The sequence below is a fragment of the Colossoma macropomum genome, unplaced genomic scaffold, assembly GCF_904425465.1.
Source record: "Colossoma macropomum unplaced genomic scaffold, Colossoma_macropomum, whole genome shotgun sequence".
Taxonomy (NCBI): Eukaryota; Metazoa; Chordata; class Actinopteri; order Characiformes; family Serrasalmidae; genus Colossoma; species Colossoma macropomum.
In genome coordinates, this window is record NW_023494789.1 from 48,741,079 (window position 1) to 48,885,257 (window position 144,179).

A 144,179-nucleotide genomic window follows, 5' to 3' on the forward strand; every position below is an offset into this window, starting at 1 on the left:
CTACAAACATTAAAACAAGAAAGATTTTATGTAGCAATGCCAACTGTTGGCTGTAAATTCCCAAACTAATGATAACGTTAATGACCCACTGCATTCCATTTAGACAGCTAGGCAGCGGATTAAAGTAAATAGTGATGAAATGAAATATTTGGGCGTTTTCTACTTCTGAGCAGCTGAACGTATTGCATACGGATCTTTTTTTGGCATGACGTCAAGCGGTCATAAACATCACAGACGTCCTGTGGTAAAAATCACATTACTCTGCCTCTAATCCTGTCTGAATAATACTTCACTGCTTCACTGTACTGAGCATCCAGCTATGATCAGCAGGCTGCCCGCAACTAAGCCTCGGCACCCTGTGAGTATTTGTTTCTATAAAGAGGCCCTGTTCTCCAGCGGAGTTGTAGAACTCTCGGCGCGTTCTTTGATGCTGTAAGGGACGTGCAATCTGGAAGCGACAGGTGCCCTATTTAAGCTTACAGATGTACTCCCCTCAATGCCAGTGCTCCAGTTATTGTAGTTGTCACGCCACAGTAGCTGTGCCAGCTCCAAGAAGCATTTGCATTCAAGCCACAGGTGCTTTTGTTTGATTGCACAGCTTGACATTCTGATTGCTTGTTTGGTGAACATGAAACCCATGGCCTACATTGGTCCTCATGATATAACTATGTAAAGCAAGGCTACTGAACGCGCAGCCTCGGGGCTCTAACCTGCCTGACATTCAGAACTGACATTATCAAAGCGGAATGGAAGCCGTATCCAGTCCTGAAGCGCTGTGGACATGTTTCCTCTGAAGTTAAAGCTACGTTTACTATGTTTTAACTCTTTCAGGTGTGGGGCTGACCCTGGTGTGGACTTACATGTGAGAGTGGGCTGCACCAACGCGGATTAAATTAAGCAGGGTTTAGAGCTAATCGAGGATTTAAATCAATCAATCAGCCTTTATTTAAACTCGGAAGTACATTAAGGGGGACCCTCATTTACAATGTAGCCGAGCCAACACAGAAAACAGGGATTGAAAAGTTGGATAGTAAAAAATATCAAATGCTAAAAAAGTAATATGAATCATAATAATAAATTCAATAGTAAAAATGTAAAATATTAATATATCATTAAAATAGTTTATTGTTTTTTTATCATTTAATTTAGGTTTTATTTTAGTTTTTGTGTTGCAACTGTTACTAAAACGCTGCTATTAGTTTTGATTGGTGACTGTGATGGATTTGCCTACCTGTCCAAGTAAACAGCAGCAGTTCTCAAGAGAAATTCCTTTGTTTTTTCAACATTTCTGTTTAATTTAATCAGTGAGATGTAAACAAAGTCATTCACAACCAGGGGTTGCACAAATATATTCATTTTATTTATTATCCAAAACCACCAGTGAACCTGGATGTGTTTTCTGAGTTTTATATGGAATGTTGATGATGGCAAAAGTTTGCAGTGGGGATTATTTTGCCTCACAGCACCCTGCATTCACGCCTTCACCATGGATGGATGTTTTAAAGATACATTTTAGACCAAAATCTACTCAAAACTGTCATTAAACAGTGTCTTAGACATCAGGCAGCATATTCATAACCACTTAATGTAATATCTTTCTGTGAGGGAGCTTTAAGAGGCATTACAAATGCTTCAGATGTCTGATTCCTCTCAGCTCTGCTATGAACAATGCCATAAGTTTCACATCAAACCACTCTGAATGACTTTGTTTGCATCTGGATCATTTGCTTGTGCAGAATGTTTGAAAAAGCAGTGGATTCCCCTTTAAGGAGTCCAGTTTGGGGATGGCATATTTATATGCTTATTACATACTAAGGCTTATTATTCGGTAACTACAGGGACTTCAGTGCAAACTGGCTGAGCTATTCTTAGGTTATAGAAGTGTATAATAAAACTTGGGGCCTCGGCCATTTAGGGATTAAAGACTTTGTGAGTAAGCGTTGTCCCTCATCAGGAGATCGTGAGTTCGATCCCTGGTGATGCTACAGCCATCCATAGCCGGGAGTCCGAGAGAGCACAATTGGCCTCGCTCTCTCTGGGTGGGTAGGATGGCCCCTCCTTCACCCCCATCACTCAGCGTGATGCCAGTCAGCCCAGGCGTCTGTTAGCTGACGTAACAGATCTGGCGGTTGGCGCTTTCCTCCGAGCGCGTTCGGCTGTCCAGTGACGTTGCGTGAGCGGCAGTTCGAAAAGAAGCGGTGGTTGGCTTCACAGGCCTCGGAGGAAGCCTGTGTTAGCCTTCAGCCTCCTAGCGCTGATAGCATCGTGTGACTGGGGGAGTCCTAACTAGCGGGTGGAATTGGAGACGACTAAATTGGGGAGAAAAATCGGGTAAAAATAAAAAAAAAAAAAAAGACTTTGTGAGGATTATTTATAACTTCATTGTATCAGTTTTTTTGTACCTCACTAATTTCCCACTTTATATTAGAGTAAATACTTCATATTTAGAGTATTTCCTTGTCAGTTATTTGTGCTGTTATGGTTGAAAATAACACTCATCTATTCACTCACTTCTACACTTGCTTACACTGCTTCTTAAAAAAAGAGCTAAGTGTTGTCTGCTTCACTCAAAACGGGTCATAAATTAAGGGGCATAAACTGACAAAGACACTGTGTCCGCATTCCAAATTAATTAAGCCACAGACGAAAGGAACCTGCCAGCGTGGTAATAGCTGCATTTTCAAGTACAATGCACAGGAAGCAGCGTGAGTACAGATGAGACCGCTCATCTATACTAATGCACAGGCTCTACTGTGAATTGTTCAATAGTCTATCTACAATTAATCTAAAAATGCCACCAGGAACTGTTGTAACTGTCTCTGGTGGCATTTTTTATTTTAATTATAGATAGACTTCCAAACAGTTTACATTAGAGCCGGCATAAGTGCTGCAGATGCTCTATTTGAACCAGTTTCTCCAACCTGCCGCCACAGGTAAATGGAGCGTGACCACTGAAACCGGAGAAGGCTGCCTCCACCAGAAGCTCGGCCGTGATTGCTCTGTTTATGATCCGTAATCCTGAGTTTAACCTGCACTAGGTCTCTCTCAAGCTCAGTGTAGATAGGGTTTCTGACTAAGTTGCAGCTTCACAAAGCCTGACAAATGGACCTTTCTCTGTTAACCCATAATTAGATATTTAGTCAGTGATTAATCTTCATGCACTTGCTCATGAAAACATCACATTTATGACAGGAGGAGTTAGCTTACCTTTCAAAAAAGGGGAAAGGAATCGTACCATATAAATATACCATATAAATATATTAAAAGGTTAAAACTTTTAAAAGCAGTGCTGTCTCCCACTGCCGCCGTGTTGGTGCTCAGTGGGGTATTAACTGCTTATATTCTTCATATCTTTGTAGCATGTTTTGTTTCCTCCATTGGAAAGTGAGATTTCACATAACTGAAAACACAAATGGTACAAAAAAAGTCAGCGGAGGGTAAGGCTGCACGATAAATCGTATTTCTATTCTTATCATGATATGAGTTTCCACTATAAACGCATCGCTAGAGTGGCGATGATAGAACAGATCGATTTACCTCACACGCGCAGCGTCACAGAGACGTCTTTAAAATTACTGGCATAAACTGTTAGAAGCCTGCTTTTCGGCACTGGGACTGAACCTTCTCTCCCACGTGGGAGACGAGTAGCTTAACCATTCAGCCAAACAGCAACTACAAAACACTGAGACCTTAAAATGTCCCCAGAACTCAGCTTTAACTACAAAACAGCTGCAGCAAAGAGGAAAACATGCAGCACACAGGCTGCTCAGGCTCTACGTTTTTCCTGCTAGCCAGCTGGGTTAATGAAGCTTGCTACCTTATGCTCCCAGAGTCCTTCAAAATAAGAGTCCAGGAAAAACTAAGAACCCAGTGTCTAACTACATTTAACCAAGAGCAAAAACATCATTTTTAAAATAAATTAAACCTGGAGCGTCTGATGCAACAATATTTAATAATATATATATATATATAAATATATATATATATATATATATATATATATATATATATTATGTACTATGTATCTCCATTTTTGTTGTTTTTCAGTTTATGACATAATTTGAAAATGCCTTCACATTGTGTGAATTGACCAAAAGAAATTGCCCAAAATTACTTGGAAAAAAGTCTGGTTCCATTGATTTACATGAAAAGTTAAGTATGTTTTTTCCTTCTCCTGTAAAGTTATGTAAGGTAATGCTGACTGTTTTGCGGCCTTTTCACTTTTTTTTCACAAAAAGTGTGATGATGTAGGTAGTTTTTACTTTTTCATTTCTTTTTATTTTGCAGAATAGTAAATGGTTCTTTGTAATTCTGTATTTTGCTATGGTCTAAAGAGGGGTTTAAAGAGAAGTTAATTAGATTTCTTTCTACACACCTCTAAAAAATGTTTGCACTTGCATAACATCCAGCCAGAGACACATTAGTTTAGTGGTAATTTATTGCTTCTCATATCGTCATCGTGATATCCACCAGCTTTATTGAACATTGAGCATTTTTTGTCAGTATTGTTCAGCCCTACCAGAGGGGTCCACCACCATCAGAAGGCTGTCCCTGACTGGTCAGAAGCTCCGCTTTGATTGGTCCAAGATCTAAAATCCCAAACTTAACTGGCCTTGGAGCTGGTTAGGCCTTCAGCATAAGTTGCTGTGGTGATATAGACAGAAAATCCAGAGTTAGATCAAACTAAGCTTAAAATTAAAGTTAACTGGATCAGCAAGAAATCCTGCTTTGTAAGTTGAACCCCTGGTTTAAGTTTTTGTTTAATGGTTTACGGTTAAACCCTGATTATAACTGATTTAAGACGTTGTTACAGTCCAACCTGAGAGTTACGAGTTCACTGTCCCTCAATAGATAATTAAATTCTGCTTCATTAAATGAATTATGCACAGAAACGATGCTACTTGATAAAACTGTTTGAACTATTTCATATGAAAAGATTTTGAAATGGCCATTTTTTGGCCAGACATTGATTTTAATCTCTAACAGGATTAGATCTTTTTTATACAGAGATACAAATTGATTAGGGTGACAGTGGTTAATTTACATGCAAGAATGTACGCACTCCAGCTTCAAGGTACTAAATTATGCATTGTATATGAGCACAGACAGAACAACTGAGTAGTCAGCTGATTGCTAAGTGATTGAACCGACTGTATACAGTTTTTCTCTCATTGTCTGCCTGACAGTGAATCAGACAGCTTGTGGAATAAAATAGATATTGATGATGCTTCATTAAATGTCTGCAGGCCTGGATTACATGCTTACTGCTCACTGACATTGTAGTCACTTACATATAATGCAGTTTGAAGCTAATTGGACAGATTTCTTTTTGGTTTTGGCTCCGTACATCAGCAGATTTTAGTTTAAGCAATGACTATGAGAAGAAAATGTCAGCTTTAATTTATTTATATTTGCATTCTTTACATGAATCACACCCTTTTTATATAAACCCCCCACTCTTACAACTGGACTAATGTTTAGTGCACAGCTGTCACTATAAATTATCCTGTGTTAGTGCTCTATTAAAATTTTCAATCTACTGATTATTGTCATGGTTATTTGAGCAATCACAAAAAAAGGCCAAAAAATAAAACAATAAACAATAAAAATGGACTTTATTGGAGAATAAAAATATGCATGACCATTCAGACGGTCTAAAATACTTTAAGAAAGGCTAAACTAGGAAGCCCTTGAAAAGACTTCAAATATAAAACTGCTATGTGTGAGTTTCCTAGACAGGCCTTGGACTACACGGCCATCTGAATGGATGTTCTTCATTGAAAGGAAAATTTAGCCCAGAGCCTAGGCTTAATCCCCATCTATGGCATAAAAGGAATGGAAGTAAGTTTGGCCATGTGGGTCTGTTTCTTAAAAGTAGTATTTGCTACATTTCATCATGCAAAAATGGAGAAAATATACAGACTAATAATTCAGGTCAAATAGGGGCTGCTTTTGCATTTGAAGGCCTCATGAAGAATGCTAGATGAAGTTGACCACTTTTTGTCAGCAAACATCCAGCAGGGCGCGCTCTTGCTGGGTTCACATGTTGATAACATGGTAAAGATAAAACATCATGCTTTTGTTTCTCTTCTTTTACTGTCAGGAGTACAACACACATTTTAATAAAACTGAAACCACTTTTTTTACGCTTTTTATTGAAATTCTGTGATTAAAGGCTCACTGAGACTACACTGCTCCTTTGGCACAGACTGATCGGATTCGCGCTGTACATGGGATCTGAATTGAGTGCATCTTTAAATTTGAAAATGATCAAGACAGTTTGAAACAGTTTGCCCACTAAATGAAAACTAAATGCTAGGAAGCAGACATTAGCCTGCCGATTATATCCAAACCTAGTTTTCCAGGGTGGGCCGCTCTGCGTATATTGTTGTAGGGGAAACGCTGAGTTGCTGAGTAACTACAATGGTTGCTTAACTCTAAGCTTCTGAAACGACTTTTTTTTTGGCTTAAGAAACGGCCAAAATTTGAACACGCACATTATCTAAGCCACTTATCCTGCTGGGTCGCAGGGGGAGCTGGAGCCTATCCTAGCAGTCATTGGGCAGAAGGCAGGATACAAACTGGAGAGGTCGCCAGTCCATCACAGGGCAGACAGACAGACATACACATTCACACACAAACCTAGGGGCAATTTAGCATCACCAGTTCGCCTGACTGCATATCTTTGGACAGTGTGTGGAAACTGGAGCACTCAGAGGGAACCCACACAGACACAGGGAGAACATGCAAACCCCACACAGAAAAGACCCTGATCGCCCGGACGGGGAATCGAACCCAGGCCCTTCTTGCTGTGAGGCGACAGCACAACATTTGAGGTTATGTGTTACAAAGCATGGATCCATCCATCCATCCATCGTCTAAACCGCTTATCCTTCTGGGTCGCGGTGGGGTGCTGGAGCCTATCCCAGCTGTTATTGGGCGGAAGGCAGGATACACCCTGGACAGGTCGCCAGTCCATCGCAGCATAGCATGGATCAATATATTATATTCACACTCCCTCTCATATGTAATTACTTAATTGTATCACTGTCCAATTACATAAGGACAGGTCTGCATGACATTAGAGTGGCTTACTTCTCTTCTTCCTCTCCTAATCCACTTCTGCAGCATCTAACTTCATTTCTGTGGCATATTTAGAATTGATATTTAGAATATTTCCCCCTTTTTTGCAGTTTTTTTCCTTCCCTGCAGTTAATCACATATCCATTTATTAACGCTGTATAATTGAATATCAGGTCAGACATCACCTGAAGCTGGGTGTCCTCCCTGACCGGCCGGTAATGCAGCCATCTTTGCTGAAGTGAGTTCAGATCATGTGATTGACTTGGTCAGCCAAGCATATTTTACCTTTTGCCCCCCCTTTGGCAGCATTTTGGGTGTCCTTGTGCTGCAGAGTAATGGCATCATCCGCTGCCTGTGGAGGATCTGGTTGGCAGTTAAGATGCTTCAGTTCATTTCAGAATTCATCTTGATGCTGCTATCAGCAGTGACATCAGCAGAGACGAGTGAACCTGTTCCACTGGCAGCCATACGTGTCTCATGTCACTCATCATGTTTCCCAAGATTTGAATCATGAACAGGTTCTTTTCCTTCCACTCTGCCTTCATTATGTCACAGGTCAGTCTTCATCTCATCTGTCCGGAACACTTTCACCCAGAACTCTACAGGCACCTTATGTACGTTACTGGTTCTTTAGTAAAAAAAAATGGTTCTATGTAGTTTGACATCGTAACTATAGTAAAACCCTTTTGGTGCTATATAGAACCCTTTTCCAAAACGTGCTAAACAGAACCATATACAATACAGCATATTCTCCATCAATCTGAAGACCATTTCACAATGCAAAGGGTTCTTTTAGTGTTAATGGTTGTATATGGTACCATTTTCTTTACTAAAGAACCCTTGAAGTACCGTTTTTTTTAAGTCTACACCTTTTTGAAAAGGGTTCTGTACAGCATGAAACAGGGTTCCTCTATTGTTACAAGCTTGACATCATAACAATAGCAGAACCCTTTTTGGTGCTGTATAGAACCATTCTTCATCAATCTGAAGAACACTTTCACAATGCAGAGAACCCTTTATTCACGCAAAGGGTTCTTTTAGTGTTAATGGTTGTATATGGAACCTTTTTTTTTACTAAAGAACCCTTGAAGAACCATCTTTTTTAGTCTACACCTTTTTGAAAAGGGTTCTATACAGCATCAAACAAGGTTCTTTTATTGTTACAAGCTTGACATCATAACAATAGCAGAACCCTTTATGGTGCTGTATAGAACCATTCTTCATCAATCTGAAGAACACTTTCACACTGCAGAGAACCCTTTATTCACGCAAAGGGTTCTTTTAGTGTTAATGGTTGTATATGGAACCTTTTTTTTTACTAAAGAACCCTTGAAGAACCATCTTTTTTTTTTAAAGTCTACACCTTTTTGAAAAGGGTTCTATGCAGCATCAAACAAGGTTCTTCTGTTGTTACAAGCTTGACATCATAACAATAGCAGAACCCTTTTTATTGTTATTTATTATTATTATTTTTATTTTTATTTATTTTATTATTATTTTTATGTATTTTATTTATTTTATTATTATTTATTATTATTATTTATTATATAGAACCATTCTTCATCAATATGAAGAACACTTTCACAGTGCAAAGAACCCTTTATTCATGCAAAGGGTTCTTTTAGTGGTCATGGTTCTATATAGAACTATTTTCTTTACTAAAGAACCCTTGAAGAACCGAGTGTATGGTACACAGAATCTTCAACAGCTACGCATAAAATCATATTTTTCATTATTTAGTTTGTCCACTCTTTCCTTTATTACATTTTCCGTTCTTTACAGGAAACTCACTGAAAGGTCAGGGACAGAAAATTCTCAGGCTGTTTTTGGGTTCAATCCTAAGTTTCAGGTCTGATTTGAGCTCTACTCCAGGGTATAATGCTCTCTAGCTGCCCCCCTAAAACTGTAAGCAGACCCTCCTAAAATGAAATTCTGACCACGCCACTGTGCCTGATGTGGAGTTCAGTCTACAGTTCCTCAAAGAATCTGCAGACACACCTCCAAAGTTCAGTCTTAGAAGCTGGTTGATCATTTTCTGAAGTAATCAAACACATTCAGTGGTGTTGAGGTCTGGACTCTGGGGTGGTCAGTCCATTCAGCTTCTTTGCTTGATGTCTCCGTCTCCTTTTCTCAGTGAGGTTCTTCTTGATCAGCTACACATCCTTTCAGACCCACAGCGCTGAGTGGTCTTCTCACAGTGGAAGGATGGACAGAAACACCTGTGGATGTTTTCAGATCTGAAGCAGCTTGATTTTCTCCTCTCTCTCAGAGATGAAAGCTTTAAGTGCTGTTTATCTGATGGGGGCAGTTTTGGTGTCTACCAGGTCTTCCAGGTGGTTGTTAGGAGCCTCATTTTCTCTGTAGCTTTTAATCATTTTTTGATCTCCTTCCTTATGAAAGCTGGTAATGTCATACCTAATCTACTCAGAAATTTCTCCTGAAAACCAAAATAAATTGTAATTAATTGCCATTTTGACTGTAGTTAAATACATGGAGGGTGGTCTCAGACTCTTGCTCTGTTACCTGGTTAAAATTATTCTTCTGTCATTCTTCTTTCATTCATCTTCCAGGTGTTTTCCCTTTGCTATGCTCAGTGCTTTCCTGCTTCTTAAAAATATAACAAAATTTTCATTTTGACACAACCAATATTTTGGTCTTGAACTGATTTACTCAGCCTCCCTTCAGAAGTGGTAATGACACTTCTGTGTCCATCCTTATGTTATAAGAGTAACTCACTCCAGATGTGTGCATAAACTAATGATGCAATGACCCACAGCTAGATGAAAAACAGCTGAGCAGCTATTTTACCAGTTACATGTCAAGAAATGGGAGGACTATGTATAGATGGCTTATCCAGTGTTAATGCAAATACCTTCCAATTAAAACATTCACTCTGCACTTTGACCTCATAGACTCTTTTATTCCAAATTATAGAGCACAGAGCAACAATGATGACAATTAGGTCCAATGACATAGTCTAATTGGTTGAAAAGCATTATACTTGTTTTCTTATGTCTATTAACAGCTTTTTTCACCTTACCTGTCATTGCATGGCCTTCCAGTTGCTAAGTAACAACAATGGTTGCTTAACTCTTAACTACTGGAGCTACTTTTTGGCGGAAGAAACTGCAAATATTTGCACCAATGTTCAGGCCTTCTTTGCTTAGTGATGATGGTGTTTAGATGACAGCCTCGCTCCTGATGTCACTGACGATAACACGCTCACTCTCCCATTTTACCTCTTAAGTGTATCACCGTCCAATTAATTAAGGACAGCGCCGTATGACATTAGAGTGGCTTATGATGCCCGTCGAGGTTCTTCCTCTAAAGAGGCTTTCTCTTAATCCACTTCTGCAGCATCTAACTCCATGTCTGTGGCATATTTAGAAGAAGAGGTGACTGCAGACTTCCTCCCTGCGGTCCAATCACGTGCGAGAGAAGCGTGTTTCCCACGATGAGCGGCCCTGCTCTGAATGGATCATTAATTCCCTTCATTTAAAGGACATATAAAAGGGGAAGGAAGGGAAGGAGAAAAAAAGTGCTGGCGCCTCCCGCCGAGCGAGGAGACGTGAGGCCCTCACCCCAGGCAAGCAGGCCTGGCCATTTCCATTAGCCTGATGATGCGGGAGGGAGCACTTCGCTTTGTCCTTGTCAAGGTTAGGGACCTGTAAAAAAGAAGTTCATCTGCCCGTAGAGAAAGAGCAGGTGATTCATACGGAGAGAAAGTAGACGGAGGGATGAGCAGAAGGAAATTGCTCCTTTCCCATTGGGCGAATTGACACAGAAGCGACATTGAATCTACATAGTACTGCGCCGGGACCGCTGGCTTTTGTGTGTGGATTACATTGGATTTGCAAATGTGCGTCAATACGCTTGTGTTTCTAATCGCAGCTCAGCCACGGGTCAGACCAATGAATTCATCATGCAACGCCTACACATTTTCACAGGTGGCTGAATATTGATTAAAAGCCCACTTACTGTACAAGGGGCCCTAATATCGAACATCAAAGTGGCGTCTGGTGCCTCGGAGGCTGATACTTCAACGGCAGGGCCGAATTCTTTACGCGATCTTGTTTATCCATTTAAGAAATGATACATTTCGTCAGAGTAATTACCACAACATGGGGTAATTAGAGAGGTGGATTGGTGTCTTGGCAGCAGCCAGCCAAAACAACAGAGCTATTTGCGGTGCCATGTGTGTGTGGCGAGGCTGCCAAAAAGGAGGACGTCATGCAGATATGGAGCTACAGTATGCGAGAGGGAAAATAAAAGCTGCTCCTCTCTGGCATCTCGTTACACGCCGGTGTTCTAATGAGCTTATACGCGTCAACAAATCGAATGATGGCTATGAAATTCTGAAACTGACGTGTTTATACTTGTTTTTTTGGTCTGTGGTTTTGTCTGAAGTCCTGCTTGATCAGGGGCCTGGGGGGTATGGTGAGGGCCTACACTCTCCCACTTGGAAGCCCCCCAAATTTGTGATAGTTGATTCCAGTGAAGATATTGCAGAATGTCAGGTCATCATGTAAAGTGTATTGTAATGACTTGTCTACTTTAAAGAGTCTGACACACTCGTCTCCTTAGATACATACGGATGTTATCACCATGGCAATGTTTACACAGCTGTCAAGCAAAAATGCCTGTTTTTCAACACCAACATGTAAACACAGAATGATGATGTTTCTCTTAGCTCACTCACTTAGCTGATCAGTGCTACTTATTTACCTCTTATCTATGAAAAAGTTTGGGCACCTCTGGTCAAATTACATGCGGATTTGAAAATAAAGTGATTGATCATCTTTTTTAGAGAAATGAAAATGCGTTTTCCATTGAGATCAGTTGTCATTCTTTTATCTATATATGTTATTCTTGGAATTCTTTGAATTCTTTATGGAATGAAACTTGAGAATATGGAATGAAAGTCTAAATATTCTCAACTTTCATTCCATTTATTCATAGTTTTCAGTATATATATCACTGCTGTCAGAGGAAACGTCATATCTCCATTTTTGTCCTTTTTTTGACATAATTTAAAAATGCCTGATGTTCTTTACATATATCAAAGTAAACATTTTATGAAGAATGGACCAAAAGAGTGGCCCAAAATGACTTGGAAAAGTGTCTGGTTCTATTGACTTACATGGTTTTCTTATATATATCGACTAAATTTAATATCTAATATATATATATATATATATATATATATATATATATATATGTATGTATTAATGTTTTTTTCTCAATATATTAGTTCTACACTTTCAGTAACAGAAGGGCTGGTTCTGGTCAGTTTCTGACAGAATTTCTTCAGGCTTGGGTCGGGACATACAGTTCTTCGACTGTATTCGGGTTCAGACCCAATTTTCAGGCCTGAGGAAAGCTCTGCTCTGGGGTATAATGCTCTCTAGCCGGCCCCCTTGTCCTGTAACCAGGCCCTCCAAAAATGAAATTCTGGCTGCGCCACCGTGCCTGATGTGGAGCTGGTTATGTTTTCTTGCAGAGAGAATTATTCAGCATGGCCCCGTGTTCACCCAGGAGCCCAGCGACAGCGTGTTCCCGCTGAGTTACGAAGACAACAAGATATTCATCAACTGCAAAGCAAAAGGAAATCCAATGCCGCATTACAGGTAAATACACTGGAGCTTATTGATTATGCTTTTCAGTGGATGAACACTGATCTGGTGATTAGGTTCCCTGTGTGTACATATGAATGAGCTCATTTAGCTAAATATGAAATGAGGTTTGTATCACGTAGGGCTGCTCCCTATGACGGAATAATATAATGTGATTACACTGTATCCAGCAGCACTGCTGTGTCTGATCCACTCGTACCAACACACACTAACACACCACCACCACGTCAGTGTTACTGCAGTGCTGAGAATGATCCACCACCCAAACAGTACCTGCTCTGTGGGGATCCAGACCACTGAAGAACAGGGTAAAAGGGGGCGGTAACACTTTCTATGAATGTCACCTTTGTAAGCATCTATAAACACATTCATTACATGTTATAATGCATTCATAAGACATTATAAACATAGCTATAAATATTTATTAAAATGCATTATATGTTATAGCTATGCTTATTATGCATTATGAATTGTTAACATAATACATTATAAATACTGATCATAACAAATTATAAGAGCTCATAAGTCATATTTATCCGCTCTAAGTAAAGTGAAGCGTACTGTACTAAAGCCTCCTCTAGTGTTCAGAGTGAGGCTTCAAGTTGAAGTATTTACTGAAGGATTTACTGAAACACTAAAACATTCACAGTAAAGCACATTACAGGCTTCAAATGTCAGAGTTTAAACTAGAGCTGCATCAGTGTTTTACCCAATGTGGGAAAGGTAATGTACACCACCGTTAGCTTGGTATTTGTCTTTACTTTACAGTCTCCAAGCTGGGACTGACTTCTTTGGCACTGACAGTATAACATGTTATTAACACTATTTATAATGCATTATATTAACAATTCATAATGTATAATAAACATGGCTATAAAGTGTAATTCAGTGTAATTCTTTTTTATAAATATTTATAACCATGTTTATAATGCCTTATGAATACATTATAACATGTTAGAAAGTGTTACCAAGGGGGCTAACAAAGTATGCAGAGAAACAGATGGACTACAGTCTGTAACTGTAGAATGCTACAAAGTGCACCTATATAGTAAGTGGAGCTGATAAAATGGACAATGAGCGTAGAAACAAGGAGGTGGTCAGAATGTTATGCCTGATCAGTGTATGTGATGCCGTTAAGGGCTAAAACAGTGGAAATGTGATTTTGGGGGGGGGGCGCTATTTTGCCTTTCAATGCCATGCATGTACCACCTTGAACCTTAAAAATATGTTTTAAGAGAAAACCTTCATATAAATATTGTAAAACAGTGTCTCAGACATCAGGCAGTGAATTCATAACCATTTCATGTAATAACTTCCTTTGAGGGAGCTTTTAGAGGTGGACGTCTGGTTCCTATCACCACCACTGTGAACCATTCTGACTGAAGTTTCTGTAGAACAGAGCGTTTCACATCAAACCACTCTGACTTTGTTTATAGCTGGTTAAAAGTATGACATGTCATAGATTGACATACTTAAAAGTAGCCAACTTTTCAAAATGACTTGAATCGCATTGAGAGATGCACTGAAAGAACTGTTGATCTTCATCCACAGGTGGAAGTTCAATGGAAAAGATCTCAACGTCGACACGGATTTAAACTACACTGTGGTAGAGGGCAACCTTTTGATCAATAACCCCGAGGCAACTAAACATGGCGGGTCTTACCAGTGCATCGCCACTAATACCTTCGGAACCATCCTCAGCCGCGAGGCTAAAGTGGAGTTTGCTTGTGAGTAGAGCTCAGACATCAGACTGTGCTGGTCTTGCAGAACTGAAGGCTTCCTTGAAGATTAATGATGATTAATTAAAGTTCCAATCAGGAATTGCTGAAACTTCTGGTCCACATTGAGAAAAGTGGACTCTGTTAAATCGTACAGTTTAATTAATCCCAGCTAATCCTGGGATCTGTTATTTCTGATTGGGACTTTAAACAGAACTCCGTTTGGGAAGAGCTCAGTTATTTCAGTGAGTTATCCAGGAGACCAAAGATAATGTTTCTGTTATTATGCTTAAAAACTGTGAGACTTTTCAGCTACACACTTTTAAACATTTGAACACACTATTTAATTACATTTATTATTATTATTATTATTATTATTATTATTATTATTATTATTGGTACAATAAGACTACCCTTATAAACTGTTTATGAACGCTTTAAATTTAGTTTATTAATGAACTGTTAATTAGGTCGTAAACACCTCATTATCTCAAATCTTGCTGTTTGCTTATTTTTATTTTGCCCTCTTCATCAGTCAGTATTAAACCTGTCAGCTTCATCAGATATTCATATTCATCAGAAACAACAGCTCACTGTTATTCTTATTATTTATGTGCTATAACTGCTTAATAATGATTTGTAAGGTGTTTATGACCTAATTAATGCCCAAATTAATAACCACAGTTTGAACCATACATAAACCCTTTATAAGGATTGTCTTACTGACATTATTATTATTATTATTATTATTATTATTATTATTATTGTTGTTGTTGTTGTTGTTGTTGGTACACCAAGACTACTCCTTATAAAATGTTTATGAACAGTTTAAATTTATTTGATTAATGGTTTGTGGAATTGATGGAATATAAATGAGTTCATGAACACCACATTAATAAGCAGTTATAACACATAAACAAAGGCAACAGTGTCCTGTTACTTACCCACTTTCATCTATTGTGTTAAAGCTCAGATCTTTCTGTTTACTTATTTTGATTTTGTCAGTATTAAACCTGTCAGCTCTATCAGATACAACAGCTCACTATTATTTTTATTGTTTATGTGCTATAACTGCTTATTAATTAACCAAATTTTGACCATACATATATTATAAGGGTTAGCTTATTGAAAACATTATTATTATTATTATTATTATTATTATTATTATTATTATTATTGTATTTCCTCTTAGCTTGTCTGCTAGTGCATAAACAAGCGTACAAAATGTGTCTAATTCTGTAGATCAACCCTAGACTACAAAAGTAACCGTTCCCGTCTGACTGATTCCATTTATATATGTGTCCTCAGTGAAATTCTGCCTATCCTGAGACAAAATGCAAATCAAGACTCTCTAAGTAAGTCTGCGCATATTGCATAAACAAATATGTCGTTATTTGAAATTCAACAACCAAACATCCTTGAATGACACTGGAGTCCGAGGGTATTTGCACTTGTTGCTAATTGGTGGCGCATGGCTGGCGCAACCGCACACCCTTAGAACGGCAGCTGTGTTAATATTTCTCAAGGTTTGTGAATTAATGTGTTTTTACACATGCACTTTCCATTTGGACGGGGTCCATGCATATGCATGTATATACACAACAATGACAGTTGCATCAGCTTTAAAGGGAATTTGCCAGCTGCGTTACCTTCAGAGCCCGGATCTCACTAACTTCAGACGTACATCCTCCTCTCTGACTTTATAGTCAGGGAAGAACTGTTTGTTCTGGATCTGGTAATCGCTGTGACGTTAATTTGCTTCCTGGATAATTTAGCACTCCCTTTAAAATGTGCAGTTTTTTGTTGTGAATTAATTATCAGATCACTGCGGTTTACAGTGAGTAGAGTCGGTGTTAATCCAGGGGCTGACAAAGTAAGTGCATTACTGTTCATTCATTCTAATAGATTCTTGGTTAAAATCAGTATTTTTTCCTCGTTTAAATTGGCCGAGTGATGCCTGTCGAGTCTGTCTGTGCTCTGAGTGGTGTTTCTAAAGGTGTCTGTCCTCTGGTCTATTACCCATCAGTGAGATGGGACCAGCGTAATGATAAGTAATGGCCAATGTGCTTTTTGTGCTGTTTTCAGATTTGCAGAATTTCAGCAGTAAGGCCAGAGGTCCAGTGTCGGTGAGAGAGGGTCAGGCTGTGGTGCTGCTGTGTGGTCCACCGCCCCATTTTGGAGGTATAGTGCTCCCAGAGTTGCTTTCACAATGTTTTGTTAAATTTTGCTGTATCAAAGTGCATGTATATGTCTATTTATGTTCCTTTACCAAGCCAGTATTTGGACATCATGGGAGGTTATCCCTGCAGTGAACCCTTCATTGGTAAAGCTGCCCAACAGAGGTTTGGTCCAGCAGGTGGTGCTGATGAGCAACTGTAGTTGTAGGGCAACTGTAACCCTTGAAATGCTTGTAATGACTATAACCTAATAACTCAGCTTGTTTGCACTGCAATGTAAGTAGTTACTGAATAATAAGTAATAATAAATAATAAGATGAATAATAAATAATAATAATAATAATAACATAGGATTTTAAGGGATTGAAAGAAATAATATTCTGAAATAAAGAGGTGAGAATGTATTTTCTCTGTTCTTTCTATACTTCAAATATGCTATTGGTGCAAAATCATGACCTGTCAGATGATGTAGATCCTGGGTTTCATTAGATTTATCTTTCCTAAGCAGTTATTTACACATGCCCACCTTAAATGGATGTACAAGACCCCCACAGACTACCACCATGCTTTGCTAGCATAGATACAAAGATGAGAAAGATAAGACTGGCTGTGTTAAATGTGCTTTTCTGGCTGTCAGTCAACAAACAGCTCTTTCACCAACTACCAAAGGACAGCACTCTACATAAATGGCAATATTCCAACTCAGTGATAGCAAAGGGGGCCTATCTTTGCTTAGCACATTTTCCAGTAAACTACACTGAAAACATCCTAACACAGTGCAGCGTTCACCAGTGAACTGCTCTTTAGAGTGTAACCTGCTTGTTGGCTAAATATAGCCTTTTGTATCAGCTATAACTGAAATAGTAAACTAGTGATAGCAAACCAAGCTATTAGATTCGAGCACTTTAGCCAAACTCTCTGACGTCTGGGACTATTTAATGGTAGGAATGGGTCAGATTTTTAAATACTTGAATAGTCAATAAGGTTTAAAAAACTGAATAGTGATTTCTGTTTTTTTGACAAGCAAATTAGCTCAAAGGTACACTGCAAAAAATGGTATCTGGTCAAGTGAAAAGATCTTAATCTAGTTGATATGTCTAATATTTTCTGTTTTGAGATGTTTCTGCACTTGTTATAAGATCTTTTAGCTTATTTCTACACATTTTTATTTGTTTAAAGTAATTTTAGTAAAGTAAAATGGTCTCACTATAGTGCAGATTGGTTTCAAGCACAGTTCTTAAAACAAGCAAAATGATCTGCTAATCTTACTTAACAAAATCACTTTCTTACCTAAGAACAAATCCCAGATAAGAAAACACTGGTGAATGTCAGAATCTTCGTAAAAACTGCGTAAGTGGGTTTTAAGAAGAAATTTCGGTAACACTTTCTATGAATGTCGCATTTGTAAGCATCTATAAACACATTTATAACATGTTATAATGTATTCATAAGGCATTATAAACGTGGTTATAAATATTTATAAAAAAGAATTACACTGAATTACACTTTATAGCCCTGTTTAGTATACATTATGAATTGTTAATATAACGCATTATACATTTGAAGCCTGTAATGTGCTTTATTAAGTATGTTGGTAACACTTTCTATGAATGTCACCAATGTAAGCATCTATAAACACATTCATAACATGTTATAATGCATTCATAAGACATTATAAACATAGCTATAAATATTTATAAAAAAGGAATTATACATTATAGCCATTTTATTATGCATTATGAATTGTTAACATAATACATTATAAGTACTGATCATCAAGTTATAAGAACTCATAAGTCGTATTTGTCCGCTCTAAGTAAAGTGAAGCGTACTGTACTAAAGCCTCCTCCAGTGTTCAGAGTGAGGCTTCAAGTTGAAGTATTTACTGAAGGATTTACTGAAACACTGAAACATACACAGTAAAGCACATTACAGGCTTCAAATGTCAGAGTTTAAACTAGAGCTGCCATCAGTGTTTTACCCAATGTGGGAAAGGTAATGTACACCACCGTTAGCTTGGTATTTGTCTTTACTTTACAGTCTCCAAGCTGGGACTGACTTCTTTGGCGCTGACATTATAACATGTTATTAACACTATTTATAATGCATTATATTAACAATTCATAATGTATAATAAACTATAAAGTGTAATTCAGAGTAATTCTTTTTTATAAATATTTATAACAATGTTTATAATGCCTTATGAATACATTATAACATGCTATAAATGTGTTTATAGATGCTTACAAAGGTGACATTCATAGAACGTGTTACCAGTATGTTTTAGTGGTTCAGTCAATCCTTCAGTAAATACTTCAACTTGAAGCCTCACTCTTAACACTGGAGGAGGCTTTAGTACAGTACACTTCACTTTACTTAGAGCAGATAAATACAACTTATGAGCTCTTATAACTTGTTATGATCAGTACTTATAATGTATTATGTTAACCATTCATAATGCATAATAAACATGGCTATAACGTATAATGCATTTTTATAAATATTTATAGCTCTGTTTATAATGTCTTATGAATGCATTATAACATGTTATGAATGTGTGTGACATTCATAGAAAGTGTTACCAGAATTTCTTCTTAAGAACGGTTGGAGAATGAGGCCCAATGCGAAGTCTGAAGTCTGTACTGCACTAGAGGGCTATGGATCTAGCATCATTCATTTTGGCCAGAGTTTTATATATGTTTATTCCATTGAAGGGAACTTAGAAAGACTACTGCAGCCGTCTGAAGACTACCACACACAGGATGAGAAGCACTGCTGTTCTGTCAAAGGCTCTCTGGTGCAGGGTAGCAGTACAGTGTGCAGCTATAGCACATAGGAAGCACTGCAGATAGCTGTACTTGTATAGAGTTAATAGGGGAAAAAAAGACTTCTGTCACGTTTGGTATCATCTGGGACTCTTCACAAACTCACTGTATTCCAGCTAAAGAGTATGAGGTGAAATATAACTAGGCTAGTGACGTTAGCTAAGGTGAAAAGATGTTTAGCATTTGTCTGTTTATTTTGAAGACTTTAGATTGACCACTTTCTCGGTGTAAATTTTAAGTCACAGGTCTTTAAGTTTCATATGGTCGCATGCAAAAGTTTGACTAGTCCAATTAGATGTTTTGTTGATTTTATAATTTAAAAAGTTAACACCTCATCTACAGAAAACACACTTAAATATAACATTTTCCTGCACATTTTAGTGCTCAATCTCTATCTCAGTTTATCACAGTGTTAAATATGACGTAGTATGTGTGCATTAAAATGTGTAGAAGTGTGTTTTCTTTTAGAAAAGCAACAAAACATGGAATTTGAGTGGTGCGGCAAGACTTTTGATTGGTATAGGATGCATAGGAAAGTAATAGAAAAGATGCTGAGTGGCATGTTCACTGTCTCTGGAGGTGTCCAGTGTATAGTAGCCTACAGCTTTTTAGAGTCCTGTGCATTCATTACATTTTTTATTTGATTTTTAAATCAGTTATCAAATTTGACTGAGATACACATCCTTATTTAATGGTATAGCTGCATATGCACCCTGTTTTGGATTGGTATAGAGTCCTGAAGGCCTCCAGTCCTGTGTTCCTCCAGTCGAACACTACTGAATCATAACCTGTAGCTTGTCCTGAGCTGAACCAGGCGCATCAGAGCAGGAAAAACATGACACATGATGCTAGCATAGAAGCTTCGTAAAGCCTGATTCATTTATGCATTTGAGAATAAAACAGTTGCAATAAAATATTAAAATAAATAAATTATTATAAATTATTAATCATTATTAATTTTTTTATTTTAATATTTTATCGCAACAGATTTATTTGATGTTAATCCTTTTACTGTTCTATTCTAGTAAATAAATAGATTAGATCGTTTTCTTGTTGCTAAGTCGGTTATTTAAAATTTTAATATGTTTTCATTACGTTGTATTGATATTTTATGCCTGTTTTCAATTATTTTTTCTTTAATTTTATTTATTTATTTTTTATAATAAATACTTTTGTCTTGATTTTCATTTATTTAAGTTGGTACATTTCATTTCAACTTTTCCAATCCTTTGTAATTTGCTCGGCTACACTCTAAATGAGGGTCACCCTCAAATTGATCGATTGATTGAAGATTCACGTTAACCCCAGGCTTGAATTCATTTCAATTAAATCTATTTTTATAATGTTAATCTTCATAATCTACTGAGTGGGAAGTAAGTTTAACTTGTGAAACACGGTCAGCAGTAACAGTTCTCTGGGCAGGGACTCCTCTGAGAGACGGGACGCTTCATTCAGTTTGGTTGTTGTGTCTGGGGGGGCGGGACTTTCTCTCCCCACTCTGAGATTTGCTAGCCTATCAGAGACATGGCTAATGAATATTCATAATTGCATGTGCAATCCTGTAAACTGCACATGTATTGAAAAGAAAAATACATGTGTACTGAATAAAACTTACACATCAGTTAATAAGTCACAAGGAATTAATAAAAATGAAAACAAAAAATGGGGCTTTTGAAGGATGATTTCACGATTCATCTGTAAGCCTTTTTAATGAAAACCTTTTTCAGCGTATAGTGGCCCTGTGTAAGATGTTCTTTTTTCTAAGTCTGAAGGCACATATGGGGCCTATAAGTTGCGAGATGGTACTGAATGTATAGCCTTGGAAACATGAAGAGTGTAGCAGCATTTCTGTGTCTATGCGATGTGCTCACAGCATGCTTTAACAGTGCTTTAACAAACCCATTAATGGGCTTTAATAGAGCTTCTGTAGGATTTTTAATTTGACAAACTGAAACCCTGAAAGCTATTAGTCCTCAGAGCAGAGTTGGTTAATAACACACTACATGTAGCCTACATTATATAATCTGCTCGCAAAAGCAGCGTATATATATATTTTTTAAATATACACAATCAGTTTAAAGCTATTTTAAGGATTGCAGTTGTAAGGACTACATTTTTAATTAGGCGATATCAATTCGTCAGACAGTAATTCTTAATTTACTCAGTGTGCCCATAAACTGCATAATAACAATGTCAGATTGTTTCTCAGATAACTACAGTTCTGTATTTTAGGGTGAAAAAGGAGAATATTAGGGTTTGGATCTTCACTGCTGGGTCAGCATTTGACCAGTTGACACATAGAAAGAACTAAGAAGGCAACAGGTTGAAATATGACATCAAAAGTATTCACACACATTATCTATTCTCCAGGGTCATTGGAGGGGTGGGGGCTAACGGAGCCTATCCGTGCTCTCATTGGGTGGAAGGCAGGAAACACCCTGGACAGTCCATCACAGGGCAGACATACAGACATATATTCATTCACACGTAGGGACAGATTAGCATCTCCAGTTCACCTGACTGCATGTCTTTGGACTGTGGGAAGAAACCCACACAGACATGGGAAGAACATGCAGACGAGGATGCTGGTCGCCCGGCCGGGGAATCGAACCCAGGCCAGTCTTGCTGTGAGGCAACAGCACTATGTACTGCAATAATAGTTAAACTATTATTACCCACTGTAATAGTTAGCATATTAGCATTGCCCTCATTTTCAACTTTGTAAAGCAACATCAGGTCTTATAAAGGCTCTATATAAATGCATTATTATTATTATTAAGTACTTAGATTAGATTATACATACATACATACATACATCATCTAAACCGCTTATCCTTCTGGGTCGCAGTGGGGTGCTGGAGCCTATCCCCGCTGTCATTGGGCGGAAGGCAGGATACACCCTGGACAGGTCGCCAGTCCATCGCAGGATTAGATTATACATTTTTATATATTTTTTAAATATTTAAGTAATATAAAAGATTGTTACTGATAGTTTTAGTCATGTACACACTTTAGAAATAAGGTTCTAAATTACTTTTGGCTCGAATGGACAGGTCCTAGTTCTAGGTTCTTTAAACTTTTAAAAAGCTCATTTACAAAAAAAAGAAAAAACAATAAAGTAAAAAGTAAAAAAAGTAAAGTAAAAAAAAAAAAGAAAAACTCATTGTCATTTTGGCCCTCAGTCCACCATAAACACATAATCTGTAATCAGTGCCAGACTACATTTCTTAATGAATCTATCCGACACCGCCCGTGAGCTTGGAACTGTGGGTACTTTGCGGTACTCTTGGCGCTCTTTTGCCTGCTGTCATGCATTCAGCTGTTGCAGTAAACATCCTCGGAGTTGACTCTATAAACTTAACGCTTTCAGACACAGAGAATTTGGAATTAGGCTTCTCTTCCGCTGCCTTGTATTTCAGAACACCCCGAGCTTTCATATTACACAATGGCCTGCTCTTCAGCTCCAATACCTGCATTCATACACCCACCTCATGGCATTTAGCTGCCCCCCTCCCCTCCTCCTTAATGCCACTTGTGCCCTTGCGGTCATTCGGAAAGGTTATTTTCTTAAGCCCTGGCCTTATATTGGTGGGTAATAAAGGCATTTGGCAGTCAGTGTGGAGCGACAAGCTCCTTTATCCCTCTTTTTCGGCTGCGAGTGTCTGCTGTGCCTGTGTGCAGCTGATTAGCGGGCCCTCAAAGTGCAACACCCAATCCCCTCGCACACATGCCACCGGTGCAATTTCACGCCATCGCGCCAGCATTCTGCCACTCGGCTGCGTTTTCCAGCGGAATCGATGGCCTTAAGCACCTCGCCCCTCCCCTACCCCTCAACCTCCCTGCAGGCTTTCACAATCCCTCCTCACCCCCCCAGCACACTCTCCACTGTCTGTAGCGTTCCATAAGCCATGAGCTCTTTCATATGGATATGCAGTTTTGATAACCAGAGCTGTACTGTAACCATGGCTTGGTGGATGTTGAGGGTCTTGTTATGGGGACCCATGTTCTCCTTGAAATCATACTCTCTTAAAACAAAGGCTTGTAAGTGGTTCTTAGTCGTGATGTGTAGTTCTAGCCAAAGAACGTTGCATTTATGCTGTATTTACACATCGACATTGAAAAATCACCATAACGTGCCTCAAAATAGGAAACAGTACTGGTGAAGCCAGGCAAACGTTGCCATGGTGATGGCATTACTGACGTTTCTGCCCATGTAAAATAGTGTTAGCCACTATTTTATCCTAAAAGTGTTTTGAACACTAATGTTTCTAATATCGTTCAGGAGTTAATGTACATGGACTGGTACACCTGGACTTCAACTGCAACCGTTCAGCACCTGAGTTCATCATGGTTTATTCCGCCACCACAGTTGAAGGCAAAAGTTGGGAAAATTGAACTTGAGTTGTTGCAGCTCCATTTAAAACAACAGCACATCCAATTTGCTGTCATCCATCTATCGCCAACATAGAAATTCAGCATTACATTATTTGGATAAATAATTGGTACATCCGTTGAAATTATCCTTTCTTTTGGGAATCGAAAAGAACTTCTGCAGCACGGGTCTCCAAACCTGGTCTTTATTCGTCGTTTTAGTTGTTTCTCCACATAAACACACCCACTTTAACTCAGGGAAGGGCTTGTTAATGAGCTGATTAGTTGAATCAGTTATGTTGAAAGTGGGGGAACTCTAAAGTGTGCAGGACAGGGGATCCTCCAGGACTAGGGTTCCAAAGAACCCTCAGAATCACACTGCATCTAGCAATAAAACATCATGGAGCTTCGTAGTACACAGGAATTTATGATTACCAAAGCTGATCCATTGTTCTGTGACCAGCATGGTGGAGGTCTGACATATTCTGTCCAGTCTGACCCAACCTACAGCACCTGGTCCTAATTGTATCCAACAAAAAATAGATATAAACTTAAACATGACCACCTCCAACCAGGGACCTAACATTGCACAGTCATAATGTTAGCACATACTAATTTCTATTTTATTTCTCAAAGATATGCAATCATAATTAATTGTCAGTTCAAACAAGTATTATTACACATTTCTATAACCTAAGAATAGCTCCATTAGGTTGCATTGAGGACCCTGTAGCTACTGAATAATAAGCCTTTATATGCAATAAGCCTGAAATGTCAAGGGGTAAAATCCCCCTTTGCTAATGTATTCAGTAATCAGTGACTTCAAACAGCAACTCAACTTGACTTGGATATATAATTTTAGGATAACCTTTTAATGGTGTAGAACTTTTACATTATATATTTACTTGAATTATTATTTTTTTAAGAGTCATCCATTGTAAAGTATTCAAATTGTTCTTCTATTTTCTATTGTTTCGCTTCAAGAAACATTTTTGGCTCTTTTTGGCACTTTTACTTCTTAGTTTAGACTAATGTGTGCTGACCTTGTGACACCAACATGCCAGATAAACATATATATATATATATATATATATATATATATATATATATATATATCACTGTTGTTGAAAGAAAACCTTGTATCTCCATTTTTAACGTTTTTGAGTTTTTGACATAATTTGAAAATGCCTGTTGCCCTTTACATTATGTGTAAATTTCATGATGAATGAACTAAAAGAAATTACCCAAAATGGCTTGGAAAAAAGTCTGGTTCCATTGACTTACATTAAAAGTAAAGTAGGTTTTTTCCTTCTCCTGTAAAGTTACCATTTTGGAGATACAAGGTTTTCTTCAGACAACAGTGATGTATTTATTTATTTATTTATTTATTTATTTATTTATTTATCTATTTGACAGATCTAACAAAAGTAGGCAGGAAGAGTACAATAGCAAGTAAAAAGTATGGATAAATGATGCCAAAGTCTATGGATTCTCATACACGGGCTACAAGAAGCCCAAATGTGAAATCTGAACCTGATCCGAGACACAACCTAGAAATAATGTCCCAAACTGACCAAATCTTATGTGAACAGTCAGGTCCTGTGGACCGATATTTCAAGCTTAAAATGCGGCCGTTCATCTGGTCTGGTGGCAGATTTGAGTGAGTTAAAGGGGACGTCCCCAAAGTCTTTGAACGCATCACCGGCGAGGCGTTAGGTGAGATTGGGTTAATGCAAATGAACACCTTCCCTGTTTATGCTTGTTGCAAAATCTCATGACAGGCCGGGAAAGAATCGCCTCTCGGCACCGCTTACCGTCTGTATCTGCTTATGCAAATGCTGAACATCTCAGCCATGTCTGTGACATTAGTATGAGATCACACGTCTACAGTAGGAATCAATTCTTTGTGCTTGGAGACCGAGCCACGTTCACTATTCCGGCCTGTCAGGGGATCTGAGCCGAGCTTGAGGAGGCCCTGCCCACTGAGACGGCGGAAGCCTTAAGCGCGACCCTCCGTGACACCCCCTAATCACAAGCGGCCCATCACCCCCCGCTACCACTTCCTCCCAAACGGCTTTAATTCAACAACTCTTTCTCGTCCTGGTACCAAATGAGACTTCTCTCTTGTCCTTGTGTCGAGCAACAAAAAAGAAGTCTGACTTTGGGACACGCTGTGTTCTGATCTCAGACGAGCTCTTATCAAGCCTCGTTTCAATCTCGCCAACCCCTCCAGGCCCTTTAATAAGCGCTCCCTAAATTGACACTGATGGCGACGGATCCAGCTGCTCTGTGCTCTGCTCCTCTGTCTCATTAAGAAATGAAGCGATGAAAAAGCTGTCGGGACCAGAGGGACCACGGAGGCACATCTCTAAGGCAACACCCGAGCATCAAACCGCTTTACAAGACAAAAGGATCAGAAGGAGCCGCCGAATGAGGCTGATTGAATTGGGGGCTGTCTCGTTTTGTGTGCGCTCATGGTTATAAGTGAAATTTCACTTAACTTAATAAACCAATATACATCCACTTTACATTTACATTTACGGCATTTAGCAGACGCTCTTATTCAGGGCGACTTACAAGAGTGCTTTGTTGTCTACTAGTAAAAAAACAGGTCGCCTAAAGTACCCTTGAGCTAAAACACTGCCAAAAACAAGTCAGTGCTAATGCCTGGAATGCAAGATACAGAAACAAGACATTGTGTGTGTGCAATTGATAGTATCAGAGAACCTGTAGAGAGGAGAATTTCCACTCTGTAATGTCTTCCGGGTTTCTCAAACACTAGAGGGCGCTCCAGGGCGAGTCCAAAATGAATGGATTAATATAGAGCATTTGAGCAAAATCATAGTTTATAAATGCTTAAACATTTTTAATGTAAAAGAATACATTCATTTCCTGAACAAAGAACAGCACAAAACATTTTAACGCTGCTGTTACATTTTTGTGTGCTTTTGAGTTTTAAATGGCACCTCATGTACATCCACGAGGACTGTGAGTGCGAATAGACAATGAGCTGCTCTGCTCGCCAACCAATCAGCACTCAGTAGCAGTAATGCTAACCAGTCAGCACTCACAAGCAGTAATGCTGGCGTTCTGCTGCCCAAAACCCATTTGCTGTAGAAAAAAGGAAAAATATAGATTTAGTTATATATAGTTATATATAGTCTTATATAATATATTTACCTTGCTTCTTTAGTGAAATACATCTGTCTACTTTCTAAAATTAAAGGAAAGTTCTCGGCGACTGATTAGAAACTATTTTGACTTTTCATTTTTAGCCGTTTAGCTTTATTTACTCCCATTCATTGAGGACTCACTCGTGGGCGCCCTCTAGTGTTTTGCAGTCCTGTTTTTGATATAACAGGAGAAATAGGAAGAGGCCAGGCTCCTCATAAACCGGCTCTGATAGTGTTCCGATGACGTTACAGTCATGCTGCCACCATTTTGGATGGCAACTTCAAGTTCATTCAGCAGTGCTGTGGCTGTTTGTAATGAGATAATAATTTAATATTTAAAGCTCATTAACTGTGTATCTGAGTATAATGACTTGATTTCGTTTGTGGTTGTAGTGATGACAAACGAAAGCTATAATCTAAACGGCTGAGATTTCCTGCTGCATTATTGTTTTCATGTTCCAAACTGCACACTAGCTCACTAAATAGTATACAAAATATAGTGCATATACCATTAGAAGTGCACTCATTAGTGTAGTAGGTGAAGTGCAGAAGTGTGTGGCTTGGGACGCGGAATTAGATCAGCCAGTGAGACGCGATCAGCAGCTCCAGTAGCTGATTGCAGCTTCACTGTGCTGCACATTAGCTGCTCTATAATGGTTAAACATCTCAATTTATTAAGGGCAAATTGATGCATTTATTGAGGTAGATTGATGCATTTATTGAGGTAAATTGATGCATTTATTGAGGTAAATTGATGCATTTATTGAAGTAAATTGATGCATTTATTGAAGTAAATTGATGCATTTATTGAGGTAAATTGATGCATTTATTGAAGTAAATTGATGCATTTATTGAGGTAAATTGATGCATTTATTGAGGTAAATTGATGCATTTATTGAAGTAAATTGATGCATTTATTGAGGTAAATTGATGCATTTATTGAGGTAAATTGATGCATTTATTGAGGTAAATTGATGCATTTATTGAAGTAAATTGATGCATTTATTGAAGTAAATTGATGCATTTATTGAGGTAAATTGATGCATTTATTGAGGTAGACTGATGCATTTATTGAGGTAAGCCAATGTTGGCTTTAAATTTGCCAACTTTCAAAATTCGTTCTATGTTTAAGGCAGCTCAGTGTAACTGTAGCACCATTTAAGGTGGAACGGAAAATTCAAATGAGTAGCTGGCGAATAAGAAGCTAACTTGAGCTTAATATATATGCAGTTTATTTAAGAGCTTTGACAGATTTGGTAGCCACTTTTAAGGATCTTGTCCATTTTTGGCTTTGTAGGCAAACATCCAGGTTTTAAATCTACAGGAAATCAGTGAAGGGAATGTGATATGAAGGTACCACCTTATATTACTGGCTATTAATTAGGTTACAAACATTGTGAAAGTTAATAAATGTAAACAGTGAGCTGTTATATATGATGAATATGAATATCTGATGAAACCAACAGTTAACCAGCAAGACCAGAGGGTTTAACAGTATAGATGAATGTGGGTTCACAAGCAACAGGTCACTGTTCCCCTTTATTAATGTTTTATACTGCCATTTATAAACCCTTTATAAGCATGATCTTATTGTAAAATGGTACCAAGGCGAGTCAGGAGCAGGTTGGAATAGTCAAGCCTTCAGATGACAAGAGACTGAACGAGCAACTCTATTACCTTTTATTGTTACTTCCACTCACTGGACACTCTGAGGTCCACTTACCATACAGGTCTACTACGTAGGTGTACAATTACAGCTCAGCTACAGTATATGTAGTCCTATATACATTCATCTTTGCTGTTTCAGGGATGCTGTTGACCTTCTATGGCCAGAAACTGAACAGTCAGTGGCGGTGGACCTCTCTTAGTTGTGGTCCATTCTCAGCACAGCAGTGACATGGTAGTGTTTGCACCAGTGGATCAGTCCCAGCAGTGTTGCTGGGTTGTTATATAGACCAGTGTCACTGCCAGTGAGAGTAGACCACTATCCACAAATATCTGGACACTGCAGCTAGGAACTGACCATTGATGAAGAGCTAGAGCAGAGCTGTTTGACTCTGGACCTTTTCCAAAGGTTCAATCCATTTTCCCAGCCATATCCCAGTCTTGGATTTTGAGATCACTTCTGTTAATTGAACTTTTAATGGAACTGACTGGGCAGCTGCATGTTGGATTTGAGGTCTGGAGTTGAAGATCTCAGCTAGAAGCTGCAGGGAAACAGATACACTGCAAAAAAATGAAATCTTAGCAAGTGAAAACATCTTAAATCTAGACAATATATCAAATATTTCTCATCATGAGATCGTTTTTAAGAATATTACGAGATTCATCTTATTTCTAGATGTATTTTACTTGTTTTAAGTCATTTTATTTGGAAAGTTTTTTCATTTGCAGTTCATTTTCTTTATTTCAAGCATTATTTCTTGAAATAAGTAAAATGCTCTGCCAAGGGAAGAAGACCATTTCACTAGATAAATTTACTTAAAATAGTAAATATTAAAAAGTCTAGAAAAATGGGGAAATAATCTTACAATACGGTAATCTCACAATTTCATAGTGAGAAATATTAGACATATTGATTAGATTTAAGATGTTTTCACTTGCTAAGATATCTTTGGTCTCACTTTATTTGGATAGTCCACTATTGTCCCCTATAGATGATCTATAGATGTTCAAAGTGTTAACAAACTATCTGTTGAAACTCAGTTGATTCTAAAGAGTGGCGGGGTTAGGGTTAGGTTTTGGACCAGGGTTAGGGCTGGGTTTAGGTGTTGGGTTGAGGTTAAGGTTAGAGTTAGGATTAGAGCAGGTTTAGAGTTAAAGAATGTAACTTGAAAGTAAATTAAGTATCTACAAAGTATCTAAAGTGGACTATCCAAATGTAATGTTACCAAAGTCTATAACTATACACCAGCAAGGTGGACCTACAAGGTGTTTCCAATAGAATTGGCTAGAATGAGTATTGTTTCCCGTTTTCCTTGTGCTTTTACCAAGTTTTTCCTTCCGTTATCACCTTCAGCGTTGACGTTTGCAATCTGGACCTGCATTTCACTGGGACAGTGTCTGTTGTAGAAAGCTCCTAACAAATCAAACTGAATTAGATTTACACTTCTAGCATGATTGCTGCACTAGAAAAATGCGCCACCTCCATCAGGCCTATCACTGCACTGTGATTAGACAGAACGTTAGGCCTGTATTGAATGTGGCAGATCTACTCAGGCATTCATATAAGCAGTGCTTCTTGTTATGTTTACCATTGTAGCTTTTACGTGCTCCTCTACGAGAGGTTGCTCGTGATTGAAAGCACTATTGTAATGGCGTGTTTATGTTTCGCAAAGCAAATGTAAACATGCAGACCTGCTACTGACTTTATTTGTGCTTATCTAATGTTCCACCGGTGCTTGTGTACATATTGAGGGTTTTTCATTTGTAGAGAAGTGGGAGGTCTTGATTCCTGCTTCCTTTTTAAGTGTCGCTGTCGAAAACTGTTGACTTTTAAGGTTCTAGCTAAGGCTCTTCCACAGTAATGAGTCAGTGTTGATGTGAAGGTCTTGTACATGGCAGTACATGACTTTGATTTTGATGCAAAAATAAATAAATAATGATGTTAAGAGCTAATGAAATAAAAAGTTGCTAAGCATGCTGGGAAGCACCACCACCAGCTGTGACATATATATATATACACACAAGTGATTTGCAATACTTAAAAAATGTGTTAAGAAATAAAACGTTAAACCAAGTGGCATTTTGTTGCTGTCAGAACGAAAACATTTTGCTTTTAGTTTTTATTTTAGTTTTATTTTTGCAGCTTTTCATTTTTGGACAAATTTTAAAAATATCAGTTTTCCTTCATTGTAGGTTTACCTACATTGTATGAAAAATATAATTGTTCCAAATTATTTTGGCACACACAGAAGGTTAAGAATGTTTTTTCCTCCTCCTGTAAGATGTGAGGTTTTGGGCCAACAGAGATTTATTTTACACAGCCATTCTAAGACTGTAATTTCCTGTTTGACAGAGTTGTATTTCAAAAAGTGGCTGGTGAGTTTCAGACAGTTATTATTGCAGTTTTTTTTTTTTTTTGCAGATATGCATCAAACATGCCTTTGCACTCCTGAGTTCATGATCCCATCAAGCTCAGTGACATCATTGTACGAAACACAGCTGCAGGCTTTACAGTAGCCTTAGTGCAGTCTGGTTGGAGTTCTTCTCTCCTCACCATCAGTTTGATGTTGTGCTAGATGTGTTTTTTTCCCAAAAACAAATATCATTTTGTTTAACATTTTATGAAGTAACCTAAAGAACATCATTAAAGTTTTCCAGTGGTAAAAGTTTCCAAATACAATCATTCAACTAAAGCATTTGACCACATCGACTGATGTCAACAGTGATCAAAACTTTCACCTCCTTATAATCAGTATTGGTATCTAGTGTTGTAAAACTCGAGCCCGATCTCAGTCTTGATACCAGCTGAGTATGATGCCTCCATCTGAAGTAACTGGAAACTGAGCCTTTTTCTATCATTCTTTAATGAATTAATGAATTAATTCATAAAACAGTGGTAGATGCAGCCTGTCAGAATTAAGAAATTAACAGAATTATTAATCAAATCCACTGAGAACTCAGTGATAACTGCTCTCCATTCACAGAACTTCAATCACAAAACCTTCACTTGCATTCAACAGAAATGCCACCGCTATCATAATAAGAGTCCCGTGCAATTCTACCTTTAAATATGTTAAATGAATTCAAATGATCACTAAAATGTTTATTGCTGTGTTCATCCTACTACAATAATAATAATAATGATTATAATCATCATCAGTAGTAGTAGTTGAGGTTTGTTGTGACAGAAGACTTGCTAATCAACATTGACTAAGATGTGCTTCAATTAAAATACAGGAAATTTTTTTCCTGCTTTTTTTCTACTAACCCCTCTGGGAGAAGACCACCTGGCTAGTGGCCCCCAGGTGATTTGAGTTTGAGACCCCTGCTACATGTTTGAATAAAATCTGTTCGCTGCTAGTTGAGAATCTAACTGATTCATTCAGCGATGCTTAACTGTATGTATGCATATATTTATATTCAGTTGACTTTGGAGATTCTGAATAAATTTCAGAGAAAAAGACAGAAAACAACCATCATCTGCTTCCAAAGTTACAATGCAAAGTAGGACTATAATATAACAATGATTAATAATGTGGTAGATTATGTGTTATTTAATGATATATTGATCATGATATAAATTTTATGATAAACCACAAAACATCAGTTCTTCTCCTTTCTTCTTTAATTTTTTTACTTTAAAAAAATATCTTGATCTACTCTGGTGGTCTTGGCTACAACGCTATCGGTATCGGTAGAAAACTGTTCATATCACACCCTATACTGTACCATAGTAATATCTATGTTAGTATTAATACCTGTCCAATTAGACTTTAATGTGTATCATTTACAGTGATGTAAAATGTATAATTAATGATCTTAAATGACTAAAATATGAGCAATTCTTAACACAGTGTAGCTCATTGTTATGGATCTAGTGTCTTAATGAACCTGTGATCTGCATATAATTTACTTAAATAATTCCCAGTAAACCTCTGATATCTGTGATAAGCAAATAAGCATATCTCTGTGGCAATAATTATGGAGATATGCGTGATATCTGCTTTACTCAAATGCACCCGTTGTCTTTACTGGGCTACTGTGACTACTGACAAAAGGATCTGGGAGGTAAAGAAGAGAAATTCCTGGTGACACTCTTTAGACAGTGTAAAGTTAACTATTTAGACTGAAGATATATATATGGGCTGGCACGGTGGCGCAGTGGGTAGCGCTGTCACCTCACAGCAAGAATGGCCTGGGTTCGATTCCCGGCTGGGCGACCGGGGTCATTTCTGTGTGGAGTCTGCATGTTCTCCCCGTGTCTGCGTGGGTTTCCTCCGGGTACACCGGTTTCCTCCCACGGTCCAAAAACATGCAGTCAGGCCAATTGGACATGCTGAATTGCCCCTAGGTGTGAGCCCTGTGATGGATACGGGTGTATCCTGCCTTCCGCCCAATGACAGCTGGGATAGGCTCCAGCACCCCACCGCGACCCAGTAGGATAAGCGGTTTAGATGATGTATGTATGTATGTATGTATTTATTTGAGTCTCTGCTCCTTGTGTTACTTTCAGACCCCATGGTGTAAACACTAATCACTAATCATAAACAAAATAAACCCTAATTGTAGAAAAATAGAATAATAAAATGAAAAAAATAATATAAATATAAGAGGGTCCTGAAATGAACACTAAAGTGACATAAGGCAAGTACAGATTAAGGTCTGTGGGTATAAATAGTGCAAATATAAACAGTAGTGTAATTAGAATGAGCTTATGGGAGCAGTTAAAGTGATGAGTGCGTAACAGAAAGTGATGGGTGCGTAACAGTCCCTGAGAAGGTCAGAGTGCAGTATTGGGGAGTGGGGGTCAGGAACCTGTGTTTGACCAGTGCTGTCAGAGTGCAGTATTGGGGAGTGGGGGTCAGGAACCTGTGTTTGACCAGTGCTGTCAAAGTTCAGTATTGGGGAGTGGGGGTCAGGAACCTGTGTTTGACCAGTGCTGTCAGAGTTCAGTATTGGGGAGTGGGGGTCAGGAACCTGTGTTTGACCAGTGCTGTCAGAGTTCAGTATTGGGGAGTGGGGGTCAGGAACCTGTGTTTGACCAGTGCTGTCAGAGTTCAGTATTGGGGAGTGGGGGTCAGGAACCTGTGTTTGGGTCCAATCTTTGTGTGTGTGTGTGGGGGGGGGGAGGCAGAAGGTGGGGGGCAAAGTAGGGAGAGAGCTGAGCATCCTGACAGCCTGGTGGATGTAGCTGTGCCCCAGTCTGCTGGTCCTGGCCCGGAGACTCCGCAGTCTCCTCCCTGAAGGCAGCAGGCTGAAGAAGCTCTGTAGTGGGTGAGTGGGATCACCTGCCATGCAGAGGGCTTTTCTGGTGAGACGGGAGCTGTATATCTCTTGGAGGGAGGGGAGGGAGGTGCCAACAATCTTCTCAGCTGCTTTCATGATGCACTGGAGTGTCTTGCGGCAGGACACGGCGCAGGCGCCATACCACGCGGTGATGCAGCTGGTCAGGATGCTCTCGAGGGTACCTCTGTAGATGGTGCACATGATGGGGGCTGCTCTACAGGCTACTAAGTCTTGCTTTCTCTCAGTAGTTCTTCCTCATGCTGTTTCTCCTTTTGAGTCTTGGGTCCTCTTAGTGGTTCTTCCTTATGCTCTTTAGAAAGCTATTCTTTTGGGTCTCTGTTCTTTTCAGTGGTTCTTCCTCATGCTCTTAGAAAGGGTCTCCTTTTGAGACCTGATTCCTGTCAATGACTCTTCCTTCTGTTCCTAGGGAAGGTCTCCTTTTTAGTCTTGCTTCCTCTCAGTAGTTCTTCCTCATGTTCTTAGGGAATCTGTCCTTCTTAGTCTTGTATCCTCCCCATGATTCTTCCTCATGCTCTTAAGGGGGGTTCTTCTTTTGAGTCTCAGTACCTGTCTGGTTTCAGTAAAGCTCCTTTAGACTAATGTTCAGCATATTAGGAAATTTAATTAAATTTATTATTCACTAAATGGCTTCTTATAACATATTGATCAAGGCTGGGCAGTATGACAGTGTTTATTGTTATTGTGGTATATTATGTCCCAACATGTCACAATATGCTTTTCTCTGTATTGTCAATACTTAAAAACACTTCCCAACTGCATGTTTTACTACCAAGAAGCATTATTAGTCCTGTTTAAATGGATTTAGTGCAGATCAGTGTGTGAAATGATTGTATTCATAGTCTTTGATGGACATTTTTAAATGTGCCACTGCTTTGTCTCTTCCAACTTATCAGATGTCAGAAAAATGTATTGTGATATTCCGTGTATCATGATAATGACTTACATTTTTGCCGTATCGCCAAGCTCTAATATCTGATATTTTAGATGTATCAAATACGCATGTAGTAAAGTTTTATGTGTTTTTTTTTTTCACCAGAGATCAGATACTCGTGGATCTATAACGGCCGTCCCAGCGTCCTCATCAGAGATAATCGGCGCTTCGTGTCTCAGAGGACGGGAAACCTGTACATTGCGAAGGTGGAGCCGTCAGACGTGGGGAACTACACCTGCGTGGTGAAGAACATGATGACCAACGCCACTGTGTACAGCTCACCGACCCCGGTGGTGCTGCGCAGAGACGGTGAGGGTCCTCAGTGGGCTAACTGCTTTATCCTGGGCAGTCAGCTAGCACAGCGAAAACCCTACCAGACATGAATCAATTGGCTTGAGCGTGACCATGTTTGTTTTGTCACCGCTTGGAGCCACAGCATTTGTGTTTCTGCAGCCTCTCAGCTGTGTGTGTGTGTGTGTGTGTGTCGGTGCATTCATGGCTGACTGAGAAACTGCTTCTGTTTAGCATTTGTACGTCCTGGTGGGACACAGCCGTCCTCACAAACAGAAGCACACACACACACACACACACACACACACACAGATACACATCTTTTACTCACAGACTCAGACTGTCTCTTCTACATAGTCCTGTGCCGTGCACGTTCTTGCTATCATATGAAGACCCCCAAATCTCCAAAGTGCTAACTATATAGACTTAAATATACTTATAACTGAAGGAAGAAATGTTCTTAACTTTAAATGTACCTTAAATATAATGATATTTTTTCCCAAATTACCATTTTAGCTGCTTGATTAAACCTACATTGCAAAAAGTGTATATTGGCAAATGAAACTATCTTAAATCTAATTAATACATCTAATATTCCTCATGTTGAGATTGTTTTAAGCTTATCATAAGATTATATATATATATATATATATATATATATATATATATATATAATCTTATAATAAGCTTAAAACCTATAATAGCTTATAATATATATATATAATTATAATATAATTTGCTTGTTTTAAGAAATGTGCTTAAAACTAGATAAATTATCTGCCACTACAGTGAGATCATTACTTTACTTGATAAAATTGCTGATAACAAGTATAAAATGTCTAGAAATATGCTAGATAATCTTATAATAAGATAACATCCATCTCAAAATTACAAATATTAGATAGATTAGAATGGAATTAAGATAATTTCACTTGACAAGAAACTATTTGCAGTGCATTATTTGTAGGTCCACTGTAACAGTGGATTATTATTCCAGGATGACCCTTCACATTTTAATGTGAAATATGTTTATCTACCAAAGTAAATGTGAAATATTGTTATTGTGCAAAATAGTAATTCACCTCTGATTTTCTACGAGGCTGAAGTTGGCTTCTTATTTGGAAGCTTTGTGTTCAGATATTCTGTTGCGCTTTAAATGGAGCAGCAGGTCAATTCTGGCACCTGTGTGATGTGGAACAGCTGCAGCATTTAAGGTGGAACAGGAAATTCATATAAGAAACCAGCTTTAGTTTTGTCTAATTTCTCAAGACATACTCACCTCTCAGACACTGCTTGAATTTGGGAAATAGTACAGTCATTCGTGGTCATTACTGTCATTACAGTTTTGCAGTGTCATCTGATGCTGCTGACCAAGTTAGGCAGTTTCTCAGTTTGTACAAGAGGAAACAGAAGCTAGAATAAAAGGTCTGGTGTCCATGTCAGGCTGAGGCTCACCCCAAAAGACCAACCTTTATGCTGCCTCAAAACAAAGCAGGCTACTTCAGATGGAGCAGACTAGACAGCGGGAGCTGATTCAGGATCTGCTGTGTTTTCATTTTTATTCGAAATGTGACTGAAACATCCCTGACAAATGGGATAAAGTTAGTGTGGTTTGCACTGTTTATACGCCTGGGTATTGGCATTTATTTGTGGCATAACGCAATTAAAACTCAACATACCATCCACTACTAGTTCACACCAACGTAAAGGGCTGCTGGTGTTTTCAAATGGTCAAACAACTGCACTACTAATCGGCAGGGTTCAGTAGTAAAGGAATACATGCAACGGTGTCACATCAGGATACAAAAAAGGGTAACTGTATACCATTACTACAGAAAAGAAGCACAGCTATCAGGTTAAAGGTACATTTATAAAACAGAGTGATTACCGAATATGTGCAAATTTGTCAGAGTTCACCAAAATTCATAGTCAATGATAAATGGATCACATAAATCATGTACAGTTTTTCATTTTGGGAAAATGTGTGAAGAACAGATCTATTGCCAGCTAAGAACATTGACTCCCCAGCGGTCTTTTATTCAGCCAGCCTATCAAATTTTTTGTAATATTTTGTTCTTATTGGCCGAACTAAGACCTGCTGCATTTTCCCAAAGCTATTTAAATCAAGCATTTGCTCTGGTTTTTGGTTTTACAGCGGGAAACCAATCTGGAAACTGTTTTATTCTCGTTTGTTACATACATTTTTACAGTTTGACTAGCTATGAATCAAATGTATTCTAACGTTAACCTGCCAGGTTTTAATGCTAACATTAACTAACAGTTCCAAAACGTGGAAGTAAAGCAGTTTCCTGAGTGGTAAAGTTGGTTTCATTTTCGCATAAATGCTTTCTTTCTTCAGTAACCTTTGGATGGCTGGGTGCAAAATGTTAATATGTGTAAATGATCATTATTTATAACTTGTACTAATCTGTAACAATCAGCTACCACTTAGTTTTATGTGAAATTAATACCTTTTGAAACTTGTTTCTGTGGACTACAGAAACTGTTGAGAGTGTCTACGAATTACATCGCAGTTCATCCAATGGCAAAGTCCAGTGACAAACCTATGAGAACGTGTCTTGATGACGTTATCTTCACCAGGAAGAGAACAAAATTAGCTAAATTGTGGCTTCAGCTGCAGAGAACATCTTCGAGTAGCTTTAGGTCCTGTTGGTGCCAGTCTTGAGCACGCAGAACCATAAAACTAGAACCTTCAGTACTGAGGCAATTGCCAGTGGAAAAAAGCACAGTTCCAGTTTTCTGGTTCCAAAGGTTCTAGTACTTTGTGCAGTGAAAAATGCCCTAAGGATGCAACAATAATGCCATTATTATCAAGCCTGAGGTTTATTTGTACTGAATTTTTCCTGTTTTTCCCCTCTTGCAGCCGTGATGGGAGAGTACGAGCCGAAGATTGAAGTCCAGTTTGAAGAAACGCTCCATGTGGCCAAAGGATCGTCAGTTAGGCTGGAGTGCTTTGCTTTAGGAAAGTAGGTCTAGCATCTGGACTCCATCTCACCTCCAGAGAGCTCTGTAGCCAGCAAGGGATCTGCACACATGGCACGCAGTACATCTTAGCGCTTTATTTAAGAGAAACGTCTCAGGAAAACACAGCCTCCTTTAATCTTATGAAAATGCGGCTAGCGCGAGAGAACGGGGCATTCATCATGGCAGAAACAGCTGAAGCCCGTGTTTCAGGGGTTGGGTGGGAGGTTGAGACCTCCGATTGTCTACAGGTAATGTGTCAGGGGACGCAAGGGCTGCAGGAGGCCTGTCAGGCATGAATAGCTGTGGGTTTAGCTGGCAGGCACTTTCGAAAGTGTGCAAATTTGCCATGTAGGTCAGAATGTAGAGGAAATGTTTAAAACTTGCTTTGCTGGTTTAAATGACTCACTGTAATATTAAAGTGCTGTAGTGCCAGTTTCCTCAGTACAGCTACCTTGTTTGTCCTCCATTGCTGCAGTAACAGCCTCTACTCTTCTGGAAAGGCTTTACACTAGAACATTGCAGTGAGGATTTGATTGCATTCAGCCACAAGAGCATTAGTGAGGTCAGGTACTGATGTCGGATGGAACTTAAACTCATCCCAAAGGTACTGGATGGAGCTCCATCGCTCCAGAAAACACAGTTCCACTGCTCCACAGCCCAATGCTGGGGTGCTTTATACCCCTCTAGCCGACATTTTGCCCTGGGTATGGTGATCTTAGGCTCGTGTGCAGCTGCTCCAGAGCATCTCGTTCTATTGGTTCATAATTTTCTATAGATAATTTGTTACATTCTTTTAAATGCTGCTTAAAGTAGCTGAATTCACTCATGAGAAGGGCTGTCTGGATATTTTTGGTCATATAGTGTGTCTTGTTACATTGTTTCCATGTATAGTCCATCTTTTTCATGCACAATTTCTGTTCATCATTCATCAGTGATAAGCTTCTGACTGGCTGGACATTTTGGTCAGTGGATTATTCTTGACCCAGTGGTGACAGTGAAGTGTTAAAAAACACTCTATTTACTGGTGCCAGTGTACAATACACTAACATTCCTCCATGTCACTGCTGAGCTGAGAACGATCCACCACCCAAATCATATCTGCTCAGCGGTGGTCCCGTGCTGCTCCCTTTCCTTTGATGTCTGGGTAGTGGGGGGCTAATAAATTATGCAGGAACAAATAGGCTACAGTCTGTAACAGTAAAACTCCCAAAGTGCAGTAAGACTTTCTTTTACAGTCCCTTAATTTCTAGGTATTAACCAGGTAAGTGTGAGGTACAGTCTAGATTACTATATCATTATTTTGGGTACCTTGATGGTTCAAAGAAAGCTTAACTAATTTATACTTTGAAATGCCAAACAGGTTCCAGATATGAACTGAGTAATAATCCCCAAAGATATGTGTAATTATTTTGGGTAAAATGATGATAATTGCTTAGACGGTTTAACTAACTGAACTACAAAAAAACAGGTTCTAGATATCAACTGAGTAATAATCCCTGAAGATATGTGTCATTATTTTGGGTTAAATGAGGATAATTACCAAGACAGTTTAACTAACTGAATTACAAACAGGTTCTAGATATTACGCTGATGAAGGACACAGAAAAATGCCTCGTAAGGTGGTTACTACAGACATACTCAATGCAAGAAAGTAAATCAGATACATCTCAGCGTAGCGGGTCATATGGTGTAAAATGACAATACAAAATGCAAACATAGTTTTCTGTTCTCTGCAGTAAAGAACCCAATAAAACCACAGTGAGAATCATTGTTTTTTTTTAAGCCAGATTCGGTTTAGTTAATAGCTAATAAACAGATATGTATTGTATAAAACCCTTGTAAAAAAGTGTAAAATCTTTTTATGTCTTTTTTTTTTACCTTTATTTAACATGGGAAATCACACTGAGATTAAAAATCTCTTTTACAAGACAGCCCTGGCCAATAAAGCAGCACAAAATAATCAACAAATAAACACCTCCACAACCAACAAAATCAAATCTGAGTCAAAACCAAATAAAAAACTGGAACAAATAGGATGATATAATTCAAAAATGATCTCAAAACCAGTCTAGGAAATAGATCAGTCCAGTTTCAAATGTTTCTGCAGATCGTTTCATGCAGATGGAGCGCTGTAACTAAAAGCTGCCTCGTCATATTCAGACTGTACTGTTGGAACATCCAGCTGAATAGAACTATTAGAACGTAAATTTTACCACAACTTATTTGTTGGTAAGAATGCAGACAAATATGAAGGACGCTGACCAAATAGACAAAAAATATCCAATGAATTTGTCTTCACGCTGAAAGTGAAGGCCATCCAACCATTTCATAAAGTTCACAGTGATGAGTTGAATGTCTAGCACCTGTTATAAGCTTTAATAGAGAATGATAAACATCCAGTGAGTCCTACTGTAATCTAAAATAGGTAGAAAGGAGCTCCAACTAGTTTCTTCACGCCAAGCAAAAACTAAAATAAAATGACAACTTTAACTTCTTTATCAATTGTTCAACATGCAATTTAAAAGGCTGATTATCATCTAACATAAAACCCAAGTATTTATGAGATGAATCTAATTCTATTGGTCTGCCCAGCAGTGTGTAATCATTTTATGTAATCACAGAGAGCTAAGATTGTGCTGAACAGTCACAAATGTTCCCTGTAAATTTAAAAGAGCCTCTATTGGTGATGGAGCAGGAAAATAAACAATGGTCTCATCTGCATATCAGCATTTAAAACAATTTTTGCAGAGATCATTAATTTCCTGACCCTTTTAACCCAAAATAATTACACAGTACTGTGAAGGTTGTACCTCACACTCTATTTGCATTTTAGTGTAATTTAGTCAGTGTACCTTAGAGGTTACCGCCATTTTACTCAAAATTATTATTTAGCACCTCACGCTTACCTAGATAATAGCTAGAACATAACCTTTTCAACTCCTTGGGACCACCGGTGGTTCCAAAACGCACTTCTTCATATTCCTTACTTCATAACTTTCATATTTCATAAGCTACATTCTAAAGGTGGGGGTCGTATGAGAGCTGTAACTGTCCAGTCAAATAGATGGGTGATGTAATTTTAAACCCTTATAATAAAAGAAGCTGAATATTGAATGAATGATTTTTTCTACTGAAAGTCGACCCATTTTTCCACAAATCTGGGCTATAAACTATAAACAGATGGCGTCTCTTCAGGGATCTGCTCTGTAAACATTATTTTTATTAAAAAATGTTGGCTTTCAGCAGTAAGTTGTAAGCATATAGCATTATGTGTATGATCATAAAACACATTTACTGTTAATTTTGGGAGCTTTTACAAAAAAAATAAATAAATAAATACAATAAAAATTGACCTTAATTTGCCTTACGATTTGGGCATGTAAATTCAGATGGACAAACCAAAATCTACCCTGGAGAATAAGAGTATTATTAAAGAAAGTGTTACCCAAAGTGCACCTATGTGTTTGTTGTGTCTCATTAATTGGCCAATGAGTGTAGATTTAAGATAGATGTACCAAAATAATTGATAACTCTGTATACTGTAGCATTCAGAGGTAACAATAAAACAGATCCATGTATAAAACGATTCTAATATGATATTAACATTCTATAGATTTCAAACAATGTGTAGGAAGCTGAAAAATGACAAAATGTCATAATAATTGAAAAAGGTGTACAACATCCATAATGAACTTATAATTAACATATATTAACATCCATAATGTCTCAAATTCAAAAAGCAGTGATTAAGTCATGCTGATCAGGCAGCTATTCATACTTATTTCATGTATTTATTTATGACAAGAAATGACTATATATGATTTTATACCATGTCATAACTTTTTAGTATTCCCAAAATACTTCAAATTATGAATAAATGTGTAGTTTAACATATTATTATACACTGAATAGATTGTTATTGAATAGCAATTATTAATAATAATAGTGTGTACTTACAGAGATGAACACCAGTCAGTGCTACACGGTCACAGCAACACAACTCAGTGCACTTATATGTCTGTTAAACCATTTTTAAGCTCAATTTTGCTCTTATTCTTTAAGTGATATTTAACATGACCTGCTTGTTTGGTGGTCAGTCCAGTGCCTTCCATCTCCTGGAGACGAGCGGACGGAAGCCCCTTTCCTGGAAAGATGAAAATCAATCACTCCAACGGCGTCCTGGAGATACCTTATTTCCGCCCAGAGGATGCCGGCTTTTATGAATGCGTGGCGGAGAATTCCAGAGGCCGCAGCGTCGCTAAAGGACATCTCATATTCAACGGTAGGAGTAGCTTAGGAACGGTTTGTAGCAGGAAGAGCAGATACTTAACTAACGAGGGCTGCAAATTAGACGTGTTTATTTGGTAGAATATGTCTTGTGGAGGAGCTGGAGTGTCAGCAATTCTGAATGCTTTGGATTAATTACAAGTCTGTTATGCAAAACATATTTCTTAATCTCGTCTATTGAATACGGCATTTTGTTGGTTTGTTACCTTTACAGCAGGGGAATCAATAGAAGAAATTTTAATTGCGTGTCAGGAACTGGACGGCATGGTAACCGGCACTGAATAATGAATAACCTGTGGACGAATACATCTTATTGTCAGTCAGCAGAGCCAGACTAATTAAAATGGCTGCGGCACGAGTCGTCAGGTCGGCGGCGAAAAACAATTTTGCTCACACCAAGAAAGGGCACAATAAAGACAGGATAATCTGGAATTAATGTGTACCAATTAACCTCACTGTTTGCTGGTTTATAAAAGGCTAAAGCCTTCTGCAGCGAACATGCGCACTTACCATGCGCTGTCAAGAGGGAGGCGAGGAATGGAGAGAGAGGGCGAGAGAGAGACTCTTGTTTGTGGTGTTCTTAGCTTGTATTCACAGAAAGTGGTCTCTAAAGTGAGGGTTTCCCACCTCTTCGTCGTAGATGTGGAGCACCTACACTGGGCTCAGACGCTGCGAGATGCTTATATGGCCATCGAGGATGATCTCCACTGGGAGTGCAGGACTAACGGTAAACCCCAGCCTGTGTACAGGTGGCTTAAGAACAGCGAGGTCTTGGTATCCCAGGTGAGAACACCAAGGAGTCTATCAGGATTTTGCGTTCTTTTGCTCTGCACCACATTTCATCAGCTGTCTTCTATGCTCTGTTTCCATGCATTTACCTTTACAGTGCAAAAGTCAGAGACCACACTTTGTTTACAATGCCATTTCCCAAAAAGTTGGAACGCTTTGCAAAATGTAAATAAAAAAAAAAGGCATGGATGTGCAAATCATTTAAACCCTATGTTTCATTGAAAATAGTACAAAGACAACAAATCAAATGTTGAAACTGAGAAATTTTTTTGTTTTTTGAAAAATATATGCCCATTTTGAATTTGATGCCAACAACACGTTCCAAAAAAGTTGGGACGGGGGCAACAAAAACCCCTGGTGGTAAATTGGCAACAGGTCAGTAACATGATTGGGTATAAAAAAGCATCTCAGAGAGGCGGAGTCTTTCAGAAGTAAAGATGAGGAGGGGTTCACCACTCTGTGAAAGACTGCACAAGCAAATATTGCAACAATTCAAGAATAACGTTCCTCAATGTAAAATAGCAAAGAACTTTTGCTTTTCATCATCTACGGTACAGAATATCATTAAAAGATTCAGAGAATCTGGAGAAATCTCTGTATGTAAGGGACAAGGCCAAAAACCCGTATTTGCTGGCCGTGATCTTTGAGCCCTCAGGCAGCACTGCATTAAAAACAGACATGATTCTGTATTGAAAATCACTGCATGGGCTCAGAAACACTTCTAAAAGAAACACTGTATATGAATCACTGCATCCACAAATGCACGTTAAAACTCTAAAATGCAAAGAAGAAACCAAATATAAACAGGATCCACAAACGCTGCCACCTTCTCTGGGCCTGAGCTCATTTAAAATGGACTGAGATGAAGTGGAAAAGTGTTCTGTGGTCCAACGAATCAACATTTGAAATTCTTTTTGGAAATCATGGACACTGTGTCCTCTGGGCTAAAGACCACTCAGCTTGTTATCAGCGCACAGTTCAAAAGCCAGTATTCATGATCGTATAGGGGTACATTAGTGCACACGGCACGGGTGACCTGCACATCTGTGAAGGCACCATTAATGCTGAACAATATATACATGTTTTGGCAACATAAGCTGCCATCCAGACGACGTCTTTTTCAGGGAAGGCCTTGATTATTTCAGCAAGACAATGCTAAACCACATGCATGTATTACAACAGCATTGCTCCGTATTAAAAGAGTCTGGGTGCTAAACTGACCTGCCTGCAGTCCAGACCTGTCACCCATTGGAAACATTTGGCACATTAATAAATGAAAAAAGTGTGATATTGTACGATTTCTGTGTAGTTTTCATTTTGACTGTTGCACAGTGCTGTATAAATCCTTACTTTCTGCATTTTATCAATGAAGGCCTGTATACATATGAATATAACTATATAAATGGGAATTCTAATATGTGGGTGATTCCAGTCCCTATTCCTCATTGTCATAACTTTATAACTTTCATATTAGTTTCATAGCAGTTTCTGCATAATTCATAGTAGCTTAGCTTTAAGATTAATAGCTAAATAACAGGCCTGGAGACTAAGGGGTTACTTCCATTGTTTGTTTTTGTCCTTTTTTAACTGTACCCTCATTGTTATTAGTCTACCAAAGCAGACTGCAACAGTATATCCATCTTCTAATGACTTTCCTTCTGTTTCTGAATCAGCCGCAACCAACAAATCTGCACACAATGGCCAGAAAATTGTTCGGCAAACTATAGTTTGGGATCACTTGGATCAAGATGTGGAAAAACTGAAAAATTAAAGCTGAAAAATGAATGACTTGCACTTTATAGCCGTTTTGACTGGACATTTAAATAAATGAAAGGTGGTCTCTGACTTTTGCACAGTACTATATATCAAAGTGCAACATATTTAGTATTCCAATAATGTAAGCCTACAAAAAAGAAAAAGTCCCCTGTACATACAATAGCTTAAACAAAAACAAAGGTGCCAGAAAAGGTTCTTTGGAGTGATGCCACAGAAGAACCACTCTGGGTTCACTGAAGAATGGAGAGGTTTCAATTGAGTTTCTAAAAGAATCATCTGTTGAGAGGTTCTTTAGGGAGCAAAAAGTGGTTCTTCTATGGCATCGCTCCAAAGAGGTCATTTTGGCAGCTTCATTTATAAGAGTGCAGTACTTTTCTTACCACTATCATAAAAGGCATTTTGGCAGTGGACGAGCAGTAGTTGGAGTAAACTGTAACAGTCTGAGCAACTTAGATTTGTGATGTTTATTTCAAGGATCATCTTATTTATGTGGAATGTATGTAATGAGGTGTGTATTAGGCTTTACACTAGCATTCAAAAGTTTGGAATCACTTGCTATATTAATGCCTCTTATTCAGTAATAACTACCACTGTGTAGATAAACTAGGCATCAAAATGTAAACTGATGGTTTGTTTGTATTTTATATTTCTTTGAGAATGAAAAAGTTACGGCCTGGTAAAAAATGAATAAATTGCAGCTGTTAGAAAAAAAACAAAAAAACTTTTTTCTCTTTTATTTAAAATGACATAATTTGAAAATGCATGTTGCTGTTTACATTTTCTGTAAATCTCATAATGAATGCACCAAAACAAATGGCCCAAAATCACTTTGAAGAAAGTCTGGTTCCATTGACTTACATTAAAAGTAAAGCATGTTTTTTCCTTCTCCTGTAAAGTTACCATTTCGGAGATATGAGGTTTTGTTCCGACAGCAGTGATGTTATTAAATCCTAAACTGTAATTATCTATTTATATTAGCAAAATTCCTATGAATAGCTATATGAACAGAGACATTTTATTACTGCTTTTCTAATGTGAGACATTCTGGATATTAATTTAATTATATTAAGTTCGTTCTGGATGTTTCGCAGCTTTCCCAGTTATTATGGAAGTCCATTTATCATCAAAAAATTCATAGATTTTTACAGCATCATGCAAATTGTTTGCAATCTGTAGAATATTAGCATCATATTAGAATCACTTTGTACATGTATCTGCAACAAAATTGGCTTTATAGTATTGAAAACAGCGATTCCAAATTTTTGAATGCTGCTTTAGCTATTATTATTAATGTTATTATTATTGTTGTTGTTATTATTATTGTTATGCATTCATGCTGTAGCTACTGTTGTCATTTTGTCCCCAGGACAGAATTCACGTCGACGGTGGAAAGTTAACAATCTCTAAAGTCAACCTGGAGGATTCTGGGATGTATCAGTGTTTGGCTAAGAATGAGCACGGGGTCATTTACGCCAGCGCTGAGCTCAAAGTCGTAGGTAAACGACCTTTCATTCATTGAAGAGACGACAGTCAGAAGCTGTTCTGTCTGGCCGTCGGCTCATAAAACACGAACGTGTCTCGCATACCAGAGCATGTCTGTACGGCCCAGACTGAGACAAGCACAGCAACACTTGTTGTGTCTTTGTTCGCAGCCTCTCCTCCAGACTTCTCCAAGAGTCCGCTGAAGAAGTCCACTCTGGTACAGAGGGGAGGCGAGGTCATCATCGAGTGCCGCCCGCACGCCTCCCCCAGGGCCTCCTTCTCCTGGAGGAAAGGCAGCGAGCTTTTGAAAGACAGCGAGAGGTACGGGTCACTGCTCCAGCCACTGAGAGAAGCCCTGATAAGCCGTTTCTCCTCCAGGTCCTGTAGGTTCCCTGGGTTCCCCTGATAAGGCTGGTAACGGGAAATAAATCTGCACAACTTTTATGTCAGTCGATCCGTCAAGACATGTTTGTCTGAAGTTTGCTTCTTTAGTTTTGCTATGGAGCTATGAGGCTAATGTGCATGTGTACAGAAATTTGGGCACCTCTGTTAAATTCCGGTCTGTGCAAAAGTTATGGCACATTTAAGACATTATATTCTAATACAAAGAAACAAAAACTGCACTGAAATTTGCAGAAGATGTCGTAATTATAAATGTTCCCTATAGTAAAGGTGTTCAGTTATTCTCACCTTGGAGTAGTAACTTGACCTGAGGTGTTCAAACTTTTGCACATGACTGAATCTAAGCAATGACAGCTTATACCCCACCAGTTAGCATTAGCACGGTGTCAACTGCATGCCATCACTTACCTCAAACAGTGTGGAGTTTTTAATAATCTCTATTATAAAACAGATCATTCCGGTCCTAAAATCTGATTGGCTGAGCCACGTTCAAAGCTGTGATATACGCACACCTATGATCGCTTCACAACAACTGAACTGTGTACTGCGCCATGGCATGAGAGACCCTTTGTGCTGTTAATGGAATAATCTGACTCTCATGCTGCTTGCGTGGACCACCGAGTGTACTGATGGAGTAGAACACATTTTTTTGTTTAAACTGAGGGGCTGACAACTTGTGTGTTTAACTAGAATAGCTGGTCAGCTAGCTAACGGGCTAAAATATAGCCAACAGCCTAAACAAGTCCATCATTAATATCACAGGCTTGAATTAAAGTACTTACGGTGTGATTAACTGTAAAATGGCAGTATAAAAGTCTAAAAATGTCACTTGAATATCTGTCAGAAGTTGCATCAAACCCAGGCTGAATCCTAAACGGCTCTGTACTCCCTAAATAGTGTTCTAGCTATGAAACAGTGCTTCATTTATTGAGTGTGGATGTGTCTGAATCCCAAATGACTGTTCCTTAGCTGTGTTTTGCTCTGCTGGGCTGCAGGATCCAGTATTTAAACTCCTACGTAGTGCACTATGTAGGGAGCAGGGAGCCGTTTGAGATTCAGCCCCAGCGTGAGAAGAGGGCGCCGCTGGATTGGCGCTAAATAAGACTCGTGTGGTAATTTGGTAAACCAGAAAGTACTTATAAAGTGAAGGTTTTTGCATTAAACAGTGTTGTGTTATCATATGTTCATTTTTATGTGACAAAAGGTTAAAAAATCCATGAAATGACCACAATATGCAGCAATGGGTGACCGAACGTTCTCCTAATTCAGCGTCCATGGTTGCTTGTCGGCGATACCATACTCTAAAGAAACAACATTTCTTGGGAGAATACTTGCGTATGTCGTATCCGCTTTGTGTCGTGCCTAAGAACATCTTTCCTGTGTTAAAATCGCAGTAACACACGGCCTCTGGTGGCTTACTGCTTTAACAGACTTGCTTATGTAGTTTCTGAAACTGTATGACATTCTTATCTTCAAACATGGAAAAAGTACAGACGATATTCAGGTTTTGATGAAGGTTTGCTGTCATTGTTTTTTGCTGTGCAATGTACTTTTGTCTGTGTTGATAGATAACAGTTTTTTACAGTGTGAGAAACCACAGAAACAATGTATTTGAGATAATCACATGATCCTGATGGGCCTGTACTGCACCACCCCCTACTTGTTTATCTGTCGCCAGAGGAGTTATGCCATCTGCATGTCTCCTTTTGGCGACAGTAAAATCATATCATCAATTTCAGGATGTAGAACCAGAGCTGTTTATGAGTTACATTGTTGTCTATCACTGTATAAAAGATGCAAGAGGCCTCCTTTTTTTGTTAAATGCAACGTTGTTTTCCAGTTTAGAACATAATTCAGCATTTATTATTGATTCTTTCGTTCAGAGTAAGAATAAAACACACCGGATGTGTAATTTATATTCCTGTTTGTTTTCTTGCTTAAAATGTTTTAGACATAAACTAAATAAAAAACCTCACAGTTTTACATATCAAATGCATGCAAGTAATGAGCTAATTGGCGCATTAACTTCTATTACTTGTTAGACACAAGATACCCCCTCAGATACCCCCTTGCTGCTAAATATGTAACAACATGTCAACGCATGAGAGACAGTGGGTAACACCCCCCATACCCCCACCCTACTGACCCCCACCCTCCATATCCCCACTCGACTCACCCCAAACATTACATAATTTATTGTTATAAATTAGAAATATAATATAATGTAATTTGTTTACTAAATAGTATAATTACAGTTACAATGCTGATAATATCATAACATTGTAATTATAAAAAAAATAAGCTTTACTTGTGTTAGTTCTTTTTACCTTACTTCATTTTCATTATTGTTTTCATTGCTCATTGCCCCTGTTCTCGTGCTGTAGCAATTCTATACTTCACAGACATGCTAATAAAGCTATTCTGCATTGAATTGAAATGAATTGAATACATTAGCCTTGTAGCTCCAGTGCACCAGATATGTCAGCGAGCTTTGGACTGTATTTGGGCTGAAGAGAAATTAGATCTTTCACCCAACCTCTCTTTTAAATTCACCAACAGAGCCACGTTTCAGTGACATTTACACTGTCAGCCCCACTGCTTATTCTTCACTGTCTTCATCAGAGCTTCTGACTCCCGAGAGGTCTGCAGTATTTTAATTAAGATGGAGTTAGCAACGTAAAAAAAGCATCATTTTTTTCCACCCAGCTTGTCCAGGCACAGATGTCGTACGTTTGAAAGCGACATCATTTTTTTTCCTGATGGTATTTTCACACAAGACTGCATGCTTAGTGGCACGCTAATTAATTCGCTGCTGGTCCTGCCTCTCGCCGGTGGGGTTTCCACGGGGCAGACGCAGTCTAGCATGGCCATGTCAGAACAGGTGGCAGGAGAGGAGAGCGCATGATCTCCAGTAATGGATGGGGATGAAGAGATGGCCGCAGTGGTCCATCTGGACTAGCGGGAACATACACGCCATGACTCACTGATGCTGTCTGGAGCCCCGGAGGAACAGAGTGATTATTGGATGTGAGGGAGGGAGAGAGAGAGAGATGGAGAAACATGGAGATTGAGAGAGAGAGAGAGAGAGAGAGAGGGAGAGAGAGAGAGAGAGAGAGATGAAGAAACATGGAGATTGAGAGAGTGAGAGAGAGAGAGAGAGATGGAGAAACATGGAAATTGAGAGAGTGGGAGAGAGAGAGAGAGAGAGAGAGCGAGATGGAGAAACATGGAAATTGAGGGAGTGGGAGAGAGAGAGAGAGAGCTCTTCGAGTGTGAGAAGGCACAAAAGAAAAGGATGAGCAGTGGTCAGAGAAAAAGAATGCTAATTTTCTGGCCAAATACTGGCTTTATGACAGCCTACTGCTATAAAAATGCAGAAAAGACCTGTTATATAGTTGTAAACAAGAGTAGTGACCACATTAAAGCCCGAATTTTGTCGTTACATTTGACTTTGCTTAGATTCAGTGAGCCAGATTCATAAAAATCAGCCCTAATCTGGCCACACCATGTACTGCAGTTAAGCTCTATTCATAAAGCCACTATAGAGGTGATGAATGCATCGATCTCTGTTTACTGCTCTGGTCTTTTTACACGTCTTCTTGCTAAAAGCCAATCAAAATCACATGTTTATGAGCCAATGCGGGTTATTGACCAAAGCGCCCGTTTAGGTACCAAAATGGACATGATATGGCAAAGAAAACCAAAACTACAGAGACTCAGAAAGGAAGTACAAGCATGTTAAAATTGCAGCAACAGTAAAAAACCAATTAACACTGTGAATTAAATCAATGCAGTATCAAAGAATAGAGTTGGGCGATTTGATGGTGTGTTTTTGTTATTGTGGCAAAAAATACGCTTTTCTGAGCGAATTGTAAATCTAACTTGTACTTAAAGAGTACTGACCAACTGCATGTCTTAAAAAGAGAGCATAATTAGTCTTGGTTAGTCAGATTTAGTGCAGTACAACATGTGAATCCATGCTAAAAATTTTTGTACCGTGTTAGTTTTTAAATCAGGCACCACTTGTATATCATGTCTGTGTGCCAAAACATCATGATACGCATTGAAATCATCATGAAAATGTCTTTCAGTATGATGATAGTATATTTTTGCCAAGGTCTATCAAAGAGGTCCATTTTTTGCAGTCAATAATAATTTATTACATGACCATCTTACAAACTCTAATTAACCCTAAACACTTAACAGACTGTTTTTGTGACTGTGCCTTATCACTGCTGTCGGAACAAAACCTCATAAATCCAAAATGGAAGGAAAAAAACATACTTTTACTGTAAGTCAATGGAACCGGAGTGTTTTCCAAGTCATTTTGGTCTGTTTCCTTTGGTTGGTTCATCGTGAAATTTACACACAAAGGCAAACATTTTCAAATTATGTCAAAAACTGAAAAATGTCAAAAACGGAGATACAAGGTTTTGTTCCGACAGCAGTGATATGTAGATGAGCCTCTGATCTCACTGACCTTGTTTTGTGCCTCATTCAAAAAGCAGTCTGAGCTGAAACACTCCTTATAACGTCAGTGTGAGTGGACAGTGACACTAACCGTGAATTCAGAACAATAGTAGTGATATAATACTGTACAGTTTCCATATATGGACTGTATAGACTGGGGAGTCTTTAGCATCTTAATGTGATTTTACACTGCAAAAAAATAGTGTCTTGTCAAGGGAAATGATCTTAAATCTAGTTGATGTATCTAATATTTTTACTCTTGTTACAATGGAGGCTCTCGAGAGGACTTTAAAAGCTTTAACTTGCTTTAAAGGCCATTTAAAAGGCTGTATTTGAATGAGAGCGCTACAGTCTGGGATTCTATCATTGCAGTGTACAGTGTGCTGCAGCTGAGCTTCAGCCTGCCCTGCTATGGCAAGGTCAAAGGGTCAGATAACTTCTTTCCATGCTTGGATCTTCATCACTGCAAAAATGGTGTCTTGTCAAGTAAAATGATCTTAAATCTACTCAATATATGTAATATTTCCCATTTGAGATGGTTGTGCACTTATTATAAGATTTTCTAGCTTCTTTCTAGACATTATTTGCTTGTTTTAGATAATTTTATCAAGTAAAATGATCTCACTATACTGGCAGATCATTTTGCTGGTTTCAACCACATTTCTAGAACAAGCAAAATTATCTGCCACTATAGCGAGATAATTTTACTTAATTAAATTACTTAAAACAAGTAAAAAATGTTTAGAAACAAGGTAAACAATCTTAAATTAAGCTTACAACAATCTCAACAAGAGAAATATTAGATTTATTGACTAGATTTAAGATAACTTTACTTAACAAGATGTCATTTTTTGGCAGTGTAGATGTCTGAAATTACTTTGCCATGCCGTTTGCATGATTCTTATTGGTGAGCATTAGCCTCCATTACTTATCAGCTATATTAGCTTTCATAGTGACAGTGTAAAGCTGACATAAGCTGTACAATATTTGGCAAACTGTTGCTTTAATCAATATAATTTCCCAATATAATTCAGTGCTTAAAGGGAAACTTCTCATAAATTCGGCACAATTCAATCACGGAGATCTCAAGTCATTCCGAGTGGTTTTTTGTGTAATCGTTGATTGTACAGACTCAGATGTCTTTACAGTGGTGGTGATAGGAACCAGGGGTCGCCATGACTACAACACAAATATAGACATTTTATTTACTATCCAAAGCCACCAGTGAACCTACACGAGTCTTCTGAGTGTCAATATGGGATGTTGGTGATACCTGTCCGCCATGAACGGACTAATAAAGGACATTTTAGGCCAAAACCTCCTTAATGCCTCTGTAAAACACTGTGAGGAAGCTTAGAGAAGCATTAAGCTCTTCAGATGTCTGGTTCAAATCACCGCCACTGTGAGCAATTCTGCCTCCCTTCAAGTGCTGGGATGAAAGAGGGAAGAGAACAGCCTTCGTTTTTGTTTTTAGTTTCCCTCCACGGCCACCCGCAGCCGAGTTTGGACCCAAATCAATGCGCTCTTGCCACATTTCCATGGTCTTTCCGTAACTCTCCGGACTGGCCCCCAAAACGTGCGAGAAGAAGCATCGATTAGTTATCATATTCCAACGGGGCGCTCATCTGGAGCAAGATAGGAAAATGATTACAAAGCCGTGGTGGCTTGACGAGAATACAAATGCGTCTCCGAGCTGCCCAGAAGTTTCTTCTCGGTAAGCAGATAGTTCTTGCTGCCTTTTTTTCCCCTCTTTCTCCCCTATTTGTTTTTCAGCTCATTGCCCCGCAGGTCATCTGTTCGGCGCGCCTGGATCGTTCAGCGTTTGATATTTTTGTCAATAAATCAGAGCAAAGCGCCCGGTGCCATGCCTGCTCTCCGAGCCGTAGTAAATACATATTTATTTTAAAGAGGCGGCCTGAGATGGTTTGATTTCTTGGCTCGCAGGCCCGCCGCTCTCGGGTTTGATTTAGCTGAAGGAGAAGGTCACGCGAGCTCCAGGTTTTCTACATCATTTATTTATGTTGAGCGTATTTGTTACCTGCTTCTCTCCCTCCCTTTTTTTTCTTGTTTTCGATTCCATTCCCAGTAATTAGAAACCTCGACAGCAGTGCTCACCCACACCCAGACAGAAAACAGCTCAGCTGTTGTCGCTCAGCTTCTCTCAGCTTCGTGAGATGTAAAGTCTGAAATGAACAGAAACCTTTCCGAATGCATTTACTGTGAATACAACCTTCTGAACATTTGTGAGTTGCTGCCGGCAGATCAGGTAGGTCCTGTTTAGGATTACACTTAAAAGATATCGGCTCTTTTCTATCCACTCTTCTGGTTTGCTCTGCATTCAGTTGAGACCTGCTCGTTTTGTGCATCTTGTATCTGGATTTAAGATTTAAACCATAGCTGTGTTCCAGAGTCTAGGCTGCAGCCGAGGTAGAGCGGGTCATCAGTAGGACTGTCCTATGACTATGACTCCTCCTTAGTAGCTTATTGGTCACACAAATGGAGCAGTCCTATCAAGGCTGCATGGTGACGTCACCAGAAAGGTCCCGCCTCTTGCAATTGTGGCGCGAAACTTGTGAGGCAACTGGTGAGAGAAAATGGAGCCCGTCGCGTTGTGTTTGTTGCTTTTTCATTTCTTTGCGGAAATGGAGGAGATGTTCTTATGTAGTACGATAAACTACATATCGCTGTTGTTGGAAGAAAACCTCGTATCTCCAAAGTGGTAGCTTTACAGGAAAAGGAACAAACCTACTTTACTTTTAATCTAAGTCAATGGAACCAGAATTTTTCCCATGTAATTTTGGGCCGTTTGTTTGGTCCAACCTTCATGAAATTTACACGCAATGTAAAGAGCAACAGGCATTTTCAAATTATGTCAAAAACTGAAAAATGACAAAAATAGAGATAACAAGGTTTTCTTCCAAATACAGGGAGATTCACTCGAAAGAGGCCCAGAATATTCTGTTGTAACTCCCGTTAGGATGAAGCAATCTGAACCAAAAAAATATGCTATACACCTTGATGTATGTGTAATCGATTGCATTACATGCGGTGCTAGAAGTGGTCTCTGTTTTCTGCCAGACACATGAAGGGGTACGGGGGTACACACCTGGAAGTTGCAAACGGAGGTTAAAGGTCATGGCAGATCGCTCCAACGCTGGGGCATCCCAGCTTGTTTAAAGCTCCATATACTGAGGAGCTCATTGCATGTTGTTTCGTTCAGATTGCTTCATCCTAGAGAGAGTTATTACAGAATATTCGGGGCCTCTTTCGAGTGAATCTCCCTGTATTTCTAAATAAAATATGATATGTGGACGAATGCTTTAATTAATCAGTCATTTACACTTTATAAGGTAACAAAGATGTATTTTGTGATGCTGTTTTTTTTTTTCCTTTGCGTCGTTCGTACGCAGAAAACTGTGGGTAACCAAAGGCTGGGAAGGATTGATCTGTCGCGTCCTCAAAATCACTCAGAACGTAGGCTGCATTTCTAGACTCTATACAAAGGGTCCTTCACTTTGGAATGGCCTTCTATGATGTAGTGGCTGAGAAATGCAGCCTAGATTTGGGGACGCAGCTCATGTTCATGTGTTTACACTGGCATCTCCAGTTATTCAGACTGAGATCTGATTGCTGTATGACACAGAATATGCAAATCAGCTCAAATGCAACAACCAATTGCCTCTCTTGTTTCTCGTTTTTCTTATTCTGTTCAAAAGACGATGGCTACCACAAATCACAACAGTTCTACACTCAATGGCCACTTTATTAGAAACGCCTGCCTCGTAGGTCCCACTAGCTGCTGTACAGATAGAGACTGTTGCTGTACACAGTTTGTGTGACCCATCCTGTAGCCCAGAGGTGTCCCACTCCTACAGAGGTGCCTGAAATCCTGCAACTCAGAGCTGCCAGACTCCTGGAGCTCTACCATTCTGCAGAGCTCAGTTCCAGCTCTAATCTTGCACACCTGACCCTGTTAATCTGTGCCTCCAGGAGATTTTGAATATTCAAACCAGGCATGCTGAAACTAAACTCTGCCAGACGGTAGATTTCCAGCATCTGAATTGGGCAGCCCTCACTAGTGGTCACTTTCTGCTTCTGGCTGGACATTTTCAGGTGGCAGATCACTGTGAATCTAGTGGTCACTCACATACGAAACGTCACAGTTATTGTTGGTGATAACAAAAGCATAATGTAGTCTGATATTAATAATATTTTCATTAGAATAAAATTGATGCAGATATCCAATACATAAACATTTATGCGATATAAAGACTGGGACTAAGTCTACCTGGATTTGCACTTCTCTAGTCAGAAAAGAGAAGATGAGGCTTTACTGATTGGGATGTGAGGCACAATCGTTATCAAAAAACAGGCAAATGTCAGATCCAGGAAAAAAAACAGATACAAAGCATAACAAAGACAGGTTCAAGCAAACAAGATCCAGAAAGGGGTTATGCAAAAAGACAAAGTCAAAAATCCAGAAATAGGCTACGATGCACGCTAAACTAAAGCCTGGGCTTAAATAGTATCTATACCAAACAATCATTACATGGAACAGGTCCATAGAGGAAGCAGGGTCAGAGGGATGTGTGACAATACTGTAGAGAATTATCATATACAATATTTATTTCTGTGCAGTAACATAAATGAAATGTAGATATTTTACTGCAGTCATCCAGCATCACCCAAACATTTTTTTCTGTAGCACAATAAACACTCAAATATTTATTTGAAATATCAAATCTAAACATCTGTCTGGTGCTGATCCATTTTTTTATTTGAATCCAATATGATTGTATATGTTTGTCGGTAGAGGAGATGTTTTAGTTTAGTAGGTGTTAGCGTTACTGTTACTGTTGTGCATACAGGACAGAAAATACTTCCTTTACATTTTTATCACATTTTTCACATCAAAATAAACAGGGAAAAGTCCGACTTGCAGTTGTAACAGAATGTAAATTGAATGTTAATGTAATTGTTTTGCTCACTTTATCATTAATTCTGTAACTACATTTGAATAGTACAGTAAAACAGAAGTAATAACTCTTGATTCCTGAAGGATAACTCATCAGGGCCGTTGTGCCTACACTCATATCAGTGTCACTGCGGTGCTGAGAGTGGTCAACAGAGACCCTGTGGTCAACTCAGTGAAGAATTTACCTCTATACAGTAAAGTTGGCGGGTTGATGTAGGTCATAAAGTGGTCAGTGAGTGGAAGTACAAGGTTTGTGTTTTTAATAATGTGTAAAGCAAATGTATAACACATTTTTTGGAGCTGGCTTTCAGTGTTTATGTTATGTTAGCTAACCCCATTTTACAGAAGCTATATAAAATATATATAGCATATATAAATTACAGAAGTTATAAAATGCTGTTTCTGCTTTTTTGGAGGACCCTCAGTGGTTGCATTACTCATTTCTCACTTTTAATAACATAACACTGATGGAATATATTTTGATGGAAATTTCTATGATTAACAAAACTGGGAGCAAACTGGACGTCTTCACAGGTGAGCGAGCAAGTCATCATTTAAGTCTTCTTATTGTGTAGTAATAATAATAAGAAGAAGAAAAAGAAGAAGACGTCTTTGTTTACATAGCACTTTTCATACATTAAATGCAGCTCAAAGTGCTTTACAGTAAAAGCAACAGAGAAAGATAATTAAAAACACAGAGAACGTAAAGATTAAGTAAAAGGATAATCAAGAATATAACAATTAATAAAAAAGTCCAACAAATAAAAGTAACAATAGAAAAAAGGCAAAAAACATATAAATACAAACTGAAGCGTTTTAAACAAGAAATCAAAAATGGTGTAGTGCTATTATTATTATTATTGTGTCAGTTCTACGGGATTGTTTGACGTAAATAAAGCTGCACTTTGTGGAGAAGAATGGTTTCCGCAGCAGGAGGTTCTCGCCCCTCCTCTTTCACACCTAATTGCTCACTAGCTGCTCAACACGTGTTAATTAAAAATGTCCTAGTCGATTTCCATTTGGCGAAATGGCCACTAGGGGGCCTGCAGAAAGAGTCCATGGATAAGGCTACAGGTAAGGACCTGCTTTGGAGTGAGGCTGACTCTCTCTGTCCTCTCGGGACCTGAACTGTATGAGGTGAAGGGGGATGAGTTCTCGCTCTGAATGATGATGATTCAGATTCTCTTCTACTCATGGAGAGAAAACAAGGCGGGTAGTTATTTTTCCCTCCAGAGATGTTAAACCAAGCTGGGCTGCTTTAAGCCTGTCGTTAGCGAATGGAGGATGGGGTGAAGTTTCAGGCTCCTTGCATCATTAAAGCAAGGCTTCAAATCCAGCATCAGAGAATGACTGTATGTGTCAGTGGACATGTTGAGTTTTCCCAGCGGTGCTTCGTTCTGCCTGTACAGTCAATCTAACACCTCTTTCAGGGCTCTGATGCTCAGAATGTTAAGACCAGTTAATCCAGGAGGAGCAAACCGGTCCTAGAGTGCCTGAGCGGTACACGGTGTCTACACTAATTCAGCTCATGAAGGCTGGAGAAAGAGTTGGATTCCTAGATGGTTCACTCAGTGCTGATGTAATTACCCTAACATTAAAGCAGAGTCTGTGCTTTTTAGCCTCATAGTTATTGTTTTATTTTCTCAAAATCCAATACAGAGCCTGGAAAATGAGGAATTTTATCTTTTCATGAAGTCATTTTGTGACAGTCTCAGAGTGCGTAAGTTGAAGCTTAATCTTTGGCAATTAAAAGAACATAACAGCGCAATTCAGTAAAAGCTGTGGTCGTAGTGTGATGTCATCTTTAATTTGGCCACAAAGCTGTAATTAAACTAGCAAGAAAGGACACAATTGTGTTTGTGGCCATTTAGCTTATTGACTTTTTTTCCCAAAGTCATTGAGTTTGAGGCTGTTTGAAACTCTTTTGCTCCTTTGTACAGAGCTGAGACATGATTTTACTCAAATGATTTCCCCAGACCTGCACTGTCTGATATCTGAAGCTGTTTTGTCTGATATCTGAGGCTGTTGGTGTGAAGATACATAAAATGTGCATAATATAGAGTTTTGTACAGTTAAGCTGTTAATACAGGCATGAGTGTTTTTAACCAGCGCTGTCAGATTTCTAGAACAATCTGATACATGCTGAACAAGTACTGTAGCGTTTACCGCTTTTAAAACAGGCACAGCTGGTGCACAAGTTGTTGTGCTTTATTAAAGGGCTGTAGTTGGCCACAGCCACGCCGTACACAAAGAGATGTTTGTCTAACAGTTCTTAGATTGTCTCGACTTGACTACTGTACTGCTTTGTTCATAGGACGTCCTATGAGTACAACAAACAAAGTACAATTGCAAAATGCAGCCGCAAGACTATTAACACAGACTAGAAAACAAGACCATATTAGAGCAGCTTTAGCTTCTCCACTCCACTGGCTGCCTGTGTCCTTTAGAATCCACTATAAATTTTTACTGCTTTTTACTAGTTTAAGTAACTAGTACTAGTCTACTAGACTAGTACTAGTACTAGTCTAGTAAGAAAGGACACAGTTGTGTTTGTGGTCACTTAGCTTATTACCTTTTTCTCCAAAGTCATGTACTTTGAGGCTGTTTGAAACTCTTTTGCTCTTTTGAGACATGATTTTAATGTTTTTCCCCAGACCTGAAGCTGTTTTGTCTGATATCTGAAACCTGACTGTGGTGTGAAAAAGGCTTTTTGTACAGGCATGCTGTTCGTACTGCAGAGTGTTTTCAACCAGCGCTGTAATGTTTCTAGAACAATCTGAAATATGAACCATGTACAATAAATATTGTAGCATTTACCACTATTAAAACAGGCACAGCTGGTGCACATTTTGTCGTGCTTTATTAAAGGGCTGTATTTGGCCACAGCTACGCTGTACACAGAGAGAGTTCAGCTACGTTTTGCTTCTCCTGTTGTCAGCCTTTGTGTTTTCTCGACTTGAGTGCTGTAATGCTTTGTTCGTAGGACAGCAAGAATATTAATGCGGACTAGAAAACAAGACCATATTAGACCAGTTCTATCTTCGCTCCACTGGCTGCCTGTTTCCTTTAGAATTGACTATAAAATTTTACTACTAGTGTTTAAATGTCTTAATGGTTTAGCGCTTTCCTACATTGCTGAGTGCTGATAGATGATGTTCCAAGTCGAGCTTTAAGATCATCTAGTTCTACTTCTCTATATTCCACATATGAAGCTTTAAAAGAGCAGAGATAACCTTCTGTTTTTATGCACCAAAGATCTGGAACATGTTACCAATAAACATCCGTCAGGCTCCTTCTGTCAATGTTTTCAAGAAACAGTTAAAAACATATTTCTTTACTTCAGCATTTAACTAGTTTTTTTTAATAGTTTCCCTTGTTTTTACTAGAATATTCCTTTTACTTTCTTATTAGTTGTGTTTTTATTGTAGTTTTATAGGTTTATATTTTTATCTTGTGCATTTTAATTTTAAGTTTAATTATTATTTATATACCCCCTTTTCTGCTATTGCTTTTATTTGTTGCATTTTTATATTTTTTCTCTTCATCCTCTGCTGTTTTTACATTGTAAAGCACTATGAGCTGCAATTTTAAAATATGAAACTATATAAATAAAAATTATTGTTATGATTAGCTACCTGTAGAATACCCTAAGTCATCAAAACACTCACAGAATCTCAACTGAAACATCATCATTGCATTGTAAATGGATAGAAGGCTGATTTGCATATTGCATTGTGATAACAATGCAAACAACAAATAGCAAACAACAAACGGTAAATTGTGCAGGTTTGATCTCAGTTCATCAGATTTTTTAGGGTTTTTTAGGGAAGCTTTCCACATAAACTTTATTTTTGGGGGGGATTTTTCACCTGTATTTAGTTGGAGTTTTTGGGGGGATTTTTCAGCCATGCTACCTCACGTTACATCCATGTGCTAGCGACAGACCTGTTGTCTGTCCTCGCACCATCGCCTCCTACTGTTGGATTGGATTAGTAACCCACCCACATTTAGCCCAAAATTCTTCTTGGTTGTCCCCAGATGTTTTCATTATAAGATCACATCTGGCTCCAATGTCACTGGACAGCTTAACACGCTTGGAGGACGAAGCTAACTGCTTATTTTGTTATGTCTGCAAACAGACGCCTATATTTCCTAGCAACACTCTAAGAGATGGGGGGGCCAGGAGGACCATCCTACCCACCCAGAGAGACCAAATCACACTGTCGTGGGCTCTCAGCCACAGATGGCTGTGGCATGAATGCGGATTCATGATTTCCTGAAGATATGGCCAGTGCTTAGACGGGTGCACCACCCAGGAGCCGTTCTATTTTAACCTTAAATTACTGTGACCTTCAGAGAAGCTTCCGAACGACTGCTGTTTTGTTTCTCAGTGCTGAAACTGTGCCATGCTCACAAAAGAGGGTGACATTTGCTTTGTCTGTTCCCGTTTCCTTCCACAGATGGACCATCATGGAGGATGGCACCCTCCGGATCACCAACGCGAGCGAATCCGATGCCGGCAGGTACACTTGTGTGGCCCGCAACCCTTTCGGGACAGCTAGCAGCACGGGAACGCTGGTGGTCAAAGGTACGTTTTTCCAAACCAAAAAAAATCCCCCCTTTTCAAAGCGGACACCTTAAACCTGGACAAGGAGAAGCAGAGAAAAATATGACTAACCCAAGCATGAAATTGATAATGAAATATATAGTTGTTTTATGTTCCTGCCGGGTTTGACAGAGGAATAACTCATCCGGGGTTTTGTCAGCGGTGAGTTATTGGTCAAAGCGGCGGTGTGAGGAAAGCCTCTGCCATCTGTAGTATTGGGGGCAGATTTTTCTTCTCCTCTCATTCCTCAGTCCTGTGCATGCTTAATTTAAAAAAAAAACGCTGCTGCTGCACTTTTTTCTTCTGTTTTGCGTCCATAATAACTGAGGGTTTGATGGTTTTTACATATGCATGTTACTTCTTCTTCTTTCTTGTCGGATATGGAGTTGCTCAGAGCTGAATTATTCAGGTCGGGAGGCTGTATCAATAAAACATTACATCTCACAACATTAGTTTGGTTTCAGTTGGACATGGTGTCTGCATGCAGCTGTTTGAGGTCAGTTAATCAGAAAGAGTGTCTGTGGTGGTGACGTAAAGCTCTGTGCTGCAAGATTAAACTGAGACTGATGTCATTTTAAAGAAATACACTACACTATCTGAGTGCTGCTTATGTTTTTTATCGGGCCTTAACCCCTTACAGGGTCTGTATGTGCATATACAGGGTCTATGTATACGCTGAAGTGATTTTGTTTTGAGATCAAAAGATGAATATGAGATGATAGATCAAAGTTTCAGCTTTATTTCCTGATATTTACATCAACAACTTGAACCCACCCATTTTGGGTGTTTATTGCTGCCCAGGTGTGCCCTGTTAGATTGATCATGTAAGTAATAGCTCTGAATGTTAGTTTGAGCCCTGGGTTTTACCTGTAAAGGCTGCTGCTGTTAAAAAAAAAGATAACTAACATGAAGACCGGAGAGCTATCAATGAGAAAAAAGCAAGCCACTTTGAAGCTGAGAAAAGTGATCAAAGCTGTTGCACAAGCACTGAACATAGCCTGTCCAACAATTTGGAATATCCTGAAAAAAGACAAAAACTACCAGTACACAAACATCCAGACATTGAACAAGTCGGCCAAGGAAAAACTACAGTAGTTGATGAGAGAAATATGAGTGAGAGGTAAGAATAAAAACCTCAAAACAACAGTCAGTGACATCATCAACACCCTCCACAGGGCAGTATCACAATCCACCGTTTGACTTTAACAGCACAAATATAGAGACTATAAAGGTACAACCAACTCCTTAGCAGTGATAATTGGAAGGCTAAGTTGGAATTCAGAAATAAATACAGAGAATGAGCCACAAAACTGAAAACCAAAGTGATGGAAAGGCCCAACTGTGGAGAAAGAAGGGATCAGCTCATGACCCAAAACAGACAAGCTCATCAGTGAAGCATGGTGGAGGTAGTGTCGTGGCTTGGGCTTGCACTGTTGCTTCTGGATGATGTAGCTTATGATGGTAGCAGTGAAATTAGTTCAGACGTCTACAGAAACATTCTGTCTGCCAGTTTACAGAGAAATAAATTCAATCAAGTCAAGAGGAACTTCATCATGCAGCAAGATAATGACACAAAAAAAAATTATCGCCACCCTGAGAGGGGAACATCAAAGAGTTACCACCTGTCACTGGACGAATGGCAGCTATAACTTCATTATACTTTGTAGTATGGCAAATATATATATATATATATATATATATATATATATATATATATATATATATATATATATATATATATATATTTTAAAGAAGACACAGAGTGTAAAAAGTGTAAAATACAAATCCTTAAGAAAAAAGAATATTTAAAAATAAGTTGAAAGTTTAGGCAAAAAGTGCCTGAGTGTCAATGCACTTTCTCTCCAAAGGGGTAAAAACAGAAATGAGGAGTTTCACTGAAAATAGTACAATTTTTCAAAATAAAAAATGAGGACTTTTAGTAAAATGATACAGTAGTCCATATTAATGTCATGTAAAACATATACTTCATGAATGTTGATGTAAACATTAATGAGCATGTTACGGAGTGTTTATGTATGATGGTATGAATGTATGATGTAGACACCCTTTAAGAAAAGTGTTACCAAAATAACTTCAAATCAAAAAGAGAATGAACTTTTCCTTTATTTCACTATTCTTCTGTTTTCAACAGAGCCGACCAAGATTACGGTTCCTCCATTAAGTATGGATGCCACGGTGGGCGAAAGCATCGTCCTGCCGTGCGAGGTCTCCAGGGACTCCAGCGTGGACCCCACCTTCAAGTGGTTCTTCAACGGGAAGCTCGTCGACTTCAGCAGACACGATCACTTCGAGATGATTGGAGGGGTACGTGTCTGGAGAAGCGGTGTTGGAGTGTTGGAGAAGCACCGTACCGTAACACTTTTACATGCTACTCCCATTTCTTTTCTGAAACGCTTGCGTGCGGCGCCAAAACCCTGAGCCCTCTTGATGCTCTTTTTTAGCTTCTGTTTTTTTGGCGGTCGGGGATGTGGAGAACAAGTGCACCTGGCTGTTCGGAGAGTGGCAGAGCGCAAATCTTTCTGATTACAAGATTTGCTTCATGCAGAGAAGCTTGAAAAACCTCAGCATGCAGGAGGGGCTACACTTCCACTGTCTGGCTCATTCATGGAGCTTTTTCTCATTCCACCAGTAATTCTCTAGAGAGTGCAGAGTGGCTCCACACCAGATGGGTCTGGCCTATTCTCGTCTAGCTGAGGAGGCTAGACCATCCCTCGTCTAGCCTAGTCTAGCTGAGGAGGATGAGCCCTTCCCTCGGTTGCAGGGCTGAAAGCAAAAAGCCGACCAGCCTAGGTACTGACAATAAGAATCAAAAGTTTAGACACACCTACTAATATAACGGTTTCATTATACAATGTGCACATCAAATCTACAAAAAAACACATATGGAATTTTTTTTAGAGATCAAAATAAGTGCTAAATAAATCAAAACTATCTTCTATTTTAGATTCCTCAAAGAGGCTATAGTATATACACCGATCAGGCATAACATTCTGACCACCTCCTTGTTTCTACGCTCATTGTCCATTTTATCAGCTCCACTTACTATATAGGTGCACTTTGTAGTTCTACAGTTACAGACTGTAGTCCATCTGTTTCTCTGATACTTTGTTAGCCCCCTTTTACCCTGTTCTTCAGTGGTCAGGACCCCCATGGACCCTCACAGAGCAGGTACTATGTGGGTGGTGGATCATTCTCAGCACTGCAGTAACACTGACATGGTGGTGGTGTGTTAGTGTGTGTTATGCTGGTCTGAGTGGATCAGACACAGCAGTGCTGCTGGAGTTCTTAAACACCTCAGTGTCGCTGCTGGACTGAGAATAGTCCACCAAACAAAAATATCCAGCCAACAGCGTCCTGTGGGCAGCGTCCTGTGACCACTGATGAAGGACTAGAGGATGACCAACACAAACTGTGCAGCAGCAGATGAGCTATCATCTCTGACTTTACATCTACAAAGTGGACTGACAAGGTAGGAGTGTCTAATAGAGTGGACAGTGAGCGGACACAGTGTTTAAAAACTCCAGCAGCACTGCTGTGTCTGATCCACTCGTACCAGCACAACACACACTAACACACCACCACCACGTCAGTGTTACTGCAGTGCTGAGAGTGACCCACCAGCCAAATAGTACCTGCTCTGTGAGGGTCCATGGGGGTCCTGACCACTGAAGAACAGGGTAAAAGGGGGCTAACAAAGTATGCATATCTTGTGAGCTAGTCTGAAGAACAAAGTTTGGTTCCAGATTTCTCCTGGACACCTCCCGCCATTACATGGATTTGTTTAATTCCATCACCTGCACACTTGATTTAACATAATGAAGTACTGATTAGACAAAGCAGGTTTTGAATGAAAACTACAAATAATACTGAGCTTCCTCCAGGAGAGGTTTGGAAGTAGTTAAATGACACATTGACATAAAATCACTGCTTTTGTAGTTATTGTAGTATTTATACATTTATAGTTATGTGTGTATTTATTCTAATATTAGTGTTTTTCTGAACAAATAAACACTTACTGACCAGACAAATACAGGCCAATTACATACTCCTCGGCTGAAGACATTCAAACTCAGCTTTTCACAACTTCACTCATTGCATGTTACCATATGTTTCTTTTGCCAAGTCAATTAGGGCCTCTACTTTGTTCACAGCAGAGATAATTTTTAAAACAACCGAGTAAAGACAGACTTATTTCAGCTTCAGATTTCCAGTCAGTCTGGAGTTTTCATACCCTGTAAAAAATCAGTTCAACCTAAAAAATTACTTCATGTGGTAACAAGCAGTTCAATTAGTTTTGTTCAACTCAAAGAATTACGTTGAATAAAAGAATTGAACTAACAATTGAGTCTTTAAACAGTTCAAAAATTCCCCAAATTGATGTCGTATCTTTTAGAAGCTTCTGATTGGCCAGTAGTCATAATTAAAGGTTAATTGAGAGTGCAGCTTTACACTGTAAAACATGTCTCAACAATTCAACCTAAAAAACTACTTCATGTGGAAGTAAATTCACTAGTTTTATTCAACATAAATGTGTACTTTGAATGAATGATTCTTTTATTCAAAGTATTTCTTTGAGTTAAATAAAACTAGTTCGGCTACTTGATACTAAATTAAGTAATTTTTTCTAGATTGAACTGACGAGCCATTTTTTACAGTATATTTAGAGGCCGTTTTTAGGGGGCCTAGTTTTAGAGCCAGTGCCCTTGAATCCTTAGGAATATAATAGTGGCTGTCCGTGAGTCTGGTTCCTCCTTAGGCGCAGTTTCCAAACGACTGAAGGTACCATAAGCATCTGTATGCAAAGCAGCGATTTATGTAAACTTTTGGCTTCAACTGTAGATTTTTTAAACCTGATTTTCTCAGGTGCTTAAAACTTTTGCTCATTTCTGTGTAAATACTTCACTGTTTATTTTTGTCTCTGTGTCAAATGTAAAACACTGTAGCAGAAGATCGGAATGTCTCTAAGGCTATGAAAAACGTACCAGCAAAACTCTTCGGATACATTTTTGTTTCAATGACGTTTTATAGCATTTTTTCTAATGACAGTTTTTTACCGCATCATTGCGTAACAATCATCATTATGCGTCATTATCATTCTGAACTCTGGCTCTGCTGTATAAGGTGGTTACGTAGGGAAAGCTTTTGGGGAGCGCAGTGCTGGTCTTCAGAGCTGATCAAAGTGGAGATTAGGTGACAGCAGCGGCCCTGCAAACGCTCCCTCGTCGTCTGTTGTAACGCATTCGTTTCACTTTGTGAAAGTTACATTAACCTCGGCGAGACCTTATTCCGCTCCTGTTTTTATCACCAGGGATCATCCGGTGACCTCATGGTCCGCAACATTCAGCTGAAGCACTCGGGGAAGTACGTGTGTATGGTGCACACGGCGGTGGACAGCGTCTCGGCCGCGGCCGACCTGATCGTCAGAGGTACGGGCCGCTCCTCCAGTAGTTAGTTAGTATTCCAGCAGTCCTTTGAGCGTTTATTAAATGATAAATTAAAAAGGTCCCCCACCCTTCTTTGCATCATTGTGCTATTTCTGTTTTATCTGACAATTCGGCCTGTGAAATAATGACTCGCGGAGCGTCTGGAATCGATGCATTAATTCCCGGCTCCGTGCTCCTCGGACCTTTTGTGTTTCCATCACCACATGAAGGGTCCCGGCGTTCGGCCTGTGAATAATAAAGCCTCTGTGCCTTTTGAGGCTGGCCTCGTCTCACTTTGCAGGAGACTTTTAGTAACCTTGCCGTGCCCTTCTCCGGGTGATGAGACGCAGTGGGGTTTTTTTTCTTCTTCTTTGTTTTGTTTTTTTAAGTTAGTGTCCTCCTGGTCTCTTTCTGGCGCTGGTGTTGACAGGGCCCCCTGGTGCCCCGGAGGGGGTGCTGGTGGGGGAAGTCACGGACAGGACGGCTCAGATCTCGTGGGGCCCCGGCTCTGACAACCACAGCCCTGTTACCCTCTACATAGTGCAAGCCCGCACTGCTTTCTCCGTCGGCTGGCAGGCTGTCAGAACAGGTACGGCGCTCTCATATAAACGCAGTCACATATGCATTCACTGTCCACTTTATTAGGAACGTCTACCTTCTACTCACAGGCTGCTTGCTTACTTTATAGCCCACTTTATAGAATATACTCTTCTCTGTGATTTACTGTATTCCGTACTGTTGTTCAAAATTTTGGAATCACTGTTTACAATATTATAAAATCAGTTTGTTCACTGAAAAAATGGTGTCTTGTCTTGATCTTAAATCGTCAATAAATCTAACATTTCTTCTGTTAAGATTGTTGTAAGCGTAATGTAAAATTATGTAACTTATTTCCAAACATTTTACCTGTGTTAAGTAATGTTATTGAGTAAAAGTATCTCACTATAGTGGCAGATAATGGTGAGATAAAATCTATAAATAATCTAGATCATAAGATCATAAGTCCACAACCATCTCATAATAAGAAATATTAGACACGTCCACTAGATTTAAAATCATTTTTACTTGACCAAATACCATGTTTTGCAGTGTTAAAGATACGTGCGTGTAAAGACGATATATCACTTTTTGACCTCGCCATAGTAGTGCAGGCCGAAGCCCAGCTGCAGAGCTCTGTACGTTGCTGTGATAGAATCCAAGATTGCAGCGCTCTCTTTAAAATACAGCTTTAAAAATGGCCTTTAAAGCAAAACCTTCAGCACCTTCAGCAGACTGCACTGGACAGTCCTCATGCAGAACTGTGGATAAATCAGCTAACAAAAGCAGCAAAGTGGAGTTTCATTTCCTCTCAAGAACCTCCTCTGTAACAAGAACCCACCAGCTGTATGAACGAGAACGGAGGAGCTGAACTATTGGCTGTATATACATTGCATTTCGTCGCTGTCCAAAAAAAACATGTATCTCCATTTTTGGCGGTTTTTATTTTTCTACATCATTTCAACACAACAGTCGTCCTTTACATTGCGTGAAAACTTCTTAAATCTCTTTACATTGACTTACATTGAAAGATAAGAATGTTATTTGCCTTCTCCTGTGAACTTACTGTTTTCTTTGGACAGCGATGATATACACTTTCATTTTTTGGAACGTGCAGCCGCTGTTGCTCTCACTGGACGTCTGAATTCACTCTGTGGAAATCACACAATATTCATAGTATTATTGAATTGCTGGCGGTAATGAATACATTCTGAAGAAGCTTATTGTGCCCACTTATACAGCAAAATGACATACATAAATACTGCAATGCTCACATTTGAGCACATAAGACAAACTACTTAATATTAAGTACATAGAATAATAGTTATATAAATAAAACTAATCGTAATTAATTGTTTTAATCACAGTCCTTTTCCGATTATGATTCTTCCACTATTTATTCTTAACTATTTATTAAGAAGCTGTCGAAAATGAACTGTCCAGAATGACAGTCAGAGCTGTAGATGATTCTCTAATGACTGAGAACGCTTTAGAACGTTGAGACTGAAGTTACAAAACATTTCACTCTAGAATGCCTTATATTTGAAATGTGGTGATCAGATCTGGGGACAGCATATTATTGATATACTGACAACTAGTGTGTAATATTTCAATCACTGTTTACGTTATTACTGAATAAAATAACAGAAGTGTTTCCAAACTTTCGAACAGTGGTTAATGTGAACAACAGACTATAGTTCATCTCTTGCTGCAAAATGTGTCTCTAACTCAGTCATCATTGGTCAGTTACTGGACATTTTTCCTCTGCACAAAGTACCGAAAGCCTGAAATATTGAACTGTGCTTTTTGCATCGGTCGTCAGTCCAGCACTAAAGGTCCTGTTTTTATGGTTTTTGGCACATGTTCAAGATTGCTAATAACAGAACCTAATGAATGATGAGAAGGATGTTCTCTTTTGTCTTCGGTAACACTTTGTTTTGCTGGATCACAGGTTATTACTCTGTAAGGAGTTCGCTAAGGAGACATAAGCTATGCCTTAAAATTGTGGATCTTCAAGGGCTCTTCAGTAAAGAAGATGGTTCTAGAACCATGAGCATTCAAACAACCCTTTCCATGATTAAAGGGTTCTGTGCATCATAAAAGTGCTCTTCAGATTGATGGAGAATGTGCTGCAGATGGTTCATATATCATATATAGAACCTTTTTGAAAAAGTGCCAAAAAGTAGAAGTAGAAGAACCCATTTCGATGCCATATAGAACCTTTTTCGGAAAAGTTCTATATAGAGCCATCTACAGCACATTCCCCATCAATCTGAAGAACCTTTTGACCATGCGAAGAAATGTTTAATCATGCAAAGGGTTCTTTGAGTCCTCATAGTTCTATATAGAACCATTTTCTTTACTAAGGATATATATATCCTGCTTACTAGTTATATTAGTTGAACACTATATATATATATATATATAGTGTTCAACTAATATAACTAGTAAGCAGGATAGCTAATTAGGTAAATGAGATTGTTAACTGTGGTTATTATAGTGGTTCCAGGTGAAAAATGAACTAGAACTAGAACCGTGAGCTTCGTTGGTCTCTGTTTTTGAATGTGCAGTGGAAAAATGCCCTAACTGTACACCAGCAAGCAGGGTGTTTCTAATATAGTGGCCTGTGTGTAGTCTGTGGATGCTGAGTTAATGCTGAAAGCTCAGTTCTACAAACTCTCCTCGAAACAGCTACAGTTCTGCTTATTTATAAGACTGTAGTCAATTAAACAAACACGTAGTAGAAGATTATGTAGGCTTCATCGCTTTGATGGCTTAAGATAATCTCAGCACTGCTATGCATTTGAGAAACTGCTGTCTGACGGAAGCTGAGTGTAATTGAATGTGTCTCTCAGTCTGAACGTGTGTAGATGGGTATTTATGTGTGTTTCCATTCCAAATTTCTTTAATCCTAGTTCCTGATTCTGTGCCTGGACAGATGACGCGCGCCACAGCGGTGGGCCTCAACCCCTGGGTGGAGTATGAGTTTAGGGTGGTGGCGGTCAACGCCGTCGGGGTGGGGGAACCCAGCGCCCCATCCCAGCCCGTTCGCACACGGCCAGCAGGTACGCCTCTCTGCCCAAAGCTCTTTAGCCTCCTCTCGCTGTGGTTAAGATGGATCAGCATTCTGTCGACTATAAATTAATGATGCAATATTTATAGTAATATAAATATTGCATCATAATATAAAGTAATCGTTTGTTTTGTTAGTCCTGATGTTGTGAAGTGACGTCCTCCATCCACCACTCCAAAATCCACCAATATTACTCTTCAGGGCTTTATTTTCTGCAACATTTGGCCACCCAGACAAAGCACACTCAAACTGACCAGGCTGATTTGTGAAAACTTTGACAGTCCTGTTTTTATGTCAGTGGTTCAAAAGATCATCTTGTTGATTTGAGCCCACTTTCATCCCTCTAGATGGTCAGCTTTTGAAGTTATACACTGATGTGTCAGTGCTTGGTTTCCTTTCACTTGGCAACAGGATTCAGCTTATGAATCAATAAAATATGCCAAAATCTGTTTATCATAAATTGAGCTCAGGCAAGTAGATAGTATTTGCACTGGAAGTGTTTTTTCAAATATTTTCAATATGCTTATATTTTACTTTTCCGACAGTCCTGATCGGTTTAATCCTCGTCTCATTTATCAAACGTTTGCAAATTTTTGAGTAATTTCTGAAAATTCTGTAAAAGAAAATGAATCTGTATTTCCATTAACTACGGTTATGCACAAATTCCTGAAGAGGATATTGTGCTGTACAGCGTCTCACTCACCATGCGCGCTGTATACAATGGAAGGATTTGACTCTTTATTAGATGTTGGTAGAGCAGCATTATAGCCGTCTGTCAGATGTACATTGCTGTAGCTCTAACAGTTCAGAGATGCCAGACATTTAATAAGGGCTGAAGTCCCCGTCTCACTTCGCTGTCACCAACCGAACCCCTGTGAACGCCGCCGCAGCAGACCGTTCTGAGAGGCCGTAGTGCCAAACATACGACTTTTGTTCCCTTTACGTCAACACGTATCTGAAAATTCATCTTCTTTTCTACATCGTCCAAGAGTAAAACACTGTTTGTGATACTTTAGCATTTCTCTTTTATAATTCTAGCTTTTACATTCAGGTTTTTAATACACAATTTCAAAATTCACAAAAAGAACTAGGTAGAAAAGCCACCAGCTACATTTCCAGCCAAAGCAGTTTTTGGGGAAAATGTTTTAACAAGTGCAATATGTACAGTAAGGTGTCCTTATGGGCAGATAGACAAAATCAGGTCTTTATAGGTCACAGGGAAGTCAAGAAAGCCAAAGCCACACAAGTTGCTTGCAATTTGCATCAAAGGTTGGTGAAAACAAACGACAAATTAATTCAATTATGTTACATATTTTGTGTATTTTGAAGTGAAAATAAGTTAACACTGTACAGAGAATATTAATTTTTTCTGCAAATATTAGTGCGCAATCTCGATTTATTTGCTGAGTTAAAAATAGAGTATAAAATGTGTCTTTTTCACAGCCACATTTTATGATTTTGTTATAAATATAACCGATATAAACCGTAATTGTGCATTAAAATGTGCAGACGTGTGTTCTCTGTAGAGGATATGTTCACTTATTTACACAGAATATCAACAGGACATGAAATTTGACCAGTAGTGCTCAAACTTGTTCGTACCACTGGTGGATTTCAGAGCTCAGTTCACAAATCAAGGCCGAAATTACAGCATTACTTGTTGTGTAAGTTTGGGTTAATGGCTGAATCCCGAATGGGTAACTGCTCTCTGCACCATGTCTTCTCCTCCTCTGTCCTCCTGTACTGCAACAAACTCGACGCGTCGGGCCTGCGGCAAAAACGCAATTTAACTCCATAATTAGTTTAATTCGCTCGGAGAGCCTCGTCTTGATGGCAGCTTAGCCATGGGAAATCCACGCTCATTGTTTCCCGTCAGTCATCGCGTTGGGCGCACGCACGGCTCCAAATTGCGGAATAATCTCCACACAATTAAGACACAAATCGAGTGCGCGGCGATCTGATTGACACCGGAGGAGATTTAGCTAAATCGGCGGGGAGACGATGTCTGCTTTTTTCCCCATCTGGCTGTGGGTTTTCTCACTTCCCAACACTTTCCTACCTTTTCTCCTCATTAGCCCTCATTGTACGAGTCCTTTTCGGATCATAAGAGTAAAGATGTCACACTGTACCTTCTGATATCGCACATTAGCAAGCAGGAAGTCCTGCTATCATTAATTCATGTCTGCCTCTGCCGCGAATGTGTGAAATACCCACGCTTTCCGTCAGGCAATAGGACTTGAAAGAGTCTATTTTCTGCCGGATTTTGCCGAGCGCATCTGCCTTGATCACAAGGAGTCGCATAGAAGAAAACGCCATGTCAACCTCAGCTTCAGCACTTAAAAGGGAGCAACACAACAAAAAAAATCCAAAGCTTTGTTGCTTTGCAGGTTCAGCTTCAACCCAACTTACTTAAAGGTGCTTTGACGAGACCTTTGTGCCTCAAAGCCTCAGAGGAATCAGGCTGTGTACTCAGTCCTGTTATGTTCTGTTGTTTTTTATTGTTGTCCCAAGCTCCTGAGGTGGCTCCAGCCAACGTGAGTGGAGGTGGAGGAACCCGCGGCGAGCTGGTGATCACGTGGGAGGTGAGCAACCGACTCCGACTCCGACTCAAGCAGATGTTTCTTGATAGGGAGGTGGTTTTATTTTTTCTTCCTCTTCTTCTTCTTCTTCTTTCTCTCCTTAAATCAATCTTCTGACTTGAATTGGATTCGGAGGGAATTCTCCACGGTGACGTGGTTTAAATTAGACAAGTGGTAATTAAAACACAGAGCTGTCGTCTTCGCTTTTTGCTCTGGCGAAATTGCTCCCTGTGGTACGTAAATCATAATGAAGACGCAGATAGAGGAAGGGCTCGAGCATGAGCGAATGCCAAATGACAAAGTTTTTGTCGAGAGCTTCTTTTGCGCCACATGTTCGGACATATTTCCAGAAAAGGCTTCCAAGGAACCCTCATCGCCTTCGCGGAAGCCCTCATGACAGAAATACATACCTGTCATTTTTAGTTCATTTTACAGTCATGCTTGTTGTGTTTCACTGCTGTCAGGAACAAAACCTTGTATTTCCAAATGGTAACTTTACAGGAGAAAGAAGAAACATATTTTACTTTTAATGTAAGTCAATGGAACCAGACTTTTTTCCAAGTAAGTTTCTTTTGGTCCATTCATCATGAAACTTACATACAGTGTAAATGACAACAGGCATTTTCAAAGTATGTCAAAAACTGAAAAATGGAAAAAGCCAGTTTATGTTCAAGTCCAGGGCGGCACAGTGGCGCAATGGGTAGCGCTGTCACCTCACAGCAAGAATGGCCTGGGTTCGATTCCCGGCCGGGTGACCAGGGTCGTTTCTGTGTGGAGTTTGCATGTTCTCCCCGTGTCTGTGTGGGTTTCCTCCAGGTACTCCGGTTTCCTCCCACAGTCCAAAGACATGCAGTCAGGCTGATTGGACATGCTAAAATTGCCCCTAGGTGTGAGTGTGTATGTGTGTATGTCTGTCTGTTTGCCCTGCGAAGGACTGGCGACCTGTCCAGGGTGTATCCTGCCCTCTGCCCAATGACAGCTGGGATAGGCTCCAGCACCCCACTGCGACCCAGAAGGATAAGCGGTTTAGATTATGTATGTATGTGTTCAAGTCCCTGGAGTTATCTAATAATAAGCATTAGTATGCAATAAGTCTGGGATTTTAAGGGGTCAAACTCTGCATTTTAATACTGCTCTTAAGTTTGACTTGAAGGCAAAAAGGTTAAAATCCTGAAATGCCCAACAGAAAATTGTACAATCAGGTTTTCTTTTCTCTGTGGTATCTAGGAAGATACAGCCAAACTGAAGGGCTAACATGCCAGATTAACCGACAACTTAATTAGAAACTGTCATTGGAATTAAACATGTTTTTTATTTACAGTGGAACCAATTTAGTGAGAAAAATGTCACTCTAGAGCAGTGGTCTCCAACCCTGGTCCTGGAGAGCTACCTTTCTGCAGAGTTTAGTTCCAACCTGCATCCAATCTTAACTCTAATACATCTGGTTCAGCCAATCAGGACTTGGGAGGAGGTTGATTAGCTGGAGCAGGTGTGGCAAATGTTGGTTGGAGCTAGGCTTTGCAGGAAGGTAGCTCTCCAGAACCAGACCACTACTATAGGCTTACTAGAAGTTCTAGATACAACATTGAGTGGGAGTATAAATGGTAGCTTGACCAAAGCATTTCAGTCAGATGTTAGAAGTGGAAAAGAGGGGCAGCTCTGTGCTCATCGCTGTTAAACGTATTTAAGGTAACATATAGCACCACTGTCACTTTGCATTGTGTTAAAGGTTCATCTTCAGTGAACCAATAGAAATGGTCCAAAACGATTTGGAAAAAAAAAAGTTCACCTCCTGTGACGTTACCATTTGGAGATGGAAGGTTTGGTAATGTGTCTTCTAATATAACATGAAATGTCTTTTACAGGCTGTAGTTGGCCATATTTAATCCAGAACAGCAAAATGGTCGATGTACCCTGCTGTTATTAGCATTATCATTAGCATTTTTTTCATTTTTTGATATTCAAAGCCTGAACTGAAGGCCCAGCTTAGCATAGTCACAGTTCTCCTCTGGTTTAAATACATGGCTTAGTCGCCAGATTGACGGCATGCTGAACTGTACGGAATACTGATCTGTAAGGAATACTGCAAATGCACAGAACACTGAAGTGTACAGAATACTGAAGTGCATGGAATACTGAAGTATCAGAATACTGAGGTATATGGTATATTGAAGTGCACAGAATACTGAAGTGCACAGAATACTAAAGTGCACAGAATACTGAAGTACACAGAATACTAAAGTGTACGGAATACTGAAGTACACAGAATACTAAAGTGTACGGAATACTGAAGTGCACAGAATACTAAAGTGCACAGAATACTGAAGTGCACAGAATACTAAAGTGCACAGAATACTGAAGTACACAGAATACTAAAGTGTACGGAATACTGAAGTGCACAGAATACTGAAGTGCACAGAATACTAAAGTGTACGGAATACTGAAGTGCACAGAATACTAAAGTGTACGGAATACTGAAGTGCACAGAATACTAAAGTGTACGGAATACTGAAGTGCACAGAATACTGAAGTGCACAGAATACTAAAGTGTACGGAATACTGAAGTGCACAGAATACTGAAGTGCACAGAATACTAAAGTGTACGGAATACTGAAGTGCACAGAATACTGAAGTGCACAGAATACTAAAGTGTACGGAATACTGAAGTGCACAGAATACTAAAGTGTACGGAATACTGAAGTGCACAGAATACTAAAGTGTACGGAATACTGAAGTACACAGAATACTGAAGTACACAGTATACTGAAGTACACAGAATACTGAAGTACACAGAATACTGAAGTACACAGTATACTGAAGTACACAGAATACTGAAGTACACAAAATACTGAAGTGCACAGAATACTGAAGTACACAGTATACTGAAGTACACAGAATACTGAAGTACACAAAATACTGAAGTGCACAGAATACTGAAGTACACAGAATACTGAAGTACACAGAATACTGAAGTGCACAGAATACTGAAGTACACAGAATACTGAAGTACACAGAATACTGAAGTGCAGCGAATATAGAAGTGGACAGAATACTGAATTGTACGGAATACTGAAGTGTGCGGAATACTGAAGTGGACAGAATACTGAATTGTACGGAATACTGTAGTGCATGGAATACTCAAGTGTACAGAACACTGTTGTATATGGAATACTGAGGTGTATGCAGTACTGAAATGTGAATAATACTGAAGCAAAAAAGTTTGAAAAAAAACCTTTATGGAATAATGACGTATGTAATAATGAATGAATATGTGCATGAAAATTTACAGCTCAAGCAGACTTCAACAAAAACAAAGAACCCTTTTCTTGATTTGTTTATCTCTTGAGGCCTATTTGGCTAATTTGTGGCTCTCAGTGTTCTCTTTTCTCTCAAACTTCTCTTTTGGCTCCAGCCTGTTCCCGAGGAGCTGCAGAATGGAGAAGAGTTTGGATACGTGGTTGCTTTTCGTCTGCTTAGTTCTCCAGTGTGGATCCAGAGCGTGGTACCCTCAGTGGACGCGTCCCGATACGTGTTTAAAAATGACAGCATCCCTCCGCTCTCCCGGTTTGAGGTGAAGGTGGGCGTGTACAACAGCATGGGAGAGGGACCCTTCAGCCCCGAGGTCATCGTCTACTCAGCAGAGGAAGGTTGAGGCAACTTTAATGTTGATTTTCTCTTGCCAAGACTTAATAATGAATATGATGAAGTAGATTAATGTCCAGTGAGGTCAACAGTGTCTGCAACATCCAACCAATGAGTGTTTATATCATATAGATCAGATACAGTGAATAGTTCAGCTCTTCTGTGATTGTAGCCTCTCACTGTCATTCATACAGCTCATGGATTCTTGTTACAGTGGAGGATCTCGAGGGAAACTGGAACTCTACCAAGCTGCTTTTGTTAGTTTGTTGCTTGTTGATTTATTCATAGTTCTCTGCGAGTGTCTGTCCAGCACGGTCTGCTGAAGGTGCTGAAAGGTGTCACTTTAAAAGACACTTCAAAGCTGTATTTGAACACTAAAGAGCACTAAAATCACTGATTCTGTCAGAGCAACACTGCGTGCTGCAGCTGGGCTTCAGCCTGCACTACTATGTTAAACTCAGCAAAAAAATAGAAATTGTGCATCATTTTTCATAAAAAAATGACATATTTAAAAATGTTCTCTGTATAGAACGTCTTAACTTATTTTCACTCACTCAAATTACAAACCTGTAATTTGCCCTGGGTGTTCAAAACTTCGCATACGACTGTATTGGTCTGTTTAAAAGGCACAGTAACAAAAACAGCCTGTTGAAATCTAAGGGATAAAGGGAGGTTGGAAAATGGTCATGTAAAAATGAATTATGACTGTTAATGATGCATAAAACCACTCTAATGTTGCAAGTGGACACCAGAAAAATAAAAACAAGAAAAATGTGCACCCTTTAAATTGATTTATTACATTTTAGTTTGTCAGAATTTTATTCAAGCAGAGAATTGTTGCTGTTATTGTTGTGCTCTTATAATCCCTTCCTATTTCTTTCTCCTCTCTGTCATTGTACCTTTCTCAGAGCCCTCTGTCGCTCCTGCCAGAGTGTGGGCACGCAGCCTGTCCGCCTCCGAGGTTCAGGTGTTCTGGGAGGCCGTCCCACCGAGCCTCAGCAAAGCGCGGATCACAGGATACGAGGTATACAGAGCAAACACAATAAGCGCAGAGCGTCTCTACAGACACAGAGAGGCAAAAAACAAAACAAAACAGCCCCACTTCACACTATATCGCCTCAATCATGCTCTGTAATGCATGTTCTAATGAAAAGTGCTGATGGCGAGGTGTGCAATTTCCTCCTCTGCAAACAAGAGGCTTGCCATTTTCTCCGCGACCCATTTTTCACGATCTAATCTGGAGGATGAAGAGGTCTGCGTGCAGCTGGGCCCGTCTCGCGGGGGGCGCCGGTGCCCAGGCCACCTCAGCGTGCGTATATAAATCTCCCTTCAGACGTCGTACATCAATCCGCCCTGCTCCTGCAAACGTCTCGGCTGTGAGCTCTTTCGTCAGCCGCTGTGAAACCTGCAGGATTTGGGCTCGTTCTCTCCTCCTCTCGGATCCAGATAACCCGGCCCCTCTGCTGTCAGAACGACTCTGCTGTTTACCTCCTTTTGGATGTAATAAGGACATAATGCTGTTTTTTAATGCTGAGTGGGTAAAAGGAGCCAGAACGAACCTTTCTTTTTCCTTTTCGTTAAAACTTTAGTTTAAGGAACACATATTGGGGGTTGTGTGAAAATGTCTAGTTGTAATAATGCACACCGAACACTTAATTCATATTTTTTAGTAAGTAAGTAAGAATTTATTTATAAACATTTTAACCCAAAGTGCTGCACAAGGAGAACACATTTAAAAAGACAATATAGGACAACATCTGATGTATAACAAAACAAAAATGCAGATCACTTTACAGAAACAAAGACTAATTGATAAAAATAGGTTTTTAATCTAGACTTAAAAGCATCAATAGAGGGTGCAGACCTAATGTCCAGGGGTAGACTGTTCCACAGCAAAGGTCTGGTCACCCTTGAGTTTCAGCCGAGACCGTGGCACAGTCAGTAGCAGCTGATTTGATGACCTCAAGGATGTGGAGGCAGGACAGAGTTGAGGCAAATCTCCTATATAGGACGGTGCCGCTCCGTTTAATGACTTAAAAACATATACAAGAATTTTAAATTGGATCCTATAGTATTCAGAAAGCCAGTGTAAGGATGCCAAAATGGGAGTATTGTGGTCCCTTTTTTCGTGCCTGTGAAAAGACGAGCTGTTGCATTTTGGACTAACTACAAACAAGCTGTTGAGGACTTACTGACACCCAAATACAAGCTGTTGCTTTAGTCTAAGCGAGATGTAATAAAAGCGTGGTAAAAAAACCTTTTCCAGGTCTCGGGGTGACAGGAATGCCTTAGTCCTGGCGGCTGATCTCAGTTGGTAAACAGAGCTCCTAAAAACAGAGTTAATTTGTTTATCAAACCTGAGGTCAGGATGAAATATAACCCCAAGGTTCTTAATCTGAGGCTTCACATGAGGCTTCACATTAGTGCACGATTGGCAACATTTTATTACCTATAGCAGAGTTTCTCAACTCTGGTCCAGGGGGCAGTGGGCTTCCAGGACCAGGACTGAGAAACATTGACCTACAGGTTTTAGGTAGTGCTAAGTAACTTCTGGGGTTTATTTTTTAGAGCTAATAAAGGTTTTAGCTGCCTAAACTTTAAGACATGCTCCATATTCTATAGTAGACTTTATTCTTCACTAATTGGAGGCTAAAAAGCGCTAAACAAGTTTTCAATAAGTCAGTTTGCAAGTAGCAAAGAACAACCATAAATGTTGGCAAATTACTTTTAAGGTAAGTCAAAGGAACTACACCAAAAGAAATTCTGGGCCGTTTCTTTTGGTCCATTCATCATAAAATTAACACACAATGTAAAGAGCAACAGGCATTTTCAAAACTATGTCAAGAGCTGAAAAACGACCAAAAAATGGAGATACAAGGTTTTGAAAAAACAGAAATATTTGAACTAAGCGGTGAAAACAGCCTGTTTTCAATTATTTTTCTGTGATGTCAAGAACCAGCACATTTACATATTACCACCTATTCAGCCTATAGTACTGTAGTTCCTCTCATTTACACTGAAGTTATAAAGGAGTGTTACATATCTAAATGCTTTTGAATGAGGCACAATACAAGACAGCCAGTCAAAACATAGGTCATTTACATATATCAGTCTTACAGCCTGTTTAATTCTAGTGAACAGAGGTTGGAAAATGGTCCTTAAAAATAATAATAGGCACTGTTGGTACATAAAAACATACAATCATTTAAGTGGACCTTATGGAAAAATAAAATACAATAAAAAGTAGGATATGGGCCTTTTAAGATGGAAGAGTTTTCAGTCTTGTTTTGTAGTCATAGTTGCATATTATTGAAATTATAATGTAAATTGCCTGAAAACATATATTGCATTTTTTGCCTGTAATTAACACCTTAAAATCCAGGCTTATTACATACTGTATGTAGTAAAAAGCAAAACTGTGCACCCACTGGTGAGTCCTGGCCATAAGTGTTTAAAATAGTCACTTGATGCTGTCTAGAACCTTCAGGACTAAAATGTTGCCCATCATACACAATAATGTTTGAATGTAGAAATGTTTGTTGTGTATTTTTACAACTAATAATGTAATTGTTACTGATTTTCACACAACATCCAATTATTTACTAACACAAGTCATAATAAATAAATCTTAATAAATAGAACTGTTTAATTTGGGCTTTAATGACCAAAGAATTAGACCTTAATAAAGCCTTAATATGTGTTCTTAAAATATAGTGTTACCTCCTTTTATAAACTGCCTCATATGTCCTTCTTATATGAGTTAGATTTATACGTCCAGACCTACATTAAGTGCTTTCCTCTTTCGATTATATATTTATATGATGTAAATCATCCAGAGGTGGGTAGTAATAGTTCCATTTTAAGTTTTGATGGACTGACACTTCATATTTTTTATTTTGTATTAAGTTTAGACTCTTTTACTCAGCAATATTTTAGTCCATCACATTCAATTTTCAAATATCTTTCTAGTTTTATTAACAAACTGGGGCACTGGAGAAGCAGTGATGTTGAATTTGGCTCCCAAGCTGGGCTGGACGTCTGACAGGACTGAGGTTCTAATTAAGGACTGCGTTCACTGATAAGCTTGGTTCAAGGTTCTTGTGGTTTTCATCCTAGTTATGTGGGGGTCACTGCGCTGCGGAGTTTTGCATTTTCTCTGTCCTAACGCAGCTGCTTCAGCTCACGAAGGGCTTGATAATTAGCTGATGAGGTGAAGCAGGTGTGTTCGCGCAGGGCTATAAACTGTGCAGTGAGTGTGCCGTCCCTCAGGACCAGCACTGGGAATCGCTGCTAAAGACTGGAAGAATGCCCTCTCCTTAAATTATTACTGTCCTCAGAGAATAGTGACCTTCCTGTGTTTGGCACTGTCCTCTGGCCATCCTGTGCAGCTGTGGGCTGTTAGAAAGCTGCCTTCAGGTTCTGTTTCTCAGTCACACTTTATTTTGAAGGTCTCCAATAGCTCATCCGATTGTTGACAGCATTAGAATCAGAATTAAGGCCTTTGCACACTGGATGTGGTTCATTCGTGCAGCGTATGCAGACGACAGAAAATGATCGATCACATGTATAACTGACAGTATCTTGCATACCAAACACAATTTTTCAGATGGTGAAAATGCAGCATTGTTTTATTGATGCTCTGTTCGATGTTCACAAACTCTCGCCAGTGACGAAATCTCACTGACCACAATCTCTGAAAGCAGCTCAAACTCAGAGTTTCGGCTTCTGAATGAAGGAGCTCGTCACGCTAGTTTCCCTTTTCCAAAATGGACAGTAGCCCAGTGTCACCGTTTGTCTGTTCTGCTGGGAGCAAAGAATCAGATCTTATTTGCACTTAAAGACGTTCAGCTTGTTTGTTTTGTGCTTCATGTAATGTGGAGCTGCATCTCCAGAATCAGCTCAAACTCGGCTGAGATCCCAGCTGCGAAGGAAAACAATTACTTGTGAAACACTCGTAAAATTGAGCTCCTGAATGAGGTGGAGAAACTGTTGATTCTCTTTTCACTTTCCTACGTTTTACACAGTTTTCCAGGTTCGTGAGGAGCAAAGGCCTTTTTTGATAAATATTCTCCCCGTATTTTTTTCTCATTGTGAACAATTTGGCAATATGTATATATTTGCCAATATACATATACACACACATGCATGCATACATACATACATCATCTGGATGAATGGACAAATTTCCTCTCCAAAATCTTGTAGAAAGCTATATATATATATATAGATAGATAGATAGATGGATAGATATAGATATATATATAGATATATATGTGTGTGTGTGTGTAAAGTCAAGGCAAATTTATTTATGTTGCACCTGTAATACACTGTTGTCATTCGAACCGCTTTACAAATGAAAAAATACAGAGTAACATTAAAGTTAAATGAGAGTAGAAATTAAAAACATGATTCAAACTATAGATTAATAGATATAAACAGATTTAAAAGAATATAATTAAAATCAATATAATTTTAGTGCATTTTTTAACACATTGGAAACAAATTAGTGTTAAAATGTGCCATAACTTCACTTCTACAGGACACATTTTACATTTTATTGTACCCCATTATGTTAAACTCAAAACAACAAAATATAAAATCAACCAGTTTGACCAGGTGCACCCAAACTTTTGCATTTGACTGTATCATCATGACAGACTACAAACATTCAAAATGTGATCTTAGATAAAATTAATAGATGATAGACTGTTAAAGACTGTTTGCACACCGAATGTGGCAGAGGTTAAGGTTGTGTCCGTTTAGGCTTAAGGAAAAGTGAATGTAGATTTAGTAGGTATTTATTGTAGGAAGTTATGTTAATTCAAATGGGACATTTTCTTACACAAGGTAGGTCAGTGTGCTTTAGGTAGAAGATTAAAATTTAAATAGAAACTTGATTTAAAAGATCAAAATAAAGTTCAGTTAAAATACAATGTAAATTTACTGGAGACGAAGCAACGAACAGAGTAAACGGAATTGAGAATAAATGATGAAGTGCTAGAAAGATGCAAAGTGCAGCAGCTGAAGGAGGTGAAGAGAAATCTGTTTTCGGGCTGCCTGTGCACGTCTGACAGCTTCTGGAAGTTTGTTGTAGCTGATTGCAGCGTAGCAGCTGAAGGCTGCCTCACTATGTTCAGTTCTGGTTGTAGATGTTGTTAGCTGACCCGACTCTGTGATCTGAGATGTCTAGTAAGGTGGTGTTTTTCCAGCATGTCAACAATATCTGCAGGTCCTAGTCTATTTAGAGATTTGTAGACACGTTGAGGTACTTCGAGAGCTGTTCTCGAGGCAGTGTGAGGCTGAATGTATGTTAACATCAACAGGAGCATCTACAGTGGCCCATCTATAAAATACTGACTATTAAATAGAAAAACTTCTTTAGGCCAACTTCATAAAACTGGGCAGTAACAGCGCCTATTTATAAAGTTACCATAGCGGTGATTAGCAAACTGGTGTCTTTTAATGCTGCAGTATTTTCTCCAATGTCCTGGGCAAGAGCCAATCAAAATCCACATGTAAATGAGGTGATGCATATTAAAGACCCACAACAAGTGAAGCTCTGTTTGGCTACCAACAAAGAAACAAAGTAAACCAAAAATTTCAGAAACAGAGCTACAAATTTAAGGGAGAAATGCTTGTAAATTGTTTGGTAAAGATGTTTTTAACTTTTAGTCAAGGAAGAAAAGTTTGTTAATCAGAAAGTGTTATTGATACTCAAAAGAAATGGAAAAAATCCAATTAAAACATCTTAAAAATCAACTTTTAATAGTAGGAATTATATTTTGGCATGTAAGATTTAATTTCTCATCAGTAAGAATTCAAGCCTTTTTCCAGTTCATCATAACTGAGATAATAACATCAATTAAAGTTTAACACAGGGGAAATTTTGTCAGGAATTCAATTTACACATGTAGTCAGCATTAATTTTGACTGGTAAAACTGTCATTTTCGCATGTTTAAACTAAATTCCTTTGTAAAATTCATTGTAAATTGAAGAACAGTACCCAAAGTTAAAACTGCTTAGAATAAAATGAATTTCAAATGTAATTAGAGTCTCAGCATGTCAAATTACACTTCACTGATTTGGATTACTTCCTGCTGTCCGCACACAGGAGGGGGATTCACCAACATAGAATCTGACGCAGGAGGAAGAGGCCGGTTTAAATATAGTGCTTGTTAAATCTGCCAATCTGAAAACCTGCTCCAGCAAGTCTTCAGCAGTTAGAACAGGGCTGCCCAGTCCTGGTCCTGAAGGTCTACCACACTGGAGAGGTCAGATCTAACTTATTCAGTTCTATTATTCAGATACATCCGAAGGCCGTAATTACCTGGATCAGTTTTTGATTTGGATTGAAGCTAAACTCTGCAGGATGGTAGATCTCCAGGACCAGTATTGGGCAACCCTGAGTTAGAGGGTTTACTGGGAAAATGACCACCAGAGTGGTTCAGGCTTTATTTTGTGTGTGGTATGAATCACTACCAGCACATGTAAATGAAAAAAAGCTCACCAGTAATCTTCATTGTTAGCACCACACTATGTGCTCCTGGTAATTCTGGCGGTGCGTTTTACGAATGTGGCCCCCTTTGTTTTGGTGCTGTAGGTGCAGTGGTGGGAGGAGGGATCTCCGATGAGCGACGCGAGGAAGGAAAAGGTCGCAGGCAGCCCGGCTCGCATCACTGGCCTGAAGGGCAGCACGGTCTACCTGGTCTCAGTCAGAGCCACCAACAGCGGCGGAGTCGGCCCGGCCAGCGTCCCTGTAAACATCACAACCAAGAAACCCCGTGAGTCTTTTCAGAGGCTGCTTTTTAAAGACGCTGCTGTTCTTTAGCCTCTCGAGGCAGAGATGCTGAAATGATTAAAGGGCGCCACGACTCATTAACATACTGTAACTGTCCTTGATAAATTTGCTGCAAAGGCAGACAAATGCGGCGGCATTCATTCATTTTTACTGCCTGCCGCCTTCTTCTGCAGCACTCATGATAAATCTGCTTCTCGAGGCTTTGTTTGTATTAATATCTGCGTCTCATTTGTTGAACGAACCTCCTCATAGCAGCTGGCATTTGTTGTACTGAAGATTATTCAAGGCTATATTTGACGCAGCTAATTGTTTCAGTGCTTTTAAAGCCTAATTAGCCCATCAATGTCGAGAAACAGCAGATAAAGAGAGCCACCAGTGAAAGTACTGGATTCCAGCACCGCAGTGCAGAAAAAAAACAAGGAGTAATCAATGGAATGATTAGATTGAGCGGTGCTCTTCCATCTCAGCATGAGAGACCCTCCGTTAAAGCCCCCCAGCTTAAATAGTCCGATTAGCTCATGCCAATAAACCAAAAGAACAAAACAGCATATTTAAACAGAGCCAGGGAGTGATCAGATAAACTATGACATCTCAATGGAAAGGAGTCAGAGAGCTAATTTGGGCTAATAGACTGAGCGGGCAATTAAAGGCGGTTTCAAATGAAGCGCTCCCAGTTTTACTCTCTGTCTCAGCGCAGCTTAGTAATTGGTCTGATTCTTTTGTGCATTGCATTATCAGGCCCGAAAATACGGCGATAGCGCAGGGCCGCTGATACAATCCACCCAAATTCTCATAACAGCAAATATTAGAGGCTGAGTGGGCTTGGAGTCATTAGTAAAAATGGCTCAGAATCACAGAGGCACTCATCTTTGGTCCTACTCGACTGTGAAGAGGGAGTGAGCGCACTCCAAAGCACTGGGGGTGAAATAACGAAATCAGAAATCCAACTTTTCTCAGCCCTTTTTGTTTAATTTAGAGCAGAGGGTTTTGAATGCAGCGCCACGTTACTTCCACACTAGACATAACGATCCAGGCAAGCGCAACAGTATCTTCTGTTTCGAGGGGATTGCATCGCCTGAACTCATGGCAAGGACTGCAAAAGTGGGTTAGATGAATTATAAACAATTACTGTGAAGTCGATACTCTGTAATTGCGTAGTGATGAAACGAATTCATGTGCAGGAGATGTTCTCCTGTGCTAGAACGTTAGGAGCACCAACCAGTCATTCAGACAGAGACCAAAGGAGATGACTGATATGAGCTGCTGCAGTCTGTGAAAGTTCTAGGCCATTTTTTGGCACATTTATGGCAATAGCTGCTAAAAACTTTGCATGATATTTACATTATAAGCTAAAACCACAGCCCTGTTCACACCGGGCTTCACCATTCATCCTGTGTGATTTGATCATGAGAGGATCTCACGTTTTAAACTTGCACATTTAAGTTGCTGAGAGCCCACAAAAAAGTGCCATACGTCACCCACAGCTGACCAGTCAATATCGCGGATGCCTTCTCTCTATTCAGTCACAGCTCCGATGCAAAGGAAAACAAGTTTTGACTGTTTTTAAACACAATTGATTCACTGTAAAAATGAGAAGCCTGCTCAACTTATAGTGTATATACATATATAGTAAATACAGTAACTGATTTCATGGCTTTTCTTGAGTTGACTCAACTTGAGGACCCCAGAGTTCACCCAACTCAGACTTCTTAGTGTGTTATGTAATGGTGTCCAGCCAACTCTCTTTCTAGCAGCTAAAGTGTGTTAACTCAGTTATTACAGACAGCCTGCCTCAGCTCGGGTTTTCTGTTTCTGCCGAGTGTCCATAGAAAGATTTCAGTCTGGATTTGAGGCTGTTCAGAAGTCCAAACTTTAGATCTTTTTTGGTATCTTCTGGTTTGAAGTGTTTAGAACACACGCAATCGTTTATTTATAGCAGCGGCAACTTTTTAACTGCAATCTCTTTGAAGAAAACAAACAGTGTTTACCCAAGAGGAAGAATGTCTAGCAGGATTGTGTGATGGAGAGAGTCCTGGCTGGTGGGGAAGATGAGTATAAAAACAAGTTCATTTTATTTCCCTCACTGAGATGCAGAACTAAAACATTAACAGAACTTTTGACTCAAATAAGAAGTTTGAGTGGTGTGAACTCTGATGTCCTCAAGTTGAGTCAACTCAAGAAAAGCTATGTAATCGGTTACTAGATCAGTTTGAGTTGAGCTGACCTCTCATTTTTAACAGTGTTGCATTCTGGCTTTTTTCTTGTTTGTTACAGAAATATTACCTATGTTTTCTGTGTATTATTATACATGCCATTCTACTGAATTAGTTCAAACTAATTCTCTCAAAGTAAAATAAAAATAATAATAATAATAATAATACAAATCAGATCTTAGATATTCAAAGGATTGTGTCATGATCCATTTAAACCAAAGGCATTAATAGCAATGAGCTAAATATATACAAAAACACACCTCAAAATCAACACAAAAATGGTTCACTGACCACAGAATGAAGGTTTTTCCATGGCCACCCTATTCCCATGACCTAAACCCTGTAGAAAACCTGTGGAATGAGCTGAAGAGGAGAGTCCACAAGCATGGACCTCGGAATGTGAAGGATCTGGAGAGGATCTGAATGGAGGAATGGTATCAGATCCTTTGCCATGGGTTCTTCAGTCTCATTAAGCATTATAGGAGAAAAAGCTGTTATTTTTGCAATGGGAGGCTGCAAAAAGTATTAAATGAAGAGGTGCCAACAGTTGTGGCACATGTATACATATTTCATGATGAGGTTGGATTTTCCTTTTAATCTATACTTGAAATAAAGGTTAGATTTTAATGAATTTTCAAAAGGATAAGCAATAAATGATGCTTTTAACAGTCTGTTTTGCTTATGTTTATAAGGGTTTCCAATATTTGTGGAGCTAACAGCTGAATTGAGATAAATTTTATTTAATGTTGTCCAGCCAGGCGGCACGGTGGCGCAGTGGGTAGCGCTGTCGCCTCACAGCAAGAATGGCCTGGGTTCGATTCCCAGCCGGGCGACCAGGGTCATTTCTGTGTGGAGTTTGCCTGTTCTCCCCGTGTCTGCGTGGGTTTCCTCCGGGTACTCCGGTTTCCTCCCACAGTCCAAAGACATGCAGTCAGGCTGATTGGACACGCTAAATTGCCCCTAGGTGTGAGTGAGTGTGTGAGTGAATGTGTATGTCTGTCTGTCTGCCCTGCGATGGACTGGCGACCTGTCCAGGGTGTATCCTGCCTTCTGCCCAATGACAGCTGGGATAGGCTCCAGCACCCCACCGCGACCCAGAAGGGTAAGCGGTTTAGATGATGTATGTATGTCCAGCCAGCTAAAGTGTGTTAATTCAGTTATTACAGACAGCCTGCCTCAGCTCGGGTTTTCTGTTTCTGCCGAGTGTCCATAGAAAGATTTCAGTCTGGATTTGAGGCTGTTCACAAGTCCAAACTTTAGATCTTTTTTGGTATCTTCTGGTTTGAAGTGTTTATAGCAGCGGCAACTTTTTAACTGCAATCTCTTTGTGTTTCAGTGGTTTGAGATAAAGCCTTGTTCATGTGCTCCATTCAACAGCACAGGTTGGCATATTGGGTCACTCGAATAAAACATTTTGAATTTTACAGAAATTGAAGATCTCGATGAAGTTGCAAAGCTAATCTGACCCATGGTAGATGAGGCTGTGTGGCTATGTTGTGCAGTGCTGATGTAGCTACACCCCCACCAGCTGCAACTGTCCAAATGAACTCTGGGAGATGTTGGAATGGAGCTTTATAGGCTCTTGAATAAAACAGCTAGATATCTTAAGAAGTACCCTGCAAAATGTTGTGTATTTCTCAGTGCTTATTCAGGCTGGTCTCCTTTAATGTTCTGATAGATATTCCTCGTTAAAAGTGAATATTGAATTTAATTGATCTGTCAAAAATGTTTGCACTGATGCTTGAGTACTCACTTCACTTAAGTTTTCAGTGGTTCTCCAGGATCATTCTGAGTTTTAGGTAGTAAATCTGGTCATTATTACTGGTTGTTATGACTTTTCTGATCAATATGGATGAATAAATGATAACTTTGAGCTTGTATTGTATTCAAAGAGTGTGACAAGACTACTTTTGAGCACCGTATATCAGCCTTTTTTTAAAAACGATGCATAAGTTTATAATGTTGTTATTCAATTACGTTGAATAAATAGATTAATTCAGAAATTGCCTGAATTCAAACTGAATTCCACAATGTTTATTTTCCAGCTCCTAGCCAGCCTCCGGGGAACATTGAGTGGAACCTGACAAACTCAAAGATCTTTTTGAATTGGGAGCATGTAAAGGCCATGGAAAATGAGTCTGAAGTCACAGGCTACAAGGTGAGCTGTTAATTCTTTACTGCTTGGAACGCAATGAGACACCAAAAGTGTGAATCAATTAGAAAGCAGCATCTCTGAAATCGCACACATTCTTCTCTTTCATCTTATCAGTATTAATCTTCACTATTTTTGGTCTTCCATTACATGGATAATGTATTCCATGTATGTCCTTGTATTCTGCACAAACATCTTGCATGCATACATCAAATATGGGTTCACATTGTTGTCAAAGGAAGCTTTCTCTTGCAGAATTCTTTTGAAGATCTGATGAATCACAGTACTGCAGTTCTCTCTTCGCTCCTGCATTAGTAATATATGCAGTCATGTTCCCCTATATTAGCTTTTTATTGCACTAACAGTATCAAAACGAACCTGGAGCTGGAACACCACATTTTACAGAGGGGTGAGGTCATTGATTCAGGCCAAAAATGTCAAAACGAGGAAGAAACTCACCACCAAAATAATGCTGATTTGTATTAGCACCCCTATATGATGTCTAGTAGCATGCTAGCACTAAGCTAATGCTTGTGCACATTAACTTTTTTAGACATTTTAAATTAAACAAGGACATCTGAAGCTTGAGAAAAAAAAATCTTGAAACTTATAACAGACATTAACAAAACAGTGGCTTTCAGTAAAGGGTCCTGGCATAAAACTGCCGCCACTGTTTTCCTTTTCTAACAACTCTATTACATTATGTACTTCTTTGATCCTGCAAGGAAATTTGTCAATTCGCTGCAGCACCGAGTACCTTGACTAATGGCATAACCAGGTTTACTCAGTCAGTCTTTGGATTTGAACCTGCAACCTTTCGGTTTCTGAGCAGACTAGGTTACCAGCATGACTGACTAAAACCTACTTAGACTACGACTTCTACTCACAATGAGTGATGTATCTAGAACTTCCACAAGGCTTAGACTGACAGATAAAATAAGATTCCTTTATTGTTATTGCACAGAAAACAACGAAACTGAGCAGCAATCCTGGCAGTGCAATAACACAAGAAATCAACTAGGAGTACAAAATAAAAGCTAATATAAAATGCAAGGAGAAGTTAAAGGCTGTATAATTTAAAATGACAAAAAAGTAAAGTAAAAAGGGTGAATATAAAAGAATGTAGCAGCTGTGAAATTGCACATGAAGATATTGCACATTTATGAATAGTGGTGGTTATATTTACACATAGTGCATTTGAGTATATAAATATAAAGGTGCCAGTGAATGTGAATGTCTTTATAGTATTCTTGTAGGTATATTGGGATTGGTACCGATAGACGCTCAGTTCCTGCTCTGTCAGTGCCTGGGTGGCAGTGTGCAATGTCAAGTGTTGGGCAGTGTTCGTCTGTGATGTGATGGACCTATAGCGCCTACCTGAGGGTAGCAGGTCAAACAGATGTCCAGGATGGTTCTTGATGTTCTTTCTCAAAAAAAAATGCTCCCATCCATTGTTAATCAGATCGCAATTTGTTGATTCCTCTGTAACTTCCTGATATGTTGGTAGTTAATCTAACATGCAAGTCTATCAGTAGAGCAAACCATATGTTTTAAAGGAAAATACTGCAAAGGCAACATACCAAATGTTGAAACTGAGAAATTTGAGTTTTTTTATATAAGTATGCCCATTTTGAATTTGATACCAACACCACGTTCCAAAAAAGTTGGGACGGGGGCCTGTTTACCACTGTGTTTCATCACCTCTTCTTTTAACAACACTCTGTAAGGGTTTGAGAACTGAGGAGACACTGCTGTAGTTTAGAAAGTGAAATGTTTTCCTGTTCTTGTTTGATACAGAATTTCAGCTGCTCAACAGTTCAGGGGCTCCTTTGTCATATTTTTCATTTCATAATATGCAAAATGTTATCAGTGGGTGACACATCTGGACTGCAGGCAGGTCAATTCAGCACCCGGACTCTTTTAATACAGAGCATTGCTGTTGTAATACATGCAGAATGTGGTTTGACATTGTCTTGCTGAAATGATCAAGGCCTTCCCTGAAAAAGACGTCGTCTGGATGGCAGCATATGTTGCCAAAACATGTATATATCATTCAGCATTAATGGTGCCTTCACAGATGTGCACGTCACCCATGCCATGTGCACTAATGCACCCCTATACCATCATGAATACTGGCTTTTGAACTGTGCACTGATAACAAGCTGAGTGGTTTTTAGCCCGGAGGACACAGTGTCCATGATTTTCGAATTCGGACCACAGGACACTTTTCTACTTTGCTTCAGTCCATTTTAAATGAGCTCGGGCCCAGAGAAGGTGGCGGTGTTTCTGGATCCTGTTTGTATTTGCTTTCTTCTTTGCATTTTAGAGTTTTAACTTACATTTGTGGATGCAGTGATGAACTGTTTTCACAGACAGTGTTTTTCAGAAGTGTTTCTGAGCCCATGCAGTGATTTCCACCACAGAATCATGTCTGTTTTTAATGCAGTGCTGCCTGAGGGCCCAAAGATCGCGGCCAGCAAATACGGGTTTTTGGCCTTGTCCCTTACATACAGAGATTCCTCCAGATTCTTTGAATCTTTTAATGTTATTATGTACAGTAGATGATGAAAAGCAAAAGTTCTTTGCTATTTTACATTAAGAAGTGTTATTCTTGAATTGTTGCACTATTTGCTCATGCAGTCTTTCACAGAGTGGTGAACCCCTCCTCATCTTTACTTCTGAAAGTAAATTTCTCAGTTTCAACATTTGATTTGTTGTCTTTGTACTATTTTCAATTAAATATAGGGGTTAAATGATTTGCACGTCATTGCATTTTGCTTTTATTTACATTTTGCACAGCGTCCCAACTTTTTTGGAAATGAGGTTGTATAATTTAGTGTCATTGTGTGCTGCTAACAAGTTATTGATGAGTAACAGCCCTGCTCCCATGTTTTTTTGGTGCTTTTTGTGTATAATTTGCTTTGTGTTGACTTTGCTAGCCTGAATGCTCACTCCAGTGTTTGCTAATCAGGCTGTTTGGACGGTGTCGGCCGGGGCAGAGCCAGTTGGCTTTCGTTTCCAGAGCCAAAGAGCCAGCGGGGGCCACCCTGGTCCTCTTGACCAACTCAAAGCTTTGACCAAAATGAGTCATAGCTACAATTCGAGCTGCGGTATTAGTTCAGCTCAAAGCTCCTGCTTAAGCTCTCTGATACGTTTGCTGGCCTTGGTTAAATACAATGTGCTCACGCACATTTGGAGGAATAATAAATGCAAACTTGAGAAACAAGTGTGGAAACACAGTTATCCTGCTTAATCCTGGTCTTCAGGGTTAAAATGCTTTTTCCCAAAGTTGTAAATTCCTTAGATTAGCCCAGGCGTTCACTTTTGCGTTTAATCCCTTTGTGTTGGTTTGCTTTATTTGCTGTTATAAAGCACGTGCTGGGGAGTGAGTCTCCTCGCCCCGAGTCATGAGCACAGCTCATGCCAGTCTCGACCCTTTTTTACATTTCAGAGAAAGCCGTTCAGAGCAGTAGCTCGCTGTTTTCAAAAGCACGCTTTAGTCATCACCACGTCCAAACCAGCACGTACACTAGCTGAGAGAATGAAAAAAAAAGGAATACAGTTCTGTTTTTTTTTTCCTGTTGAACGCATTAATTTGGTGCTGGCTAATTGAGGATGACCTCACTCGGCTGTGGGTTCTTCGTGGTGGTTGAGAACAGCTGGAAAGCTGTGATGTTATCCTGAGTTTGGAGCTTTTGGCTTTTCCAGAGCCTCTCAGGGGAGCGAAACATCGCCTCCCAACCTTCATTTGCAGTTCAGCCTGCTCTCAGCGCACAACCTGTATAATGCAATCAATAACTATAAATTGTCTAGCCTACACAGGCAAGAAAGAATATGAGAATGCCAGCTATTTGTTTTAGTCTGTCAATCTAAAGAAGAATTATAAATGATTTATGGATTAAGTGGTGTTTTTTTCCTAAGTGCACAGTGCATTGCTCAGCATACTAATCACCCATTCAGCGCACTGAGAATCCACTTTAAATTGCTGTTATTTTTTCATGTTCAATTATATTCATACAGTGCATTTTACAATAGAAACACTCACAAAGCAGCTTCATGATTGAGCCATCACTGTGCTTAATTTCTCTCATCCTGCTGAAGTTGTGATCGGATGTTTAACTAGTTAACCCTTAAAGGTCCAGTGTCCCTTTCCTTTTTTCATTAATATTTCAAATGCATAATTACATAAGTAATTACTAGGTCTGTCAAACAATTACAATGACGAATCATGAGTAATTGCATCGTTCTAATCAGTTAATCAGGATTAATATCATTTTTCGAATTTGCTCTAAGGAAAGTTTTTTCTTTCCATTTAAAAGCAGTTTTTTTTAGAGCTCTATGAATCAGAAAGTGTCAGTAACGTCATCATATTTTCACGAGTGTGAACGCAGAACCTGAGCATACAAAAATCACATGATTTATACAGAGTGAACACAGTTTCCCATTTTCAAGAAGAAGAGAATTAATTGTGATTTGAATTTGACAGTTAATTATAGTGCAATCCTCTTTGCCGAAAAAAAAATGTACTTACATTTTGCTATGTTTTTGTCACTGCTTGACATCAAAACAAACGGAAAAACATCACATACAGATAAGAATACGGTTGCAAGTACAAAGTAGAAGCTGATGTCTAAACTGAAGTTAGCAAATCACAACACTGATGCGGCAAAATCAGTAACTTACCAGACTACACTGGACAGTGCAGCAGGAGAGCTATGGATAAATCAACAAGCAGCAAACTAACAAAAGCAACAGCAAAAGGGAGCTCCATTTCCCCTCGAGAGCCTCCACTGTAGCAAGGCTCCAATGTCACTGATGTCCAGTGAGAGCAACAGTGTCTGTATGTTCCGACCAATGAGTGTATCATACAGTCGTATGCAAAAGTTTGGGCACCCCTGGTGAAATCCTCTACAGAGAACACAGTTCTGCACATTTTAGTGCACAATTATTATTATTATTATTTTTTTTTTTTGCTGAATGTAACAGATTGCAGAAAAAAATCTGCAACAAATGGCATATTAAAGTGTGTTCTCTGTAGAGGATGTGTCAACCTATTTTCACTTTGAATGCTTTTGCATATGACTGTATATATCATATATACAGTTGGTGGTTCAGCTCCTCCGTGATTGTAGCCTCGCACTCTCATTTATACAGCTTGTGGAGTCTTGTTACAGTGGACGCTCTTGAGGAGATCTGGAGCTCCACTTTGCTACTTTTGTTAGTTTGCTGCTTGTTGATTTATCCATAGCTCTCCCATAAGCACTGTCCAGTGTAGTCCGGTGCTACTACAGATATTGCTGCATCAGTGTCGTGTTTTGCTAACTTCAGGTTAGACATCAGCTTCTAGTCTACACTTGCAATTGTATTTTTTTTCTGTCTGTGATGTTTTACCATTTGTTTTGATGTCAAGCAGTGACAAAAACATGGCAGAAATATAAGAACTTTTTTCTGCAAGACAAGACCATGCTATACTATAATAACTGTCAAATTCAAGTCACAATAAATTCCCTGCTCTTACTTACAGACACTTCTAAGCGTTAAAGAGGAAGGTTCAGTGTTTTGCCAAATAATTTGCTTTTCCTGTTTACTCACTGAATACAATGAAACTGGAGGGAGGGGCACTTTAAAGGCACTGTCAGTACAGTGAATGGAGATGTTTGGGAATGGCTAGCTTTCTTCTCTCAGGTCTGTCAGCACAGCAGCACCTAAACTCTGAAATACACTCCCACAGAGACTCCATAGCATCTCCTCCATCTCAGCCTTCAAATCTCAGATACAGACTTACCTGTTTTCTCTTTCCTTATCCAGCTCACCCAAATCAGGCTAATCCTGCTGTGCCCCTTTTACCTACCTTGTGAGCTGTTTCGCTGTTTTCTTGTCTCATGACTTCATGTTTTTATATGTGTTTTTACCATTCATTTTCTGTTAATCGCTAGTGTTTTTGTTTATTATCGATTTTGTAAGCAACCATGATCTTGAGAAAGTGTATATAAATGAGATTTATTATTGTTATAATTGAAAAAGCAAATAAATAAGTGAATATATTGTACTGTAGTGCTCTGTTATGTTTTAAATAACAATAACTGGGTTCTGTTTGCCTTAAATATGATTTTGGAAGAATTTTCAAAGGAACTGGGGCTGGTCCTTCACCCTTTAAGCCTGGAATTGAGGAGCAGTAATTATAGCAATTTTAAATTCCGTGCCCTTAAATCAGGGGCTCTTTTCTGAATGAATCATTGCAATTTAAAATATTTTACAAGTTACTATTGAACAGGACAGAACAAAGTGAGTTCCATAAGGAGCACCTTCATCACTAGTCAGTGGAGGGTGTATATAATGTCACAAAGAAAGCGGTGCATACACCAGGACAATACAAAAATAGCACATATGGACACACTTCACACTACAACAAACGCTGTGTCCTATATGTAGTAGAACATCAGCTGTTGCGTGACACGGATCTCTGTATATACTGCGGAGGCGGCATCACAGATGTGTTACACGACACCCCCAGAGGTGTCATGGAAATCTAAATTAAAATACCTATACGGCATCTGTTTCTCCTCACACTCTGATGTGTATGGATGGCAAGCTCTCAACTCCACATCCTGCAAAACTAATCTGTGACGGCGTGAAAACAGCTAGATGCAGACCGTGTGGACCATTATCAATATACAGTGATGTACATTCACAGTTTGCTTTATTAGTTCATCAGCCTTGTATCTGCACCCGTTGTCCTTAAAATTAGGTCCATTTACCATATAGGTGCACTATAATCAAAAATCAGATTATTCTACAGGGAGATTCGCTCGAAAGAGGCCCTGAATACTCTGTTGTAACTCCCGTTAAGATGAAGCAATTTGAACCAAAAAAATACGCTGCATACCTTGACGTATGTGTAATTGACATTACATCCGATGCTGGAAATGATCTCTGTTCTCTGCCAGACACATGAAGGGGTACAGGGGTATGCACCTGGAAGTTGCAAACAGAGATTTAACGTCGCGACAGCTGTCCGGCCCCTACCTCATCGCTCCAACGCGGGGAAATCCTGGCTTGTTCGAAGCTCCATATACTGAGTAGCACATTGCATGTTGTTTTGTTCAGATTGCTTCATCCTAGCGAGAGTTATTACAGAATATTCGGGGCCTCTTTCGAGTGAATCTCCCTGTAGAATTATAACATTGTATTACAGCTGTTTAGTACTGGTTGCTGTTTTTTTAACACAGTCCAATTACTGTCCACTCCAGTAGACACACCTACCTTGTAAATGTAAAGTTAGAAAGTATTTCAGAGAATTTATAGTAAGCAGAACTGCCCTTAGTAATGTCTTCCAGGTCGAATAGAGGACGCTAGGGCAAATCCACAATGAATGGGTTCCAATGGACCTTTTTTTAGGTTGCAAATGCTCAACCGCTTCGTACAGAAATAGGTACGTAGTTTCGTATGTTATGTTTTTGATGTTAGTGACCTCAAACCGCTTTACTCAGTCAGTGAGCTGATCAGCTCACCAACCAAGCAGAACTCAGCAGCAGTAAATAGGGATCAGAATGGCTCAAAACACGAAATCAGCAATCAGCCAGTTAATTCTTTTCATTTTAGCAGATCTGTGTTGCAGTTTGATGGGGTAAATAACATGAGGCTCTGTGTACGAGTGTATGTGAATGCTGCCGCTACACCTGAACCTAATTTGACTGATTGTTTTAAGTGGCCAGTTGCCTCTTACTTTCAGTATAGCACAGTACTTGATTGATGTTAATAAAATGGACAATTGATTTAAAACTGAACGTTTTTAAATGTTAGTTTGGCCCATTAAAGAAAAAATAAGTGTTGTTTATATTGGAGGCGTAGCTATTATAAAGTGCTGGTGTGTTTCATCTGTTAATTTATTCTACGTTAGTTTCAGGTTAAAAAAGCATAATTAAAAATGCCCCTCAGTTTTGGCTGTGAAGAAGTCAGAATCACCCTTAAAAATTCTTAATCCGAGGATTACCTGGCAGTAATGCTAACCAAACAGCACTTGGTAGCTATAATGCTAACCAGTCAGCCCTCAGTAGCTGTAATGTTAACCAAACATCACTCAGTAGCTGTAATGCTAACCAAACATCACTCAGTGGCAGTAATACTAACCAAACAGCACTCAGTGGCAGTAATACTAACCAAACATCACTCAGTGGCAGTAACGCTAACCAAACATCACTCAGTAGCTGTAATGTTAACCAATCAGCACTCAGTAGATGTAATACTAACCAAATATCACTCAGTGGCAGTAATACTAACCAAACAGCACTCAGTGGCAGTAATACTAACCAAACATCACTCAGTGGCAGTAACGCTAACCAAACATCACTCAGTGGCAGTAATACTAACCAAATATCACTCAGTGGCAGTAATACTAACCAAACAGCACTCAGTGGCAGTAATACTAACCAAACATCACTCAGTGGCAGTAACGCTAACCAAACATCACTCAGTGGCAGTAACGCTAACCAAACATCACTCAGTGGCAGTAATACTAACCAAACATCACTCAGTGGCAGTAACGCTAACCAAACAGCACTCAGTGGCAGTAATACTAACCAAACATCACTCAGTGGCAGTAACGCTAACCAAACATCACTCAGTGGCAGTAACGCTAACCAAACATCACTCAGTGGCAGGAATACTAATAAAACATCACTCAGTGGCAGGAATACTAACCAAACAGCACTCAGTGGCAGTCATACATGCCCCCAACTTATTTTTAGATTTTAGTTAAATTATCTCACTATATTGGCAGATAATGTTGTTTGTTGTAAGAAATGCTTGAGAAGAGGGCAGAACAACTTCAGCAAACCAAAAGACTACACACCCTAATTGTGCACCTATCTGGTAAGTCGAGGTAATAAAATGGACAATGAATGTAGATACAAGATATATGTACTAATAAAGTGGCCAGTGAGTGCATAATTTACTCTAATTAGAAGTGATGTTGTTGGACTAGTATGTGAATTTTATAAACATAGTTCTTGGGGGACCTAATTGTTTTGGCTCTTTCTGGGGGAAATGAATGATACAGCTCTCAGTCGTTTCCAGGGTGAGTATAACTGCAGTTTGAGGCTCACCTGCCAAGAAAAAAGGAAACTACATTAATCAAAGTGCTCCAGGCTGAATTGAGACCAAAAGTGACCCCATAAAATGTCCATCACCAAATTCACTCAAGGCCACTAAGGCAGTATTATACGTATCACTCTAAGGTACAATTAAACAGTGATTTTATACAGACAATCTTAAATCACCATTATTGCAGTGTTAGACCGCCATAATATACATAAGGCTCAACATTACAAAGTCATTTTCAGGTTACAGTGCTTTCAGCCAGTTACAGTGCACAAGATAAACTCTTTTCACAGTTGCTTTTTTTTTTGTTTGTTTTTACTAACATTGAACATATTTAGAAGGAATAGTTCATGATTTACAAAACTGACAGTGAACTGGATTTTCATTTTCATAGGTAAGCGAACAAGTCAACATTTATAAAAATGTTTTTATTGTTTAAGTGCTGTTTGTTTTTTATGTCAGTTGTACAGGATTGTTTGAGTTTAAGAAACCTGCAGTTGTCTGTTTAATCTTTTTACAGCCATGATTGTGCAGAGGTGTGAATGGGTTTTCACTCCTTTTCTCTCACTCTTTTCACCCCTCATTGCTCACTAGCAGCTCAACACAGTCACATTTCAAACACAGAGAGCCAACATTGTCCAAGTTACGGGGAAAAGTACAACCCCATTTCCAAGTAAGTTGGGACACTGTGCAAAATATAAATTAAAACAAAATGCAACGATGTGCAAATCATTTAAATCCTATATGTAATTGAAAATAGTACAAAGACAACAAATCAAATGTTGAAACTGATAAAGTTTATTGTTTTTTGAAAAATATATGCCCATTTTGAATTTGATGCCAACAACACATTCCAAAAAAGTTGGGACGGGGGCCTGTTTACCACTGAGTTTCATCACCTCTTGTTTTAACAACACTCTGTAAGCGTTTGGGAACTGAAGAGACACTGCTGTAGTTTTGAAAGTGAAACGTTTTCCATTGTAGTTTGACACAGGATTTCAGCTGCTCAACAGTCCGGGGTCTCTTTTGTTGTATTTCTCGTTTCATAAAGTGCCAAATGTTTTCAGTGGGTGACAGATCTGATTTGGCAAGTCAGTTTAGCACCCTAACTTTTTTTCTATAGAGCCATGCTGTTGTATCATGTGCAGAATGTGGTTTTCTATTGTCTTGCTGAAATAATCAAGGCCTTTCCTGAAAAAGACGTTGTCTTGTTGCCAAAACCTGTATATATCGTTCAGCATTAATAGTGCCTTCACAGATGTGCCAGTCACCCATGCCATGTGCACTAATGCCCCCCCCCATACCATCACAGATGCTGGCTTTTGAACTGTATGCTGATAACAAGCCTGATGGTCTTTAGCTTGGAGGATGCAGTGTCCATGATTTCCAAAAAGAATTTCAAATGTTGATTCGGCAGACTACAGAACACTTTTCCACTTCCCTTCCCATTTTTCAATGAGCTCGGGCCCAGAGAAGGTGGCAGCGTTTCTGGATCCTGTTTATGTACAGTTTCTTCTTTGCATTTTAGAGTTTTAACTGCATTTGTCGATGCAGAGCTGGACTGTTTTCACAGACAGTGGTTTTCAGAAGTGTTTCTGAGCCCATGCAGTGATTTCTTCTACAGAATCATGTCTGTTTTAATGCAGTGCCGCCTGAGGGCCCAAAGATCTTGGCTAGCCAATACTGGTTTTTGGCCTTGTCCCTTGCTTGGAGAGAATTCTCTGGATTGTCTTTTAATGTTATTATGTACCATAGATGATGAAATCCCCAGGTTCTTTGCTATTTTACATTAAGAAACATTATTCTTGAATTGTTGCACCATTTGCTCGTGCAGCCTTTCACAGAGTGGTGAACCCCTCCTTATCTTTACTTCTGAAAGACTCCGCCTCTCTGTAATGCTCTTTTTCTACCCAATGATGTTACTGACCTGTTGCCAGTTAACCATTCAGGTGTTTTTTTTAGTATCACACGACTTCACCAGTCTTTTGTTGCCCCCGTCCCAACTTTTTTGGAACGTGTTGCTGCCGTCAAATTCAAAATGGGCATACAGTTTCCAAAACACAATACAATTTCTGTTTCAACATCTGATATGTTGTCTTTGTACTATTTTCAAATGAATAGAGGGTTTAAATGATTTGCACATCATTGCATTTTGTTTTCATTTACATTTTGCACAGCGTCCTAATTTTTTGGGAAATGAGGATGTATTTTTGTATCATAGTGTTTTAAAAATATCTGAATTAATTTACAATCTGTCATCAAAACTCTCTGCAAGAGTTATACTGGAGTCTATTGGGGTCAGTTCACTCCAGGTTATATACCGTTCACTTACTCATATCTGTCGCCTGCTAGGTGGTGTATCGTCAGAACTGGCGCAGAAGGACCAACGTGGTGGAGACCAACAGGACGTCGGTGGAGCTTCAGGTCCCGTCAGGAGAAGACCTGCTCATTCAGATCAAAGCCTCAAGCGACGGAGGAGATGGCAGCTACAGCAGCCCCATCCGCATACCAAAGATGTCCAGTAAGGCCACACTCATTCTGTGTTGTGTCAACAAACCCAAAAATGCTAATGTTCCTAATGATTGATAGATGCTTGTGATGTACAATTAGTGCACACTCATTCGCTGAGCATTTTTGGTTGAACTAAAACCTTTAAAGTACAGAATGATCTCCTCAAACAGTTAAACACAACATCTTTTAAAAGGATTATACTGTACGCGCTTAAAAATAAAGGTGACAAAAAGGGTTCTTTGGAGAAACGGCACAAAAGAACCACTAAAAATATGTAGTTCTTTAAAGTTAACCTAAAATCGAAATAAAAAAATCCTTTTTTTCACTTTGTTAGTTCATGTTCCCTGTCATTTCAAGCATGATTTATTGTATCTTACCATTTAAGCAATTAAATTATTGTTTTCCAGTAATTTTCTATCAAAATATGAAGACTGTAAAATATGTCCCGTCTCTGAAATGTCTTCAGAATTTTGATATTGTCACCATGCACCAGGGGGCAGAAAAATAATATTAACTAATAGCAATGCTTCACCTTCACCTCCCATATCCCCCACTTGTCATGGAGAGAAAACGCTCAGCTACCTCAGAGACCCTCCCTGATACCATGTTTCACTCACAAATACCTCACAGTATAGAAGGAAAATAAGTTTATGATTTTTGCCATTTCTCGTGCAGTTACACTTCCCACCCATGTAGTCTTGCAGCTACACTAGGTCTCCATATTCATAGTCAGACTTTGACTCTTTCCAATCCAGGACTTTGTAAACACTTGTAGGTATAACTCTGCACTGTTAGAAATAAAGGTTCTGTTCAGGTACATTTTTCGTTCATCAAGATACAAACAATGTAAATGTTCCCTCAAAGGTACAACAGTAACAGTATAATTTCAATGGATTATAGTACAATTATGTTCCCTGACTAAAGGTACTGAGATGTACTCTTGAGGGAACCACCACAGTGACAAGAGGGGGACTGCCCCAGTGACAGTCTAGTACCTTTTTTCTGAGAGTGTAGGTGGCCAATCAGGTACATCAACGGTTCATTAACTACCAATGATTACAAAATCCAGGACTGGAAGCTCTCTTGAAGGTCTAGATTCGAAGACTTCTGTGGTAATAGACACTCTTCTGGTTCCCTAATACCGTGGTTCTCCAACCAGACTCACAACACACAGGGCAAAAAACAAATACAGCAAAAATGTGGACCATCTGGAGTCTCTTAGGACCGGTTTGTGAACCACCACCCTAATAAACCTGTCAATGGATGGTGCAAATGAGATGTGTGAAGGTGAAGAACCTTATTGAAGTTTAAAGAACATCTACATAATGGAGAAGTTCTAGGAAGAACCTGGCCTGAGCAAGAAAACATTTTTATATCAAAAATGCAAATCGAAAGAGTGCAGTTTCTAATTATATCCCACATTTAATTGAATGCCGCAAGCTGTCTTAACAAGTTATACACTGCTGTGTCTGATCCACTTGTACCAGCGCAACACAGTGTTACTGCAGTGCTGAGAATGATCCACCACCCAAATAGTACCTGCTCTGTGAGGGTCCATGGGGGTCCTGACCACTGAAGAACAGGGTAAAAGGGGGCTAACAAAGTATCAGAGAAACAGATGGACTACAGTCTGTAACTGTAGAACTACAAAGTGCACCTATATAGTAAGTGGAGCTGATAAAATGGACAATGAGTGTAGAAACAAGGAGGTGGTCATAATGTTATGGTATGTTGAAATTTAGCCTAATAATGCAGAGATTGTGAACTGCCAGTCTGGAACACTACACTCAGTGTTCAGGCCACAAGTCTGAAAAATGGTTGCTTGGCAAATAATAAAGCTTGGAAGTAAATTTATAGAAAATAATCGCTTTGTCACGCATCCCACGGACCCTGCTCTCGCTAAGGACTCGCTCCCCCAGAATCCTCTGGTGGATCACGTGACTGGCACACCACTCTCTTCTATGGACTCAATCCCCCAGGACTCCCTGGGAGTGTCACTTGACCAACCAATCACTGTTCTTCCTCACCTGAGTATTGATGATTGTCACCTGTGTCTGATTATTATGACCTGTTCAATTTGTATATAAGCCCAGGCTTTCAGCTTCGATCTGTTTGGTGTATTTTTCAATTCTGCCTTTTTGTTGTTGCTCTTTGAACTGAATGCTTGGATTTTCTTTGGTATGTTTTGTTGGATTTTTCTGGTTTTGGCCTTGGCCTGTGTTTCGACTTCATCTCTCTTGATCCCCAGTAAAGCCTATTTTAACCACACGCATCTGACCAGTCTGGTTGCGTTACACACTTTTAAATCACAATCATAATATTGGTCAGAAAAATTTTAATCAATAATTTCTGCAAATCGTTCAGCCTTAGGAAGAACCATAAATTGGTATAGCACCATTGTTTCATTTTTACTTAATGTTTTGCCCTGACCCAAACGGACTGTTGTTTATTCTAAATATACCAAATGTACAGCAGCAAAATAGGCACTGAATACTTAAAAATAATTCTAAATGAAAATAAATTGTTTTAGGTGTTTTTTTAAATTGTTTAGGTGTAAACGGCCTATTTGCTTGAAGTAGACCAGGCATCCTTTCATTTTGTGTAACTGCTGACCCATGGATGTCGTGGGGGGGTCAGACCGCAGACTGTTGCAGTGCACGCTGGGGACTGTATTGCATCTCAGGGTGAAACAGGCTAATAACGGGTTAACATTTAATAGAAACATAATTGTGTGAACCGAACAGGACTGTATCACGGGCCTGACTCGGCCCGCAGGCTTTGTGTTTGACACATGGGTATTTTGTTAAGGTCCTTTAAACCTATAGATTCTAGTCTCTTTTTCAATCATGGTTTTATGAACCTCACTATTTCACAGTGCTATTCATGTAAATAACATGATGTATGTATCTGTTTCGTGTCTTCCAGGCCTGAACTCGAGAGGCTCCTTCAGTTCAGCTGCAAGCGAGATGGTTCGTGTCCATGGAGTAGCGTTTCTCGTGCTGGTGTGGCTGCTTTTGTAGAACTTTTGCCTTCAATAAGCACAGACTGAGAAAACAAAACAAAACAAAAAAAGAAGAAAGAATTCTGCAAGGTTTGGATACTATTTAAGAGGTATATACAGGTTATGGAACTAATTTATTTATATGTAGTACACTCAAGAATGTTGACAGAGATGCATTGCCTTACATTCGTGTTGGTACGTTTTCTTTTTTTTTTTTCTTTGATCAAGTTATGCTTCTTCTGTTTAGATTTTATGCAAAAAGGGCAGGCTTTCCTCATGCCGTTGGTGTTTTGCTTAGGTTTCAGTTTCTAGTTTCAACTTGAGAGAAAACATGAAAATCGCTAGTACTTTGAAGTGTAGTGTATGTTGGCCTGAAAGACGTGTTTAAGAGAATGCTGAATTCTGTGGAGAATTCCCATGACTCTTCATTAGACTCCTGCTGTTTGGCTCCTACACTAGTTTCTCCTATCAGTACAGATGTGTACGCCTGTCTGGAGGAGCATGTCTGAGGTTTACGCAGCACAGTTTCAGTCAATCCCTGAGCTGCTACATAATGTCTGAGAATATCTGTAATGAATAACTGGGCCTTTTTTCTCCTTATCGCACAAATCAGACAATTGTTCGGACTCGGTGACATCATTTGTCACCTCTAAACATCTATCATAATTGACCATTTGCAAAATAATGACTGACTCGCCTCTTATTCCATCCTCTTTCCATCAAACGAAGGAAAGGCTTTGGCAGAACTCCTCACAACAAACCTGCAGTGAGAACGGCAGTGGCAGTAAATTGGGTTACTGAGGGGGTGGCTTCATTCAACGATAACCCCCTTATGATCTGGAGGATGGTGTTGTTTTTATTTCATTCCTGAAGCTGAAAAAGTTTTGGGTTAAACTTTGTGGAAGACCAAACTCACAGCTCAGTGTCAAAACTACTAAGATACAGAACTACACAGGCTATAAGAGAACCTGACCTTTATCTGGGTTACTGTATGTGCTAAAAATCATTTTAATATAATGTTAAACAATAAATAAGGTTATGGAAAAAAAGGTGGAGATCAATTAGCTTTCCTTTACTTATCTGATCGCAGTTAGCTTGATCAATTAAACAGGACCGTGTAGTGTTTTCTTTACCGATTGAAAAGATTCTGTGTAAATATAAATATTAATGCACTCGTACAGATGCCATTCTTTGTATTGTTTATATTAAAGTTTGTTTTAAAGCTGAAATATTGTGTAAAAGATCTCAGCATCTACTATCTGACTATCTCCAGTGTTAGCTTTAGCATAAGCTCATCTGAAGGGGCAGCTTCTGTCACTTAAACCTCCTCCTTATTTAGAAAGCCTGCCCCTTCAGATGAGCTAATGCTGAAGCTAATACTGGAGCTAGTCAGATGTTAGATGCTGAGGTGGGCTCATCATCTTTCACACAAAGTCTTTCAGCAAACATTAATGAAACAATATAAAGAATGTATTAATATTTATTTTTACACAGAATGTTTTTAATCAGTAACATAAACACTGTACAGTCTTGTTCAATCAACCCCCTAATAGCAAGAGGATAGTGGGCCTCTGTTGCCCACTGATGGCAAAGCTGGTTGTCCACTGGCAATTTGCTCAGCATTTTCTAGGCTGCCCACCGGTGATTAAGCAGAGTATTAGACAAAATTCCACTTATCGTGGCTCATTTTCCACTTACAGTCCAATTTACTTATTTTTCCTTCCTTCCTTTCTTTAGATATACTAAATGAATTTAGTAAATCATTTTAATCTAGTACAGTGTCAGCAACAACAATTTCTATAAAATCATTTTATTTTAGGCCTCGTCATTATTTTTGTCTCTCTTTATTTTTGTCTTAGCCTCATATTTCAGAAAATAAACTGTGCATTTAAAATCTGTTTAAGGAGATTAAAAACTAGGTAGAGCTTATATGCATGAATAATCCAGGTAGTCCAAGGGTGGACCAGAAGTGGTCCTATATATGCTCGCTGTCTGGGTCAAGCTAACTGTGAGCAGCTAAGCTAAGGAAAGCTAACTGATTTTTGGGGGCGGTCATGGGCTGGAGGTTAGGGACCCAGCCTTGTGACCGGAAGTTCGTCGGTTCGATCCCCTGAGCTGACAGTACATGACTAAGGTGCCCTTGAGCAAGGCACCTAACCCCCAACTGCTCCCCGGGTGCTGTGGATAGGGCTGCCCACCGCTCCCGACAAGTGTACTCACTGCCCCCTAGTGTGTGTGTTCAGTAGTGTGTATGGGGTGTTTCACTGCACGGATGGGTTAAATGCAGAGGTCTAATTCCTCTGTGTGCAAAACACAGATGGCCAATGGCTCTGAATTGTAATTGTAATTCTGAATTGATCTCAACAATTTTATGTAATGTTATTAATCGTCAGTCATCATAGTAGGAAACCAAAAGAGGTTATTTTATGGAAAAATGTTGCATTAAAGATGACGAGTCCACTTCAGCATCTAATATCTGACAGTATCAGTGTTAGCTTTAGCCGTAGCTCATCTGAAGGGGCAGTTTCTGTTGCTGAAACCTCCTCCTTATTTAGAAAATTAAAGCCAGCTGCTTTAACAACGAGTGGCTAAACAATTTTAAAGTGTAAACTGACCTACAGGCATATATTTGTCCGTTCTCAAACGTGTGTCTGCTTTGAACAACTTGTAAAGCAAAATTATTTTTGAATGAAAATTTTTTTGTTTGTTCGTTTTTTGTTATTTTTAATGTGAGCTTCTAAATTTTCCTTTCTGCTTAACTTTTTAGTCTCTTAGTGTTGCTGATGCTACCAGGCAGCCTAAACTGAGAGTTTCACATACATAGCAACGGTAACTAAGAGAGGCACATTTCACAAACGGTCAATTCCTTCTTCCATCTTGAGTCGGCTCGCGCTGATAATGATCTAAGATACCTCATACGTCTCCTTCTCTGTTTATGTGCCCATGTTTGCCCAGAATTGTGCTGGGTGATGTCTTGGGGTGTGTACTCTTAAAAACAAAGTTGCCACTAAGGGTTCTGATGAAGATTGGAAGGTTTAAAGAACCTTCATATAATGTAAAAGCTCTATACTTAGCTCTAGAAGAAAGAACCTTTAAGAGAACCTTATGAGATGTGGAGGTTCTTAAATTTTAAAAGAACCCTTTTTCCATCTTTATTTTTAAGAATATAGCTAGAAGTGTCCTACATTACATTCCTAAAAAAGTGTGACAAAAGGTTCTTTAAGCGATGCCAAAGAAGAACCTCTTTTAAATCCCTGAAACATCATGTTTGGATACGGCATGAAGAACCTTCACATAATGTTACCAATTTAACATGTAGAACATGTACACCACATAGATGGTAAAAAGGTTCTTCTCACACACTTCTCATTCACAAAAGTAATATGGTTCTCCAGCGATCCTTCCACTGAAAGGTTCTGTAGGAAACCTAAAGTGGTTCTTCTATGGCATTGTACAAAAGCCCCTCTTGGCACCTTAATTTTTAAGGATGTAGATAGATGCTGTTACACAAGGTGTAAACGAAGGGTTCTTTGACCATTGCGATAGAAGAACCGCCTTTGGTTCTCTAAAGAACCATGTTTGTAAATTAGATGTGCAAGTGTGAAGAACTTGTATAACTTTGTATAACCTTCAAAAAATGTCATGGTTCTACACCAGTGTAAATGTACTTCTTAGAACATTTACATAATGTGGACTTTAAAAATGACCAAAAGTGGTTCTTCTATGGCTTCATGCAAAGAACCTTTATTTTTAACAGTGTGAATGGACGTCAAAGGGTTCTTTGACAAAGGGTTCTTTGAGCAGCGCCATAGAATAACCACTTTTAGTTACCCTGAGAACCATGATTGTAAATGAGATGTGTGAGTGTGAAGAACCTTTTAAAGATTTAAAGGACCTCCACTTAATGTCAAAGTACTATACCAATTTAAGGGTTCTTCGAAGAAACTTTACATTATGTGGACTTTAAAAACATCTTTAGAGGACCAAAGGTGGTTCTTCTATGGCATCATGCAAAGAACTTTCAACCTTCTGAACATTGTAGATGGAAGTGTTCTATATATTACACTCGTAAAAAGGGGTGACGAAGGGTTCTTTGAGCAATACCATAGAAGAACCACCTTTGGTTTCTCAAAGAACGATATTTGTAGAGTTTGTGAGTGGGAAGAACCTTTTAAAGATTTAAAGAACCTCCACTTAATGTCAAAGTACTATACCAATTTAAGGGTTCTTCCAAGAAACTTTACATTATTTGGACTTTAAAAACGTTCTTTAGAGGACCAAAAGTGGTTATTCTATGGCATCATGCAAAGAACCTTCATTGTCAAAAGGGGTGACAAAGGGTTCTTTGAACAACGCCATAGAAGAACCACATTTAGCTTCCTAAAGAAATATATTTGTAAATGAAAATATGTGCATTTGGAGAACCTTTTAAAGAACCTCCGCTTAATGTCAAGATTCTATACCAATTTAAGGGTTCTTCCAAGAAACTTCACATTAAGTGAATTTTTAAAGGGGACTTTAAAAATGTTCTTAAGAGCACCAAAAGTGGGTTCCTCAATGGCATCATGCCAAGAACTTTCAACCTTCTTAACAATGTAGATGGATGTGTTCTACATTACACTCGTAAAACGGGGTGACAGAGGGCTCTTTGAGCAGTGCCATAGAAGAACCACCTTTGGTTTTCCTTAAGAACCATATTTGTAGATGAAATGTGTGACTATAAAGAACCTTTTAAAGATTTAAAGAACCTCCACTTAATCTCAAGGTCTTGTACCAATTTAAGGGTTCTTCCAAGAAAATTTACATTATGTGGACTTTAAAAATGTTCTTTAGAGGATCAAAAGTGGTTCTTCTATGGCATCATACCAAGAACTTTCAACCTTCTTAACAATGTAGATGGACGTGTTCTACATCGCACTCGTAAAAAGGGGTGATGAAGGGTTCTTTGAGCAGTGCCATAGAAGAACCACCTTTGGTTTCTCAAAGAACCATATTTGTAGATGAAATGTGAGTGGGAAGAACCTCGTGAAGATTCAACAAACCGCTTAATGTCAAGGTTCTATAAAAACTTAAGGGTTCTTCTTACATTAGGTGGACTTTAAAAGGTTCTTCACACTGTCATCTTCTTCAAAAATGGTCTTCTGAAAGCTTAGAGGCACCAAAAGTGGTTGGTCTATGGCATCGCACAAAGAACCCTTTTTGTCCCCCTAACTTTTAAGAATGTAGATAGAAGTGTTCTTCATTGCTTCATTATTTAGATGAAACCATAGATGCCCTCACCACTGATGCCCTCTTTAAAGGTAATTATGTGAAATAACAGTTTATCACCTTGAAACCTTGAAATGGGTGAGAAAAAAAGCTTTGTTAACTTGCAAATTTATGCATCTTAAGTCATGTTTCTAACAACTTTGTGCTTGTAGCTATCCATTACCAGTGACCCTGGACATGAATTATGATTCACTCCCCTCATTTTCAGCCAGCAAGATATGATTATCCCGGGGTTGGGGGTGTTGTTTTTCATTTATAATGATTCAGTACTTTGTATTTTGTACGTGTTGGAAATTGTTCTCTTTTAATTCTCTTTTTCATGCTGTCATCCTTGATTTCTTAATGCTATTATCCAGTTTGTCAAGTGATTTAATACTTTTGTATTAATATCTTAACCGTCTCCGTGAGATGGAACAGAAACCGAATAAAATTTCATATTGAAATTCTAATCCCGTTTTCGGCGTGATCAATTATTGAACCTGATGTCAAAGCCGTGACACGCCGGCAAACTGTTTGTTTTCCTTGCAGAGTATTAACTTTGCAACACTTTTTCTCGAAAATTCCTTGTGGTTTCCATCCGGATATTGTGCGCTTGAGCTGTACTGATGTGGAAAGAAGCGTTTGGGTCTGCAGGAAAACTTGGAGTCTGATCTACATACGTACAGTTGCTTAGAAACCACTGCTGTATAGGCATGAGCACGCTGAAGGGTGATTATCAACAGGCTGAGAGCAGTGCTCTGATGAAAGGGAAGCACTGTGAGGCGTTCCAAGAAAAGGATAAATGATGATATAAAGCAGCATATGATTTGGCTTAATTATTCTATCCATCAAGCAGACAACAAAAAGACAAGCTGTAGTTATACTGCAATAACAATAAGCACTTACTGTGAGTGGCACATACATGAATACAGCGCGTACCTTTACAGTACAGAACTGTAAATGTCTTAAAGCTGCTCTGGATCTATTCATAAGTGGGATGTAGAGTCTTCATACAGCTTCATTTTTACAGTCTCGTAATCCTCGATATGTGGAACATATTCGGGGTTTATGTGTAATTGGAACAGCTACTAAATGCCTTGAACCTAGGCGGCTGTAAAATAAGCGTCGATTTTTTTGTTATTTACAAGTTTGACGCTAAAATATGAAACTGGGTTGAAGTCGAGGTGTGAAATGAAGTTTGCACAAAGAGGCTTCATGGAGGGTAAAAAAAAAAAGAAAGGTGTGGGAGTACATTTCCAGGTGCTCAGAGGAATAAGCTTGTCAGGCACGCTGACAGGTAAGCGTCTGAGCGCGGATGTAATCTCCCGAGAACTGCTCCAACTTATCGGGCTACCAGGGGATTTAACCGTAAACGCTAGTCCACCTGAAACCCTCAGGAGGTGGGGAAGGATTTTTGACGTCCTCTTTGCCATTTACACTCACCAGCCCTCAATAACAGCCCTGATTTTGGCACAATTTTGCCTTAAAAATTGTCTTCATGCTGACGATCGTCTTAAATTAGAGGTTTCACTGGCTGTGAGCCATGGTAGAGAAAGCCTGACTCGTGGCGCTTTTAGGCTGGTTGATGTGTCGATATAACCTGGTAAAATAGCTAAAATGGCTCTGCACTCATTCATCAAGGTGGCTTTGCTGGATTTGAGTACAACAGGGTCTGTGTGTGTCTGTGTTAGAGACAGGGCCTCGAATCAGTGACTCGGACTTGAGTCACAGGTTCACTTGACTCGCGCTTTACTGACTCGACTTGTGACTCAACTCAGACTTACACCTCAGAGAACCAACTAGTTCTCTCAAGTAAGACTCCACTCAAACTCACACCTTAGACACTTGAGACTTGACTCAGATTTGCTGAGTCATCTCAGGTTTGCTCATCAGAAACTGAGACTGGACTCTGACCAACAATCCAGACACTCGACTTGAACTTGCACCTCAGAGACTTGACTCGGACCCAAACCTCAGAGACCCAAGACTCAACAACTCAGAGACTTGAGACTTCTCTCGGACTCACACCTTAGAGACCAAAGACTCAACTCAGTCTCACAAGAGACTCTGGATTTGCTATTTAGGGACCTGACTACAGGTTTGCTACTCAGAACTTGAGGCTCGACTCTGACAACAACCCACAGATTCAACTTAGTTTCACACTTCAGAGACTAGAAATGAATTACATCCCAGAGTTTCAACTCTGACTCACGTCTCAAAGACTTGTCTCAACTCGGACTCACACCTCAGAGACTCGACTCAGACTCGCACCTCAGAGACTCGACTCAAACTCACACCTCAGAGACTTGAGACTCATCCTGGAACGCACTCCACAGAGACTTGAGACTTGACTCTGATTCACTACTCGGGGTCCCGACTCAGGTTTACTCCTGAAACTTAAGACTCGACTCTGACCAACAACCTAGAGACTCAACTCAGGTTTACCCCTCAGAAACTTGGGACTCGAGATGACTTACATTCCAGAGACTTGACTCGAACTCACACCCAGGAACACTGACTCACATCTCAGAGACTCTACTGGAACTCACACCTCAGAGACCTTACTCGAACTCACACAACAGAGACTTGACTCGAACTCACACTTCAGAGACTCTACTTGAACTCGCACATCAGAGACTCAATTCAAACTCATACCTCAGAGACTTGACACAAATTCGCACCTCAGAGAACAAAGACTCAACTCGGACTCACTACTCAGAGACTTGACTGGAACTCGCACCTCAGAGACTCGACTCAAATTCACACCTCAGAGACCAAAGACTCAACTCGGACTCACTACTCAGAGACTTGACTCGAACTCGCACTTCAGAGACTCGACTCGGACTCACACCTGAGAGACTCGACTTGAACTCGCACCTCAGAGACTCGACTCAAATTCGCACCTCAGAGACCAAAGACTCAACTCGGACTCACTACTCAGAGACTTGACTGGAACTCGCACCTCAGAGACTCGACTCAAATTCACACCTCAGAGACCAAAGACTCAACTCGGACTCACTACTCAGAGACTTGACTCGAACTCGCACATCAGAGACTCGACTCGGACTCACACCTGAGAGACTCGACTCGAACTCGCACCTCAGAGACTCGACTCAAATTCGCACCTCAGAGACCAAAGACTCAGCTCGGACTCACTACTCAGAGACTTGACTCGAACTCCCACTTCAGAGACTCAACTTGAACTCGCACATCAGAGACTCGACTCGGACTCACACCTGAGAGACTCGACTCAAACTCGCACCTCAGAGACTCGACTCAAACTTGCACATCAGAGACTCAACTCAGACTCGAACATCAGAGACTCGACTCAGATTCGCGCATCAGAGACTCAACTGGGACTTGATGTCACAATTCACACCCACATTACTATTCGGATAGCTTAGAAACAGAATGTAAGCATGCAGGCTACAAACCCATGCTTGCACAGTGAGACACAACACAGAGTCACACCTCAGGAACTCCAGACTTGACTCAGAGTCACATTAAATTGACTTGTGAACATATCATGTCTGTATTAATGCAAAAAAACACCAAACTGCACATTGTTAAATATTTTATACTCCAACTAATCTAACCACTTACACAGTAGTGGGTTTTTCACACGTCGGCCCTCTTCCCATCAATATCACTATTGATAAATAATAGCCGCTTTGGTCTCTGACAATATTTTCACTGCAGATAGAGATCTACTCACTCAAGTAGGGCATATTAAAGCCATTCTGCCTGGCGGCGATGTAATGGATCTTATGCAAAAATGAAAAGACTGAATTTTGCCCCAGATTTTTCCACAGATAGCCATGGCAGGGATGGAGGGAAGCACCTCAGAACACATAAATGAAGTAATAAGCGCGAGAGAACCCCTGGCTATCGAAATTAATCATTTCAGTGATAGAATAGGGCTGTCATAGTTCATTTGTTGGTGGTAGGATGCCGCAGAGGAGGGAGCGGTAAGATAATGAATGGTTTAGGCGTTATGCATATTAAGAGGGAGAGTTGAAAAGGCGAAGGGAAAGGTCGTGAGAGACCTGGCGGCCTAGTTAGGAGCCACTGGAGCGGAAGTGGACCAGGCATGTAGGACTGGCTCACTCTGGCTCTTGGGACTTGAAAGGACTTGAAGCATATGTAGGCGAGTGGTGGAAGACCTTTGGGAGTGGACTGCAAGCTTGACCAGTCTGACATGAAAGCAGTGGTCAGATGGCAGGTCCCGTACGTAGAAGGTTACTGACATAAAAGCACATTTCATCATTTGTACCAGCAGGAAACCAAAGGATATTTATTTTTCTTCCTCTTCTGTTATATTTTCACTAGTAAATCATGTTAGATGACTCTATTTGCTGAGCCACTCAAAAGCAAAGGAAGGCTTCCAGGATGGCACTGTTTGCACACTAAAATTCATAATTGGAGATACATTAAAAAAAAAAAACGAACTACTGAGGTGCAGACCTTGTTGTCCACATTGGTGTCCTCATAGCTGGTTATGACCTGGCTAGCACCTAAAGATGGCCAAACTAGCTCATCATCAGTCTGCAGTTCAACTAAGCGTTTAACGTTTCAACTTTAGCTGCTGGCTAGTGAGCTTTCTCAATTTGCATTCCATACTAATGAGTAGCATTAGCCATCATAAACAAAGTGTTGTGCCTGCCACCTCTTCTACAACTAACCAGCAAAACAATCCACTGCAGAAAAGGCAGGATGGTAGCAGAACAGTACAGCAGTGCTCACGATATTCATGGTGTCTAACAGCTTTTTTATTTGCCAAAGCAACAGCAGTTTTGCAGGAAATGATACAGAGCATTTTTGTTGCTGGGAACAAGCTGCCGGCAGCAAACACATTTTCCTTTCATCGCTTACAGAACGTACAAAAAGTCAATGGAAATAAAGGTAGTGTTTGTGAACTGACTACACAGCCAACAGATGGAACGATTGATCGGGAATCCTGCTAGTCAGCCCTTCATTCCTGCTGGTCAGGGTGGCACCACACCTCTAAAGGTTGTGTGGCAAAACTGATTGACTCCCCTAAAAAAAGCAGCTCTTTGGGTGGCGAAATGTAATTAGGCCATTGAGTAAACCTTTATCTTGTAATGTCGCGCTTCCTAGCGCATCAGATAGTCAACTATCTTCGGAGAACATCAGGCTGTTTTCAGACCCAGTTCATTTTTTTAAGTATGCACCAATATTGCAGGGAACCTCTGTTATTAATTATTTTTGCCATCATGAAAATAGAACAAAACAGAAAATACTGTGGACCATAAAGAAAAAGGCACATTTGTACCAAGGTACAAAGTTACCTTCTACATAAACCTCTACGTTCTATGTTGTGGAGGTTCTTTAAACTTGAAAAAGGTTCTTCACACTCACATCTTCACATCTCATTTGCAAACATGTTTCTCCAAAGAACCTTACACTGAAAGGTGAAACAGAAGTCTTTTTTCTATGGCAGTGGTCATCAGCCCTCTTCCTGGAGATCTACTTTCCGCTACAGCTCAGTTCCAACCTGTGTCTAACATACTTTTACCAACACTAATGCATCTCATCCAACCAAAGAAGGACTGCTGAAGAAGTTAATTAGCTAGAGCAGGTGTGGTGGATCAAATTAGTCTTCATAGGAAGGTAGATCTCCAGGACCGGCGTTGATGACCACTGTTCTGTGGCGTTGCGCAAAAGACCCCCTTTTTGGGGTCAACAGTAAGAGTGTAGACAGAAACCTTTTTGCTGAGAGTCTATATTCTCCAGTAGCTTATCCCACATCACAAGCGGTGGAGGATGCGGCCATAAATCAAGCAAAATGGAGTTGCTCCATTAGAGCTTTCTCTATATTTTCGGTGTCCAGGCTTCACCTCGTACGGCAGAGTCTGCACAGGGGAGTCGCATGTCAGAGGGAAACCGTATTTTTAGGTCTAGGGAAGATAAAGGCGACGCAGGGCTGGGGAGGTGTGGAAAGGCAGGTTAAAGCAGGCTTAATCTGCAAAGCAGCATCTTGGGCTACTTGGCCTGCAAATTGGCATGGAAGGAGGAGGCTGTGTGTTGACAAAGCTGGTCTCCAGACTCGCAGCACTGGCTGAGGAGTAATCCTGCAGGGTGGGGGGCTGGGGGAGTTGAGTAAACACGATTATGAGTCAGAGAGGGAGGGCCATCACTTCACCTGTCTGCCAAGCCGAGGAGAAAGAGCTTGGAAAGGGAAAAGGTTTGACGCCATGATGAGCGGTAAGAAGGTGCACAAACCTGATCAAATGGCTCAGGATTACTCTTGATGGACTGATGGACAGAATGTTACCGTGGTGGAGCAGCAGTTTGCTCATTTGCATGATTTTGCGCATTACCTGTAATGCAGCACGCTCGACTCGGATTCATTGTACAGAAAACAACCTCCACCAAGTGTACTTTTTTGTGTTTACGCTCTTGGAAACAGACTTTTCAGGATTTCGAGACACGTTTGATAGGTGCTATCAAACAGTCATGATGAGATGCTCTGAAACGTCGCCTGGTGTGTTGTCACGCTTGAGCTGAGGGTTTTGACACAAAACCTTAAAATGGTGTTTTGATAAACCCCTCTTCAGACACCTGTCCCTTAAGCCAGCCTTTCTGTGACAGATGTGCCTGTAAATCAACATCTTCAGGTGTTTTTGAGTCATTAAAAGTTTTAAAGTTTTAAAGTCACTGAGTTGCTTTTGATATTTGATCGGCTCGGATACTTCAAGGCAAACTGAATAATGAATGCAGATGTTTACACTGGGACATTTTCATCCATCCAATACACAGAAACACACACACAGCTTTAGAGAGAATCTGGGTCCAAGTCCCAAATGAGTGGCACCAAGGGATGACAGTAGAAGAGCAAGAAGTAGCAACCTTGAGAGGATCCAAGACTCAAAAGGGGAACCCATTTCAATCTAATATGTTCACTGTGCTACAACAAAAAACAGAAACATCTGGATGACCATCATATCCAAAATACAATTTTAATAACAATAATTTACTATTACTAGACTTATCTCTTCTTACTTATTTTGAATTATTTGGATGGTCCATTGTAGATGCTTTGGAAATGCTCAGTCTGTCTATAAATAACATTGAGGTAAATATCCATTGAATGCAATTGAACTTGAAGTGGAGTGTTATTTGGATGGTCCACTGTAGATGCTTTGTAAATGCTCAGTCTGTCATTAAGTAATATTCAACTAAATTTCCATTAAATGCAACTGAACTTCATGTTTAGTGTGAAAGAGTTTATTAAATCTATTCCTAAACCTGCCCTGCAATGGACTGGTGACCTGTCCAGGGTGTATCCTGCCTTCCACATAACAACAGCTGGGATTGGCTCCAACACCCCACCACGACCCAGAAGGATAAGCAGTTTAGATGATGTGTGTGTGTATGTGTGTGTGTGTGTGTGTGTGTGTGTGTGTGTGTGTGTGTGTGTGTGTATGCGTGTGTATTCCTAAACCTCACTCTTAACCTAACCTTAAACTCAAGGCAAAACCCACATCTACTCCTAACCCTAACCTTAACCATAATGTTGTTGATAATCAATTGAACATCACCAGAAAGTTTGTTAGTGAATTAAGTATCTGTATCACATCTACAGGGAACCAACCAAAAGAACTGTGACCGAATTATTTCATTAGAATGTATTTCAGATATGGGAATTGAGCTGTGTATGTTTGCAGCTCCTGCATATTTGTTGTCGATTTAGTTTCATGTCACATACAGAAGGGATCCAAACTTAGTTATAAATCATTCATGCTGCTGGAGGAGTGTGGTGGAGTCTCTCATTTAAGATGCTTTTGGTCCCTTTTCCTCCAGTTGTTTACCTGTGCAGGATGCCTTCCCTCTTGTTTCTGAAATGCATTTAATCATTTGTCAGTATGATGAAAAATGAGGTCAGGTGTGGAAAAAGCCAAGAACAGGAACAAGAGATGATGCAACTCAGAAACACTGCTGGAACTTCAGATCTCCCTCAGCGGCGTCTCTGATCTGCGTCTACTTGTTGAAAACAGACCAGCGTCTCTATATGATCCATACAATCACCACCCACTTAGAAACACCTGCTTAATGCTTCCACTCAGAGGCTTTATGTAAATAATCATGTAAAATAAAAATACATATAATTAAAATCATTAAAATTGTGTAGAGAAATTGCTAAATGTGTATTTTATAGCGTCACATCTCAAGTTCTGCCCACCTTCAGCTTCGCCGGATTTCTGATTACTGGCCCCACCTTCCTTCAACTGGACCTCATCAGTCCTTGGTTTTAAAGCTGGCTTGTGACTTTCAGACTCTGTAAAGTCTCTGGCATTTTTAGTGGCCATGTTTTTTTGTACTTTTGCCTTCTAGACTTGAACTTTGTCAGTACCCTTGAGATTTGTTAGCCTGTCTTTTCTCCTTTGTCATGTTTGCTGTTCTGGACTGTATGTTTGTTTTTTTGTCTGCTATTAAAAGCCACTGCATTTGCGTCCAGTCTCCTTCACTCAGGACATATAGAAATTATTCCTATAAGAGTTTTCAGAACAGTGTATTCTTTCAAAACCATATGGGACAAAATGACTGGCACCACTAAAAAATATTTGACATAAAACCAAATATATTTCTTACTTACATTACATTAATACTTCCTTCTTTTTATTGTTTCTCAGTCTTCAAGAACTTCGCTGTTGTCTATGACCATTTTCTTCTTCCTGGGTTATAAATATGAGGTTACACACATGTAAAATCCCCTTATTATCCATCAACATGAGCAAAACCAAAAAGCCACCAACTCTTATGAGGCAGAAGGAGCTGCACTGATTAGGAAATAGATATAAAAATAGTAGTCTGTAGAAATGACCAATAACCCCTTACATGGACGCGGTCCACCAGTGGGTCCAAAGTTTTATTACACACTTCTATAACCTAAGAGTAGCTCAACCAGTTTGCACTGAAGTCCCTGTAATTACTAAATATTATGCAATAATATACAATAAGTCTGGGATTTAAAGGGTTCAACACAATCAGGGTGACAATATTAAAAAAGTTTGAACAGCCTGGAACAGTTGAAGATTTGCCAGGAAGAGGACTCATGAGCACAAAGCCCCCACGTACAGTGAGGAGGCAAAGAGGAAGCCAAAGATCACAGTTTCAGAACCGCACAGTTTAGTCAAATCTTAGAGTTTTCAAATTTCAAATCCGCTGTCAGGCGCCACCTCCATCACCAGAAGCTGTTTGGAAGAGCTCCACGAAAGAAGCCGTTCCTAAGGAAAAGCCTCAGAAAGCAGCACCTGAACTTTGGGAAATGGCACTGAAACTACAAATGGAATTATGTGATGTGTCAGATGAGACGAAAACTGAACCGTTTGGTCATGCACACCATCGTCACATTCCTCACCATCGACACAAAACGGGACGACATACAATGAAAAGCACCTGATACCCGCTGTCAAATATGGAGGTGGATCACTGATGATTAGGGGCTCTTTTGCTGCTAGCAGTCAAGGGGCTTCAGTGAAAATCAATGGCGTAAATAATTAATGTGCCCAAAATCTGTCTGCCTCTGCCTGAAAGCTAAAATTTGGTGGACGTTTCAGCAAAATACTGACCCCAAACACATCAAAATCCACACAGAAATGGTTACAGGAACACAAACGCAAACTTAACGCAACGGCTCTCTCAGTCTCCAGATTTAAACCCAACTGAAAACACTTGCGGTGTGTATTAAAGAGGCAGTGCACAAGCAAAGATCTAAGAATATCAAGAAACTGGAAATGTTCTGTATGGAGGAGAGTTCCAAGATCTCTTTCTTAACAAGTGTTAACCTTGTTAAGCATTACAGCAAACAGCTCAGCACTGTTATTCTCACCCGGGGAGGCTTCATCAAATATTAATAATGAAGGTGCCTATATATATATATATATATATATATATATATACACACATATACATATAATTACACACACATACTCTTTGTAGTTCTACAATTACAGACTGTAGTCCATCTGTTTCTCTGCATTCTCTGTTAGCCACCTATTACCCTGTTCCTCAATGCTTAGGACCCCCATGGACCCTCACAGAGCAGGTATTATTTGGGTGGTGGATCATTCTCAGCACTGCAGTAACACTGACGTGGTGGTGGTGTGTTAGTGTGTGTTGCGCTGGTACGAGTGGATCAGACACAGCAGTGCTGCTCCCTAAAGTCCAAACCAGCTTCTAAGACTAAGAAATAAATTAAACGTGGTATCTATTTCTGTCTCTAACTTTACATCTACAAGGTATATGTTTTACATAAACTTCCTGTCTCATTGCAGTCCAGTGCAAAGTATGGCGCTTACACATGGTCACCAACAGGAGAAAGACCTCTAATCATCACAGAGCAAAAGACAGCAGCCAAGAAATCTCAGCCTCACTGATGAACTTCACTTCACTAATGGTACAGAGTTGTTTGATTCTCTAAAAGAAAAGGGAACAGGCGGGGGTCATTTAACCTCATTGCGTTTGGCGTCTTTTGCCTGTTGAGATCAGATCCTTAGCCCTGCTTGACATTTGCAGTAATTAAAGCGGCTAATCCGAGCTGGGCTCTGGCAGAGCAGTCACGGTTAATTTCAGGTCAAATTAAAAAACCTTTTGCGTGTATTACCTGCCTATAGTGTTAGGACAGACACTATAATCCACAGTATGGCAGCAGTTTTATTAAACAGCACTGAGTAAAGGTTAAACATGACAAATGTTCACGTAGCAGGAGTTGGGGTCCACCTCTCCGCTGCCGACGTTTCCTCTCTGTAGCCTGGGCGTGTCTGGAAGAGCTTTTTTACAACAGTTTAGCTTCTGATACATACGGCTGCGCTCTTTAGTTTGAAGCGAGCTGTTCAGAGTGGATTATTGATAATCCCCTTTTATGGAAATGTTTGAAGAATTATTCTGTACCTGTAACATATCTTAGCTTGTCAGGACTCCAGGTCCCTAAAGTTTATTCATTGTTCTCCGCTCTCGCTGCTGTTATGCTAAACATGTGAGAAGAAGAATCATTTCGAGTGTAATCCACCAGGCTGTGCTTCTCATTTTGGCATGTAAAAGCACTGTATAAGGCAGATTTTTCATGGCTGGGGATGTCATCATTTAACTTTTGATCATCTAGAGTAAGCACGTCTTTCATTATGCTATTCTAATGTAATGACATGATTATTACATAGATATTACATAGGTTTGAACCTATTTTCTTTGTTTTGATGTCAAAAAATGACAAACACATGACAAAAATGTAAAGGGTTTGCCAAAAAACAAGGCAATGGAACTTTTCATCAAATGGAAATCTAAATAAAATATCTCTTCTCACACACACAAACACATTTGGAGTCACGTTTAGAATCTGGAGTTTTCAGAGAATTTCTTTACTTCGTTTAATGAGAAATAATTAAAGAAAATGTAAGAAGGGGCATGTCGAATGCCATCGGGCACCTAGGAGGGTTAATTTGACTCCTTTCTATGGACAGAAGGAGGCTTCTATTTGAGAACAGTCAGAGGGAGTACCCCCCCCCACCTCAAAAATCCTGACACATTATGATTTGGGGCTGTGCAGAGGTGTAGTTTGTGGGAGATGTCAGAAAGTGACAGTGCGCGAACTTGAGCTGAGCTCCAAAGCAGGGATAAAGTGCTGTGATGGACAGAAGATTGGCTGAGAATTAAAAAGACTGGGAGCACAACCCCCCCTCCTTCCCTCAGAGCAGACAGAGCAGCTGACTGGCAGTGCTTCGCTCTCTGTCTCTCGCTCTCTCTCTCTCTCTCCTCCTTTAGCCTCTCAAAGGCTGCTCAGCTCTGGCCCCTTGGAGATGCCTTGGAGAAGAATATCCAAAGCCCTTGACTGTGTCATATGGCTGGTGTGCTGAGCACCAGTGTCGTGCAAATTTCGCCTTCAGTTTGCTCCAAAACCGTGCAATTAAATCAGCACTTCAGTCTTTATGTTTCCACTAGTCACTGAAATAGTCGAACTAATACAAATTGGAAGGTTAGTTCAGAAAACGAAACTTTAACCGCTTAAAAGGCCACAATGTGCCGGAGGGTCCAGGCTTCCATTCCTCGTAATTAACCAGGGCCAAAGTAGCACTTATTTTCAGACTTTAAATTACATGATGCAGATCATCCCACTTCAGAATCCTACCAGCTAACACCATAGCAGAGAAAGACTTTGTGTTCCAATTAGATTATTTAAAATCCCTAAAACCTCCTTCATTGCCTGATGTAGTATTTGCTATGGCTGACCAAGCTGGTTAGCTACTGATGCTTAAGGAGACTGGGGTCATTTGGAGTGCAGGGGGCACTGCTGAGCACCTTTACGACACAGCAGTGGCATCAGCCATCTTTTATGGAGTGGTTTGCTGGGGCAGCAGCATCTCAACTGCGGACAGGAAGAGACTTGACAGACTCATTAAGACGGTCAGCTCTGTCCTGGGAAGCCTCCTAGACCCAGTGCAGGTGATGGGAGACAGGAGGATGTTAGCCAGACTAGCATCCATACTGAAGAATTCTGGCAGCACTGGGCAGCTCCTTCAGTGACAGGCTGCTTCACCCCAAGTGTGTGAAGGAGGCTATCGCAGGTCCTTCCTTCCTGCTGCTGTAAGACTGTACAGCCAGCACTGTTCCCAGTGGAACCCCTCACCCCCATTAGACCTCACACATACCTACAGTAGGTAAACAGTGAATTCATCACCATGTCTGCATGCAATATGATCAATATGATACTCCATGTGCAATACATGTACAATATCTCTATTATTATGCTATAAACTAATTCTAGTAGCTAACAGCATTTCTCCCTGCCCACCTGCTCTGATATATCCAATACTTTTCATTTATGAAGTGTTTTTGTTATTGGCTCATTGGTGGTCCCTTTGATTTTGTCACTTTTTGACACTTTGGCCCATTTTAATGACAGACATCTGTAAATTTCAATGCTAAAAGTGATGCATTTTCCAACAGTGTCTGCTGCGTCAACCAGTACCAGTTTTATACTGTAAATTTACTAAATAAAATATCATTTTTAAGTATTTTTTGCCTTTATTACAACATTTATTTATTTATTCATTCATTTATTTATCGGGAGACTTACTTTCAATTTTTCTTTTCAAAGAAATCTGCAGGGACATTTTTCCACACCTCCAAAGTTCAGTCTCAGAAGCTGGTTGATCATTTTCTGAAGTAATCAAACACATTCAGTGGTGTTGAGGATGTCTGGACTCTGGGGTGGTCAGTCCATTGTTCAGCTTCTTTGCCTGATGTGTCCGTCTCCTTTTCTCAGTGAGGTTCTTCTTGATCAGCTACACATCCTTTCAGACCCACAGCGCTGAGTCGTCTTCTCACAGTGGAAGGATGGACAGAAACACCTGTGGATGTTTTCAGATCTGAAGCAGCTTGATTTTCTCCTCTCTCTCAAAGATGAAAGCTTTAAGTGCTGTTTATCTGATGGGGGCAGTTTTGGGTGTCTACCAGGTCTTCCAGGTGGTTGTTAGGAGTTCCAACATTACCAGGCCATCGGGAATTCTCCTGACTATTTTGATTATCCACTCCGGCATCGCAAGTAACTCAGTTAGTTTGCAGTTGTTTTTCATGTAATAAACCTGTGAATTTAAGAGGTTAAACCATGCAGTGCATTACGAGTCAGTCAGCATTAACAAACTGTATAATTCTGTTTATGACATGTAATAAAAATTTATGCAAGCACAGTAACGGCTCCCCACCAAAACCAACCCCAAAGAAATAAAAGCTGTGCAGGAGATGGACTGGAGGTTGCATTAGTAATTACAGATTTTATTTACACTCTTTATTCCTAATGATGTCAGAAATACAGTAATTATGGGATAATTGCAGCCTCGTCTGCGTGGCCTCCAGGGAAAGTGATGGGTTGGTTTCCAGACATATCCAAACCATTTCTGCTTCATTCTCCTCTCCTTTTTTCCCCATTTAACCCCTCTATCATTAAAATGAGTTTAACCCTCTGCTGAACCAGAAACCATGACCTCGGTTTGAACCTGCACGAGCGGATCTGCAGAGTCGGGGGAATAAGTAGAGTCTCCACTCACGACATCCCGCCGGCTTCCACAAATTACTGTCTGCTTCGAACAGGAGCAGCTGGTTTTTGTCTTCCAGATGGCGACTGGTGTCTGCTGGACATAGTCTTCCTTGACTGAGGTACCTGACCCTGCTGGCATGGCTCAAACCCCTCCTACAGAGTTTGGGGTCAGCTCAGGTCTACCGGCCCCCGGCTTTAATATTGAGCTACTCCTTGAGACCTTGATTCGCTTAGATCTGCCCTCAGTTCTGTCCAGATCCCTTTAGGAGAGGTAATTAAAAATCAATCACGATTTATTCAGACATGCCTTTGCTGCATATCAGAACTGTCATATTAAGACCGTAATATTAAATGAGAAGAAAGACATGTTCTTGAAGGGGAACAGATTTGGCAAAATTATAATCATTAATGGTTTAGATGTAAACAAAATTATGGTGTGGTTTAGTGTGAAATGTGCTTTTCTAGAGAAATTTACAGAGTCAGAATTGTTCCTCCCAGTAGAAAGAACCCTGTAAATGATGATTTTGTGTACATTTATCTTATTAATATCACTACTAATGCCTCGGGTTTAAATACATCAGAACATAGTGCTTGTAAATATCTAAGATCTGAATACTTGATTGTTTTTAAATAGTTTTTGTGCTGTGGGATTTTGTGCAGTTTGAATTAATCTGGATAGAATTATTGATGTACTTATCTGCCAACGCCAATACATAAACATATAAAATGTGTGATTGGGAGCAAAGCTACACACACACACACACATACGCACATACGTTTTCTAAGCCGCTTATCCTTCTGGGTCACAGAGGGAGCTGGAGCCTATCCCAGCGGTCATTGGGCAGAAGGCAGGAAACACCCTGGACAGGTCACCAGCCCACCGCAGGGCAGACAGGCAGACATATACAATCACACACACTCACGCTCACACCTATGGGCAATTTAGCATGTCCAATTGGCCTGACTGCATGTCTTTAAACTGTGAGAGGAAGCACTAGCATTGCAGAGAAAAACTCCAGCAGCACTGCTGTGTCTGATCCACTCAGACCAGCGCAACACACACTAACACACCACCATCACTTCAGTATTACTGCAGTGCTGAGAATGATCCACCACCCAAATAGTACCTGCTCTGTGAGGGTCCATGGGGGTCCTGACCACTGAAGAACAGGGTAAAAGGGGGCTAACAAAGCATGCAGAGAAACAGATGGACTACAGTCTGTAACTGTAGAACTACAAAGTGCACCTATATAGTAAGTGGAGCTGATAAAATGGACAATGAGCGTAGAAACAAGGAGGTGGTCATAATGTTATGCCTGATCGGTGTATATATCAGTTTGAAACATCAGCCAAATCTGAACATTTTGAGCAAATATCTTCCGATACTGATATTCTATTATCATTATGCATCATTAAATTCTGTTCACAGGACAAAATGTATCAGATTCATGAGCCCTTTTTTTTTAAACACAGAAAGCAACAGCGGCAAGACACAAATGACTAAAAAATAATAGAAAAATTGCCATTCAGTGCTCCTACTGCACACATATTTAGCATTTATCATGAAATGTTCACACAGTTTACATCTTGTGTTTTTAAATGGTGCAAAAAATGATACAGCAGTCACGATATGTTAAAGCCAGAGAGGCAGACGAGTCGGAGATGACGTTCGAGCATGTGGTGAGTGTGCTTTTCATGGGCATCTTGAGTCGTTCTACATTTTTGCTGATCGATATGTGTCACTGTTGAGACTAACAGAAGAGAAGAATGTGACAGTAGAGTACATTACCCTCGTGGCTTACTTTGTCATAATATTACATTGACTTCTGTCATGTTCCCTTTCTCGTCATCTGCTGCAGATCATCCTGGCGTTTGGGGTTAACGTAGAGGAGCTCTGCAAGGTTTCGGTCAGCCACGCTCTGTGAATCACAGCAGAACATTTACTTCAAGCAGACTTTTTTCTTATCCGCTGTTATTGATCATTCAAAAGCCTCACAAAGCACAACGAACTGTATCCTGTTCAGTGTGCTACATTAAATTCCTCTCCAAGCTAACTGTGATAATCCTAATTATTCCTGACAGGATGATATGCTGCCATATTTTAACATTTATTTCCCCATACAGCATCATACATATAGTGGTCCTTGAAAGTTTGTGAACCCTTTTAGAATTTTCTATATTTCTGCATGAATTTGGCCTAAAACTTCATCAGATTTCCTAATAGTAGATAAAGAGAACCACATTAAAGAAATAACACAAAAATATTAGACTTGGTCATTTATTTATTGAGGAAAATGATCTGATATTTTATATCTGTGAGTGGAAAAAGTATGTGAACCTTTCCTTTCAGTATCTGCTGTGGCCCTCTTGTGCAGCAATAACTGCAACTAAACGATTCCGGTAACTGTTGATTAGTCGTGAACATCGGCTTGGTGGAGTTTTAGTCCTCCGTACAAAACAGCTTCGAGTCTGTTATGTTGGTGGGATTCCTCCCATGAACTGCTGCTTCAGGTCCTTTCACAACATTTCAATAGGATTAAGGTCAGGACTTTGACTTGGCCATTCCAAAACATTAGCTTTATTCTTCTTCAATCACTGACTTGTGTGCTTAGGGTCGTCGTCTTGCTGCATGACCCATGTTTTCTTGAGTTTCAGCTCACGGACTGATGTTCTGGCATTTTCCTTTAGAATTTGCTGGTTTAATCTCGAGTTCATTGTTCCATCAGTGATGGCAAGCCATTCTGGCCCAGGTGCAGTAAAACAGGTCCAAACCATGATACTACCACCGCCATGTTTCACAGATGGGCTAAGGTTTTTATGCTGGAATGCAGTGTTTTCCTTTCTCCAAACAAAACACTTCTCATATCTATTCATATCTATTTTGGTCTCATCCATCCATAAAACATTGTTCCAATAGCCTTCTGGCTGGTCCATGTGATCTTTAGTAAACTGCAGATGGGCAGCAGTGTTCCTTTTGGAGAGCAGCGGTTTTCTCCTTGCAACCCTTACACAAGTGTAAATTTAGGGGTTAGGATTAGGGACAGACACCTCACAATAGCAGTTATGTTTTGGAAACAATTAGCATAATTGCATCTCATTTGATGTGTGGGGTTTAAATCCCTTTAAATCATAATCCTTGTAAATATATAAGAATGTCTGTAAACACTGTTTTTATTTATTTATTTATTTATTTATTTATTTATTTATTGTTACTGTTGGATCACTGTTTGAACTCAGTGCTGGGTAACACTTTATTTGGATGGTCCACTCTAGATTCTTTGTAAATGTTCAGTATATATTTAAGTATCATTCAACTGAATAGTCATTGAATGCCACTGAACTTGAAGTTGAAAGTAACTTAGCTGGTTCACTATAGATGCTTTGTAAATGCTCAGTCTGCCTTTCAATAACATTCAACTGTGAATGTGAAAGAGTTTATTAAATCTGACCCTAAACCTAAACCTAACCTTAACCTCAAGGCAAAACCTACATCTACTCCTAACCCTAACCATAATATTGTTTATAATCAACTGACTAATGATTTAAGTAGCTGTAGAACATCTACAAGGGACCATCCAAATAAAGTGTGACCCAGTGCTGTGGCCCATATAGTACCTCACCACATAGAACTTGGAACTGAGTTTTGTAAGCTACATAAGAGAGATCTCTAAGCTAGCTGTGATGATGCTAGTTATTCTGGGTGGGATGACATGCTGCTATATTTTGACAGTCATATATTCCACCATATACCACTGTATATGTAGTCATTTATAATAGAAAACTTTTTGTGAACATGTACTGTATGCTGTATGGTAGCTCAACATAGCTTAATAATGATGCTAATTATTGTGCACAGATGAGTATTATGCAGTTTTGACAGTCATATATTTGACCATATGGCACTACTTTAAAAGAAAAAAATATAATTGAATTTCATGCATTAGCTGTAGGACTAACACTATGTCTCACAATGTCATGCCACACTCGATGTTTCTTAAACATATTTCTGTCTTTATTATATTTAGGTCCTACTAATGTTCCTACTACTGCTACCACTCCAGCTTTCACTGATTAAAACAACTCTGGACCAAAAATAAAATAATCCTCCTTTGCAGTAAAATAAAGCTCTGCTGATCGTTTTAACACTGTTTTAACACTAAGTGGTCTTAAACGCTGGAGTTAATGTAGAACTGCAAATTCAGCCTTTAACCCTGAAGGATGGTTTGCAGACTGCTGGTCACCATAGCAACACAGACAACACCTCTCACCTGGCTAGTAGGTAACGAAAAGACAAAGAGAGAGATAATGGACTTATTTGCATTTACAAGCACTCCAGCTGGTTTCCTGATCTGTAGTGGGAAATGGTCAAACACTAAAAAGTCGCTTCATGTTCAAATTTTCCTGTTCCAACCTAAAATGGGGCCGCAGCTGCATTCCGGCGCCTCAGGCACCATTTAAGGGGGAACGGGCAAATCTGAAAAAGAAGCTGGCAAATGAGAAGCAACAGCCTCATAAAAAATCAAACACTGAGAGACATTTTACAAGAAACTATTCACTACTATTCTCTGTAGAAATAGCTGGTCAGATCAACCTGAACAAAAAAAAACCCTGAAAAGCGGCTACAGCTGAGCTAAAATTTAAAGCAGATTGAAGTCTTTGTTTTCATTTATATTATATTTTTAGCCTATACTAGTACATTAACACATACTGAGACATATTTACAGTGAAGACGGTAAAATAGATATGAAATGTTGTGGCTCCCAACGTGGTTTGATTTTTGTTAAAAGGACAAAACGGCTCTTCTTAACGTTTGGGTTGCCGACACCTGACATAGAGTAAAAGGTAAATCAGAACTTCATTGTTGCTGCTGTTATTTATGTTTGCTATTAGAACAATTTTTTACAAGTAACACTTACTGTTACTGTTATTATATCGCTGCTGTTGGAACAAAACCTCGTATCTTTTAACTTGCAGCAAAATGCCAGCAGGCAGTTGCACCAGTTGAATGTAAGTTCAATCGTAGCCTAGTTTGAACATAAACTGTCTGTACGTACAACTTTACGAGCTACTAGTATTTAACCTGTTGCACCAAGTAACATAGTTATGCATACCCTAGTGTAGGTGTAAGTTTCACAGTAAAAAAATCAATTCCAATATTCAGTCAATGGGAAAGCTTGCAAGAAAACGAAATGCATCCGGTTTGCATCGGCAACCACTTCTGCAGGACGGATTACACCTGTTTTCATCCATCGAACATAGAAAAGATCACAGACCTCCTGCAAAGCAGACAGGAAGAGACCCCTGAGTCCTACTTTGTATCTGGCACTGAGATATCTTTCTATGGGGTCATTACAAAACCATGTGGGAGACTCTGTTCAAGTGTGTGACGCTGACCTTATCATCATACAATTCATAACACAGATTATTTTTAAAATATAATTATCATAGCTAACATTACCTTTTTGTCATTCAGCAGATTCAAGTAGCGATTACATTCACTGCAGCTTCGCTAACATTACTGATAAAGTGCTGGTAAAATATTGTGCATGAAAAGCCCAGGTTGAACATTGGAAATATTCCGGCAGCAGAACAGATTAAACACACATACAAGACAAAGACGCTTTGGGGACACTTTACTTATTCAACAGACGTACCTTAAGCAAAGTAAACGTGGCATGAAGAGAGAGAAATGCAAAGGAAAAGGAAGGAAAATTAAAAGGTAAACAACAAGACTTGGTCAGTAACCTAAACAAGATCAGTGACACAGAGGTCCAGAGGTAGTTTCTGGAGGGTTTAATGATTGGCAGTGATGAGACTAGCCAGTCAGTGCTGACTGCTTCTCACCTGACCTCAGAACTGCTGTAGTTTGGCCATGGACTTAACTGCCCTCTAACTCTCTCTGTATAAGACCCCTCCCTACCCCAAGTAAATGAACATCCAATTGCAGACCGTTCTGTACAATCATACCAGAAGCCCGTTTAGCATTGCGCTAGCTTCCTTCTCAAGCTTTCAGTCTGAATTATTCCAAACTGGTGGCACCAGGTGGATCCAGCGTGTAATCTCTATGAAGGCATCACATGAATTTCTCCAATTTGTGTTGAACAGCCAGCACGACGGCAAAAACTGTGACGAGCACTGACAGAGACACAGTATTAGCGACCACATAAGCGCTTCACAGCATGCCAGATTAGCCTGCTACATATTACATTCGTAACCATACACGACTTGATATGTTGATATGTTTAAACATAATAATTGAAGTCCTGGAAGATGTGGGTTGGTATGGTGGCCCTTTGGTTAGTTAGAAGACTAATGCCTTAAATTTGCATTGGAAATTGGAAGGTTGAGAAGAAGGCTTTAAGCTTAAGAAGGTTTAAGGAGGCTATATTGTGTGTTTAAGGATGTATCACCCAAAAAGGGAGCTCATAATTGTCATTTCTGAAAGGCACAGGCCCCAAAGTGAGCATCAGACACCCTCGATATACAGAAAACATCAGCAATGCACCCAAGACCCCTTTAATCACCCAACGTGTGGTAACTTCAAAGCGACCTGAGCTAGGCTTGCCGTGTTCTGGCAAAAGCTGTGTTTACTTTCCTATGAATAAAGGCACTTTCAGAGCAATTATCTTATCTGAGGGGGAAGGGAGCAAGCATTATAATGTGTTTTGACATTCCCAGCCCGTGGAAGAGGCCCCCTCCCTTCCAGTATCAATGCATTGTGTCTGCTTTATGAGAAAGCTGAGAAGAATTAAGAATTACAGTATGTTCGTCGGGGACTGATGTATGGAAAGGGGAGATGGGGGAGACGAATCCTAATCTGCAATTTCTGAGGGCCACACGAAAGGCAGTCAAGCTCTAAATGACAAAGTCGCGACGCCGGAGTATTCGGCGAGAGCGAGTAAAACCGCGGAAGCATGATGAAGGTAATCATGTTAATACAACAAAAGCAGAAGAGGTGTGCGCGCCTCTAATAATTCCGGGCGCTATCTCCGCGCAGCACCTGGCAGCTCTTCAGCACGTCTCACGCCTCCAATCAGACGCTATAGAAAACGGCTCGATTATGTTGAACATCCGGATAAACAAATAAATAAATAAAAGCTGCCACAGGATTTATCTGCTATCTCCTGTGTTAAACCTACCTTGTCCACTTCATTTCACATTTGCACTGGACGTTGTTGTTTTTGGTTTGTTTACAGCAATCCTTGGAACAATGAAGGGGTGTACAATTTTTTCCCCCTAAAGTATTGGGATTTACAGTACTGTCCAAAACTCGGAGAGCTTTCGTTTATTTAATTTCTAGTCAAAACAGCCATTAAGTTATTCATTTTTTAAGAGAATATTAGCTATAAGACAATCCAGTTGCAGAAGGAAGGAGAAAATATGTGAAAATCCTGGATTTCAAAAATGTATTAAAAGCTACAGAGAAAATGGGGCTCCTAACAACCACCTGGAAGACCTGGTAGACACCAAATATGTTTAATTACATGTTGTAAATAGAATTAAATAGTTTATTAATACTGAGTGACCTGCAGTGCACTGCATGTTTTAACATCTTAAATTTACAGGCTTATTATATGGGAAACAATGCAAACTGACTGGGTTATTTGCAATGCCAAAGTAGGTAATCTAAATGGTCAGGAGAATCCCCAGTGGCCCAGAAACACTTTGAGACAGCTACTATGTTTCAACATACAGTAAGAGACCAGCATTCATGTAATTGACAGTTGAAATTAAGTAGAACTAAGTAGATTTTTTATTTTTTTTTGGGGGGAGATATTTAGATATAGGCTGATCCACTTGCATAAGGAAAGTTCCCAAAGTTCCCAAAACTGATTAAAAGCTACAGAGAAAATGTGGCTCCTAACAACCACCTGGAAGACCTGGTCGACACCACAACTGCCCCCATCAGATAAACAGCACTTAAAGCTTTCATCTCTGAGAGAGAGGAGAAAATCAAGCTGCTTCAGATCTGAAAACATCCACAGGTGTTTCTGTCCATCCTTCCACTGTGAGAAGACGACTCAGCGCTGTGGGTCTGAAAGGATGTGTAGCTGATCAAGAAGAACCTCACTGAGAAAAGGAGACGGACACATCAAACAAAGAAGCTGAACAATGGACTGACCACCCCAGAGTCCAGACATCCTCAACACCACTGAATGTGTTTGATTACTTCAGAAAATGATCAACCAGCTTCTAAGACTGAACTTTAGAGGTGTGGAAAATTTCGGTGTGCACTGAATGGAAAACAGAATGGAAGCAGTACTGAAGACAAAGAATGGAAACACTTAATACTGAAAACTGTATATATTTAGCTGTTGAGACTCCTGTTAAATACATGTTTTCGGAGACTGGTTTCTGACTTTTGCACAGAACAGTACATTCAAGAATTACAACTCCGGGTTTCATTAAGCCTCATAAGTGCAGCCACTCTGCAGTAATATTGCTCGTTCAGTCCTTTAGGACAATATCTCAGATCATTTAATAACATTCAGACCTGCTGAAACACCAATTCATTACATGATTTGCTCCCTGACCCTGATTAGAATTGCTGCTAAAATGTAAAACTGTTTATGTACACGGTGAGTTTAATAATAGTAATAAAAGCCAATCGCTGCATTTTACGACAAATGCGGATTGCAGAATGTGTATGTAATTTGGTCGCTTAACTTGTTATGCTAAATACATACACACAAATAAATTAGGTTAGGAATGAGTCCAATGAGTTCAGGTAATTGTTTTCCATAAACTATACTCTGCAACTGGGTGTTGGGCTTTCCAGTGTAATCAAGACCTGCTGAGCCTTAACAGCTTCATTTCAGAGCCATATATAATAGAGCTTCAGGGTTAAATATTATAGACAGCAAACAGAACTTTAATGCTCTACTTGCAAAAAAAAGCCAGATAATTACTGTTTTTAATAGCTACAGCAATTGTTCTGTAATGTTTTTCACTGTAATGATGTATTACACTGTATTTTTGAAACACAGTACAAAACTGCATTTTTATTAGACTATATTGACAGTATATTACTATAATTAACAATATAGTCTTTTCATAGACACTACATGGCCAAAAGTATGTGGACACGTTTCCTAATTATTGAGTTTCGCTGTTTGAGCCGCATCTATTCCTAACATTTGTATAAAATCAAGCACATAGCCATGCAGGCTCCATAGACAAACACTGGCAATAGAATGGGTCATACTGAAGAGCTCTTTATATGTGGCAAGGAAAAGAACAAAAAGAAGGAAAACAACGAAATAGATCCTTGACCAAATCATGCCTTGCCTCTCACTCGAAGCCCAGATAACCAAACTGAAGCTCTTATTTTGAGGTATGTTCAGAAAATCCAATTTATTGGAAAAAGATTATTATGTTTGGAAGTGCTGAAGGTAAAAAAGGAAGAGAACGACCAGCTACAAGATGGATAGACACAATCAGAAGAATCCTGAAACAGCCATTCAGAAGCTTAAATACCCAAACAGAAGACAGGATATTCTAGAGAAACACTTTCCATATGGTTACCAAGAGTCTGAATCAACTTGCCAGTACCTAATAATAATAATATTACAGTAGCCTTACAGTGAGCTGTTTGAGACAGTGTAATCTGCCTATACTGTAAATATTTTCCCAGAATTCAAGACATTTAATATTGGGTTATTCTACAGAAATGTCCACTTTTCTATCTCTCCATAGGAGTCAGTGGTGTTACCGATCCTCATTGGTGTTAAACATAATAAAGGAACACCAGAGACATTTTTAATGGAAAATGCATTTAACCAAATGGCTGCTACAGAGCATCAAACCACATGTTGTCAATCATGAAATATCCACTAAAATATGGAATTTAATCCATTTGTATTCTATTTTTTCAGTTACCTCAGAATAAAGTCGGTCACACCAGTGACTTCAGCTAAAAGCTTCATGTGAAACCATGAGCTAAATGAGAAAATCTCTGATAACTGAAAGACACAGTGGACTCACCATGTGCTTTTCTTCATAGATCCTCAGAAAACAGGTAAAAGGAAGTCGAGTGATGTCATCAGTGTGACTTTTATTTCAAAATAAGAGATTTTTTGTTGCGCAATAACACCAGTGACACGACTCCTGGGGAACTTTCATTATATATTTTGTAATATTCATTTGCCATTTGTTTTCTTTATGTCATTTAATTTATGTGTTTCATAGTCACATGTAGATTATTGTAGTTAAAATTGCAGAAAAACATGTTTTTTCTTCAAAATATGGCCTCAGCCTTTACACATGACTGTGAGGACGAGCTCTTCTGTGGTGCTTGGAATTCTAAATAATTTATTTAAAAACCAATATTGCTAAATTGAGGCTCAAGAAGGTGTAATTGTTAAAATAACTCATTGTTTAATTTTAAACTAAAAACAAATTGTAACCCTAACATGTTTTTTAAGTGTAATATATCTGTAAAAGCTAGGGACACAAAAATGGACGTTTCTGTAGAATGACCCTATTGTATAAATCTGTAATACACATATAGAGCATCATACTGGGTTGAACACAGTTCATTATTGCAGAAATTACTGAAATTCTTTACGGTGTACACTGAAAAAGGGATTTAAACTAAGAAATAACCAACAGTCTACATTAGTCTGGAATCTTCAGTATCCCTGAGCGTCCTCCACGCTTTAAATACAGCCCGGGAACCTCTTGTCCAACTGGACAAATTCAAGCAAACAAGTGTTGTGAGCAGTGGCACATCACTAACATGGGGTCGATTAGTCAGTGGTGATGTATGGCTCCTTGAAGCTACTTTGCTGTGTAAATTAAAGCTCTTAATTGCTGCTGTATTGCCGGGTGAAGATGAATAATAGACAGAAGGCTTATCACTGGCAGCCGAGCTCGAACCAGGCTCAGCAAACACAGCCAAAGCAGCATCCCCTTAGACTCTCTTTTAACACAGACTCCACAACAGATACGCTCATGCACAAGGCTGATAATGAGTGTTAGAATGATTACGCCGTGACACATTTCCTAACCAGGACGTTGTTTAGAAGCTGAGAAATAAGAACAAACGTGTTTCAGATCATTACCAAACTTGTTGGAAGATCACATGGCTTCTGCAGGCCTCTTTATTACTTTGCTAGCGATGATGTACAGGGCGGAGGCAAGTAGTGATTTCTTTCAGCAATATTTAACAATTATATCCTTTTGACAGCTGTTAACGTGTTTATTGACTTGATTAACTGGTTTAATCAACAAAGTTTTTACAAAGTATTTCACTGATGCTGCAGTGCTGCACTATAAGGGAAAAGCTTTCTCACTTTTAGTTGATAAGAATCCCTCCCACTGACCAGTTTTTAATTATTCACAGACTCTTAATTTAACACCTGATTCGGTTCATCAGGGTCATCTGAATGGGGAATCAGGTGGATCTGATTAGGGCTGCAGGATAATCACCAGGAGCAAAACAAATTAAGAATCAGTTAGTTGTTCTCTAAAGCTGCAGACATTCAGCCAAGTCCTTTCGTTCTGCATTAGAGTGGACGTAATAAATGAAACTGCATTTTTCCTGTTACCTCATACATGACAATAACCACGCCCACACGTCATTCATACTTTCAGCCAATAACCACACCCACTAACCCAGCCTTCATACTTTCACCCAATAACTACACCTGCTAACCCAGCCTTCATACTTTGACCCAATAACCACACCCACTCACTCAGCCTTCATACTTTGACCCAATAACCACACCCACTCACTCAGCCTTCATACTTTGACCCAATAACCACACCCACTCACTCAGCCTTCATACTTTGACCCAATAACCACACCCACTCACTCAGCCTTCATACTTTCACCCAATAACTACACCCACTAACCCAGCCTTCATACTTTCACCCAATAACCACACCCACTAACCCAGCCTTCATACTTTCACCCAGTAACTACACCCACTAACCCAGCCTTCATACTTTCACCCAATAACCACACCCACTCACTCAGCCTTCATACTTTGACCCAATAACCACACCCACTCACTCAGCCTTCATACTTTCACCCAATAACCACACCCACTCACTCAGCCTTCATACTTTCACCCAATAACCACACCCACTCACTCAGCCTTCATACTTTCACCCAATAACCACACCCACTAACCCAGCCTTCATACTTTCACCCAATAACCACATCCACTCACCCAGCCTTCATACTTTCACCCAATAACCACACCCACTAACCCAGCCTTCATACTTCACCAATAACCACACGCACTACCCAGCCTTCATACTTTCACCCAATAACTACACCCCTCACCAGCCTTCATACTTTCACCCAATAACCACACCCACTCACTCAGCCTTCATACTTTCACCCAATAACTACACCCACTCACTCAGCCTTCATACTTTCACCCAATAACCACACCCACTCACCCAGCCTTCATACTTTCACCCAATAACCACACCCACTCACCCAGCCTTCATACTTTCACCCAATAACCACACCCACTCACCCAGCCTTCATACTTTCACCCAATAACCACACCCACTCACCCAGCCTTCATACTTTCACCCAATAACCACACCCACTCACCCAGCCTTTATACTTTCAACCAGTAACCACACCCACTCACCCAGCCTTCATACTTTCACCCAATAACTACACCCACTCACCCAGCCTTCATACTTTCACCCAATAACTACACCCACTCACCCAGCCTTCATACTTTCACCCAATAACCACACCCACTCACCCAGCCTTCATACTTTCACCCAATAACTACACCCACTAACCCAGCCATCATACTTTCAACCAATAACCACACCCACTCACCCAGCCTTCGTACTTTGACCCAATAACCACACCCACTAACCCAGCCATCATACTTTCAACCAATAACCACACCCACTCACCCAGCCTTCATACTTACACCCAATAACCACACCCACTCACCCAGCCTTCATACTTTCACCCAATAATCACATCCACTCACCCAGCCTTCATACTTTCACTGAGTAACCACGCCCACTCACCCAGCCTTCATACTTTCACTGAGTAACCACGCCCACTAACCCAGCCTTCATACTTTCACCCAATAATCACATCCACTCACCCAGCCTTCATACTTTCACTGATACCACCCCACTCACCCAGCCTCTACTTTCACGAGTAACCACGCCCACTACCCAGCCTTCATACTTTCACCCAATAACCACATCCACTCACCCAGCCTTCATACTTTCACTGAGTAACCACACCCACTCACCCAGCCTTCATACTTTCACCCAATAATCACATCCACTCACCCAGCCTTCATACTTTCACTGAGTAACCACGCCCACTCACCCAGCCTTCATACTTTCACCCAATAACCACGCCCACTAACCCAGTCTTCATACTTTCACTGAGTAACCACGCCCACTCACCCAGCCTTCATACTTTCACCCAATAACCACACCCACTCACCCAGCCTTCATACTTTCACTGAGTAACCACGCCCACTCACCCAGCCTTCATACTTTCAACCAGAACCACGCCCACTCACCCAGCCTTCATACTTTCACCCAATAACCACACCCACTCACCCAGCCTTCATACTTTCACCCAATAACCACACCCACTCACCCAGCCTTCATACTTTCACCCAATAACCAGACCCCCTCACCCAGCCTTCATACTTTCACCCAATAACCACACCCACTAACCCAGCCTTCATACTTTCACCCAATAACCACACCCACTCACCCAGCCTTCATACTTTCACCCAATAACCACACCCACTCACCCAGCCTTCATACTTTCAACCAGAACCACCCCACTCACCCAGCCTTCATACTTTCACCCAATAACCACACCCACTCACCCAGCCTTCATACTTTCACCCAATAACCACACCCACTCACCCAGCCTTCATACTTTCACCCAATAACCACACCCACTCACCCAGCCTTCATACTTTCACCCAATAACCACACCCACTCACCCAGCCTTCATACTTTCACCCAATAACCACACCCACTCACCCAGCCTTCATACTTTCACCCAATAACTACACCCACTCACCCAGCCTTCATACTTTCACCCAATAACCACACCCACTAACCCAGCCTTCATACTTTCACCCAATAACCACACCCACTCACCCAGCCTTCATACTTTCAACCAGTAACCACGCCCACTCACCCAGCCTTCATACTTTCACCCAATAACCACACCCACTCACCCAGCCTTCATACTTTCACCCAAAAACACCCACTAACCCAGCTTCAACTTTCACCCAATACCACACCCACTACCCAGCCTTCATACTTTCACCCATAACCACACCCCTACCCAGCCTTCATACTTTCACCCATAACCCACCCACTCCCAGCCTTCATACTTTCACCCAATAACCACAGCCACTCACTCAGCCTTCATACTTTCACCCAGTAACCACGCCCACTCACCCAGCCTTCATACTTTCACCCAATAACCACACCCACTCACCCAGCCTTCATACTTTCACCCAATAACCACAGCCACTCACCCGTGTACGTGTTCTAAATATGCAATATGAACAAAAGTATTGGGACACCTATACGTCACACCTACAAGAGCTTTTATGAATCCCATTCTAAATCCATAGGCATTATTATGGAGTTGGTCCCCCTTTGCAGCTATAAAAGCTTCCACTCTTCTGGGAAGCTTCTAAAAGATGTTGTAGAGAGTCTGTGGGAATTTTTGCCCATTCATCCAGAAGAGCATTTGTGAGGTCAGACACTGATGTTGGACAAGAGGGCCTGGCTCACAATGTCCGTTCTAGTTCATCCCAAAGGTGTTTGATGGTGTTGAGGTCAGGGCTCTGTGAAGGCCAGTCCAGTTCTTCCACACCAAACTCACCCAGCCAGGCCTTTATGGACCCTGCTTTGTTCACTGGGGCTCAGTCATGCTGGAACAGAAAAGGTTCTTCCCCAATCTGTTCACACAAAGTTAGAAGTATACAATTGTCCACAATGTCTTGGTGCTGAAGCATTAAGATCTCCCTTCACTGGAACTAAGGGTTCTAGACCAACCCCTGAAAAACAACCCCATATCATCATCCCTCCACCACCAAACAATGCAGTCAGGAAAGTAATGTTCACGAAAGTCCAAACTTGTTTATCAGACTGCCAAATAGAGAAGTGTGATTCATCACTGCATAGAATATGTTTCCAGAGTACAGTGGTGGCGTGATTTACCCCGATGCTTGGAAATGTGCATTTTGATCTCTGGAACTCTTTAGTGATTGAACAGAGGATAGACACTGTGCGCTTCAGCACTCGGCAGCCCCTCTCTGTGAGTTTGCATGGTCTACTGCTTCGTGACTGAGCTGTTGTTGCTCCTAGATGCTTGCATTTCACAATAATAGCACTTACAGTTGTCAGGGGCAGATCTAGCAGAACAGAAATTTCACAAACTGACTTGTGGCAGAGGTGGCATCCTACGACAGTGCCATGTTTACAGTCCCTGAGCTCTTCAGTGTGACCCATTTTACTGTTTGTCTATCAAGACTGCAAGGCTATATGCTTAATCTTATCCACCTGTTAGCAATGAGTATGGCTGAAACACCTGAACTCAACAATTAGGAGGGGTGTCCCAATACAGTATACAGTACAGTATATACTATGACATATGGCCAAACTAACAGTCTCCAGTAATATTCAGAGAAATGCTTTGAATTCTTTATTGAAGCATGTATGGCCTCATTGTCCTCAGTGCTCAGAGGGATTTGGTGTGAAATGCTCTATTCTATAGAAACTTGCCAGGTCAGGATTGTTCACAATGATGCTGACAGGAACCAAACGTCTAAATGATGAATAATGTGATGCTTGATGCCGGAGAAGATGTATTACCGCTACTTTACCGTCATCAACATTACGCATAAACCTCAGAAGACTCGTGTAGGTTCACTGGTGGTTTTGCATAGTAAATAACATGGCTATATTTGTGTTGTAGTCATGGCGACCCCTGGTTCCTATCACCACCACTGTAAAGAAATCCAAACCATTTCACTCCAAACCACTCTAAATCACTCTGTTTACATCTCACACACTGAATTATGCAGAAGTTTTGAAGGTGTTAAGGTGTTATTCGTTTTCTACTCTTGACAGTTTGTTTTTTGAAGGAGCCCAGGGGAATATATTAAAAGAAATAGTAAAACTTGTCCTCTGTACACATATCAATGTCTGTTATCTCTTGGAAAGAATACAATTACAATGTTTATTTTGGCAGAGTTAATGTTGCCTCCAAACTCAAGGCCTCTAGTGTATTTTGTTGAATGCAGTCCACGTCTTTATGGGTGATGCACGTCATATGTCAAGAGGAATTAAGAGACATTAAGGTGAACAGGCCATGATGGAACTTTGTAGTGACAGTGTCATGTGTGACAGATTCTTGGGTCCATCCGGTCCGTCCTCAGCAACACTTCTTCCACCATCAGTCCATGTGTCCACTGACTGACTGATGAATGACTTGTCCAATAACCTGACTGGGACTGGATTATGAGTGAATGATGTCAGCTTGGATATCACAATCAATTTTGGGTTTGTGAGGCACTGGATTAAAATTGAAAAGGAAGTCATTCTTTTTCACAGTCTGGGATTTCAGTCTCTGACAACAGGATGTCCAGCAAAGCACTGAGCAAACTATGGATCTGAAAATGATATTCCAGGTGTGTGGAACTTCACTCAGTTTCACAGTAGCCATAAAAATCTATTTTCGTCTGTTTTGGAGGTCCCTCAGTGAAACTAACCTGTTAGAAATAAAGGTTCTGTGGAGGCACATTTTTCCTTCATCAAGGTACAAACAATGTAAATGTTCCCTCAAAGATACAACAGTGGTTTTAAGGTCTGACTGTGAACCTTAAATAAGTTTTCCCAGGTGAAAAGTTTGTATTTGTACCTTTTCATAACTGAATGTTTTAAACAGAACAGTAAAATAAAAGCCTGGAGACGAGACGGGGTGTGTGGAGTCAGTACAGCTTAGAACATATCATTTCAGTGGATTATGGTTCAGTTATGTTCCCTGACTAAAGGTACTGAGATGGACCCTTGAGGGTTCCACCCCAGTGACAAGAGGGGAACTGCCCCAGTGGCAGTTTAGCACCTTTATTTCTGAGATTGTAGGAGTGTATTTTTTCTTTAGCAATGATGACAAAATTTATTTTGATGGAAATATGTGTGAATTACAAATCTAGACTGTATTACAAACTGTATTTTGGATTTTCAAGGGTGAGCAAGCAAGTCAACATTTATACATACACACATTTCAAAGCTGCATTTTTATCTCAGCACGGCCGTCTTTGTGGAGAGGTGTGAATAGTTTTCACAGTGGGGGCTTTGCACCCCTCTCATTTCACCCCTCATTGCTCACTAGCAGCTCAACACCGAGCCACAACTTTTCAAATGCAGAGAGACAACAGTGTTCTATATAATCTGATACCAGTTTTATGGGGAAAAAATTTGATTACAGTAATAAAAATATCTAAGTCAATTTCCATTCCACCAGCAGAATGACCACTAGGGGGCGTGCAGAAGAAGGTCAATGCCACTATAGGATTTCAATCTGAGTGTTCAATATTCACAGGCAGCTCATGTAGTAGTTTGCTAAACAAAGAAGGATGGGTGAAGTTCAGGCACCTGCACAGAAAGACTCTGATGCCCTTTTGCCCTCAGTCTCTATAAATGCCCTGTATAATAATTGTGTTCCATCTATATATCACAGATTTGTCTGTTTTGGTCAGTCTCAGCCTCAATCCAAGATAAATGGATTATAGATAAATCACCACTTCTGAGCGTCCCCTCTGGTGCAGTACAGGCCTCTCTAGAGTTCTCTATACTGTGATTACTTTGCACAACGTCCAAACTTATCATTGAAAAGTGGCACTAATAATGTGCTTTATACACTTTTTCACTTACCCCAGATAAAGTCAATCAGCCAAATTTTGCTTCTTCAGTTCAGCATTTATGCTATAAATCTACCATTCCTAATAATAGAAGTCAATAGTCACCCAAAACTTTTCTGTAAATACTACCACAAAACGTCTCTCAAACTGCATCCAGTTCTTGAATAATGTTGCGCAAACTTGTAGATGTGGTTTAGGACACAGTTTGACTTACTAATGATCTATAAAAATACAGAACTTCACTATGTAGCTCCAAACTGCTCTAAATACTTTGTACAAAATTCCAGCTCCACCACAGAAACCGACTTCACCCAACACTTTACATGGACATATGGATGTTAGATTATGACGAGGTTTCTGTTGTAAATTAGAAAATTGGAAAATTTAAGATTAATGTAATTTATAAAAAGAAACAACAGAACAATGTAATACTGTACATAATATGCATATACCTGTATGTTGTCTGTGTACATATAGAGGAGTCAGATTTCGGCACAACACTTGTCTAAAGTGGCTCTACAAGACCTGGATGTGGTCTGACTGAGTTGAGGGAAGTGTTTGGTGATGGATTTACAGAAAACATTTGGGTGACTATTGACAGCTACTAGATCCAGTGCTAAACTAAAGAAGCACGTTTGAGCACCATCCATGTCTGGGCTGATTTTTTGTGTATTTTTGATTATATCAACTCATTCTTTGAATGTTTTTCCCTTCAGTTAGAGGTTTTTCCTAGAACTGTGCACCAAAATCAAGAACCGTTCAGTTTGCAGAGTCTGAGGAAAGCTGCATGTCTCTCTGTTTCACTGTTAAGCAGGTAGTCAATATCACTGTAAACACGTCTTTCATGTACCAGCTAACCAAACTATCATATCTAAAGGAATCCATGGGGGAAATGAAAAACAAAACCCTTTCATGTGGTTGACTGGCCTCACACGTGATCAGATCTGAAGCATCACAGGCATCTGGTCCTCTCCTGAAGCTTTTAGATAGATCCAACACTGCACGGACCATGCACACCACCGACTACAGAGCGCGTGGAGGCTTCAAATACCGTATGTAGGTTTGCTGATCATTCATCCCACACTAAGAATACAAGACAGCTGCGCCCATTGACAAAGAAAACAAAAGCATTCACGTCCTTAGTTTTGTCCTAAAGACAAATCTGCAAAACCTGAATTAGCATATGCACAATTGGTAGCTGATGGTAAACAATTCGGAGGAAATTAAAGTTATCTGTCATTTAATTACTGTCTTTCCCCAAACCACCTCCCAGATAAATTACTATTGTGCAAGACTGATGAATCACAGCATATGTTCAGCATGTTTAAATAGTGAGAGAGGGAAGTGTAAAGAGGCCTAATTACGCAAAACAAAATTACTGTATCGGCACCTGCGAGACGTCTTTATGGAGGACCTCTCGAGTGGAGCGGTTTAAACACTACACCAGTTCACAGAGGGAACAAAAGACATACGTCTTTTAGGTTACATTGCAACATGGCTGTTTCTGTTCCTGTAGGTTTTATTCAGTTTCAGCCACATTGTAAGCCAGCGCTTCAGGGTACGGTCATCTTTCAGGGATTATGATGAGTTCTTGCCTACAGTCTGAACAGTAAAGGTTCCTAAATGGTTCCTCTTAACTTGAGTTTTGAATTGACCACTTTACACCAGCATTCAAAAGTTTTCACTTGTAATATTTGCACTATTTTATTTAATAATATGGTATACAATATACTCAAAATATAAATCATTGTATGCACTTCTATCATTAATTGAAATATACTTAAAACATAATGTTTTGTTCATTTTATGCCAGTTACTTAAAGACAACACAAATTATTTATTTAATTTTAAATAATATTTACATATTACATATATATATATGAGATTGTTTGTACTTACAGCAATCACACCTCATCACTGCGCTGGGACATTATTGTATACTAAGCTACTGACAGCACAGGCTCCCTGAGTCACCTCTCGCGATAGCCCTCTTCAGATCACATCTGGACTGTGATGAAGATGTTGGTGGACAGTAAAAGAAGGTGATTTATCTGTTGAGGAAGATGCCATGCACTTTAAAACATTAAAACAAAAGTATATGTAGCCCTTCGTACAAAAAGTACGGAAACTGAGTGACAGCAGCAAATTTTACGGCTCAAATTATCCCACGGAAATTACAGTGCTGTGTGCTGAGGTGTGCGGCAGCAGTTTGCTCTCCAAAGGAAAATGATCAGCTGGCTGTATTAGCTTCAGTCATCAGGGGCCTTTTCTTCAATTAACTGCCATTTTGTTTATACATCTATACATATTGAATATTGCACTGCCACTTGTTTATACACCCTAGCCATATTGCACAACTATTAACACACGTTATCATTTACAGTGTTTAGTCACTCGGTTCATTCACTGGACATGACATGCACCACTGCATTGTCGCCTGCATTATATGTATAAAATTTTACTACTTATTTTTGTACTACACATTATATTTTGTGGTTGTTTTAGTATATTTTGTTATATATCATTACTTCTTCTATGTATGCATCTATATAATAGCGCACAGCAATACTTTTGCTCTTTACTGAACTTTGTGCTGCTGTAATAGACAACTTTCCCTCTGGGATGAATAAAGCGATCTATCTATCTATCTATCTATCTATCTATCTATCTATCTATCTATCTATCTATCTATCTGTCTGTCTGTCTGTCTATCTAATCTATCCATGTAATTAATTTGTATTTGTAGTCTTTCTGTTGAATATGAAACTATTACGGCGGTTATTCTCAATGATCTGCAGCTTTCTCAGTCATTATAGGATATTCCACAGCTATGTTTATCATTATGAACACACCTAGCATTTTGTAAAGATCTATTACACCAGTGTCATATTTTACTTATTTTCACACTTATAAAATGGTTTCACTGCATGGCACAAAAATCAGAGACCAGTAAAATGAGCAAGACCTTTTTTCCTAAATATGTATGTGCACTATTTTGAAGAACAAAGTTTGCTTCCAGATTTTGGCTCCATCCCTCACATGGATTTGTTAAATTTCATCAACAGGCCCTGATTTAACACGATGAAGGATTGATTGGACAAATCAGATATTATATGATAGCTGCAAATAATACTGGCCTTCCTCACTCACTTTACATACAATTGCTACCTGTTGCATCACTATTATTTGTATTTATCGTAATATTAGTGTCTTTTATTTTTGTCTTTTATAAACAGGAGTTCAACACTGATTAAAAGCTTCTGAGATAATGAGACTCCTAACAGCCACCTGGAAGAGCTGGTAGACACCAAAACTGAAAACATCCACAGGTGTTTCTGTCCATCCTTCCACTGTGAGAAGACGACTCAGCGCTGTGGGTCTGAAAGGATGTGTAGCTGATCAAGAAGAACCTCACTGAGAAAAGGAGACGGACACATCAAACAAAGAAGCTGAACAATGGACTGACCACCCCAGAGTCCAGACCTCAACAACAACATCAAATGTGTTTGGTGTTACTTGGATCGTGAGAAGTTAAAATGACTGAATAGAGATATTTATGGAGATTTCAGAGGTGTGAAAAATTGAACTGCAGGATTCTATGACAAACTAAAAGCACCTGAAAAGAATGGAAATTTAATAAAGACACTGGGTGAATATAATTAATACTGGAAAAAAATGCTATAATATATTTTTATTTTATACTTTTTGATAAATATATATTTAATTTTCGAAATTTTCTGTTAAATATATGTTTTCATCTGGAAAATGAATTGTACTTTAATGTATGTAAAGATGTATAATAATGAAAAACGATTCCAAACTCTTCACACGGACCTTAAGGAGATCAGTGATTTGGAGATCTAAGCTTTTGCACAGATGCAGATGAAACGACTCACGGTCAGCCAAACATTCAATCACATGGAACTTTGACAGCATGTAAAATATTTAACCAATCCAGTCATGTAAATCAATGCAAATAC

General features: G+C 39.7%; 1 protein-coding gene across 2 annotated transcripts; it reads left to right on the forward strand.

Annotated features, from left to right (window-relative positions):
- Positions 1 to 12,681: 12,681 nt before the first annotated feature.
- LOC118807609 (contactin-4) lies at positions 12,682 to 103,052 on the forward strand. Of its 2 annotated transcripts, none has more exons than XM_036569645.1 (21): positions 12,682 to 12,710; positions 14,268 to 14,443; positions 16,520 to 16,615; positions 34,989 to 35,192; positions 38,059 to 38,161; positions 42,257 to 42,447; positions 43,087 to 43,229; positions 46,378 to 46,507; positions 46,664 to 46,814; positions 60,801 to 60,928; positions 63,099 to 63,271; positions 66,276 to 66,393; positions 66,821 to 66,979; positions 69,843 to 69,992; positions 72,512 to 72,582; positions 75,992 to 76,226; positions 77,130 to 77,245; positions 83,823 to 84,003; positions 88,279 to 88,391; positions 99,837 to 100,005; positions 102,921 to 103,052. In XM_036569645.1, exons 1-21 carry the CDS (start codon positions 12,697 to 12,699, stop codon positions 103,013 to 103,015), a joined length of 2,916 nt encoding a protein of 971 aa, XP_036425538.1. In that variant the 5' UTR covers positions 12,682 to 12,696; the 3' UTR covers positions 103,016 to 103,052. The 2 variants fall into 2 exon arrangements, with proteins under 2 accessions (XP_036425538.1, XP_036425539.1); XM_036569646.1 differs by having other exon boundaries at positions 42,257 to 42,441; positions 63,099 to 63,277.
- The last annotated feature ends 41,127 nt before the right edge of the window (positions 103,053 to 144,179 follow it).

Excerpts from the sequence above, each read along its gene's own strand:
- LOC118807609 (XM_036569645.1), top strand. Across the intron at positions 38,162-42,256 it reads GAGTGCTTTGCTTTAGGAAA|TCCAGTGCCTTCCATCTCCT; the intron begins GTAGGTCTAGCA and ends TTTGGTGGTCAG. Across the intron at positions 66,980-69,842 it reads CTGGCAGGCTGTCAGAACAG|TTCCTGATTCTGTGCCTGGA; the intron begins GTACGGCGCTCT and ends CTTTAATCCTAG.